At 40.7% G+C, this 144179-nt stretch overlaps 1 pseudogene; it reads left to right on the top strand.

Moving 5' to 3' along the window:
• The first annotated feature begins 11562 nt into the window (after window positions 1-11562).
• On the top strand, window positions 11563-12415 carry LOC138089545 (large ribosomal subunit protein eL6 pseudogene; annotated as a pseudogene).
• The last annotated feature ends 131764 nt before the right edge of the window (window positions 12416-144179 follow it).

The raw sequence follows: 144179 nt of genomic DNA, 5'->3' as shown, positions 1-144179 counted from the left end.
TCCCAGGGTAACAAGGGTGAAGGGAAAGGCAAAGGCAAAGCAAAGCAAATGATATACCCAAATGATCAATACATTTCTTCTTTAGGTTATTTTTACCATGAATGACCTGCACTGAACAAGCTGGCAAATTTCTCAAAACATCAGGCCACTAGATCATGTTTCTAAAGGCAGTAGCCACAGCTGATTTCTTGATTCATATATATGGCAATTTTAAAGCATATCTTCAATTTTATTGACATTTTTCCTTGTGACAGATGGGGTCTATATCCCTTGCTTTTGAATCTGGGAAGTTTGTGACTTACTTATATCCAATAACATGTGTTGGAAGTTCTGCTGGGTTTGCTTATTGACATCAATGTGGTTCTATCTTATTCACAGAGATTGCCACCACTGGACCCCTGAGCCAGAAGGTAAGAAGTCTGATAGAAGGTTGCCATGCCGTGAGGAAGCCAAGTCACACAGGGAGGCTGCAAGAAGGTGCTTGAGTTGGCAATAGCAGTCTTCAAGTCCTCCTTTCCAAGTGCCAAATATGTGAGTGAACAAGTTCTCAGATGACTGTAGCCCCCAGCTATTGAGTCAACCCCAGACATGGGGGAGGGGAAGTGCAAGCAAGCCATCCCCATTGTTCCCCTTCTAAATTCCTGCCCCAGCGCATGCAAACAAACATATTGCATTGCACTTCTGTGTTTGAGGGAATGTTTATTATGTAGCAATGGTAACCTGAACAATATGGAAAAATGGGTATTATTTCTTAGGTGTCAAAACAAGTGTCTAACTTTCCTCCACAAGAGTCAATACCCATCAACAGCTTTTATCTCTGACAAATCTCTCAAATGTAAACAAACAAATAAACAAGTAAAAGCTGGCTTCAGCACCTCATGAAAGGAGTAGATTCCAAGCAGAGAGAGAACAGAATTGTCTTTGAGAAAAGAAGTGCTCAATGTTTGATGAATGAAGAAAGGAATCGCCCAGAGAACCATGAAATATTTAGGTGAGTATATAGTAGAGAGCACAGGATCATTTTCCACAATCAGTGGCAATCTTAGTCCCCAGTTCGAAACATGCAGTCCTTCAGAAATGTTTATGGCTTAGCCTTGTGTTCTCATCCTTTAATATTTAATGGCATTTATCAACAACTAAATCACATGAAAAATGTATACTTGTATACTGCACATTTTCTGATGCAAAACTAAGCTGGAAAACAACATCTTCTGATGCAAAACAAGCTGAATGACAAAAAGAATCAAAATTATTTTGACCAGGTGGAAAAATGAAGCAAGATAAATATAAGTGGCTGGAGTAAACTTATCCCAGCAGGCAGCTGGGGAGTGTTGGACTCATTCTGAAGATGATAAGAAACTATAGAATACTTTGGATAGGGAAGAACTGTGATGAAAAAAAATTAATTTGAAAATTAACTTCAACATCTCTTTAGGTGATGAAGTCAAGGAGGACAAATAGAAGGAAGAAAGGTCACAGTGTGTAGCAGAAGTTTCTAGTCCCACAACAATATAAATGCATACATCTGGGCTGGTATGACCATAGAAAGAGGAAAAGAAGGGCAGAGGTGATTCAGCGGTACAACCAGGGAAACTTGGGCAGCTGATGGGGTATGGAGAGTACAGGAGAGGCCTGGAGTGAGAGGTCAGTAGAAATGATGGAGAGAGAAACAATGGAGGATGAAGCATGCTTGGAGAAGAAGAAAGAGCTCAGTAGGAACCTATGGCCTTTGAGATGGTGCTAGAAAGACATTTAGGTAAAAAGAGCCAGTGGATAATAGGAGACTTTGGATTAAGGTTTAGGCAAAGACATAGGCCTAGAGAAGTAGATTTGGGATTCATCAGCCTCCAGGCAATCCCTAAAGCTGTGAATGAATTCCCATAGTGCACCATATTCAGTTCAGTTCAGTTCAGTTCAGTCGCTCAGTCGTGTCCAACTCTTTGCGACCCCATGAATCGCAGCACGCCAGGCCTCCTTGTCCATCACCAACTCCAGGAGTTCACTCAGAATCACGTCCATTGAGTCAGTGATGCCATCCAGCCATCTCATCCTCTGTTGTCCCCTTCTCCTCCTGCCCCCAATCCCTCCCAGCATCAGAGTCTTTTCCAGTGAGTCAACTCTTCGCATGAGGTGGCCAAAGTAGTGGAGTTTCAGCTTTAGCATCATTCCTTCCAAAGAAATCCCAGGGCTGATCTCCTTCAGAATGGACTGGTTGGATCTCCTTGCAGTCCAAGGGACTCTCAAGAGTCTTCTCCAACACCACAGTTCAAAAGCATCAATTCTTCAGCGCTCAGCTTTCTTCACAGTTGGCGGCGGCCGGGAGGAGCAACCCCACATCCAAGGAGTGGTGGCTACACAGGCACAGGAGGGCCTAGAGGAGCCATCCCACGTTGAAGGTCAGGAAGGGCGGCGGTGAAGAGATACCCCTCGTCCAAGGTAAGGAGCAGCCCTGAAGAGATACCCCATGCCCAAGGTAAGAGAAACCCAAGTAAGATGGTAGGTGTTGCAAGAGGGCATTAGAGGGCAGACACACTGAAACCATACTCACAGAAAACTAGCCAGTCCAATCACACTAGGACCACAGCCTTGTCTAACTCAATGAAACTAAGCCATGCCTGCAGGGCAATCCAGGGCGGGAGGGTCATGGTGGAGAGGTCTGACAGAATGTGGTCCACTGGAGAAGGGAATGGCAAACCACTTCAGTATTTTTGCCTTGAGAACCCCATGAACAGTATGAAAAGGCAAAATGATAGGATACTGAAAGAGGAACTCCCCAGGTCAGTAGGTGCCCAATATGCTACTGGAGATCAGTGCACCATATTAGACTCTGTTAAATCTTGAGTTTTTATAGCATTTCACAGCTCAGGGTGAAATATTTTGAAAATATACTGAATCCTTCTTATGCAGAGGCTGCATAATTAGGTCTATCACAGCACAGCCACTTTATTGATCCTTTAATTATTAAAAAAAAAAAAAACTATGAAATGCCAAGAATACCAAGATATGAATTTATTTTGACTCTCAATATATTTTGAACTATTCCTCCTACTCACTTCCACTGACAGGACTGGCCCCAGAAATGAAGAACCATTTTTAATGCTTTTAAAGAATATCTGGGTGGGCCACTATCCCTATGGCTCTCCACTTGAATAAGTTGTAAGAACACCAAGAGCCTTGGTAGAGCCAAAAAGAATCAAAGGATGTGCAGCTGGAGGTATCAGCTGCGCGTGTCGAGTTCTAGCCAAAATAACTCCCCAAGCTGTCCAGCTGTAGAGAGAGAAAGAAAACCAGAAAGAAGACAGTAATTCAGTCAGGGAAGTCACCAGTGGCTGAAGAGTCCTGCAGGCCACAGAGCACTATTACAGTTGGGGACCAGACAACGTGCTGCAGCCACCACGCTCAGGCTGCTTACAACTGCAGAGTGAACATCTGTGGCCATCTGTCTGCAAGCAGGCTGGGGGTCAGAGGCAGAGTGAAACAGAGACCTGAAAGTGGACTGAGATAAGCTTAGGAGAGGAAAATATGTAAGGCATCTAACAGATTCCACTTAGAAAGAGACAGCCAGTTGAAAGAAAGTATGGATGGGGTCTCCTTAGATAAATTATGACTCAGCAAGTGCCATTTTATCTGCCTAAGAAAATAATTACAGGAAAACAGTGTTTCCTGAAAAGTCCCTGTGAATGAGCTCTTCTGGAATAGCACCAGAGGTTTCTGGCAGATGGGAGTAGCTCTGCAGGACTTTGGAGATGACCCGGCCCAAGCTCTGTCAGGTAAAGAACTGAGACGTTACAACCATGCCCTTCTAGAGGCACTGAAATCTGCTTTCCAATCCTTCCATGACAACTAGCATATTCCACTTGTGGCTTGCCCTTTAACCTGACTTTTACAGGTTTTTATTCCTCCACTTGTTTCTTAATTCCCGAGTTCCTCTGGGCTTTAAGCCCTCCTCTTTCCTGATACACTCTCCTTAGGGGATGCCATCTGCTCTATTGTCCTTACAGTCATTTATGTATTGATGACTGTCAAATATTTACTCTCAATCAGACCTCTTGTCTGAGCTCAGACCTGGACAGCAACTGCATATTGCATATCTCCTCTTGTGCATTTTACAAATTCAACTTGTCTAAAATTGAACCCACCACTCCTGGAGACTCATGCCTTCTCTATTGTTAACCCAAGTTGGCCACCTGGAGCCCTCATTTGAATGCTCTTTCCCTTGGCCCACACTTCACCCACACACTGCTGGCCCAAATTAACCCACTGCTCTCCAACCCCATTTCCATTAGCCTAGACTCAGGAACCACTATCTTTCATTATCACAACAGCCTTCTGAGTCATCTTCCTGTCTGTGATCTTGACTCTGCCTAACTGCATCCCCATTCCATTGTAAAGCACTCATTCTGAAATAAATCCTATCACTTCACTTCTTCAGCCCAAAACACTTCAGTGGGCTACTACTGCTCTTAGGATAAGATCCAAAGCAGTTAATACCATCTGCATAACTTGACCCATCCCATTGTCCTACCCTTCACCAATGCCTCCCTTTACAGTCCAGTTGAGTTTTTTCTAGTTCCTTGAATCCACCAAGTTCTCCTTTAACAACAGACTTTTGTACATGCTATCTGGCATTCTCTTCTCCTTTGCTTTGCCAAACAATGACTATTTCTCCTTCAGGTTCCAGTTTAGACAAAACTTCCCTTGACAAGCCTTCCCTGTCCAGTCTAGTCTGTTTTAAATGGCCTGAAATGAATTCCCAAACACATTGTATTTTCCCGCATCAAATCACACTCTACAGTTAATACCTACATATATGGCTTTATCTTTCACTAGACATTGAGCTCAGTGAGGATAGGAAGCATATCTGTTGTGTGGGCAATTGTATATCCAGCACCCAGCCTAGAATTTTTGTATGTTATTTAAATGATTATATAAAATGTTGGATTTATAGGCCCTCTGATCAGCAGCAAAACTGCTAGGTCTACATCAGACAAGGTCCCCTCAGAGAATTAGAAAGATTTTCAAGTTCCTTTGTCTAAGTTGAGCCTGGAAGCTGCAGCATCTCCAGGAACATTCGTTCCCTGATGTATGGCCAACAGAAGTCTACTGAGGGATTCTCAGCTGCAGCTCACTGCAAAGCTCTTACTTCAAGCACAAAATAATCTCTTCACTTCCAATGAGGGACATCAAGAAAGAAAGAATTTTCCCTTTGGTGTCAGGAGCCTAGGAAGGCAGAATATAAAGCAGAAAAGTCTACATGAACTCAGAGTCTTTCTAGAGAAGACTGTATTGGACTGTACCCTAGATCAGTGGTTTCAAAACTTGAATCAGAATCACCTGGATGACTTGTCAAAGCACAGATGTCTGAGCCTGACCCCCAGAGTTATTCAGTGGGTCTTGGATGGGGCCAGAGAATTTGCATTTCTAACAAGTTTCCAGGTGATATTGATGCTGCTGATTTGGGGACCACAACCTTGAGAACCACTGCACTAAATATCTGAGTCACCCTCTTAGTCACACAAACACAAGAGAAATAGGCACCCCTTGTCCTGAGGGAGAGGCACTCTTCCCAAACTCTGGAGAGGAAGATCTCACTGCTGGGCAGGGTGTAGGGAAATTTGCATAGGGATTCTAGAGCCTCTGGGAAATAAGAAATCAGAAAAATGAAAACTCCAATCCCTTCTGTATTGAAGTTGAAGTCTGCTAGAACTGCTCTGATAACTTAGGACAGTTCAAATTATAATAATTCTTCAAGAAAAGGATATCAGGGACATTGGGATGGAAGTGCTTACCCAGCAGTCTTTCACTGGGCACAGACCTATTGGTCTGTCCAGTGAATGTGCACACACCCAACCCACATAAATTGGCTGGCAAGACACAGGTTGATCTAATGAGACTCAGCCCCAAACAACTGCTGAAACTGTTGGAACAGAGACCTTTCCCCTCTGGTATTACAAGACAGATAAGCAGCATGTCTGGGGCTTCTGGTGGCCAGTGCCAAGAGGGAAGAGCATGGCGGAGAATGACACTCACACTGAAGAAAACTCAGCCAAGAAATGAAAGAAATAAGACTCCTGATAACATCATTTGAATCCCGCAAGGGCCTAAAGTTACAATATCTTGAGCTTGAGCTTGAGTTTCTGTCAAGAGTCTTGACTGATGGAATTCTACTAGCAAACCAATACATTGCTCTGGTCGAGAATGTTCAAGTAGCTATCTGTTCTAGCAGTTTCTCTGGAGACAGATAGAACTGCCAGACCTACAGCTTTGCCAGCCCCTCTGGGATTCTGATTTTCTCCTAACAAATCCCTAGCATAGTGTATGTGTGCTGTCACTCAGTCGTGTGCAACTGTTTGTGACCTCATGGACGCCAGTCTCCTCTGTCCATGGGATTTCCCAGACAAGAACACCAGAGTGGGTTGCCATTTCCTCCTCCAGGGGCTCTTCCCAGCCCAGGGACTGCACTCATGTCCCCTGCATTGGCAGATGGATTATTTATCACTGAGCCACCAGGGAAGCCCACTTTAGCACAGTTCTTAGCCTCATCACTGCTTACTTGCCTTCATCCTCTGTGAGCTCCTTGAATATATGTTCTTTATAAGAATTTTCTTGATTGCCAGGCAGGGTAGCTGGCTTACAGATGCTCACTTTGCAAACAACATTTAAATGAAAAATAACATTTGGGTCAGATTAGTTTGCATGAATTAAAGGGAAAAAAGAAGAGGAGGACAAGGTACAATGGAAGGAATATAAATTAAACCAGGTTAATAACCCACAAAGGTGGGCTCCCAGAGTCAGGTAAAACTTTACTCTGCCCCAGAATATTTCTAACTGAATCTCAACTCCTACTAACAGCTTCAGCATTTTTCTTTTCTTTGGGGAAAAAAAAAAATCATGGGGGAGGGGGTGCCAGAGAATGACAAGTGACATGGTGACTCCCACATAAGTCAGCTTCCTCTTCCCCAAATCTGTTTCCAGAAACTCTGCCACATCATGCACTGAGAACCCCCTGGCTTCCAACTCAAAAGAAAGTCTCAGAGGTGTCAGGCACAGATGGCAGGAGCCCTCCTTTGGTGGTTCTCAATGATAAATAGCTTCCTGCCAGAGCGCTCCCCAACTCTGAACTCCTGGAAGAAAATTACCACGTGAGAAACAAAACCCAGGAAAAGGTTGGAAGCATACCCTGAGTAGGGTTTGTCACTCACATCTTCTAGGTTAAATGTGTCTGTGGGAACCCCTGGACACAGCTGTGGTCACAAATGTTCCATCCAACAACTGGACCCAGAAGTGGCCCATTTTTCTGACATCAAGAGACCTTCCATGGAAGGAAAACAGAAACAGCACAGATGGAGCTGCCTTTTCAAATCCTTGTGGATGTCATGAGATTAGCAGCTTTCCTCTGAGTCGGCCTCAAAGACTTCCTTTACAATTGTTCATAAGCTCGCTCAAGGGATAGGCAGTGAAGTTCACTCAAACAAAAACATAACCTCAAACATCGAAAACAGCTGGTGGAAATTGTGACTGTTATAGAGGAGCTGACTTATCTAGCTGAGTCAAAACAAGTGTGAGTGCTTCAAACAGGCACGAGATCAGAAACATAATTAGGTGTTTATTGAGTGCTGTCCTTCTTGATTTTTTTTCTCCCTTGCAGGACGTGAGTCTCCTCTTTAGGCTTCATCCTGACATGGAGTAAAACCCTTTATGATATCAGAATTGACATTTTTTAAAATTTATTTGAAAATAATTTTTTTTCTAATTATAAAAGTAGTCTGTGTTCTTTGGGGAAAAATTAGGGAACACAGAAAAACCATGAAAATAAAAATCATGTGTAATCCCACTGCCACTCTTTCCATTTTGTTCTTTTGACTCTGGATGTTTTTTTAAAAAAAATAATTTTATTTATTTATGGTTGTGCTGTGTCTTCACTGCTGCGTGGGCTTTCTCTGGTTGCAGAATGCATGAGCTTCTCGTTGTGATGACTTCTCTCATTGCAGAGCACAGGCTCTAGGGTGTGCAGGCTTCAGGAGTTGCAGCCCCCAGGCTCTAGAGCACAGGCTCAATAGTTGTGGTGCCCGGGCTTCATTGCTCCACGGCATGTGGGATTTCCTGGATCACAGATCACATTCATGTCTCCTGCATTGGCAGATGGACTCTTTACCACTGAATCACAAGGGAAGCTCAACTTTGGTTTTTCATACACATATACACACCACACAATTTTAAATATATATTTAAATATGCCTGCATTAGTCACTCAGTCGTATCTGACTCTGCAACCCCGTGGACTGTAGCCCACCATGCTCCCCGTCCATGGAATTCTCCAGGCAAGAATTACTAAAATAACTCCTTTTGATCCTGATTTTCACCTAGTCCATATGACCATTTCCCGATGTCACTGATATATTCTTTCCCACATTTTTATGCCTGCATATGAACACTATAAATTATTGAGCTAATGCCAATTGTAGACATTTGGGATATTCTGCACTATTGTAAACAAGGCTGTGAAGAATACCCTTGTTGATAAATCTTTGCACATGTTCGTACTTAGAAAACTTACTTTCTCTTTCAAGGCACTGAAATTCGGGCTATAAAAGGGATTGTAATTGATATTGAAAGAGTATAGCTCCTTTCTCCCTGAGAGTTTCTGCCAATTGTCTTTTTCTGCATGTTTTGAGTTGAGTTAGCTCCTTTTGGAAGAAGAAATGGCAACCCACTCCAGTGTTCTTGCCTGGAGAATCCCAGGGACAGGGGAGCCTGGTGGGCTCCTGTCTATGGGGTTGCGCAGAGTCGGATATGACTGAAGCGACGCAGCAGCAGCAGCAGCAGCAGCAGCTCCTTTTAGGACTTGCAGGCCTTCATGTATTCACAGAAGACTTGCTTTCAATCAAGTTAATGGTCTCTCCAGTTTGCAATGCAGAAACATTGAAATAACTGTTTTTTAACTGTATGACAAGAAATGAAAGCAATAAATATTAGAAAAGATTACTAATCTTATTAGGAAAAAGAAAATATAGAAGTGTAATTCCATCAAAAGAGGTATCAAACTGATTAGACTGAGTTACTCAAAACTGTCTTCTGAAAAACTCTCAAGTTGAAATGATTTGTAGCAGGTTTTACAACTGCAGGAAACGAGCTAAAACTTTCCACTTTCTTATTTTTCCTATTTTTCTAATCCAAAAAGTGAAATGAAACATTCTTTAAGGAGAAGACTCAACTGGCAATATTATCTCTCATTCGAAATTTACTGCCTGCATTGAACAATTGCTTCTGTATTGGCACAAGTCATTCAGTCACTCACCATCGGGGGATGAATCACTCCCCATGAAAAATCATTCCAGAATTTGGGTAACAGAGAAGTTTGCCTCCAGCCAAAAGTTCAACAAATGTTGGTAAAATTTAGGAAAATCATTATCATGAAAGGCTGCCATGGTTTCAAAGAGCATCTCTTAGTAGTTACTGCACTCTCTGACCTCTAAAAAAAGTGCAAGCAACTTCATGCACACACACAGCCCCTGCCAGTTTCCCTTAAAAATTTCATTCCCTTCATCACCACTGAGTGGAATTAAAAACAGTTGGTCAAGCTCCACTAATCGACAGCTGCTTGCAATTAGATGAAGCATTTAAAGCCATTCTCTTAACTACCTTCCCAACTGCCTAAGCATTCAGTATGAGCAATACACCGTGATAATTTGCCAGAATGTTTAACTTATCTCCATCTCTAGTGGTTTCTATACCTTCCTATTTTCTCCAGTCTTCCCACACACTGTCTGACTCTTCCAGTTCCTCTTGTTAAATTAGGGGTGTGCAGAGATTAGCTGAAACCAGGTCGAGCTGTTTTGTGCTAAGATGGAAAATTCTACCCAGGCAACTATTAGGGGGCAGAGTAAATCTTGATGTTTTGCAGAGAGAAAAGATTCCTTTTTTTCCCTCTTTTTTTATTAAACAATGAACTGGAAAGTTCACTGTAATTTTTCTCATCAAGGATGATGAAGAAAAACAAAAGTTCCTAGGCTTTTGTAAACTCTTTCCAATTCTCAAAACTCACAAACACTCATTTTGGAGTAGGGAGAAAATGCACAGATCACTTTATTCAATTTTTGCCCTTTACAAACTGGGCATCAAAAGTCAAGATGCTTTTCCCAAGGTCACAGAAAAGAGTGGCAGTGCATGGCCTGAATCCAACTCTCTGACTCTTGGTCCAGATGGTTTTCTGCTACTTAAACTCCTTCTGCTAAAGAGAAAATCTTCCCACCTCTTCTAGAAGGAGGCAGAGACCATCATGGCTACCCCACTTGCCTTCTCCAAGGGGTAGAGCAGCTGTTCTCCCCACCCTCTGCCCCACAAGCCTCTCCAGCCAGGAACTCATCCTGGGGCTTAAAGGGCAGGAAAACAACAGACATGAAATGACTTCACCTATGCACTCATCTTTCTCACTCCATCCCTTTCAACTCCCCCACCTAAATAAGAACCCCCACAAAACCACATCCATGGGCACATAACCATGTTGTTTTTCTGTCTCATACTCCCTGATGCTTATCTCCATCCGATACCCATTTGACCTGTTGTGTGGTCAGTGAAGGAAGGGGATGAAGGGGGTGTTGGAGGAAGGAAAGAGAGAAGCAAGAGGAGCAGAAAAGGACAATCAGTTGAAGGAAGCAGTTTTACCTCAAAACTCAAGAAGCAGATTCATGTCTAGACAAGAACGGGAGCCCTAGGACTTCCTTGGTGGTTGAGTGGCTAAAACTCCGTGTTCTCAGTGCAGAGGGCTCAGATTTAATTCCTGATCAGGAATCTAGATCCCACATGCCACAACTAAGACCCTTCACAGCCAGATAAAATAAATAAGTAAAAATAAATGTTAAAAAAAAAAAAAAGAAAGAAAGGGAGCCCTCACACCCCAGACCACTCACCCATAGCTCTGGCTTTTCTTATCTCTGCTCCTCCCAAGGCGAATCCCTTCTTTTCCAGAAACCTCCTATATTCCAATCTAGTCCACTCCTCTAGACAGTCATGGACTCCTTCTTCTGTCTCTGAGGACAATTCACTTTCTCCTTAAACTCATATTTCCATTATACTCACAGCAATGAGTCATCCTTATATTTTTTTCTGGTTCAAAGTCTTTTTGTTGATATTTTATAATGTTTATTATAAACATTTTATTATGTTGATCATTTTTTTATATAAATAAAGGCTTCCCTGGTGGCTCAATGGTAAAGAATCCATCTGCCAATGCAAGAGATACAGGTTCGATCCCTGGGTCAGGAAGATCCCCTGGAGAAAGAAATGGCAGCCCACTCCAGTACTCTTGCCTGGGAAATCCCATGGACAGAGGAGCCTAGAGGGCTACAGACTATGGGGTCAAAAAAAGTGTCAGACACATTTAATGACTAAAACAACATCAAAAATATATATGTATACACAGATACATACATATATTTCTGTTCTATATAAAGAGTTAGAGCCATATAAATAAAGACAGAGATAGAGAGATTGAGATAATTTTTTTAAGTTTTTCTATGTTAAAAAAAAAAATACTATTCTGCCTCTTGCCCATCTTGCAAGATGGCAGATGAAAACACAGAGAAGCTGGATAATAATAAGAAGAAACATAAAGCCAAGAAGGCTGATGCCAGGGCAAGGTTAAGAAGGGTAACCTCAAGCCCAAAACACCTCAAAAGGGGAAATCCCACAACAACCAAAACCCCATCCTAGTCAGAGGAATTGGCAGCTTTTCCCCATCTGCTTTGTGTTCCAGCAAAGTCGTGGAAAAGAGGAAGTAATCATAAGCTACATTTAATATTGAAATTAAAGAGAGATTTCTTTCTACTACACAAAACTTGTTTGGGTGGGGGTGACAGAAATGATGGGATACAAATGGCTAAGCTTCACCGAACACCTGGATGATGCTCCACTGAAGATGTACCTTGAAAGCTGGTGAGCCTCAGGAGAAAACCCTTCCATCAGATGAGAGGAAGCTGTGAGCTAGCGTCACTCCCAGCACCATTCCAAGCATCCTCACTGGGTACCACAGAGGCATGACGGTGGTTTTCTTAAAGCAGCTGAGCAGTAGCATGCTGCTCGTGACTTGTCCTCAGTCGAGTTCCTCTGTTAGAACACACCAGAAACTTGTCATCACCACCTCCACAAAAACTGATGAGTGGTGTGGAAATCCCAAACATCTCCCTGAGGCTTATTTCAAGAAGAAGCAGCTTCATAAAGCCCAGACACCAGGAAGGTAAGACCTTCAATGCAGAGGAAGGGAAATTCAAGCGCACAGAGCAGCACAAGGTTGATCTGAGAGACCTGGACTCACAAATTCCGCCAAAAAATCAAAGCCATCCCTCAGTTCCAGGGCTACCTCTGTTCTGTGTTTCTGCTCACAAATTGGTGTCCTAAATATCTTACAAAGAACTGATACATTGACCCCCAAAAATTATTCTGGGTGGTGTAGGTATTATGTTGATCACAAGTATAAAGCTCGTCAACATAACGTAAATATATTGTAAATTTTGTGGATAATGATTAAATACATACACTGTAACAGAAATGAATCTCATAATGAGTTCCTCAACCCTGTTTTTATCCCAATTAATTTATGCATCTATGATTTGATAGTACCTGGTGGCTCAGAGGATAAAGCGTCTGCCTACAATGCAGGAGACCCGGGTTCAACCCCTGGGAGGAAGATCTCCTGGAGAAGGAAATGGCGACCCACTCCAGTATTCTTGCCTGAAAAATCCCATGGACAGAGGAGCCTGGTAGGCTACAGTCTATGGGGTTGCAAAGAGTCAGACACAACTGAGCGACTTCACTTCACAATGCTAAATTATGACAGTTTTCAGTTATTTCTTTTTCTAATTTTTCATATTTATAGAGGTAAGAGAAAGCGCTTGTTTTATCCACCTAGAGGAAAGAAAAGTTTTGTTAAGGAATGACATTAGCTTCCATAAGGCTAGACTCTCCTTTCTAGTTATATATCAAAATAACAAAGTGATCCATCATCAAAAATTACTTTTAATGCCCTACCTGCTGACAACTTATTTAGGGCCTCCTTCAATTTTGTTGAAAGCCAAGAACTAGAGACCAACTGCCTTGAGAACAGGTTTTATTTTAATTCTATGATAAGAGTAATTCACTTTTCCCCCTTTCAACACCAAGGTTTTTTGAGTTTTTTTATTGAGTTATTTTATCTTAAGGTGAGGTAAGGTAAGGTGAAGTCGCTCAGTCGTGTCCGACTCTTTGCAAACCTGTGGACTGTAACCTACTAGGCTTCTCCGTCCATGGGATTCTCCAGGCAAGAATACTGGAGTGGATTGCCATTTCCTTCTCCAGAGGATCTTCCCAACCCAGGGATCAAACCCCGGTCTCCCGCACTGGAGGCAGACGCTTTAACCTCTGAGCCACCAGGGTATTTCAAGTTATTTCTTAGTTTATTCTCCAAGTATTTTATACCCTAGGGCAAGATACCCTAAGCAAGATTCACTAGGAGATAAGTTGGCCTTTATTCATAAAAGGGAAAGGTAAATGAGAGCTACCAAAATATTTGGCCCTGGGTGGATCCATTTTAAAAGAGCACAGAGTAAGGTGAGTTTCCTAAACATTACATGTGCCTGCATACCCGTTAGAAAGTCTACATACTCTCCAAGAACGCACACATTCCAGTTTGAATGTCATTGCACTAAAGAGCCCACATGATCTAGCCCGTACCTACTTTCCAGTCTCAATTCAAATCTTTCTCTCACTCATGCTTTCACTTCCTCTGGGTCATTGATATGATGTTCCTGCTGCCTGAAAGCTATTTTCTCAGACATCACCCCTAACTATCCAAATCATAATAGTTTTCTCAGTTCTCTCTCTCTCTCTCTCTCTCTCTCGTTTTCTCTCTCTCTCACATACACACACAGTTCTGTATTCTTCTTTCTCCTAACACTTATTACAAACTGCCATCAGATATTTATTTGTATTTATTTAAGTAGCTCACTAGACCAGTGCCTAACGTGGTCCCTTACCAGGATCCTTAGCTTCAATTGAGAACTTAGAAATGCAAAGTCCCAGGGCCCACACCATACCTAATAAATGAGAAATTCTGAAGCAATCTGTAGTTTATTAAGTCTTCCAGGTGTTTCTGATGCTGCTAAAGCTTGAGAAACCCTGTGCTAGATCATAATCTGCATGAAGGAAGAGCATACGTCAGTTTTTTCATCACTGTGTACCTAGAATTTTGCCCAGTGGCTGGTATATAAGAAATGTTTTGTAAATTTGTATTGTTGAATAAACTCAAATCAAACAAAAATTTGCCCACAGTAAGGGATATAGTATGGCTTATATGCAAAACTAAAACAAATGATACAAGAGAACTTATTTACAAAACAGAAACAGACCCCAAGACTTAGAAAAGGAACTTATGGTTACCAGAGGGGAAGGGTGGGAAAAGTGATCGTACTGGAGTTAGGGATCGACATGTACACACGGCTGTATTTAAAATGGACAAGCAACAAGGGCCTACTGTATAGCACAGGCTACACTGTCAATGCCAGGTGGCAGCCTGGATAGGAGGAGAGTTTGGAGGAGAATGGACACATACATGTGTATGACTGAGTCACTTTGCTGTCCACCTGAAATTATCAGCTACTTTCTCGGTTCAGTTCAGTTCAGTCGCTCAGTCGTGTCCGACTCTTTGCAACCCCATGGACTGAAGCATGCCAGGCCTCCCTGTCCATCACCAACTACCAGAGTCCACCCAAACCCATGTCCATTGAGTCGGTGATGCCATCCAACCATCTCATCCTCTGTCGTCCCCTTCTCCTCCCGCCTTCAATCTTCCCCAGCATCAGGGTCTTTTCAAATGACTCAGCTCTTTGCATCAGGTGGAGTTTCAGCTTCAGCACCAGTCCTTCCAATGAACACTTAGGACTTATTTCCTTTAGGATGGACTGGTTGGATCTCCTTGCAGTCCAAAGGACTCTCAAGAGTCTTCTCCAACACCACAGTTCAAAAGCATCAATTCTTCAGCACTCAGCTTTCTTTATAGTCCAACTCGCACATCCATACATGACTACTGGGAAAACCATAGCCTTGACTAGACGGACCTTTGTTGGCAAAGTAATGTTCTTTTTAATGTGCTGTCTAGGTTGGTCATAACTTTCCTACCAAGGATTAAGCGTCTTTTAATTTCATGGCTGCAGTCACCATCTGCAGTGATTTTGGAGCCCCCAAAAATAAAGTCAGCCACTGTTTCCAGTTTCCCCATCTATTTGCCATGAAGTGATGGGACCAGATGACATGATCTTAGTTTTCTGAATGTTGAGCTTTAAGCCAACTTTTTTACTCTCCTCTTTCACTTTCATCAAGAGGCTCTTTAGTTCTTCACTTTCTGCCATAAGGGTGGTGTCATCTGCATATCTGAGATTATTGATATTTCTCCTGGTAATCTTGATTCCAGCTTGATCTACATTCTAATATAAGATAGAAAAGTTTTTTTTAATGAAATATATTTCTGTGGTGATCCATTAAATATATGGAAATATATATATATATATACACATTTCACAAAATACTTACTACATGCCATCGACTCCAAACATTCTCAATCCTATTCTATTTGCTTTATTTATTTTCTTCCTGTTTTTCTAGTAAGAAGACCTATAAATTCATTTTATAGTCTGCTAATGGATCTTATGGAGAAGGAAATGGCAGCCCACTCCAGTATTCTTGCCTGGAGAATCCCATGGACGGAGGAGCTTGGTGGGCTACAGTCCATGGGTCGCAAGGAGTCAGACATGACTGATCAACTTCACACTTCACAATGTATCTTATGTGCAGTTTGAAAACCCTAGTCACTAAGCTGCTCTGAAGAAATCCACACCTATGCCCTTGTTATTCTTTTAACCTGGAATTCCCATCCCTCTCGGCTCCTCATGCCCAAGTCTCACTGATTCTTCAAGGCCCACCTCTCAGAGTAGATTTCTATGCTGTGAAGGTAATCTTTCCCTCTTTTAAATTCCCACCATATTTTTTTCTGTGCTCAGCTCTTATACCTTTTCTTACATGGTCCTTTTAATATACTGTTTATAGAGTATCACTTTTCCTATTAAAGTTAATCCTTCAGAGCAGAATCCATATCTGATTCATCTTTGGACTCTTCACAGCATTTAGCATATACCTTCAAATAATGTTTCCTAAGTAAACTGGACTTTCAAGGTTCCAGGGCGAAATATTTCTAAAGGAAATAGGATTTCAATGGGTGGCTGAGAGAGGAAGGGCAGATGAGGAAAAAGGAACCACATGGCTTGGTGCCAATGACAGAGAAGGGAGGCATGTGCAAGCCATATATGTATGGTGGAGGAAAGGTGGGTGGGGTCAGATGGCAGAGCACCATAAGTGACCCAGACTCTTCTGCAAGGAAAGCAGAACTATCACAGGTCTATGGGTGAACTCCTGTTTTTTTTGTTTTTGTTTTTTTAATGACAACTTTGGTGGCAAGATAAAAGTGGTATAAGGGTACAGAGGCTATGAACATATGTCTCTCGGATCTCCTGAATATTCTAGCACATTCACCAGCACCCACCTGCTACCCCCGTGGGCCCACTGCTGTGTTCATGCTGGGGACACTCTTTCCCAGTTGCCCCCAACCAATCGCTGTGGCAAGTAGCACTGACCCCTCCCGGGGACATAGGCTCAAGGATTTTGGCTCAAGGATTCCTGCTGCTGGGGCACAACTCTCTGAGAACAGCACTGTGTGGAAGCCTTCATATGCTGTCTCCTTTTCTCCAGCCAGATCTGCTCTGCAAGGTAACATTCTTCCCACCACTCCTGCCTCTTCATCTTAAATCTTCCCAGGCATTTCCCCCCCCCAGAATATCTCCTACACTTCTAATCCTATCTTGGTGGCCACTTTTCTGGTAATATGAACCAAATGCAGAGGAGGGTAAGAGGCAAAGAGCTACGATGGACATGCCTGGGTATTAGAATACACGTATGTCTGAAAATATACCTACATGTTCATTAATGTACACATAGATTTTGAATTGCAGTGGATGCACTTCACTGAAATTACCAAAACTGAGGGAAGGAAGAATTCACCTAGACAGCCACTGTTAAGAAGAAAGGCAGATCTTTCATCAAACCGTATTTCTTAGTAGGCATAAATCCAACTAAGGTCAGATAACACAAGACAATCTCTCACAAAACGTGAGATGCGCCACGAACTAGAACTCTCTTGCCCTATCACGCGCTACCAGAGAAGCTCGGACCACAAAATACAAGCAGATGTCAACACTTTCACCTTCCACTTTCTAAATATCGCTGATTGGGCCAAGTTTCATTTCACTTAATGGGCCACTTTCCATGTTGAGGGAGAAGAGTTGAGAAAGGGCGGAAGAAAGTGTTAGGATTCAAGTTTCATATCTGCTTAAGTAAACTGATGTTGCTTACTGCTGGGTTTCAAGAGAAAAGCTTCCCTAAATTAGCCAACAGTTGCTCAGAGGAACACACAGACCCAGGGTAGGCAAATGTTTTCTGTAAAGCGCCAGATACTAAATATTTTTGCCTCTGCTGGTGATGAGGTATCTGCTGCAACTACTACTCTGCTATCATAGCCCAAAAAGCAGCCACTAACAATACGAAAATCAACAGGTGACTGCATCCCAATAAAACTTCATTTACAAAAACAAACAGTGGGCCAGATTTGACCCATGGACCATCATTTGCCAACCCCTGATGTAGAGCACTAGGAATTCTCCAAAATACCCTCTTCTGGTTTGGATGTGGATGTTCCACCTGCTTTCTAATCTTTTATCTACTTAATATAAAAAGCACACAATTAGAAAATGTAGTTGAAAATGATCAGCTATATTAAACACCTATGCTAACGAGGGAAGAGGCCATGAAGCAAGCTCTGGCCTGGAGGAAAGTGAAAGTGAAGTCGCTCAGTCGTGTCCGACTCTCTGTGACCCCGTGGACTGTAGCCCACCAGGCTCCTCCGTCCATGGGATTCTCCAGACAAGAATACTGGAGTGGGTTGCCATTTCCTTCTCCAGGGGATCTTCCCAACCCAGGAATCGAACCCGGGTCTCCCGCATTGCAGGCAGACGCTTTAACCTCTGGAGGAAGGGAGCCAAAATAATCATCAGACTTCAACCTGAGATTACTTTTATCTACTGGACCATTAATTCTCAAAGTGTGGTCCTTGTACCAGTAGCATAAGCTGCACCAGGAAAATTGTTGGAAATAAAAAATTCCTGAGCCCTGTCCCAGACCTACTGAATCAGAATATTTAGGAGTGGGGCCCAGTGTTTTAACAAGCCCTCCAAGTTATTCTAATGCAAAGTCAAGCATGAAGCTCTCTCTGAAGCTGCCTGTGCCTCAAATTCTCCAGCACCAAGAGGAATATTGAAATTTTGTTATTTTCTCCTATCATTAATATCACAAAGAGATTGCCAAGACCTGGCTAACACACACTTAAAAGATGCTTCACTACCTGAAGACTTATTAGTGATTAAGTCAAATACAGGCTCTTTTTTTCTTCATTGAATTTGGATAATCTAACATTTAGAAGAAAATATTGTGTAGTTCTAAATCAAATATATATTCATAAATATTTTCTTTAACTTGATTTGCAGAGTGACCAATAGAGTCCATAGAATTGTAGTGATAAGGTGTATATACCTGGTAAGAAGGGGATTGGAACCCATGGTCCAGAGCCAAAATTTGCATATCACTGGTTTGTGGAATTAGGTAATACCCAAACCCCACTCAAGTACTATTTGCAGGCCTAATTTACATGGGGACCAATGAAAATCCTGAGGACTATCTCAAGCCATATCTATGACTACACATCAGATATCAGAGACATATCTGGGAGACTTGACAGAGTAGATGGGAAATGGACATGGAGAATGAGAGAGGAACAGAAGGCAAATTTCAAGTTTCCCCCTTCCCCACATCATGCACACACACAAACACATGAAAATAAAATTCACCATTACTAATGGAGAGTTCTCTGACAAACTAGCAATAGACATAACCCTCTAGAATGCCTTTTGGAGCCTGAACACCGAGCAGTCAGGTTCCGAATGCTGCTGGGCAGCGTGTGAGCCGTATTCCCCAGCTCTCCTAGAACCACAGACGCACCTAGGGATACCCAGTGCCTGGCTCACTGGGCTTGTACATGGCAAAAGCAGGCTCTCTAAGGGACTTCCCTGGCAGTCCAATGGTTAAGACTCTGAGCTTCCACTGCAGGAGGCCCAGGTTCCATCCCCATGTGCTGTGCAGCCAAAAAATAAATAAACTTAAAAATTCTGAAAAGCTCAGTAAGTCCTGTAATGTTCCAAGTTCTATAAAGTTCCATGGGTCCAAGAGAATCAATCCCTGATCAGCAAACTAAAATCCATGGCCAAAAATAAATAAATTAAAAATTTTTTAAAGCAAGTGTGCTAAGTTCTATGATATTCCAAGTTCTATAATGGGGAACTGGCAGCACAGTGGAGGCCAGTAGTTTTGCAGTCAGGAGTATTAGGCAACTTTCAGGGACTTCCTCAATACCTGTTCTTTTTTCTTAAAACCTAAGGGTAAGAATGTCTTCATTCATACTTAATTTTCTAACTTAGTCTGCTCTTCCTCCCACCACTCCTATCCTCCCACCAAGAGACTTTGGCTTCTCTGAACTGGTGGTTGCTGCTTTATTCTGTTTTCTATTTCAGGCTTTAAAACTCTAAAAGATCGTTTAGATTGCAGGCAAAATTAAAGGAGAATACTTTTACTAAGAGACAGAAAATAAAGTAAATGCAGCTAAGATTTTCAATATAATCTATAGGTTAAAACAGTCTTATTTAGAAAACAAATTCTTGGAATACAAAGAGTTGAGAATAGGGAGAGAGTCCCATTTCTGATACTCTTTAATCAAAAATAGAAAAGGATGGAGGTATGGATTAATTTTTTCACCTGTGGTAGTCATTGAAATTTCTTGGCCATAAATATGAAAATGTCTTAGTCATAGTTGGCACATGGACCACCTCACAGATCTCCTCAAACATTCCTATTGATGCTGGGCACCCCATACCATCAACCTTCAATACTCTTCTGCCCAAGACCTCCCCAGATGTGAATCATGTTTAAGACCAGAAAATAAAGCTTCTTCTTCAAATATAAAACCTTTAAATGCTATCAAAATACCCTTCAGGACTTTTGTCATCATTAGGCCAAACTCTCAACCCATGCCGCTCTCAAGGTTTGCATCCCTGAGGATAACATCTGGTTCTTTACTGTTGAACCACCTTGTTTTGATGGCATTGCACTGTGATCACAGTGATGTGATCAGCCAATAAAAAAGTATCACTTTGATATTATTTCAATATAAGAATCAATTAATTTACTGAATAAATGATTTTGTTGAACTCAAGTTACATGAAAAGTTATTCAAACTCACCTTCTCTGCCTTCACAAATGTCTTTAACAGCAACTCAGGACCCACACAGATGTGCTAGGAAAGGAAACCTCAGCTCATTTGATTTTTCCCAGAAAAATGAAATGGCTGAAATAAATAAACCACCTATATAATTAAAATAATACATAATACTATATTTTTCAGCTCTCAAATGTGGCTATGTGCTGGCTAACAAAATATAAACTTTATAAATATTTCAGTTTTTCCTAAGTTTATCTAAAAACAATATAGTCCCTATAAAATTCCTTCATTTTATTTTCCCTAGAGTAGACAAGTTGATTATAAAAAATTATTGGTTCTTCTGGGACTGGTCATTAAAAGAAGACTTTATCCCTTTCCTCCTTCCTATTGTTAAAAATGAGATGACTGGAGCCCTAGCAGCATCTCAGGCCATGAAAGTTCTTGCAGATGAATGCCTTACGCTAGGATGCTGGACCAGGAAGGAAGAGCTTAAGCCATGGATGGTGTTAGAACCACCATGCCAACACTGAACTCCCACATTCAACCTCCTTTTTACCAGAGAAAGCAAATTCTTTTCAAACATAGCAAGCTATTCTGTTGGTTTTTTTTTTTTTTTAATTAACTAGCTATTCCTAGTCCTACCAGATGCAATATACCATTGGCCAAATAGCAAGCTGGTATCATTTGTGATTCAAAATAAACTCATTGTTTCGGATGTCCACAACTCATTTTGAAATGCGCACCCCCCCTCGCAAAATAATAAGATAGAATGATAAATGGATAGAGGAATGGAGTGAGGTAGATAGAAACATGATAAAGTAATAAATATAGCAAAATACTAAAGTAGAATATAGATGGCAGATATGTGGGCATTCACTATATAATTCCTTCAACAATTTATAATAAAATAATAAAAATTCTATTGACAAGCCATCAGCACCATTTAATATGTTTTTAAAAGATAATCACTAGTAAGGAGTTTTATAGCTTCTTTTCTCTCACTAGCAGGGCCATTTCTCTCCCTGTTCTATAAACACTATTGAGGCCTTAAAATCTTAAAAAAAAAAAAAAGAAAAGAACTGGAAGTACTGCCAATGGGACAAACTGGGTGCAAGTAAAAATTTTAAAGGCTGTATAAACAGAAATTCATCTGGAAAGATGTTTTCTCCATCAGCACAGTAAAAAGCTAGAATATAATTTCCTGATATAGATGTACTGTTTGACTCTCTACAGATCCCACTGGGTACAAGAGAGAGGCATCGTGTTCTTTAATTTAAAAGTAACTTTCACTCATAAAATGAGGTTAGGAATGTTAGAATTTCAACTCAGCTGAGCTCAGCACTAAGCAACATCATTTTCTTCTCCTATTAAGATTCCCTTCTCCTTCCCCATCAGTACAAGGACACATCTAAGGAGATATAATTTCAGTTTGGTCTTCTGAGCAACTTGAAGCATTTGTGCTGAAAAAGTAACAATTGTGGTGTTGGATCTTTTCCCATCCGTCTGTATTCCAAGCAAAGAAAGACTGGAAATGAGTGTAGAACAATTCCTGGCAAGAATGCTAAAGTTTGCAGAAGCATTGCCTGCAAACTGCCAATAAAAGAAAAAGTCTTTTCCTATTCTCCAAGATGCAGTAAGAATAGTAAGAACGTGAATCAGGACTGCTGGAAACAATGGCAAAACACTGATTTGGACTACCGTGTCTACTAAAAGAATCTATTTGTTGGGACTAAAATGCAATGCCTTCAGAAAATGATACAAATTTAATTCCAGAAAATTAGCTGAGAATTCATCCAACAGTATGCACTTATTATATTTATTGAGGGATATGAGAGCAGATACTGAAGAATGCAGATTCACATAATAATCCCATAGAGTCACTTGCTTATGACTTACTGAAAATTTCTGCTTCTGAAACATTTTTCAAATTTGATCTCATCTCAGAAAGAATGCTCTTACAAAGCCTGGAGAAAACATCCTCAACTGTGTTTAAGTTATTCAAGGATAAACAAGTACGATTTACATATGTATTTAATTTTTGTAGAAAAATCACCTGCAATAGATGGCATTTTATAGCATAGTCTTCTGGGAGAGGAATAAAGGATGGGCAGTCCGGATATTACAGACATTGTCAGTCTAGGGCAGAGGGTTAAGCACTTTACATGGATTATCACCTCTGATCCTCACAAAATCTATTAAGATAGGAATTGTTATTCTTTCCATTTTATGGATGAAGAAACAGTTACTTAGAAATGCTTGCCCAAGGTCACCTGTCAGGAAGTGGTGCAGCCAACACTGGGATGCAAGTCTGACTGATGACCGAGGCTGGTCTTTTAACCATCATCTGAGATGGCTGTGATCTTTGAAAGTCAAGTGCCCCGCAGAACATTCAGTGAGAAAGTGAGGGAGAAGAGTGGTGAAGGGGAGGAGGAGAGGCAGAAAGGGAGGGAGAAGGAGAAAAACTTGTCTAACATATAGCTTGGGAAAAACTGAAAAGAGGCAATTAAAAGTTACATATATGAAATATTTCCCATCAAATCTGGATGATTTCTTTGCTTCTTGCTTACTATTTTCATTCTTCATTTCTTCCATGTATCATTTCTGGTAAAAAATTTTTTTTAAAGAGGAGCAAGTACTTATATCTTAATCCATTGTAAAAGTGATTCATTGTAAACTACCTCTTCCTCTCTTCCACTTTTTCCAAATATTTATTAAACACCACTGTGTGCCATGCCCTGTCATTTATGTTCTGCCTTAACTATAGGATAAGTCAAGCTTAATTTACTTTTATTAATTAAAAAGGAAAAAAAAACTTTAATTACTGACACAGACTAAGGCAATGAGGCACTAAGCCAAAAAGCAACAAAGAATCTGTCAGAATATTAAAAGTGTTGACATGAAAGGACTGGATGAAGTTTCATGTACATGAACCAGATGCCCAGCTTGAATGACCACTTTCCTTGGCCTTCACCATGTAAGACAGGCAACCATTACTGACATTAAAGCCACTTGAGAAGGGCCTTTTATGGGAAGGAAAACAGATAAAAGGAGTGGACAGGATCCAGAGAACCAATAAGAGTTGACGAGAAAAACTGAGCATACCTCATTTTCACTTTGTTTACGGCCTGATGGTTCTGTGAGTTATGAGGAAAGAGTCAAAACCTTGTCCATCTTGTTCACCATTGTATACACAGCACTTGGCACTCTACCAAGAATATAATAGGCACTAGCTTAAAAAAAAATTGGTTGAATAGATTAATTAATGAATAAGCCAGAAAATGACCAAGAAGCAGTGACTTTGATAAACAACAAGGTCCTACTGTATAGCTCAGGGAACAAGATTTAATATCCTGGGATAAACCATAATGGAAAAGAATATTAAAAAGAATATGTGTGTCCATACACATATATTTTTTTCAATTATATCACTGTGCTGTGCAGAATAAATAAACACAATGTTGAAAATCAACTATACTGCCATTGAATAAATCAGTAAAAGAAGCAGTGAGTTTATTGTCTCTGTCATTTGACACTAAAGGAATAGCTGTCCATCCAAAAAATGTTGAGGTCTCTTTATCCAATTTATGTACATCCAGAAACTCTGACAGTCTAGAAATTCTATTATGAATTCACATCTCACAATAACAACAACTAAAAAACACACTAATCTATAACTCTAATATAAAAGATACAATCATAGATAAGTGAAGAAAAAAGGCAGTACATGGCAGAGATTACTCACTTCCTTACTTCTAAACCTGTTTGGTTTCATAAAGAGATTCAGTCACCCTCGAGATTTGTCATACCCGTGAGGGAACGCTCCTTTTGGAAAGATCACCTTGTTGGGTTTCTGTTAAATGAACCCATTGACCACTGCCTTCCAAGCATACTAAATTAAGAAATGATTGTGAAATGTGGGGAAATCTTGTTTAGCTCAGATCACAAGACCCTAAAGCCCTCACCAATAGTCATGATATTTAGTCTGATCAAGTGTAACAGGAAAAGCAAATATTCTGCTCAGTTCTCCTCATTGATGTCACCTGTTTCTCTTCCTACCTCACCCCACCCCAAGGGGGTTTTATGTAATAGAGTCATAACAGGTCAGTATAAAAATACTAAAACAGGTCAAAATGACAATATATTTTAGTAGTCATTTTTATTTCAGCGTTCTGAGTCCCGCAGGACACATTTGTTCCCTGTCTAATAACAGTCCTCAGAAGCCACTGAGAGTAGTTGCCCTGGATCTACTCCATCACAACTGAGGAAAAGTCAAGACGTGACCCAAAGGAGCACAAGAGAAGCAAGGCTCAATGGAAGTGAGAAAGCGCAGGGACACAGAGTAGAGGGGCACAGCATGGAATACAGGGCCCCTGAGAAAAACAAACGGACAAGCAGAGCCAAATGGGTTATAAGAAACTGAGGTCTTGGTGTGGTGGTAACAGAGAGTAATGGTACCCAAATAAAACGTGAAGAAAGTAGTATGCAGACAGACAGGGGAGAAGAAGGAAGCAAAGAGAAATTCAATACAATGTCAGGGACTTCCCTGGTCATCCAGGGACTAAGGCTCCATGCTTTAAATGCAGGGGGCCCAGGTTCAATCCCTGGTGAGGGAGCTAAGATCCCACACACCATAACCAAGAGTCTGAATGCTGTAACTGAAAAGATCCTACGTGCCACAACAAAGATTGAAGATCCAGCGTGCCACAACTAAGACCTGGGGCAGCCAAATAAATAAATAATTTTAAAAATACAGTGTCAGAGTAATCCAGAATTAGGTGATGAAGAAACTGATTAGAGCTGGGGTCACAGAAAACTCAAGAAGGGACCAGACTGAAGGCTCGCCAGACTGTGTGCCCTTGGGGCTGCATGTTTCTGGCACCACCGTGCACAAGACATTTTTGTTGAACGAATGGAATGGAGAGTGAGAAGATGAAGAAGAAGAAAAGTGACAGGCTCAGTAGCTCTTGGATGTCTCTAAGCATTGAGTCCAAAGGTTAAGAAATGGAGAAGTACCTGTGACAAGATGGAGAAACATGGCACTTGACCATGGGATTGAGTTAGCAATGGGACTTCCATATGGAGCTGCCCAATGGGCAGTCAGCAGTATGGAAATTCAGTCCATGACAGAATCAGTACTAGAGATGGAAGCTTAGAGGTGCAACCTAATGCAGGCATGTGAGTGAGATCGTAAGAGAGAAGACGAGAACAATGGGCAGAGCTTTAGGTATGGTAGGAAAGGGAACTAGCAAAAGAGACTGAGAAGAAAAAGTCAAACAAAAACAAAAAAAGAGAGAGAAAAGAACTAAGAAGATGTGATGAAGAAATTATCAAGGAGTGGTTTGTGGTATGTTGAGGACTCAGACCTGAGAATGAGGGAGGCTGAACTTGAACACTGGCTCTGCCAGAAGCTCACTTTGTGATCTGGGACAAATGTCCAAATCTGTGTCACCTCCATGTCATAATCTGCAAGTGGCCTCTGGGGGGGGTTATGCCAGGTCTCAGGATCCCAGGGTTCTGAGAACTAAAGGAGCCAGAGATCAGGACAGTTGGAATGAGGAAAAGAGAGTGGTAATTAATCTCAAAGCAAAAGTATCTCCACTAAGGGCAGAAACCAGCAGGCAAGAATTGAGAAGAAAAGAATAGATAGTACTTTGAGACTTCGCAAAAAAAAAGCAGCATGATCAAAGGGAGTTTTGTTTTGATGATAGGGGAGACTAGAGTTTGTTGAAACCAAGGAGAAATTAAAGGTGAAAATCTGAGACAAACATCTTAGAGAAGATAAGTGAGAATGGAGTCCAAAGTATAAGTAGATAAAAATGAAAGAACATTTTTGTTCCTGAGGTGCAAAGGAGAATGGTGTCATACAGTGCAATGTGGACAAAAAAATTTTTAATAGAGAGTATTTATGTGTGGAGCTGACTCTTTTTACAATATAGTCTAAAAAGGAGGCAAATTGTTATACTGGTTACTTTTTGCAATATGACAAATTACCCCAAAAACTGTGGTTGAAAACAAAAATTATAGTTAATAAGGGGTAGGAATCAAGAAACATCTCAGCTTGGTTGTTATGGCTCATGAGGCATGCAGTCATGATGCTTTTCTGGGCTGCAAGCATCTGAAGGTTTGACTACAGCTGGAAAACCCGCTTCCAAGATGGCTAACTCACATAATTATTGATTGGAGGCCTCTGTTTCTTGTCATAGGTACTACCTTTCCTCATGTATGTCACCTGACCTCCCCCTATCCTCACCCAGAGCAAGTGATAGAAGAGAGTAACCAACACGGAAGCTGCAATGTCTTTTATGACCTAGTCTCCAAAGTAGCACAGTCACTTCCACCATATTCTGTTCATCAGAAAAGAGATAATAAGTACAGATCACTCTCGGGGGAAAAGGAAATGGGCCCCACCTCTTGAAAGAATGAGTATAAAATAACTTGTGGACAAATTTTAAAACTACCACAGTCTTTAAAGAACACGTGGATTAGGAGGAGGGTTGACCATTTAGAAAATAATAGCGGTGGAATATCCACTGAGAGGGTATTCCAGGGGTTACTGAGTGTAGATCAAAAGGTTCCCCAAAAGGTTATACTAATGCTACCACAACATGGCCTTTCACTAAGAGTATAAGCCATGATATGACTGATATGACTTTTTACCAGGAAGAATGCTATTGTTATCAGACTAAGTAAAACCTCAAAAAGAGCCCATTAAAGGTCATAAAAGGTAAGAAACTAAACCCACTCCAGACACACCAGACATACTTGCCCTCTGTAGAGTTAGAGTGGAAACATTGATGGACTCACAGGATCTGGTACACAGCTATCCTCGCTGCAGTGGTCAACCAACTCCACTTTGGTTGTTTGCCTCAGTGCTCTTGGCTCCACTGAATTAATTATCCTCTGAAACCAACTTAGAGCAAGAATCATATTGTTATTGTCATTACTGTTATTGTTTATATTAGTATCCCCAATGTTAGTGTAACATCTGGAGGAAGAAAAGCATAGAGAACACATAAATATCTATTTGGTAAAAAGATGTGTATACAACACCAAGGAAACCAGAATTGAAAGAGACGCATGTACCCCAATGTTCATTGCAGCACTGTTTACAATAGCTAGGACATGGAAGCAATCTGTGTGTCCATCAGCAGACAAATGGATAAGGGAGTTGTGGTACATATACACAATGGAATATTATTCAGCTATAAAAAGAACGCATTTAAGTCAGTTCTAATGTGGTGGATGAAACTGGAGTCTGTTACACAAAGTGAAGTAAGTCAGAAAGAGAAACACCAATACCGTATATTAATGCATATGTATGGAATTTAGAAAGACGGTAATGACGATTCTATATGCAAGGCAGCAAAAGAGGCAGAGATGTAAAGAACAGGCTTTTGGACTCTGTGGGAGAATGTGGAGGTGGGATAATTTGCGAAAATAGCATTGAAACATGTATATTACCATATGTAAAATAGATGACCAGGGCAAATCTGTTGCACGAAGCAGGGCACTCAAAGCTGGTGCTCTGGGACAACCCAGATGGATGAGGTAGGGAGGGAGGTGGGAGGCGTGTTCAGGATGGGGGGAACACATGTGCACCCATGACTGATTCATGTCAATGTATAGCCAAAGCCATCACAATATTGTAAAGTAATTATCCTCCAATTAAAATAAATTAATTTTTAAAAAGATGTGTGTATGGATGGATGGATGAAATTAGTCCAACAGAGAAGCTACAGTATGTTATTTCCCTTTGTGTACTTTGAATGTTTACATTTTAATGGGACCAGAAGGCACTGAATTTGCTTCTTCTTAACCTTGGAAATATTGGTAGTTTATGAAGGATCATATAGTATACAATGTGGTAGCCAAATATACATTCCAAAATAGGAAACAATTAGCAAATGTATTAAGAGTGCTTTTATGTTGAATAATTAACGAAGTTATTTACCAGCTGAGCCACAAGGGAAGCCCAAGAATACTGGAGTGGATAGCCTATCCATTCTCCAGGGGATCTTCCTGACCCAGGAATTGAACGAGGGTCTCCTGCATTGCAGATGGATTCCTTACCAACTGAGCTATCAGGGAAGCCCCTTTGTTAAATTTTTAGTATATTTTCAATTGAATGATTTATTTATCTTTATTTTCTTCTGCCTGTCACTACTATTTAATGATAAGTGAACGATAGATATTCTTAAACTTATATTTTCAAAAAGAAGGAATGCAGACTCAATTAAAACTTTCTTAATCTAATTATTCTTAAAGTTATCTATCTTCCTTTAGGTAAAACTGATGATTTAAAACCCATGTTTATCAAAAATAAATACATAAACAAGAAAGCCAGTTAGAATAGTAGCTAAATTCTTCCCAATTATAGATAGCTCAGGTGTACATGTTAACACACAAGCAATATTATTTCTCCCCTTTCATAAAAGTATAATAAAATTATATCATCATAAACACATATTTAATCTTATTGAGGATCTGTTATAAATAAATAGGATATTATACTGGAAATAAAAAGCATATGAATGTATTCGTTTGAGTAAATAAAACAGAAATAACTGTTTGGTGTATAGCTAAAAAAAAAGTTGTCCAGACCCATAGTTAACATGGCTATAACTTTTATGCACACTTTAGTATATAACATAAAACAGCATTAAGTTAAATAAGATTAAGAGCAAAATAGGATGCTTGTTACTTTAATATTAATTTTATTGTAAACTTATTTTAAAATATCATATTCATGTTTGATACTTATTATACACATGGAAATGTATAATATATCACATAATGAACTATGAAATGTATATATATAGAATGCTGATATTTGTAAATATTAGCAGGTCAAATGGTCTTAAGAAAGAAACACATTTTTTTCTCTGAACATTTGTAGGAAAAGACTAAAAAGATTTTCTTTGCTGTTGGTCAGTCACTCAGTCATGTCCAACACTTTGCAACTCCATGGACTGCAGCACGCCAGGCTTCCCTGTCCTTCACCATCTCCCGGAGCTTGCTCAAGCTCATGTCCATGGAATCAGTGATGCCATCCAACCATCTCATCCTCTGTCGTCCCCTTCTCCTCCTGCCTTCAATCTTTCCCAGGATCAAGGTCTTTTCTAATGAGTCAGCTCTTTGCATCAGTTGGCTAAAGTATTGGAGCTTCATCTTCAGCATCAGTCCTTCCAACGAATATTCAGGACTAATTTCCTTTAGGATGGACTGGTTGGATCTCCTTGCAGTCCGAGGGACTTTCAAGAGTCTTCTCCAACACCACAGTTTAAAAGCATCAATTCTTCAGCGCTCAGCTTTCTTTATAGTCCAACTCTCACATCCATACATGACTATTGGAAAAACCATAGCTTTGACTAGATGGACCTTTGTTGGCAAAGTAATGTCTCTGCTTTTTAATATGCTGTCTAGATTGGGATCAGCAGATGCAAACTAGTCTATATAGAATGGACAAACAATATCCTACTGTGTAGCACAGGGAACTATATAGTCAGTAGACTGTGATAAACCAGGATGGAAAAGAATATAAAAATGAATGTACATAAAGTGAGTTCATGTGTAAGTGAGTCACTTTGCTATATAGTAGAAATTAACACAACACTGTAAATCAACTACTGTTGTTGTTCAGTCTCTAAGTTGTGTCCGACTCTTTGTGACCCCATGAACTGCAGCACACCAGGCTTCCCGGTCCTTCCTTATTGCCCAGAGTTTGCTCAAATTCACACCATTGAATTGGTGATGCCAGTTCATCCTCTGCTGCACGTTTCTCTTCCTGCCCTCGATGTTTCCCAGCATCAGGGTCTTTTCTAATCAGCCAGCTCTTCACATCAGGAGGCCAAAATATTGGAGCTTCAGTTTCAGGGTCAGTCCTTCCAGGGAATACTTAGGGTTTATTTCCTTTAGGATTGACTGACTTGATCTCCTTGCTGTCCAAGGAACTCTCAAGAGTCTTCTCCAGCACCACAGTTTGAAAGCATCAATTCTTTGGAACTCAGACTTCTTTATGGTCTAACTCTAACAACCCTGATAGCTCAATTGGTAAAGAATCCACCTGCAATGCAGGAGACCCCGGTTTGATTCCTGGGTTGGGATGACCCCCTGGAGAAGGGATAGGTTATCCACTCCAGTATTCTTGGGCTTCCCTTGTGGCTCAGCTGGTAAAGAACGTGCCTGCAATGCAGGAGACCTGGGTTCGATCCCTGGGTTGGGAAGATTCCCCTGGAAAAGGGAAAGGACCCATTCCAGTATTCTGGCCTGGAGAATTCCATGAACTGTATAGTCCAAAGAGCTGCAAAGATTAGGATGCAACTTAGCAACTTTCGCTTTCTCATAACCACACATGACTACTGGAAAAACCACAGCTTTGACTATATGAATGTTTTGTCAGCAAAGTGATGTCTTTACTTTTCAATATGCTGTCTAGGTTTGTCTCTCAATGTCATGGGTACGAGCCCCACACTGGGTGAGGTTTTTGATGGTTCAGATGGTAAAGAATCTGCCTGCAATGCTGGAGATCAGGGTTTGATCCCTGGGTTGGGAAGATCCCCTGGAGAAGGGAATGGCAACCAACTCCATTACTCTTGCCAGGAAAATTCCAAGCACAGAGAAGCCTGGTGGGCTACAGTCCATGGAGTCACAAAGAGTCCAACATGACTGAGCAACTACACTTTACACTTTTTCTTCCAAGAAGCAAGCGTCTTTTTATTTCATGGCTACTGTCACCATCCGTAGTGATTTGGGAGCCCAAGAAAATAAAATCTGTCACAGTTTCCATCTATTTGCCATGAAGTAATGGAACCAGATGCCATGATCTTAGTTTTTAAAATGTTGAGTTTTGAGCCAGCTCTTTCACTCTTCTCTTTCACCTTCATCAAGAGGCTCTTTAGTTCTTCTTCACATTCTTCCATAAGGGTGGTGTCATCTACATATCCAAGGTTTTTGATATTTCTCCTGGCAATCTTAATTCCAGTTTATGATTCATCCAGCCCAGCATTTCCAATGATGCACTCTGCATATAAGTTAAATTAGGAGGGTGACAATATACAGTCTTGTCATAATCCTTTCCCAGTTTTGAACCAGTCAATAGTTCCATGTCTGGCTCTAACTGTTGCTTCTTGTCCTGCACACAGGTTTCTCAGGAGATGGGTAAACTGGTATGGTATTCCCATCTCTTTAAGAATTTTTCATAGTTTGTTATGATCCAAATAGTCAAAGGCTTTAGTGTAGTCAATGAAGCCAAGTAGATTTTTGGGGGAATTCCCTTGCCTTTTCTATGATTCAATAGATGTTGACAATTTGATCTCTAGTTCCTCTACCTTTTCTAAATTCAGTTTACATATCTGGAAGCTCGCGGTTCACATACAGTTGAAGCCTAGCCTGAAGGATTTTGAGCCATTACCTTGCTAGCATGTGAAATGAGAGCAACTGTATGGTAGTTTGAATATACTTTGACCTTGCCCTTCTATGGGATTGGAACGAAAACTGACCTTTTCCAGTTCTGTGCCCACTGTTGAGTTTTCCAAATTTTTTGACATATTGAGTGCAGCACTTTCACAGCATCATTTTTTAGGATTTGAAATACCTCAGCTGTAATTCCATCACCTCCACTAGTTTTATTTATAGTAATTCTTCCTAAGGCCCACTTGACTTCACACTCCAGGATGTCTGGCTCTAGATGAGTGACAACACTATCATGGTTATCCTAGTCATTAAGACCTTTTTTGTATAGTTCTTCTGTGTATTCTTGCCACTTCTTAATATCTTCTGCTTCTGTTAGGTCCTTGCCATTTCTGTCCTTTATTGTGCCCATCTTTGCATGAAACGTTCCCTTAGTATCTCCAATATTCTTGAAGTGATCTCTAGTCTTCCCCATTCTATTGTTTTCCTCTATTTCTTTGCATTGTTCACTTAAGAATGCTTTCTTATCTCTCCTTGCTATTCTCTGGAACTCTGCATTCATTTGGGCATGTCTTTCCCTTTCTCCTTTGCTGTTCACTTCTTTTCTTTTCTCAGCTATTTGTAAGGCCTCCTCAGACAACCACTTTGCCTTCTTGCATTTCTTTTTCTTTGGGATGATTTTAGTTACCACCTCCCATGCAATGTTACAAACCTCTGTCCACAGTCCTTCAGGCACTCTGTCTACCAGATCTAATCCCTTGAGTCGATTTGTCACTTCTACTGCATAATCATAAGGGATTTGATTTAGGTCATACCTGAATGGTCAACTATACTTCAATAAAATAATTTTTTTAATGGTTAACATCACTTTTCCAAGTTGAACTTGGAATTCTTATCTAATTCAGAACCTGATCTAATTTCTCCCATAGCACTATACAAGTGTACATGACTACATCAACTCTGATATTATTTTATTCCCCATATCAAACTCCTATAGTTAGGTACAGGGTAGTTACCAAAAAGAAAACACACCTAAAATACACCTTGCTCCTCTAAAGCAAGAGCATAAGGCCAGAATAGAACAGGTAGCAGAGAATGTAACAACTTCCAAAAATGTCAAACACAAGTCTAACTTCAAAGGGAGAACGGTTCTCACACAGGACCATCCTTGAAGCCCAAACAATAAGAGCTAATGTTTTCTAGTACTTCCCACAGGACAGACCCTGTGCAGAGAGGTCTCCTGGACTATCTCATTCCACATTATAAACAGCTCCATAAAACAAATACACTGCCTTAGTACTTCCATTTTACAGATCATGAAACTGAGCCTTACAGGTTATGGTCCTGGTCCAAACTTACATAGTTGGTAGCAAGATGTAATTTAAATGTAGACAGCCTGCTTCTAGAATCCAGACTTCTAACCCCTGCACCAGAATTTAGGCTGGGGTCACAAAACTGCTGGTGACAGGGAAATTTAATATTTGCCAGGAGAGTTAAAGCAGAAGGAAAAAACCTTCGAACCTTTTTCCTGCAAACTGTTCTTTTTTTTCCCCTTTGAAATCTTCAAGGTCACCCACCCAGATCTGGGAGTTAGGGTGGAGGTAGATCTGGGAGGAGCATTCTGTATATTACTTTCTGGCACTGGAAAAAATGTCTTCTTGGCCTCAAGCTCTGCTCTCTCCACACTTTGCAGGGTTCTCAAGTTCACACTCTTCCAAGAAGTCCCCATTGTCTTGACTCCAAAAAGGCTCTGTAGTGCCCTAGGCCACAGAGCATTTATTCCTGTCAGTTCATTGAGTCACTCATTCCTGTCCAATTCTTTGCAACACCATGGACTGCAACACGCCAGGCCTCCCTGTCCATCACCAACTCCTAGAGTTTACTCAAACTCATGTCCATTGAGTTGGTGATGCCATCCAGCCATCTCATGCTCTGTTGTCCCCTTCACCTCCCACCTTCAATCTTTCTCAGCATCAGGGTCTTTTTAAATGAGTCAGTTCTTCACATCAGGTGGCCAAAGTATTGGAGCTTCAGCTTCAGCATCAGTCCTTCCAGTGAATATTCAGGACTGATTTTGTTTATGTTTGACTGGTTGGATCTCCTTCCTATCCAAGGGACTCTCGAGAGTTTTCTCCAACACCACACTTCAAAAGCATCAATTCTTCAGTGCTCAGCTTTCTTTATAGTCCAACTCTCACATCCATACATGACCACTGGAAAAACCAGAGCTCTGACTAGATGGACATTTGTTGGCAAAGTAATGTTTCTCCTTTTTAATATGCTATCTATGCTGGTCATAACTTTTCTTCCAAGGAGTAAGCATCTTTTAATTTCATGGCTGCAGTCACCATCTGCAGTGATTTTGGAGCCCCCAAAAATAAAGTCTTTCACTCTTTCCCCATCTATTTGCCATGAAGTGATGGATGCCATGATCTTCGTTTTCTGAATGTCGAGCTTTAAGCCAACTTTTTCACTCTTCTCTTTCACTTTCATCAAGAGACTCTTTAGTTCTTCTTCACTTTCTGCCATAAGGGTGATGTCATCTGCATATCAGAGGTTATTAATATTTCTCCCGGCAACCTTGATTCCACCTTGTGCTTCATCCAGCCTGGCTGCTCGCATGACGTACTCTGCATATAAATTAAATAAGCAGAGGGACAATATACAGCCTTGATGTACTCCTTTCCTGATTTGGAACCAGTTTGTTGTTCCATGTCCAGTTATAACTGTTGCTTCCTGACCTGCATACAGATTTCTCAAGAGGCAGGTCAGGTGGTCTAGTATTCCCATCTCTTTTAGAATTTTCCAAAGTTTGTTGTGATCCACACAGTCAAAGGCTTTGGCATAGTCAATGAAGCAGAAGTAGATGTTTTTCTGGAACTCTCTTGATTTTTGGATGATCCAACAGATGTTGGCAATTCGCTCTCTGGTTCCTCTGCCTTTTCTAAAACCAGCTTGAACATCTGGAAGTTCATGGTTCATGTATTGCTGAAGCTTAGCTTGGAGAATTTTAAACATTACTTTGCTAGCATGTGAGGTGAGTGCGATTGTGCAGTAGTTTGAGCATTCTTTAGCATTGCCTTTCTTTGGGATTGAAATGAAAACTGACCTTTTCCAGTCCTGTGGCCACTGCTGAGTTTTCCACATTTGCTGGCATATTGAGTGCAGCACTTTCACAGCATCATCTTTTAGGATTTGAAGTAGCTCAACTGGAATTCCATCACCTCCACTAGCTTTGTTTGTAGTGATGCTTTCTAAGGCCCACTTGACTTCACATTCCAGGATGTCTGGCTCTAGATGAGTGATCACACCATTGTCATTATCTGGGTTGTGAAGATCTTTTTTGTATAGTTCTTCTGTGTATTTTTGCCACCTCTTCTGAATATCTTCTGCTTATGTTAGGTCCATAGCATTTCTGTCCTTTATTGTGCCCATCTTTACATGAAAATTTCTCTTGTTATCTCTAATTTTCTTGAAGAGATCTCTAGTCTTTCCCATTCTACTGTTTTCCTCTATTTCTTTGCACTGATCACTGAGGAAGGCTTTCTTATCTCTCCTTGCTATTCTTTGAAACTCTGAATTCAAATGAGTATGTCTTTTCTTTTCTCCTTTGTTTTTCGCTTCTCTTCTTTTCATAGCTGTTTGTAAGGCCTCCTCTGACAACCATTTTGCCTTTTTGCATTTCTTTTTCTTGGGGATGGTCTTGTCACTGCCTACTGTACAATGTCACAAACCTCTGTCCATAGTTCTTCAGGCACTCTATCAGATCTAATCCCTCGAATCTAGGTCTCATGTCTACTGTATAGTCTTTAGGGACATGATTTAGGTCATACCTGAATGGTCTAGTGGTTTTCCCTACTTTCTTCAATTTCAGTCTGAATTTGGCAACAAGGAGTTCATGATCTGAGCCACAGTCAGCTCCCTGTCTTGTTTTTGCTGACTGTATAGAGCTTCTCCATCATTGGCTGCAAAGAATAAAATCAATCTGATTTTGGTATTGACCACCTGATGACGTCCATGTGTAGTCTTCTCTTGTGTTGTTGGAAGAGGGTGTTTGCTATGACCAGTGCGTTCTCTTGGCAAAACTCTGTTAGCCTTTGCCCTGCTTCATTCTGTATTCCAAGGCCAAATTTGCCTGTTACTCCAGGTGTTTCTTGATTTCCTACTTTTGCATTCCAGTCTCCTATAATGAAAAGGACATCTTTTGGGGGTGTTAATTCTAGAAGGTCTTGTAGGTCTTCATAGAACCATTCAACTTCAGCTTCTTCAGCATTATTAGTTGGGGCATAGACTTGGATTACTTTGATATTGAATTTATTCCTGTAGTTATGTATAACAAACAAAGGCAAAGACAATGATTTCAATAAATGTTTTACCTACACTCTCTTTTGTGATATTCCAGATATGCAACAATTAACAGAAGTTCTCCAAGGTGTTTTAATTATAAACTTCTTTCCAAGGATGTGGAAGGAAATGGTCGATTTCACAGATGAGTACTTTGTAAAACTTAAATGTCAAATTGATCTGAAAATGAGTTCAATTATTTCACCTAGTTCTTTTCATATCCTTGGAACACCAGCATATCAGACTAGAACTTCAGATAGTGCCCATCAGATGCTTCCTTTAGTGGCCAGTTCGGGTTTAAGATTAGCAATTGGAACTAGTAACCAGCCTTTTGGGTTTCTAGGAACATCGCCCTATCGACTGTCATCTGCTCCTTTTTAACTCACCAAAAAGCTGAATGTCTTGTTTCATTTTCTCCCCAGCTCTAAGGACTGGGGTACTATCAGCGTGTTCGTTTGCTGGGGCTGTTATAACCAGGTCCCACAGAAATGAGTGGCTTAAACAACAGAAATATATTTTCTCATAGTTCTGGAGACTAAAATTCCAAGATCAAGGTGTTGCAGGGTTAGTTCTCTGGAGGCCTGTAAGGGAAGGATCAGTTCCTGATCTATCACCTTGACTTACGGAGGGCTGCCTTCTCCTTGTGTTGTCAAACTCTTTCCCTGTGGACATGTCTGTCTCAAATTTCCTTTTCTTGTAAGAACACTAGTTGTACTGGATTAGAGTTCCTTCTAATGACCTCATTTTAACTGAATTACCTCTGTAAAGACTCTGTCTCCGACTACAATAATATTCTGAAGTGCTTGGTGCTCAGACTTCAACATATTTTTTAATTTTGTATTTTGTGGGAGCCATAATTCAGCCTGTAATCATCAGTGTCACCTATAATCAGCGTACTGTCCTTTCCACATCAACCTAAATAACACATCCGCTCTTGACAAGTAAAGCCCCTGACATTCAAAAACTGTAGCTACCTCACTCCACCCTGATTGAAGACATTCAAAAATTGTTTTTTGTTTCAAAAAGAAAAGAAAAATGCAGAGCGGGATAGTAGAACAGCTTATTGAGGAAGCCTGAGTTTCAAAACTAGTCCTCGGATAACAGAACCCCAGGTCCTAATCCTTAGACATTCCCCCAAATTACTGTTTTTCACTCTTTAGAACATTCATTTTTGTGGTTTCCTTTTTATATATTCCCCAGGGAGAATTTTCCCAATTGGGTTTTCTTCCTATATTTATCTTTCCCATGGCTTTGGATGATGTCCATGTGGGCAGGTCTAGTTGGAGAGAACAAGATAAGGCCAATACAATCACCACACACCAGCAATAGCAAATGAGCTTCCTTTCACAACATTTTTCCTTGAGTATCATTTCTTACTTTAAAACAGCGAGAGAGAAAGTTCCTGTTAATGCAAGAAGCATTATTACTGGCCCATCCACTTTGTTGGCAGAGGATGAGATGGACTCAATGGACATGAACTTGAGCAAACTCCAGGAGACAGTGGAGGACAAGGAAGCCTGGCATGCTGCAGTTCATGGAGTCACGAATAGTTGGACATGACCTAGCAACTGAACAATAACAACACCCACTTTGTTATCACCTCCAATTCCAACCACTACAAAATACACGTTACAAAAGGTGGCCAAATGGAAGCTCAGTGTATGTAGATCAGCTGAATCTATATATCTTATTTTACAGAATCAGTTGGCTAATGATTCAAGAGCAAAATGTAGTGATTCAAATACATATTTTAGAAAAAGAAATGTGCATTAACAGAGAAATGGATAAAGATGTGGTACATAAATACAGTGGAGTATTACTCAGTCATAAAAAAGAACAAAATAATGCCATTTGCAGCAACATGGATGGACCTAGAGATTATCACCCTGAGTGAAGTAAGTCAGACAGAGAAAGACAAACATCATATGATACCACTCATACATGGAATTCAATCATTAAAAATGATACAAATGAACTTATTTACAAAACAGAAACAGACTTATACAGATGTTGAAATCAAATTTAAGATTACCTAAGAGGAAACATGGGAGGCAGGAGGGATAAATCAGGAACTTGGATAACCAACAAGGACATACTCTATAGCACAGGGAACTCCACTCAATATACTGGAATAATCTATATGAGAAAAGAGCCTAAAAAAGAATGAATATGTGTATAACTGAACTCTGCAGGACACAACTGAGCAGCAACACTGGGGCTGAACAACTGGAACATTTGAAACTAACACGACTTTGTAAATCAACTATACTCCGATGAAATTTTTAAAAAGGGAAAGCAGCAGCTATTTTCAGCTTACAAACAGGCTCTATTCCCAAACAGACATTGACAACTCAATTGCTGAGAATTTGGAATGCATTTTCACTGAAAAACACTATGACAAAAAGGGTTCAGTTTGCAGGCACCTCCAGGGGAGCCTGAGCATTCCATCAGCAGGTGAAGTGAAAGTGAAAGTGCCAGTCATTTAGTCACATCCTACTCTTTGCAACCCTGTGGACAGTAGTCTGCTAGGCTCCTCTGTCCATGAGATTCCCCAGGCAAGAATACTGGAATGGGTTGCCATTCCCTTCTCCAGGGGACCTTCCCAACCCAGGGATCATATCCTGTCTTCTGCTTGGCAGGCAGGTTTTTTACCCTGAGCCACCCGGGAAGCCCTAAATAATAAAGGCAAGGGACCAAACAGTATGTGCTTTAAACACCAGTAACGTAGTACTATATAAATATACTTGCTATATAACAGATTTCTAAAAGGATATCAGCTCTGGTTGCCTCAGAGGAGTGGGAAGATGAATTGATGGTAAAAGGCAGAAAGACAAACCTTACTGTTTTATCCTTCTGTGCTATTTAATTTTTATCACAATAAAAATGAGTTTTTTCATTTTTTATTATGGTAACATATACATAAAATTTAACACTTTAAATATGTTTAAGTGTATAGTTTAGTGGCATTAAGTACTGTTGTACAATCATCACCACCATCCATCTCCAGAAGAATAGAGAAAAGCTGAAACTCTATACCCATTAAAAAATACCACCCCATTCCCTCTTCCCCCAAAATGGCTTATAACTTAAGAGACTCTCATAGGGAAACTCTTTCCACACAAAACAGTCATGCTAAATTCACTGCTAACAGCACTACCTTTAGAAGTGATAAACATACTTAATCATTTTTGATAGATATAGTTCAGTTCAATTTACTTAGGTTGCTCAGTCGTGTCTGACTCTTTGCGACCCCAGGAACTGCAGCACGCCAGGCCTCCCTGTCCATCACCAAACCCTGGAGTTCACTCAAACTTATATCCACTGAGTCAGTGATGCCATCCAGCCGTCTCATCCTGTCGTCCCCTTCTCCTCCTGCCCCCAATCCCTCCCAGCATCAGAGTCTTTTCCAATGAGTCAACTCTTCACATGAGGTGGCCAAAGTATTGCAGTTTCAGCTTTAGCATCAGTCCTTCCAATGAACACCCAGGACTCATCTCCTTTAGAATGGACTGGTTGGATCTCCTTGCAGTCCAAGGGACTCTCAAGAGTCTTCTCCAACACCACAGTTCAAAAGCATCAGTTCTTCGGGGCTCAGCCTTCTTCACAGTCCAACTCTCACATCCATACATGACCACTGGAAAAACCATACCTTGACTATATAGACCTTTGTTGGCAAAGTAATGTCTGCTTTTGAATATGCTTTCTAGGTTGATCATAACTTTTCTTCCAAGGAGTAAGCGTCTTTTAATTTCATGGCTGCAATCACCATCTGCAGTGATTTTGGAGCCCAAAAAAATTAAGTCTAACACTGTTTCCACTGTTTCCCCATCTATTTCCCATGAAGTGATGGGACCAGATGCCATGATCTTCGTTTTCTGAATGTTGAGCTTTAAGCCAACTTTTTCTCTCTCCTTTTTCACTTTCATCAAGAGGCTTTTTAGTTCCTCTTCACTTTCTTCCATAAGGGTGGTGTCATCTGCAGATCTGAGGTGATTGATATTTCTCCTGGCAATCTTGATTCCAGCTTGTGCTTCTTCCAGTCCAGTGTTTCTCATGATGTACTCTGTATATAAGTTAAATAAGCAGGGTGACAATATACAGCCTTGACGTACTCCTTTTCCTATTTGGAACCAGTCTGTTGTTCCATGTCCAGTTCTAACTGCTGCTTCCTGACCTGCATATAGGTTTCTCAAGAGGCAGGTCAGGTGGTCTGGTATTCCCATCTCTTTCAGAATTTTCCACAGTTTATTGTGATCCACACTGTCAAAGGCTTTGGCATAGTCAATAAAGCAGTAGATGTTTTTCTGGAACTCTCTTGCTTTTTTGATGATCCAGTGGATGTTGGCAATTTGATCTCTGGTTCCTCTGCCTTTTCTAAATCCAGCTTGAACATCTGGAAGTTCACGGTTCATGTATTGCTGAAGCCTGGCTTGGAGAATTTTGAGCACTGCTTTACTAGCATGTGAGATGAGTACAATTGTGCGGTACTTTGAGCATTCTTTGGCATTGCCTTTCTTTGGGATTGGAATGAAAACTGACCTTTTCCAGTCCTGTGGCCACTGCTGAGTTTTCCACATTTGCTGGCATATTGAGTGCAGCACTTTCACAGCATCATCTTTCAGGATTTGAAATAGCTCAGCTGAAATTCCATCACCTCCAGTAGCTTTGTTCATAGTGATGCTTCCTCAGGCCCACTTGACTTCACATTCCAGGATGTCTGGCTCTAGGTGAGTGATCACACCATTGTGACTATCTTGGTTGTGAAGATCTTTTTTGTATAGTTCTTCTGTGTATTCTTGCCACCTCTTCTTAATACCTTCTGCTTATGTTAGGTCCATATCATTTCTGTCCTTTATCGAGCCCATCTTTGCATGAAACGTTCCCTTGGTATCTCTAATTTTCTTGGAGAGATCTCTATTCGTTCCCATTTCCTCTATTTCCTTGCATTGATCGCTGAGGATAGATATAACTTGATAATAAATCCATGCTGTGAAATCAGACTAACAAGCAGGTTTTGTAGGTTCTGTTGAAATAAGAATCAGACTCTGTTTCTGAAACAGGAAATTCCATACACAGTATCAGATTGAGCATTCATCTGTAGACAATTAATGTATACAATTTATTAATCATCCCTGATGGGGAGGTTTTTCTGCCTCTTAATTGTTCTGATTTCTGATCATTGCCACCTCCAAGCATTCGGGAATTTGGAAACACCATAAAACTGACCTATTAGTATGGTAACACAGGCTGCATGCTTCACTTACCCTTCCCAGACCCTCTCCCCTTTGCTCTTCCTAGTCACAGGCCAACAATGAATCCATCCAGAGGGGAAAGACATTTTATTTACAGAAATGTGTGCCAGTTTGCTCTGAAAAGGGAGCCATTATACAACATGTACTATATGTATTCAGGGGCCACTTAAGAAGGAAACACTAGCCCAAGCCAGGTGTGGGCAGGTTGTGTGGGTGAGCCATGGGTAGGGGGTGTGACACGGGAAGGGACTGGGGGGGTCCAGAGTGCAAGAACACAGCCAGGGGCATCTGAGATGCAGATATGAGGAGTTGGAGGAGCCAAGATCTGGCTGAGGGTCAAGAGAACAAACAAGAGAAAGCTTAGCATCTGGAGCTCTGTGCTGTGGAGCTGCCTTTGGACAGTGGGCTGTTTGGTTCATTGTAATCAATGGCACATTACTCAGCTGGTCTCACTATGAAGGCAAGAACATGATGTAAGTTTTTTCAGGATATTTTGTTCCTCACGTGTCTGCTAGATGTGGAGGGAAAAGAAATTAGACTTAGTACTTCTTTTCGATTTATAAAGATAAATCAAGAATTTTCACCTATCTGCTTACTCCCCAAGAAAGCATCTAAGAAAATCAAATGCAAAGCCAATGATATTAGCCATGTACAGAGAGTAATGAGCAAAAAATATGAGGCTGAGGAACTGTGAGGCATCCAAAAGCAAGATGGTTAATGTGTGACCTCAGGGAAGCATGTTCCAGAGTGAAGTTACAATTAAGAAAGCTGAAAACTAAATACTTGACTTTCCAGAGAAAGTCTCTGGAAAAAATTTTATTTAACTCTCTTCCCCAGTAATGTCGGGAGGTTAAAATGAACTAATAAATTAACCAGTCTATGTGGCAGGTAGTTCTCCCTGAAAGCAGATACTGAGACAGAGTTAGGAGCGAAAGTGGTTGATCTGGGGATAACACCTCTACAAGATAAAAGCAGGAAGAAGCAGGGCCAGGCAGGGAGTCTTCAGACCACAGTGTGTAATCTTGTCATAATGTGATGATGTTGGGAACCTAAAAAGCAAGAAATTTCAGGGTGGGGGTAGAGAGGAATCCAGATCCCAATCTTTTCCATTCCAAAATTCAAAAGCATTAGTACTTCTTAAATGCGCTGTTATAGTCTTGACTGGACCCCCATAGGGGAACTCAACACGAGGCGAACATCTAGACCAGTGCCCCAGGCTCACTACTATGTCTGTGGGTGTCAGAAGAGAGGATGGTTCTACCACTGCTTGCGGAAGCCTGTCCTGAGCAGCCTTGCTGGGAATCTCAGTTTCCAAGGCCCTGATTCAATAAAGAACCTAGATACCAAATAACAAAGTTTTAATTTTTAAAATAAGAAAAGAAAAAATCTTTCCAGCACTGACTTCTAGTTCTACCCTCCAAGATGCATAGACAACTGCTGAAGTTAAAGGAAGACAAAATAAATTAAGAGATGAAAAAACAATCAAGGATTCAAACTTAGAAAAAAAAATATGTTCAAAAGATTTAAATGAGTTTAAACTTATTTAAGGTTGTTTTGCTTATGTGCCAAAAGAAAGAATGATCCTGGATAGGGAGGAGGAGACAAGGATTTCTCCTAGCCCATCTGAACCAGGCATCAAAGGGAAAATACTGGCTGATAAATGACAGGCTTCTTTTTCAAATATGATTTGTTGAGTAACAAAATCAGAGTCATGGGTATTAGGAAGGCAGGAACTGTTTTTCTCCCCCAAAGTGCCCCAGTGCCACCGTTAGGGAGATGAACGTTTGATTCTGAGTGACCTTAGGATCCACTTATTTGTCATCATGGAAACAATAAGGTAACAGCTTTCAAAATACCTGAACAATATAAACAAACAGTAACTTTGACTAATCTGGGATCTACTGTTCCCATGAAATCACCTCCAGGACATTTTTAGAAAGGTTTTTTTTTTTTTTTTAATCTCCTGACAGCATGAAAGACCTCACCTGCAAATTGGTGTGTAAAAGGAAGCCATCGGTCACACTAATGGCACCTTCAGCTTGATCCCCTGCACCCTAAGCTGCCCTAGAGCTGAAATGTGAGGCATCTTAAACGCAGGGATGGGCTAGAGAATGTCACCACCCTTTCTAGGCACTCCAAGTAGGCTTCCTCCTAGCAGGTTTTCTTCACGTTTCCATCCAAGACTACTAGAATCACTCAAATAAAGCTCTCAGCTTTTTAGCACCTGAAAAGTGCTGACATGCTTGGCCTCAAATGAGGAGGGTGTATAAAGCCCTTCTCCACCCCCCACCCCCCACACCAGCAATAGCCATGTGTAGTGTACTAACACTATCCATCTTTTATCCCAAGTGCTGTTCTCAGTTTGTTTTTCCTTCTCCCTGCCTCCCACCACAGGAGTATGTACAAAATTTGAATCACGTTCAGAATTTAAACCAACAGAGTAAGAGGCTCAACATTTTTATTTATCCACTACTATTTCCCAAGTCTGGAAAATTTCTAATGTTCATGTATTTTCCCTGGAGAAAAAAAATTCTCCATGACCACAGACAGCTTTCATAATCAGTCCAAGGAAATGACAAGTTCTTCTCGGGAACAATTCCTTTTGCTTTCTGAAATCTGAGGTGAGAAATTTCCTTTGTTTTTCACCAAACCAAAAAATGGATGATGTCATTCTTATACCACAGGAACTAGTGCTGTCAGTTTTACTAAGAGAGATACGTTCTCATTTCCAACATCGATTATCAAATTATGCATAGTCTTAGTGAGATAAAAGAGAGCAAGTGTGAAAGCCACATTATAATCATTGATTACTCAGAACCATCTGCACAGCTGTCCTGGTATCTGCCTGGGATGGGTTCTAGGATGACCACAGATTCCAAAGTCTGAGGATGCTCGAGTCCCTAATATAAAATGGTGTGCAGTACAGTGGGCCCTCTATCTTGTTGGTTCCACATCCACCAAAATCAACGGAGGATTCCATCCATGGTTGGCTGAATCTGCAGATGTGGAATCCCCAGATACCAGACGCTATCTGTATTCCTATATTTCTCCCTTCTTTCATTTTCTTCTGAAAAGTGTTAATGCAGTATTTGGGGCTTATTGTTTTGTATCATTTCCCCTCAGCTGGAAGCTGCCACCTAGTTATCTATCAAACTCCAGGAAACAGTGAGAAACAGGGAAGCCTGGCATGGTATAGTCCATGAGGTCGCAAAGAGTCAGATATGACTTAGCAACTGAACAACAACAACAATTATCTAAATTAGTTCCAAACAAGAGCAATCTGACTACTGAGAATAAAAGATCCACTTCTTCATTTGGCTTTGTAGCAGGGTTCAGCTATAAAGAAATATCGTTGAAAACTGTATCAATCATTTGGTACAAGATCTGCTTAAAGGTCCTTTGAATATTTTTTTAATTACATGAGACTTTTAAAAACTTAGAGGCATTATACAAGTTCGATGCATGAAGCTGGGCACTCAAAGTCGGTGCTCTGGAACAACCCAGAGGGATGGGTGGGGAGGGAGGGGGTTTCAGGTTGTGGGGACACACGTGCACCCATGGGCCATTCATGTCGATGTATGGCAAAAGCCACCACAAGATTGTGAAGAAATTATCCTCTAATTAAACTTGATTAATTAATTTAAAAAAAACTTAGAGGCATTATAGTCCAGCTACACTGTCCTCTCTATACGTAGACCAAACTATGGAGCTTATTTTTCTCAACACTGCACAATTAATTAGAAGCACAATGAAAACCAGAACCTACATTTTCTATTAACACATCTATCTTTGTTGTATGATAATAATGGTGGCCAAGAAATTAATATTTATTGGGTAGAATTTAAACTAGATTTTTATATTCAAAGAAACACTCAGCACTTATTTTCCATTTTTGTAAATCTTTTCATCAGTCCTATCACTTCCATACAGCTGTCCAGATCTGTCTTCACCTTTGCTGCAGAGCAAATAAATTTGGGGAAATAAAATGAACTGCAGTATGCTGAACTGGTATTAGACTCAAGCAAAAAACTGAAAGGAAGGGTTATTGAATATTACTTTAACCAGGCAGGCTAGTAAAACATTAAAAATTATAAGAGTCCTTGAGGAGAGAAAGTGAAAGTTGCTCAGTCATGTCCAACTCTTTGCGACCCCGATGGACTATATAGTCCATGGAATTCTCCAGGCCAGAATACTGGAGTGGGTAGCCTATCCCCTCTCCAGGGGATCTTCTCAACCCAGGAATTGAACCAGGATCTCCTGAATTACAGGCAGATTCTTTACCAACAGAGCCGTCAGGGAAGAAGAAATTAACTCTCTACCATTTAAGTGTGAAGTGAAGTGAAGTGAAGTTGCTCAGTCGTGTCCGACTCTTTGTGACCCCCTGGACTGTAGCCTACCAGGCTCCTCCCTCCATGGGATTCTCCAGGCAAGAGTACTGGAGTGGGTTGCCATTGCCTTCTCCAATTAAGTGTGGGTTGGGCCTTTATACTTGCTTCCAAAGAACAGAGTATGTACAGTGGGGAAGCCTACAAGTCAACTCCCCTCCCCTGCCCTGTTATCAAGATGAACATTGTGTTGATAGCATGTACTCTTGATATGATATAATAAGAATGGCCCTTCATATCTGTGGTCTTCCTTCCAAAACTCATAACCTGTTTACCCATGAGAAAAACACAAGATAAACCCAAACTGAGGGACATTCTACAAAATGCTAAAACAATACTCTTCAAAACTATCAAGATCATCAAAACAAGGAAACCATTTGAGAAACTGTTACAGACCAGAAGAGGAGACGTGACAATTAACTGTAACACGTAACATAGATAAAATCCTGGGACAGAAGAAAAAGAGATTAGGAAAGAATTAGTAAAGTCTGAATAAAGCATGATTTTGTTAGTAATCTGTCAATGTTTATTTCTTAGTTGTGACAAATGCACCACACTAATGTAAAATGTTACGACATGAAAAAAAATGTGTTTAGGGTATATGGGAACTTTCTGTACTATGGTTTCTAACTTTTTCCAAAAACTAAACTTACTTGATTTTTTTTTTAAAGTATAGAGCAATCTTATGCCTTAGATACAGTTCTAAGAATAACAGATAAATGACCCCCCTGGAGTTTTCTTCATCTTGGTAGTGTATCTTGTTTCATTCAGAATGAGACATAATGGAAAAATTCATATGCTTCTACATTCCATGACTTGTAACAATGATTAGATCACCTCATGTTCAACTATGGAAACATCATCTTCAAAGTGGTAGAAAGAACTTCTGCTACTTAAGATGGTGAATTCAGTTGTATCAGACCATCCATTCTGATGAGAACAGCTAGCGATCACGGATATAATATTTTAAAAATATGTCTGAGGCCAACAGAAGGCATCAACAATAACCAGAGCAGGAGAAGACAAGATGCTGGAGAGAAAGGATGTATAAAGAATTGGGCCTGACATTCAGAGCAGCTTTTCTCCTCAAGGCTTTTGTCAAGTTATCAGTAGCAACTGTCAAGTAGAAAAGCTTAGCAGAGCATCCTGCAGCCTCGTGGACATGGGGACAAAAAAAACTTGGAAGTTAGGGTATGCCAAAGAAGAACCCACATAAATATCCAATAATTCCAATTAAAATTACTGAAGGACTTCACTGTGAAATATGGGCTAACCAGAACTAGACCAGCTCTCAAAAATATTGAAACCCAGTCTTAAATCCCTGATTAGATTTAGCTAACTAGCTTAACTACATGCCAGAGGTAAAATATATATATATATATATATGTATACATATATATATATATGTTCTCTGTGAAAGAAGATAACAGCATCCAGAGCCTTAAATTATCACCACAGTTTTTCACACACTCTGAACAGCATTCAAGAAAGATTATCAGAACACCCAGAAAATAAAATTTAAATGAGCCCAAATTAAGAGGGAAAAAAACACAAAATAGAATTATAGCCATAGGAGATCCATACATTTAACACAAATGGTAAAATGGGTATTTTCAGAAGAGAATAAAATAAAATCCATAAGAAAGAATTAAATGGAAATTCTTGAACTAAAATAATAAAATAACTCAAAATAAGAAGTCAACAGATAGATTTAAGAGAGAAAATAAACAATGGAAAATACAGAAAGGAGTATAAAAGATACATGAGACATGAATAAAAAATCTAACACACATGTAACTGGATTCCCAGAAGCTAAAGAAAGACAGAGTAAAGCAGAAGCAAAGCAGAATAGCCAGGAATGATCCAAAACTGAAAAAAAAAAACACATTAATCTATAGATTCAAGGAGCCCCAAGCAGAATAAATAGAAAAATCATACCTAGCTGAATGCATCATAGTAAAACATCTGAAAAGCATAAAAACAAGCAGCCAATAAGACACATTATCTCCAAAGGAACAATCATGAGGCCGATGAGTGACTTAACAGAAATTATTAAAGCCCAAAGACAATGCAAGGGTACCTTCAGAAAACAAGCATAAAAGAGGCAGACATAAGACACAAGGGTTCAATCCCTTGGGTGTGAAGATCCCCTGGAGGAGGGCACGGCAACTCACTCCAGTATTCTTGGAAAATCCCATGGACAGAGGAGCCTGGCGGGCTACAGTCCACAGGGTCACAAATAGTTGGACGTGACCAGAGTGACTTAGCATGCACACATCCAAAGACTTACATGTCAATTAGTGTGAAATTTCTAATGAGATAATTTTCCAGAAAGAAAGAATCTATTAAACTAACACAAGAATAAAAAGAAAACCAAATACTTCTTCTTGTATTAAAGAAACTGAATCTGTAATTTAAAAACTGTTGCCTTCATATATTCTTCCAAGCATTTGAAGAAATAACCATTATCTTTCCCCCTACAAGCAGTCAGATATGACTTAGCGATTGAACAACAACAACAACCACTTTTTCATTAAATCTTTCAGAGAATAGAAAGGGAGAGAAAATATTCTTATCAGTTGTATAAGGCCAGCATAATCTTAATATAAAAGTGGGACAAGGGAATTCCCTGGTGATCCAGGGGTTAGGACTCAGTGCTTTCACTGCCATGGCTTGAGTTCAATCCCTGGCTGGGGAACTAAGATCCTACAAGCAGCATGGTGTGACCTAAAAGAAAAAAAATAGGGATAGTAACATTGCAAGAAAGAAAATCACAGTCAAATCTCTCATAAACTGAACCCAGCAATGTAAAAAGAAACAAGGACATGGAATTAAATAGATAAAAAAGAAGCATTTTAAAATTCAACATTCATTCAATATTGTAATATAAACAAGAACCAGTACATTAGGAACAAAGAAGAACTTCTTTTATCTGAAAAAAGTTTATCTACAAAAAAATTTATAGCAAAAATCATACTTAACAGTGAAATTTGTTGAAAGCTTTCCCTTGAGACTATAATAAAACAAGGTAATGAAACAAAGACACCAGCCATCACCACTGTTACTTGACATTTGTATTTGAGGTCCTTGACAGCTCAACAAGGAAAGAGAACAAAATGAAATGAAAAATATAAGGATCGATGTACTTCTGCACTCATGTACAAATGTGCAAAAGAATCACAGATAAACTATTAGGATTAGGATATCAATTTTTCAAAGTCATTGGATAAAGTACCAACAAAATCAACTATATTTCTAAATAAGCAGTAGCAATTATATTAGCAACCAAAGAAATAAAACACTAGAAATAAATCTATCAAAAGATATGTAAGACTTCTAGGTCAAAAACTAGAAATCACTGAGGAAAGTTCTAAAAGGCCTAAGTGAATGAAGCAGCACACCATGTTAATGTGTTGGAAGACAATATTGTAAAGATGTTAATTCCACCTAAATAGATTAAGGAGTAGATGCAATTCTGATCAAATTCCAGTAGGGGTTTTTTGTTTGTTTTTCTCCAAATAAAAAATGTAAAAAATCAAGAATAGTAAAGACAATTTTGAAGACGAAGAATAAAGTGAAATAACCTACTCTATGGAATATCACGACTTAATATAAAGCTCGGAGAAGGCAATGGCACCCCACTCCAATACTCTTGCCTGGCAAATCCCATGGACGGAGGAGCCTGGTGGGCTGCCGTATAAAGCTATAATAACTGCAAAAATTGGAGAACAAGCTGACTAGAGAAACAGGATAGGTTTTGAAAGTCTGGGTGAGGAATAGTGTCTGTGAATTCTTTATAGCTTCTGTTGCAGGTGGGAAACCTGATTTTCCCTTGATAGATGTTTCCATATGAAGGAACTAACATTCCTGGCTTCTCTCCATCCCCTCAACTAACCCCTTAGCAAGCAAGAGGAGTGGCTTAATTGATCAGTGAGTTTGAGAAAGTTGTTGAGCCTGAACCCAGCAGACTGTTCCTGTGGGTGCCATCCAGCCTACAGGAAGCTCTGCTTGACAAAGCCAGGCTCCCTTAGCAAGCAGGCTTAGCTGAGGCTGTAGGCGGGGACCCAGTACTGCAAATGAGTGTGTGAGGTGCTGGTAATCAGGTTTTCCCAGGAAATTAAGAAAGAACTGCTGTGATTCAAAACTATGCTTCATGAATGGAAACAGTGGAAGAATGAAAAAAATTAAAAGAGGGCTGGCTAAAATGCTTGGAAGGAGAAAATATATCTAAGGAAGAGAGTGAAGTCTTTGAAGACCAGCTGCATACAATGGACATATAAAAAAGAAACAAGAAGATACACTCTGATCTTTGAAAGGAAATTCAAAACAAAATGAGATCTGAAAGACTACTGAGGCCCAGTAATCTAACAGGGGAAGGAAGGCACAATTTTGGAGGAGAGACTAGAAAACTGCCTTCATAGGAAACTACTGGAAAATATTCTCTTAAAGCCTCCGATAGTTTATTATAAGAACACATGAGTGATGATCCTTTAAATATTATGACATCTGTTCCAAGTGACTGGATATAGATTGGGTATATCTGAGTGGAAAAGGTCAGAAATCTCAGAAAAAAATATTTTTAAAAAAGTATTGAGTAACTTTCAGGGCAGTACAACTATTACAGATGAGTACATAGGTTTTGTCTATATCCTAGGGAAAGACATTGAAGAAAATTGTGGAATTAGGACTATAAGGGCAGGCATAGAAAGGACTGTGGTGTTGGAGAAGGCTCTTGAGAATCCCTTGGACTGCAAGGAGATCCAACCAGTCCATTCTGAAGGAGATCAGCCCTGGGATTTCTTTGGAAGGAATGATGCTAAAGCTGAAACTCCAGTACTTTGGCCACCTCATGCAAAGAGTTGACCCATTGGAAGGCAGGAGGAGAAAGGGACGACAGAGGATGAGATGGCTGGATGGCATCACTGACTCGATGGACATGAGTCTGAGTGACCTCCGGGAGATGGTGATGGACAGGGGAGGCCTGGCGTGCTCCCATTCATGGTGTCACAAAGAGTCGGACACAACTGAGTGACTGAACTGAACTGACTGAAGAATAACAAATTCTGTCCAGACCTGGATAAGATATTGGTCTGGTGGGTGGGATCATCTAATCCAGGTAAACAAAATGTGCTTGAACAACAAAGCTTTTGACAAACCCCAAATTCACTGATTTTTAATCTCTTTCTATGGGAGATACCACAAAAGATAATATAGATGGTAAAAGAATATGTAAGAAAAACAATGATCTGATCCTTAAAACATTTAAAAAGTATTGGAGCACTCAGCAATCCCACTACTGGGCATATACCCTAAGAAAACCACAATTCAAAAAGACGCATGTACCCCAATGTTCATTGCAGCACTATTTACAATAGCCAGGACATGAAAGCAATCTAGATGTCCACTGACAGGTGAATGGATAAAGAAAATCTGGTACATATATACAATGGAATATTAGCCATAAAAAGGAATAAATTTGAGTCAGTTGTAGTGAGGTGGATGAACACAGAGTCTGTTATACAGAATGAAGTAAGTCAGAGAAAAACAAATATCATATATTAACACGTACATAAGGAATCTAGAAAAATAGTACAGATGAACCTATTTACAGAAAAGAAATGGAGACACAGACGTAAAGACACAGCAGGGGAAGGAGAAGCTAAGACAAACTGAGAAATAGCATTGATGTGTATACACTACCATGTGTTAAATAGATAACTAGCAGGAAGCTGCTATGTAACACAGGTAGCCCAGCTCTGTGATGACCTAGAGAGAATAGGATGGACTCTAGACGGAATCTCAAGAGGGAGGGGTGTATATATATATACTTATGACTGAATTGAGTTGTTGTACAGCAGAAACCAATACAATATTGTAAAGCCATTATCCTCCAATTAAAAGAAAAAAAAGTATTAGAGCATACAGAGCTAGCCCCACCTGCATAAGGGAAAGGGACCAAATTTAAAAGCAGGTTAGACAGATGCTAGTGACAACGGTGGTGTTAGGATTTCCAAAATTTCTGGACTCCACAAAAGCAATGAGAAAACTGGTAACAACTATCAGAATCACTTCTGTGGTTACTTTAGTCCTGTGATTTTTCTTATGTTATTTTAAATGGAATTATTTTCTTAATTTCATTTTCTGATTGTTACTAGAATGTGTGTGTGTGAGCTCAGTCATGTCTGACTCTTTGCGACCCCCATGGACTGTAGCCCACCAGGATCCTCTGTCCATGAAATTTTCTAGGCAAGGATACTAGAGTGGGTTGCCATTTCCTCCTCCTTCCTCCTCCTCTTCCCAACCCAGAGATTGAACCTGAGTGTCTTGCATCAGCAGGCAGATTCTTTACCACTGAGCCACCTAGGAAGCACAATTGATTTTTGTATATTGACTTTGCACCCTGAAACTTTGCTGAACTAATTTATTAGTTCAAATATATACTAGATTTTTTGTAAATATTTTTAGATATGTAGGATAATATCATTTGCACTAGTTCTTTCCATTCAAATTTGGATTACTTTTGTTTCTTTTATTGTCAAATAGTCCTGGCTAAAACCTCCAGTACAATATTAACTAGCAGCAGCAAAACAGACATCCTTTTCTTGTTTCTGATCTTGGGAGGAAAGTTTTCAGTCTTTTACCATCATGTATAATGTTAGCTGTGGATTTTTAAAGATTGAGGAAGTTCCCTTCTATTCCTAAGTTGTTGAATGTTTTCATTACGAAAAGTTGTTGCATGTTGTCAAACATTTTTCTGTATCTATTCAGATGATCATGTGACTTTTGTCTTTTACTCTATTAAATACGGTATATTAAATTGTTTGAACTAGTAATCAAAAAACTTTCTACAAATAAGAGACCAATGCCATAGTGAATTCTCCTAAATGTTTAAAGAAGAATTATCACTAATTTGTCACAAATTCTTCCACGAAACAGAAGAGGAACATTTCACAAATCATTCCATAAAGCTAGTATTCAGTTCAGTTCAGATCAGTCGCTCAGTCGTGTCCGACTCTTTGCAACCCCATGAATCGCAGCACACCAGGCCTCCCTGTCCATCACCAACTCCCGGAGTTCACTCAGATTCACATCCATCGAGTCAGTGATGTCATCCAGCCATCTCATCCTCTGTTGTCCCCTTTTCCTCCTGCCCCCAATCCCTCCCAGCATCAGAGTCTTTTCCAATGAGTCAACTCTTCGCATCAGGTGGCCAAAGTATTGCAGTTTCAGCTTTAGCATCAGTCCTTCCAATGAACACCCAGGACTGATCTCCTTTAGAATGGACTGGTTGGATCTCCTTGCAGTCCAAGGGACTCTCAAGAGTCTTCTCCAACACCGCAGTTCAAAAGCATCAATTCTTTGGCATTCAGCTTTCTTCACAGTCCAACTCTCACATCCATACACCACTGGAAAAACCATAGCCTTGACTAGACAGACCTTTGCTGGCAAAGTAATGTCTCTGATTTTCAATATGCTATCTAGGTTAGTCATAACTTTCCTTCCAAGGAGTAAGCATCTTTTAATTTCATGGCTGCAATCACCATCTGCAGTGATTTTGGAGCCCCAAAAAATTAAGTCTGACCCTGTTTCCACTGTTTCCCCATCTATTTCCCATGAAGTGATGGGACCAGATGCCATGATCTTCGTTTTCTGAATGTTGAGCTTTAAGCCAACTTTTTCTCTCTCCTCTTTCACTTTCATCAAGAGGCTTTTTAGCTCCTCTTCACTTTCTTCCATAAGGGTGGTGTCATCTGCATATCTGAGGTGATTGATATTTCTCCCGGCAATCTTGATTCCAGCTTGTGCTTCTTCCAGTCCAGTGTTTCTCATGAGCTATTCTGTATATAAGTTAAATAAGCAGGGTGACAATATACAGCCTTGACGTACTCCTTTTCCTATTTGGAACCAGTCTGTTGTTCCATGTCCAGTTCTAACTGTGGTTTCCTGACCTGCATATAGGTTTCTCAAGGCTAGTATTACCTAATACTAAAGCTAGACATATCTTTTGTTATGATAAAAATATCACAAGAAAGGAAAACTACAGATGAAATCCTTCACAAACACAGATGCCAAAATCCTCAACAAACTACTAGCAACTGAGTCCAGCAACATGTAAAAATGATTATGCACCATGACCAAACAAGATTTATCTAAGGACTGGGTAAAGCTGATTGGGTAACACATGAAAATCAATCAGTATACCTCTTAACAGAAGATTTCCCTCAATCAGTTTTACTTTATGGGTCATGAAAAAACAGCTGGCATCAAAGAACAGGGATCATAGCTAGACTGAAAACTAGAAGAATTTTTTCCACTGAGTATCTGCCATGGCCTGTGGCAAAACTGAGTCCGGAGTTTTGGGAACATTGTTTTTTCTTGTTTGAAATAATTGCCCTAGGGCTGAGGATTTGCTTGTTTTCTAAATTTCATGGGTGTTGGCTATTGCTGTGACAATCTTGAATATTCTATTTAATTCTCTGGACTTTTAAAAAAGGGAAGACACAGGAGAGCCATTGTAGTGAATTAATATAGCCTCTGAGGCTGTGAGGACTTTGGCTTCTGAAAAAGAAAAACCACTGAGTTGAAACTGAGCAGAAAAAGAAATTGAAGAGGATGGTTTTGGGATTCAATCATTTTTTGTTTTAACTTCATTGAACTCTAACTTTTTAGATAATTTCATCTTTGGACATGAAATTCATCCTAAAAGATTTGTAATGGAGGGAATTTCATAATTTGGGACATCTCTATGTTGGTGGCACTTTATTATTGGAGTATCCTTACATGGATATTTAATCTTATTGTAGAATGTCTCTATTGGATGTATGTGAGATGGAACAAAGAATAAGTTTATTCTTTTCTGTCTTCAGTTCAGTCCAGTTCAGTCGCTCAGTCCTGTCTGACTCTTTGCGACCCCATGAATCGCAGCACACCAGGCCTCCCTGTCCATTACCAACTCCAAGAGTCCGCCCAAACCCATGTCCATTGAGTCAGTCAGTGATGCCATGAACCGTCTCATCCTCTGTTGTCCCCTTCTCCTCCTGCCCTAAATCTTTCCCAGCATCAGGGTCTTTTCAAATGAGTCAACTCTTTTCATCAGGTGGCCAAAGTATTGGAGTTTCAGCTTCAGCATCAGTCCTTCCAGTGAACACCCAGGACTGATCTCCTTTAGGATGGACTGGTTGAATCTCCTTGCAGTCCAAGGGACTCTCAAGACTCTTCTCCAACACCGCAGTTCAAAAGCATCAATTTTTCAGTGCTCAGCTTTGTTTATAGTCCAACTCTCACATCCATACATGACCACTGGAAAAACCATAGCCTTGACTAGATAGACCTTTGTAGGCAAAGTAATGTCTCTGCTTTTGAATATGCTGTCGAGGTTGGTCATAATTTTCCTTCCAAGGAGTAAGCGTCTTTTAATTTGATGGCTGCAATCACCATCTGCAGTGATTTTGGAGCCCCCCAAAATAAAGTCAGCCACTGTTTCCCCATCTATTTGCCATGAAGTGATGGGACTGGATGCCATGATCTTAGTTTTCTGAATGTTAAGCTTTAAGCCAACTTTTCCACTCTCCTCTTTCACTTTTATTAAGAGGTTCTTTAGTTCTTCTTCACTTTCTGCCTTAGGTTATTATAATGATTGTCCATTAAGTTCATTTAAGAGACTTCTGAGTGGGAGCAGATTACACTATTTATCAGCAGTCCCCAGTAGGTTTGGGGAACTGTCATGGGGAGATGGAAGAAGAAATGCCCTGGGGACTGTCAGTGCCCTCTTCCTGGGGGTCCTCCCCTGCTTCAAGGTAAAGCCCAAATGGTTAAGTGGGATATTTGGCAGAGGGGTAAGGGTGCCAATATTTTCATAGAAAGGAATCTCTACGAGAGTGACACTTCTGGATTTTGCCCTTGAGATTATCAAGTTTGAGGGGAGGAAATAAGCCAGACTGTAGTAGGCACACACTCTCTATTCCTTTATGTCTTGAATTTTATGGAGGTAGAAGTAGTTTCGTAAGCATGCTGGAAAAATAGGAGTTATGATCGAGGAGCAAGAATGCTGAATTAGTAACTTTGGAGCAAGGGCAGTATTGACCAAAGATTGGATCCAGGGTGTGTGGCAAAGAGTCATTGACATGTGAGAAGAAAGGGATCACTGGAGGTTGAAGAGGACACAGTCCAAGCCAGAGTATGGAATGCACATCCACAGGCACTCCAGAGCCTGCCAGCAAAAGGTGGGGGTGCGAGGAAAGCCCAGGAACCTGCTAAGACACATCCCTGATGAAGGAGGCACACCTGGGAAGTGGCAGACAAAGGCAGAGGAGCAGTGAAGTGTGCAGCGGAACACCAGGCAGCTCAGTGGAGAAAGAGCTCTGGGTGGTAGTGACACAAGGTGACCTGGAAGCAGCAATGGGAACAAGGACAGTCCCTGACCTCACCTCCAGATTCAGAGGTCTAGGCCTGTGAGTGGAGAAGGCAAAGGCACCCCACTCCAGTACTCTTGCCTGAAAACTCCCATGGATGGAGGAGCCTGGTGGGCTGCAGTCCATGGGGTTGCTAAGAGTCGGACACGACTGAACAACTTCACTTTCATTTTCACTTTCATGCATTGGAGAATGAAATGGCAACCCACTCCAGTGTTCTTGCCTGGAGAATCCCAGGGACAGGGGAGCCTGGTGGGCTGCCGTCTATGGGGTCGCACAGAGTCAGACACGACTGAAGCGACTTAGCAGCAGGCCTGTGAGAGAAGGAAAGTGTCTAGGTGACAGACTGCAGGGGAAGGGCAGAAAGTTTCAGATGAGATTGCACACATGGAGTGGGTTTGCAGGGAGAATGATAATGGGGGACTAGATGGTGTTGGAGGAATTAGAGAGAGTAAAGTATGCCTGGAAGCAGATGGGGACTCTGAGCAAGAGAGCTGGAGGCTAAGGAGACTTATGCTTCCAGATACAGAAAAAGTTTCAATACCTCCTTGGTAGAAAGGTAACTATCCAAAGTAATCATTAAAAAAAAAAAAAAAAACAAATAAGATAAAAACAAGGTTCTGCTGTTTAGCACAGAAAACCATATTCCATGCATGTAGTAACCTATATAAGGTCTCTCTGCAAGAGATACACATAAAAAAACCTTGTTTATTTAAGGCAATCCCAGAGGGTGAGCACCCAAAAAAGATGTCCTTTTCATTATAGGGGACTGAAATGCAAAAGTAGGAAGTCAAGAAACACCTGGAGTTAACAGGCAAATTTGGCCTTGGAGTACAAAATGAAGCAGGGCAAAGGCCAACAGAGTTTTGCCAAGAAAACACACTAGTCATAGCAAACACCCTCTTCCAAGACTCTTGAGAGTCCCTTGGACTGCAAGGAGATCCAACCAGTCCATCCTAAAGGAGATCAGTCCTGGGTGTTCATTGGAAGGACTGATGCTAAAGCTGAAACTGCAATACTTTGCCACCTGATGCGAAGAGTTGACTCATTGGAAAAGACTCTGATGCTGGGAGGGATTGGGGGCAGGAGGAGAAGGGGACGACAGAGGATGAGATGGCTGTATGACATCACTGACTCGATGGACGTGAATTTGAGTGAACTCCAGGAGTTGGTGATGGACAGGGAGGCCTGGTATGCTGTGATTCATGGGGTTGCAAAGAGTTGGACACAACTAAGCGACTGAACTGAACTGAACTGAACAACACAAGAGAAGACTCTACACATGGACATCACCAGATGGTCAACACTGAAATCAGATTGATTATATTCTTTGCAGTCAAAGATGGAGAAGCTCTATATAGTCAGCAAAAACAAGATCAGGAGCTGACTGTGGCTCAGATCATGAACTCCTTATTGCCAAATTCAGACTGAAATTGAAGAAAGTAGGGAAAACCTGTAAACCATTCAGGTATGACCTAGATCAAATTATACAGTGGAAGTGAGAAATAGATTTAAGGGACTAGATCTGATAGACAGAGTGCCTGAAGAACTATGGACGGAGGTTCGTGACATTGTACAGGAGACAGGGAGCAACACAATTCCCAAGAAAAAGAAATGCAAAATGGCTCTCTGATGAGGCCTTACAAGTTCAGTTCAGTTCAGTTCAGTTCAGTCGCTCAATCGTGTCCGACTCTTTGTGACCCCATGAATCGCAGCATGCCAGGCCTCCCTGTTCATCACCATCTCCCAGAGTTCACTCAGACTCATGTCCATCGAGTCCATGATGCCATCCAGCCATCTCATCCTCTGTCGTCCCCTTCTCCTCCTGCCCCCAATCCCTCCCAGCATCAGAGTCTTTTCCAATGAGTCAACTCTTTGCATGAGGTGGGCAAAGTACTGGAGTTTCAGCTTTAGCATCATTCCTTCCAAAGAAATCCCAGGGTTGATCTCCCTCAGAATGGACTGGTTGGATCTCCTCACAGTCCAAGGGACTCTCAAGAGTCTTCTCCAACACCACACTTCAAAAGCATCAGTGCTTCGGCACTCAGCTTTCTTCACAGTCCAACTCTCACATCCATATATGACCACAGGAAAAACCATAGCCTTGACTAGACAGACCTTAGTTGGCAAAGTAATGTCTCTGCTTTTGAATATACTATCTAGTTTGGTCATAACTTTTCTTCCAAGGAGTAAGCGTCTTTTAATTTCATGGCTGCAGTCACCATCTGCAGTGATTTTGGAGCCCCAAAAAATTAAGTCTGACACTGTTTCCACTGTTTCCCCATCTATTTCCCATGAAGTGATGGGACCAGACGCCATGATCTTCATTTTCTGAATGTTGAGCTTTAAGCCAACTTTTTCGCTCTCCTCTTTCACTTTCATCAAGAGGCTTTTTAGCTCCTCTTCACTTTCTGCCATAAAGGTGGTGTCATCTGCATATCTGAAGTTATTGATATTTCTCCTGGCAATCTTGATTCCAGCTTGTGTTTCTTCCAGTCCAGCATTTCTCATGATGTACTCTGCATATAAGTTAAATAAGCAGGGTGACAATATACAGCCTTGACGTACTCCTTTTCCTATTTGGAACCAGTGTGTTGTTCCATGTCCAGTTCTAATTGTTGCTTCCTGACCTGCATACAGATTTCTCAAGAGGCAGGTTAGGTGGTCTGGTATTCCCATCTCTCTCAGAATTTTCCGCAGTTTATTGTGATCCACACAGTCAAAGGCTTTGGCATAGTCAATAAAGCAGAAATAGATGTTTTTCTGGAACTCTCTTGCTTTTTCCATGATCCAGCGGATGTTGGCAATTTGATCTCTGGTTGCTCTGCCTTTTATAAAACCAGCTTGAACATCAGGGAGTTGATGGTTCACGTATTGCTGAAGCCTGGCTTGGAGAATTTTGAGCATTACTTTACTAGCATGTGAGATGAGTGCAATTGTGTGGTAATTTGAGCATTCTTTGGCATTGCCTTTCTTTGGGATTGGAATGAAAACTGACCTTGTCCAGTCCTGTGGCCACTGCTGAGTTTTCCACATTTGCTGGCATATTGAGTGCAGCACTTTCACAGCATCATCTTTCAGGATTTGAAACAGCTCAACTGGAATTTCATCACCTCCACTAGCTTTGTTCATAGTGATGCTTTCTAAGGTCCACTTGACTTCACATTCCAGGATGTCTGGCTCTAGATTAGTGATCACATCATCATGACAGAGCATGGTCCACTGGAGAAGGGAATGGCAAGCCACTTCAGTATTCTTGCCTTGAGAACCCCATGAACAGTATGAAAAGGCAAAATGATAGGATACCAAAAGAGGAACTCCCCAGGTCATTAGGTGACCAACATGCTACTGGAGATCAGTGGAGAAATAACTCCAGAAAGAATGAAGGGATGGAGCCAAAGCAAAAACAATACCCAGTTGTGGATGTGACTGGTGATAGAAACAAGATCCGATGCTGTAAGAGCAATATTGCATAGGAACTTAGAATGTCAGGTCCATGAATCAAGGCAAATTGGAAGTGGTCAAACAAGAGATGACAAGAGTGAACGTCGACATTCTAGGAATCAGCGAACTAAAATGGACTGGAATGGGTAAATTTAACTTAGATGACCATTCTATCTACTACTGCAGGCAGGAATCCCTCAGAAGAAATGGAATAGCCATCATGGTCAATGAAAGAGTTCGAAATGCAGTACTTAGATGCAATCTCAAAAACAACAGCATGATCTCTATTCGTCTCCAAGGCAAATCATTCAATATCACAGTTATCCAAGTCTATGCCCCAACCAGTAACGCTGAAGAAGCTGAAGTTTTATGAAGACCTACAAGACCTTTTAGAACTAACACCCAAAAAAGATGTCCTTTTCATTATAGGGGACTGGAATGCAAAAGTAGGAGGTCAAGAAACACCTGGAGTAACAGGCAAATTTGGCCTTGGAATGCGGAATGAAGCAGGGCAAAGACTAATAGAGTTTTGCCAAGAAAATGCACTGGTCATAGCAAACACCCTCTTCCAACAACACAAGAGAAGACTCTACACATGGACATCACCAGATGGTCAACACCGAAATCAGATTGATTATATTCTTTGCAGCCAAAGATGGAGAAGCTCTATACAGTCAACAAAAACAAGCCCAGGAGCTGACTGTGGCTCAGATCATGAACTCCTTATTGCCAAATTCAGACTGAAATTGAAGAAAGTAGGGAAAACCGCTAGACCATTCAGGGCCTAGATCTGATTGAGTACCTGATGAACTATGGACAGAGGTTCGTGACATTGTACAGGAGACAAGGATCAAGACCATCCCCATGGGAAAGAAATGCAAAAGAGCAAAATGGCTGTCTGGGAAGGCCTTACAAATAGCTGTGAAAAGAAGAGAGGTGAAAAGCAAAGGAGAAAAGGAAAGATATTAGCATCTGAATGCAGAGTTCCAAAGAATAGCAAGGAGAAATGAGAAAGCCTTCTTCAGTGATCAGTGCAAAGATTAGAGGAAAACAACAGAATAGGAAAGACTAGAGATCTCTTCAAGAAACTTAGAGATACCAAGGGAACATTTCATGCAAAGATGGGCTCGATAAAGGACAGAAATGGTATGGACCTAACAGAAGCAGAAGATATTAAGAAGAGGTGGCAAGAATACATGGAAGAACTGTACAAAAAAAATCTTCACGACCCAGATAATCATGATGATGTGATCACTAACCTAGAGCCAGATATCTTGGAAAGTGAAGTCAAGGCCTTACAAAGAACTGTGAAAAGAAGAGAAGCAAAAAGCAAAGGAGAAAAGGAAAGATATACCCATTTGAATGCAGAGTTTCAAAGAATACGAAGGAAAGATAAGAAAGCCTTCCTCAGTGATCAGTGCAAAGAAATAGAGGAAAACGTAGAATGGGAAGGACTAGAGATCTCTTCAAGAAAATTAGAGATACCAAGGGAACATTCCATGCAAAGATGGGCTCAGTAAAGGACAGAAATGGTATGGACCTAACAGAAGCAGAAGATAGAAGAACTGTACAGAAAAGATCTTCATGACCCAGATGATTGCGATGGTGTGATCACTCACCTAGAGCCAGACATCCTGGAATGTGAAGTCAAGTGGGCCTTAGGAAGCATCACTATGAACAAAGCTAGTGGAGGTGATGGAATTCCAGTAGAGCTATTTCAAATCCTGGAAGATGATGCTGTAAAAGTGCTGCACTCAATAGGTCAGCAAATTTGGAAAACTCAGCAGTGGTCACAGGACTGGAAAAGGTCAGTTTTCATTCCAATCCCAAAGAAAGGCAATGCCAAAGAATGCTCAAACTACTGCACAATCACACTCATCACATACATGCTAGCAAAGTAATGTTCAAAATTGTTGAAGCTAAGCTTCAGCAATACGTGAACCATGAAATTCCAGATGTTCAAGCTGGACTTAGAAAAGGCAGAGGATCCAGAGATCAAATTGCCAACATCTGTTGGATCATTGGAAAAGCAAGAGAGTTTCAGAAAAACATCTATTTCTGCTTTATTGACTATGCCAAAGCCTTTGACTGTGTGGATCACAACAAACTGTGGAAAATTCTAAAAGATATGGGAATACCAGACCACTTGACCTGCCTCTTGAGAAATCTCTATTCAGGTCAAGAAGCAACAGTTAGAACTGAACATGGAACAACACACTGGTTCCAAATAGGAAAAGGAGTACATCAAGGCTGTATATTGTCACCTTGCTTATTTAACTTATATGCAGAGTACATCATGAGAAATGCTGGACTGGATGAAGCACAAACTGGAATCAAGATTGCTGGGAGAAATATCAATAACCTCCGATATGCAGATAACCCCACCCTTATGGCAGAAAGTAAAGAACTAAAAAGCCTCTTGGTGAAAGTGAAAGGGGAGAGTGAAAAATTTGGCTTAACGCTCAACATTCAGAAAATAAAGATCATGGCATCCAGTCCCATCACTTCATGGGAAATAGATGGGAAACAGTGGAACCGTGGCTGACTTTATTTGGGGGGGCTCCAGAATCACTGGAGATGGTGTTTGCAGCCATGAAATTAAAAGACGCTTACTCCTTGGAAGGAAAGTTGTGACAAACCTAGACAGCATATTAAAAAGCAGAGGCATTACTTTGCCAACAAAAGTCCATCTAGGCTTTGGTTTTTCCAATAGTCATGTATGGATGTGAGAGCTGAACTATAAAGAAAGCTGAGTGCCGAAGCATTGATGCTTTTGAACTGTGGTGTTGGAGAAGACTCTTGAAAGTCCCTTGGACTACAAGGAGATTCAACCAGTCAATCCTAAAGGAAATCAGTCCTGAATATTCATTGGAAGGACTGATGTTGGAGCTGAAAGTTCAGTACTTTGGCCACGTGATGCAAAGAGCTGACTCATTGGAAAAGACCCTGATTCTGGGAAAGATCGAAGGCGGGAGGAGAAGGGGACGACAGAGCATGAGATGGTTGGATGGCATCACTGACTCAATGGACATGAGTTTGAGTAAACTCCAGGAGTTGGTGATGGACAGGGAGGCCTGGCGTGCTGCAGTCCATGAGGTCACAAAGTCAAACACAACTGAGCTACTGAACTGAACTGAGAGGGTGAGCACCTTATTTTAAAGTCTTCCGGGGGAATGTAAAAACATTGACATTCAAATACCCCATTTAGGAGCCTCTCTCCTTATTGAGAAATAATTGTATTCTGTATTTAACTCAATCCTCCCAAAATGTGTGTTCATTATGTGCAGACTTAATAAAGCTATCAATGTAACCATCTATATATTTGGTATACATTTTTGTATCACCCTACAGTTTCCATTTTTGTAATACTAATGATAATTTCTGCCATCCTTTCTTGCAAGTTTAATTTCCTCTTCACTGTATCTCTGGCTCAGTTTCCTACTTCCTTTGACCTGAGGGTTCAAGTGTTAGTTGCTCAATCATGTCCAACTCTGCGATCCCATGGACTGTAACCCTCCAGGCTCTTCTGTCCGTGGAATTCTCCAGGCAAATATACTGGAGTGGGTAGCCATTCCCTTCTCCAGGGACTGAATTCCGGTATCCTGCATTGCAGGCAGATTCTTTACAGTCTGAGCCACCAGGGAGGGTTCAAAAGGCCAACCCAAAATGGATTTCTATAACAGGATGATTTCTATACTTGATGTTTCTAAATCAGCATGGTCTAGACCCTTGGGATCTTGTTAGAAATTCTTGAACCCCATCTCAACTACTGAATCAGACTTTGCCTTTTAACAAGATCGCAGGTGATTTGTCTGAGAAGCACTGTTCTAGAGTAGTGAAAATGTGAGTACCACCAACATCCCCAGTTCTCTCAAAGGGCCTGGTGACTTGATCTTTTATGCTACTGACTTTTTTCCCCTCATGACCATGTTTCTAGCATAAATCAGTAATTCCTCTGTTAAAAAAATTTAGTTAAACTGCAATATCATCTTACAGCCTTCATTTTAACCCTTAAGAAAAGCTATTTCTTCAAGGTGCCATTTATCACACAAATGAAGTTCAATACATGCTACCTTGCATTGTTACTCGTTAATGTTGATCCTTCACCCTCTAGATTATAAATCCTTGAAGGGCAGGGACTGGGTTTAATCTCTCTTTGCAGCTCCTAAGTAAGCATATATTCAGATTTTTATAAACAGTTGTTACTGACTGTAAAAAGAAGGCATTTCCTCACATCTTTTGTCCTAAACAATTAGCCCAAAGATGCAGAGTTGGGAGAGTCAATTGCACTTGTCAATTTCATTGTGAAAAAACAAAACCAAAATTCTTGCTAAAATCAGTTTAGATAAAAATCTGCCATTTCCTCTTGCCCTACCAATCCCATTATCCTACCAGAGTAAGAGATAACATAGTCTGATCACGTTTAAGACCAAGCTGTCACCACCTAGGGCTTCTTCAAATTGCTAGCAGATTAAATCCATGATTACTTTTTTCCCTAATAGTACACTTTTAAGGGTCATACTTTTTCTAAATTTTAATATGTTTTCTATCAAGCTGAAATTCTTAAAGATAATCAGCAGCACTACAATCTTAATCAGTACACTAAGAAATGCTAGTGTTTTTACAGCCCTACTACATGAGTAATCAAGGCTGATTTTTTTCATTTTTCAAAAAACAAACTCCCTTCTTCACTTTGGTTTCTCTTGCTACTGAACTGCTTGTTAAGAGTAAGAGAGTTGATGGTGCCAATTAAAAAAAAAAAAAGAGTGAAAGAAATCATTTTTTTCCTAAGGAGTGTATATGTATGATACTGCCTTTTCAAGTCATCTCTTAGGAGCTTTTCACATTTAAAAAGGGCATTAATGTTTTCTTCTACTTTCCCTCTATTTCTCTGTATTGTGGGTACAAGAGAGGGATTTTTTTAAGTCTTTTTTTTGCCTGAAATCCTGTGTTTCAGAGTCTTCCCTGGGAAAGGCTGAGTACAAAACCGGTTTTTTAAGTGCTTTTCTGAACACTCCTACCAGCCTTCAAAGCTTATTTGTATTTCTTGATAATTTGCTCAGCTCTCCCGCTTTCTCCTCTTCCTTACTCTGTGCACCTAATACAACTTTGAACACTTAAGCACTTCTTTACTGATTGATTCATTGACTGGCTTTTACTCTTTCACAGGAAATAGTCTGTATCCATATAGGTAATGTAAAATTGAGAGTTCAGTCAATCACATAGCTATTTAAAGCAAAAACCAATCATTCTCTCCAGCCTCCGTTTTCCTCCCACAATAAAACTCGCCAACTCAGCAAATTGGGTGCTTTTAATATGAATCCATACATAGTCACTACTCAGCCCTCCACCAAAGTATTTTGTTTAAAAGTAGCCAAGATAGCACAGAGCTTTGTTAAACATACAGCCAGGGTATGTTTTCTCCATATCAGGACAAGATTTCAATGTATTGTATGTATTATATAATTCTAAAACATAATAAATTATGCTACAGGTTATTTATTCATTTTCTTTTAAAATCTGACCTCTTTTTATTATTTTGCACGATACAACGTGAAAAAGAGGCATCTTAATTTGTATATATTACAGACATATCAACAGGCTTTCTAATAAATATTAACATGAGCTTTGTTTAAAATTAAAATTCTACTGTGCACATAGATTCCGTAACTGCATTAGATTTTACCAAAACTTTTTTTTTTTACAATACTTGAATATATGGATTTGGAAATAGAACAATAGTTTTATATTTATTTATAATCATCTCATCCCAAAAAAGTATTTTAAATAGTGTACAGAACAACAAAACCCACATCCACATACTTATAAGCACTTATTCACACATATACAAATGTGTATATGTATGTATATACATATGTGTATGTGTGTATATACAATGTGTTTCATATAAAACACATATGAAACAGCCTAGGCACTATTGAGAATCAATTTTACAGCAAAGTTCAAGCTTTAGTTCCTGTTTAATAGTATGTATTTCATTTAATTATAGAAAGCAGATACGTAAATATTGGGTTGCTAAAAAGTTCGGTCAGGTATTTAGCATCTTATGTAAAAACATGAAACTTTTTGCCAATCCATTTTTATTATGTAAATTATAAGTTAGATTGTGTTAAGCTCCTTTGCTGGTTAGATTTGAATGAACAGAACTGCATACTCTGATTTAGGACTGTAAGTAACCATATACTACATCATTAGTCATCTTCAAAGACTAGGAGGTCTTCACACCTTTCTCTCAGTTTCGCCTTGCCTGGACCAAAAAAGGATACTGTAAATGTCATGTTGTAAACGATAAATCACATTTTTATGGACTTGGAAGTTAATTTTGCTTAGAAGCATTTTTATGGACTTTGGAAGCTAAAGAATAAAAGCAACTTGGTTTGTGAGATCAAAAATGTTCCTTCCAGGGAGAAGCATTTGTTCTTTGTTCTGGGATATATGCCATTGGTTTCAGTTTCCTCCTGGTATGTTTTACACTGCTAAGAAGTATAAAGTAAAAACAAAGTATATGTAATAAAGATAACTTTTTACCCAGTCTCTCAATGGAAAGAGATTTTTTCTTGTTGTTATGTATGGGAAACACTAAAACAATATTGGAAAGCCCTTTCCCCTCACCACTGCCCTTTCTTCCTTGCTGATGAGATGATGATTTTGCTGAGGTGTTCACACTCCTCTATGAAAGGCTGGCCCAGGCCCAAGTGGTGAATTTGTGTCTAGTAATGAATAACGAAATTAGGAGGGGCATGTGGCCTAGTGGGGGCTTCCCTGGTGGCTCAGTGGTAAAGAATCTGCCTGCAATGCAGGAGATGTGGGTTTGATCCCTGGGTCAGGAAGATCTCCTGGAGAAGGAAATGGCAACCCACTCCAATATTCTTGCCTGAGAAATCCCGTGGACAGAGGAGCCTGGCAGGCTGTAGTCCTTGGGAATCTCAAAAGAGTCAGACATGATTTACCAAATAAACAGCAACAACAATGTGACCTAGGTCTGCTCAATAAGATCCCATTTCTGCACATAATTCTTGTTGTCCTTCAAAGGGACTGTGAAACCATAGTGGCTGTCTTGCTACCACAAGTGAAGCTGGGCCACCTTGATGAAAATGGTGGAACAAAACATGGCACCTGGATCTCCGGTGACACCATGGAGCCACCGGATTAACCAACTCTGAAACTGTCCCACTTCTGAACTTTTTCTATTATTTCAAATATAAATTACCAATCTTCTCAGCCAGTTTTGAATCAGGAGTTTTGGTTATGTGGACCTGGAAACTAATATATCTTTTATCTCACACTGCAATGACATGCATGCTCAGTCCTGTCCAACTCTTTGTGACTCCAAGGAAGAAGGGTGAAAACAGGATCTGAGCATGAGTGCCCCAGTCATGTATTAACTGTCTCTTTAACCTCAATGTTCATTCACTTGTTCCACTATCTGTTGCAGAATACTGAATTCCCCGGCATTTTGCTGGGTACTAGGATACAGAGATTAACATTAACAAACCTCACCCTCTCAGCCAATGGGGGAGATGGATGTGAAACCCAAGGGGTACCTAAGTTAACCTGGGAGTGAGAAGCCAGCTGTCTCATTTGGATGTGTTAAAGGAAATAGCTGAAGCTCCAACAGTTTGGCTACCTGATGTGAAGCACCAATTCATTAGAAAAGACCCCGATGCTGGAAAAGATTGAAGGCCGAAGGAGAAGGGGGCAACAGAGGATGAGTTGGTTGGATGGCATCATTGATTCAATGGACATGAGTTTGAGCAAACTTCAGGAGATAGTGAAGGACAAGGAAGCTTGGTGTGCCACTGTCCACAGGGCTGCAAAAAGTTGGACACGAATGAACAACAGAACAAAAGGAAATAGACTATTCACCCAGGATTCTGAAAGGATTTTTTCCCACAAGTTCTAAGATATTTTCCTTTAATTTATCCAAACATTTCATTCATGAAGTCATTCATTTCAGAATAAATCTAAGTGACATGATTGTTGGAATAAACAATCAGCCTTACCCAAACACAAGCCATAAAGTGTTACCAAAGATGCCAGTCCATGTGCCTGACACAGTGAAGCCATACAGTACTGAAACACCAGAGTTTGGAACCCGGAAAGGTTTACTGGGCCAGGCAAGGAGATGGGTGGCTCATGCCTTAAAAACCCAACTCCCTGAAAGCTTTCAGCAAAGCCCTTTTCTAGGAAAAGTGAGGGAGGGACCTAGTTAGTTGTTGCAAACTTCTTGGTGTCAGAGCCTTTGTTTTTGAGGTCAGGTAATGCTGTTCCTGTAAATCGCCACCAAACAAATGTTTTTCTCTGTCCTGACAAGAAAAGGCAAGGTCCCAAGGCACAACTTTCACCTTCTGGGGTCCTCCCAGTCCTAGCTAAGAGGAGAGAGACCTCAGTTGGCAGCTTCCTCAGGGATAGGTCCCCAGACCCTGTTCAACTGTCATAGCTGAGGGAGCCAGGTGCCCAGAACCCAACTGGCCCTCAGATTCCTCAGGCTGCTCAAACTGGGTGGAGGGGGGCAAGAGGGAGGGGAGAACCAGATCCCAGAGAATGCAACCAGGGCTAACTAGGTCACAGGAACAGGGATGGGGGAGGTTTGCCACTGCCTCAGGGCCACTGGGTAGCCCTGGTGAAGGCTCTGGAGTCCTGCTGGACACAGCACCCAGTCTGTTTTCTGGGCCCCTCAGCTCCCCCACTGGCCCAAAGCTGAGTGAGCTGGAGGGCCTCTGGGAGAAGGCTGAGGGAAGAGGAGCTGCCTCTTTCCTCCGTCTCCACCTCAGGACCACCACTCCACCAACTGTTGGCTGAATGCCCACTAACGCTGGCTAATTGACAGTTGGTTTCTTGTGGCTGGGGCCCACTGCTGCACTGACCAGTGGCTGAGCGGGACCACTAACGGTCACTCACTGACAGTTTGTTGCTTGTGGGCGGGACCCACAGCAGCACCAACCAATGGCCAAGCAGGGCCTGTTGTCTGATAACAGGGTGCCTAGTAACGACGCACAGCAATGGCTGCATGCTAAGGGACGCGCTTGCTGCACTGTTGTTACAAAAGGACCATCCAAGAACGGAACCACTGGTGTGCACAAGGGCACAAAAGTAGGAGAGAACACAGCTGGAAACGAAAAGCAACCTGTTCAGTTCAGTTCAGTTCAGTCGCTCAGTCGTGTCCGACTCTTTGCGACCCCATGAATCGCAGCACGCCAGGCCTCCTTGTCCATCACCAACTCCTGGAGTTCACTCAGAGACGCGTCCATCGAGTCAGCGATGCCATCCAGCCATCTCATCCTCTGTCATCCCCTTCTCTTCCTGCCTCCAATCCCTCCCAGCATCAGAGTCTTCTCCAATGAGTCAACTCTTCACATGAGATGGCCAAAGTACTGGAGTTTCAGCTTTAGCATTATTCCTGGTTGGTGCAAATGTAACTGCGGTTTCGGACCGACCGTAAATTTTAAATCATTAAAACTAGGCTCAAATACATCTTTTAATCAAAATAGGAGCCATTACAATCCACACATTTTTGCCGACAAGAAACGTTTGTTTATTCCAGTAGCATAAAAATCCATGCCTCAGGATTTGACGAACTCTTGGAAAACACTTTCCCTGCAAAAGGTTTTTGAGATGCTTGAAGAAGTGGCAGTCCGTTGGCGAGAGATCAGGTGAATATGGTGGATGAGGCAAAACCTCATAACCCAGAGGAATAGCATGAGCAAAGAAATGAAGTCCAGAAAGAATACAAGGAGCCAGGGGCACAACTCACCGTGTGTTTGCTCTTTGGTGACTCCCCTCCAGCATCTGACTCCACGCAGGTGCCTCCGTAGCCCTTCCTGTAGCTTACCAACGTCTCTCCCCAGCAAGAACACACATTCCGGGAGATCTGGGATGTGCCGTCTGATCTCTGCATTTCTTGCACACGCTCCCACACCTGTGCATAATTAGCATTCAGCACCAGCTTATGGAAAGAATGCGTCTCCCTATGTACTTCCATGAGGGCAATTCCAGGCACCTGGAACCAGGTGGGATGTGGGGATGCAATGGGAGATGAAATAAGAAACAGAGCTGCAGCCAGACCATGAACAACTCAAACCCCTTCATTAAACAGTTTAAACTTTATAGAGAAAGTGGACAGTTTTCATCCTGAGACACCAACGGCAATTGTCTGACCAGATAAGAACCTATTATGAGGAACCTTTAAGATTAGGAATGTGAGAGATAGTGAGAGGGGCAGAGGACTTGGCAGCAATTTAGTTGGTGCTAACCAAGTGTCAGGTATTGTGCTAAGTACTTTGTGGAAGCCTGTTATATCACTGGGCTTCCCAGGTAGGGCTCAGTGGTAAAGAATCTGCCTGCCAACGCAGGAGACACAAGAGAAGCAGGTTCAATTCGTGGGTTGGGAAGATACCCTGGAGGAGGAAATGGCAACCTACTCTAGTATTCTTGCCTGGAAAATTCCAAGGACAGAGGAGCCTGGCAGGTTACAGTCCATGGGGTCACAAAGAGTTGGACACGACTGAGCACGCATGCTGTTTCACTAAATCTTCACGGCGCTCTGAAGTATGTAGTATTATTCCCAGTCTGAAGCTACTGAATCTGAGTCCACTGAGGATCCCTATAGATCCGTAAGTTTAAGATTCCTTCCCAACCACATCTGACTCTGAGAACAAATCATTATTTTGAGCAAACAAGTATAAGGTACCAGATAGAAAAAAATGCCAGCACTGATCAAGAAGGAAGCACCATCTTCCAACAGGCCTAGGGGTGGTCCTCTCAAGGGAAGCTGAGGCCCAAGACCAGGAGCACAGCAATGATTTAACCTTGTCATGAAAAGTTTTAACACCAGTTTTAAAATATGCAGACATACATCATTTTTTTGTTTGTTTGTTTGCTTTATCCTTTTTAGGTGGTAGAAGAGCAGAGATATTTAAGAACTTTTGTCCTGGATTAATTTTTTCCATAAAATTTTCCATGTAAGGAATATTTAGAGGGACAATTATTTTCTCCTTGAAGACATGAATTTGTTCTTACTCATTTTTATATTGATTTAACAATCCTTCAGTCACAGTTGAAGAGCTATAATGTATTCTAAACCAACCTGAACCTCATCAGTTGAGGGATGATAGAAGGCATGGTGGCAAGATGATGGACATCAAATGACAAGCTCAGAATCATAAATGTTGTTTGTGGGTCATGATTTTTGGAAATACTTGTAACGGGAAGTTTTTTGGTAAGCAAAGAAAAGGAGGGAAAGCAGGTATGGAATAGAAGAGAGAAAGAAAGAGACCACAGATTTCACTCTGCAGGACACAGTGATATTTTCCCAGAAGCAGCCTCTTAAAGCCAGTTTCTATCAGGAGGCAAAATCGTAACTGATTACAAGTTAAAGTTTACTGTCATTGTCAAAAAAACCACAAGGCAAGGTTGGGAAAAAATGAAGATCCCTATTGCCTGGAATGAAAGCACGCATCCGTGACATGCAGAACAGACAGTGGATGCCTACAGACTTTTGGAAAGAAAACAAACCCCCAGGTGCTTTTTTTTTTTTTAATGACCATTAGATCGTAACAGTTTAGACAGTGAAGAAACAGGGACTGAATTAGAAGACATCCCGACATAAGGAGACTATGATGCTGTTTCACAGAGCAGTATCATAAAGAAAATAATTAGAAAACACCTTAACCTCTTAAAAGGTATGAATTTACTTCGTTTCAGTATTAATGAACTTAACTGGTGATGTGAAATAATATCCTAATGAATCAGTGAATCCAGAACATACTCATATTGTGTTCACGCTTCTAAATCTGATGCCTCTTTAGTTGTTTTCTTCATTTGGCTGAAGAGTCAGCACAGGCTCGGAACACATTTTCAAAGAGCCAAAATCAATTTCCTGATTCTTTTATTCTTTGTACAAGTATTTTTCCTAACCACATATTAAACACAGCACTCAATACCAGTGTACCCTGGGGGCCGGGGGCTGATGATAACTGGCACGTTCCAGAGACAAGGACTTCTAATGCTGCAGCAGAGGACACCTACACAGCGAAGAACTAGAATTTAAGTAGCAAGCGCCACAGGAGAGAGACGAACGTGCCCCTAGGAGTTCAGAAAAAGGAGAAATCTGGCCAAAGAATCGAGGACGGCTCCAAACCGGAGGAACCAAACAAGTTCCTAAAACTAAAAATGCCCCCACCTTTGGCTTTCAGAGAGAGATTTCACCTAATGCCACATTCTTTGCTTTCCCTTCATGGGCTCATTGTTTGAGAGAAGAAATCCTGACCTGTCTCCTTCAGGATTAAGACGCGTCTAAAATAAATACAATAGCAAACAAAAATTAGCTAACAACAGAATTCCTAGACATGTCTTCAAATTAGTGACAATAATTTTATCAAAGTAAATGGTAAAGTTAGTGGCAAGTTGAGATGATTCACCCTTTCCTTCTCTGTGTTTTTCACTCATCCATACAAGAGAAATTATCTTCAGTTAATCAGGCAACACACCTGCAAACAACCTGGCAGTATTGGCTATAATAACTAGGGGAGACCGAGGGAGGAGACACATTCCATCTCTGACCCCACCTCCAGATATGAGGTATATACCATTGTATTCTTCATCTTTCCTCACCTTTCAGCAAAGACTAGGGTATAACCATGTTCTCGTAACTAGAGCGAGACCCATGGGAGTCACCTGGACAGCTTTTCAATTACAAACGTAATGTATCTAAATTTTGTCACATATATTTCACTGCCTTGAAAAAAAATAATGTATCTAAAGGCACTTCCTTTTGAAAAGAAAGAGACCCAGGGATCAAACCTAAGTCTCTTGCTTTGGCAAGTGGAGTCTTTGCCACTGAGCTACCTGGGAAGCTCTTGAGAGATGTTTGCCTTATAATAATTCCCTTAGCTAAACTTATGATTTATACACTTCTCTGAATTTTTATATTTCACTATTACAAAAAGGGTTTAAAGACAAATAAAGGGAAACCCTGCTATGTGTCTCTGCCCAAAAAAAATAAAAAATAAAAAAATAAAAACAGGTCTAAATCTCCCACCATGTCTGAACCCATTCACTTCCCCAGACACAGATGTTCCTCTCAATTTGGGATGTATGTAGCCTTTCTTCTATTTTTTTTTAATGAACAATATATGGTGTTTTCTCTGCTTTTGATTTATACAAATGGTATCACATTATTCATGTCATTCTGCAACTTGCTATTTTTCCTTTCAAGGTGTTTCTAAAATCTGTCCATGTTTGTTTTGCATATAAGATCTGGTTCATTACTCTCAAGGCTTCCTATAATTACAGTCTGCTCTATAGGACCATTTCCCACTGATAAACAGTAAGGATGTTCCCGCTTGTTTACTATTATAGTGTTGCAAAGAGCATCCCCTCTGTCTCTCTGTGCTGCTGTGGAATCAACAGAGATGGCCTGGAGCCTATAGGTTGCTCACCACCTCCAGCCTTTCAGCTTTGACGACAGGAGGAACCCTCAGGAGAAACTGCTGCTATTGTCTCAGAACTCAAATTGCACCTGGCCCAGGGGGAAAGGGCTGAAGAAGGAGACCTACAGAAGCTGAAGGAGCTGAAACTAACACAACACAGTAAATCAACTATACTGCAATTTAAAAAAAGAAGAGATGAGCTATCAAGTCTGGAAAACATGTGGAAGAAACAAATATATATCACTAAGTGAAGGAAGCCAATCTGAAAAGGCTGCAGACTATATGATTCCAAGCACATGATATTCTGAAAAAGGCAAAACTATGGAGATGGTAAAAAAGACCAGTGGTTGCCATGGGGTGGGGTAGGGGTGGGATGAAAGTCAAGAGGATTTTTAGGGCACTGAAACTACTTTGTATGATATTATAATGATGGACACATGTCATCATATATTTATTCAAACCCGTAGAGTATACAATACCAAGAACGAATTATGATCTACACTACAGATTTTAGGTAATAATGATGTGTGTATGTAGGTTCATCACTTGTAACAAATGCACCACCCTAGTGGGGGGTCTTGATAATGGGGAAGGGTATGCATATTTGCCATGGGGTCACAAAGAGTTGGACACAACTGAAGCGACTAAGCATGCAGGCACACACAAGCGTATTTGGGGGGCTGGTATATGGGAAATCAGTCCTTCCCGTTGGCTCAGTGGTAAAGAGTCCACCTGCACTGCAGGAGACACAGGATCTATCCCTGGGTTGGGAAGATCTTCTGGAGTAGGAAATGGCAACCCACTCCAGGATTCTTGCCTGGGAAATTCCATGGACAGAGGGGATTGGCGGGCTACATACACTCCATGGGGTCACAAGAGTCAGACATTAAACAAGAACAAAATGTGGGAAATCTCAGTATTTCCCCCTCAATTTTGCTGTGTATCTAAAACTGATTCAAAAATTGTCTCAATTTTTTTCTTAAATTCGTTATTGCCAGAGGCCTACAAAGAAGGTAACTGCCTCATTTTTTGAGTTAAAGGACATTCATTTTCTCCATTTTAAGTGTGAAGAATATGACATTTGAAAACAGTAAGTCAACACAGCACTTCACCAAGACTCCTTCTTTATTGGATTTTCATCAAGATTGAAACAGACGAGGCTTCAGGAGAAGGAAAAAAAAATTAATCAGTTTTTTAAAGCTGAAAGGTGTAGCTGAAACAAGTAATAAGCCAAGAGTAGAAATCCAACAGATTTGCTTCTCCCAGGGAGAAATGGGACACAGCCAACTCTGTTACATTCTAAGAGGTGTCATAGGGCAGGACTGGACTGAACGTCCCTCTGGAGTCAATGCCAGCAGCCAGGGCCCATTTACACCAGCACAGACAGCAGGGGACGGAGAATGTGATTCTGGAAGCTCAGTCTCCTGAAAGAATCTCCCGCCTCGTCAAGACTTCAAGGAGCTGAAAGCTGGGTACTTGAAGAGAATTAAAGCACCACAGTTAAAAAAAAAAAAAAAAAAAGACGGAAATCCACTGACTCTCTCACTTTTTTCAGTTAGATTACTTCATCCTGCCAACACTAACACTTTCCTCCCTCAACTTTAGGAGTGACAAGGGATGGAGGTGAAAGAAACAATTCGTCCTTCATTGCTTTTTCTCTTAGGAGAGAGAGAGGAAAACAAGAAAGAACTTAGGAATAAGTTAAATACTTTCCCCTCATATAACTATTATATAACTATTCTCAAATTGGGGTTAAAAAACAGACATATGAAATCATGGGGAAAAAAAATCAAAAGGTAGAACAAGATATTTTGGCCAAAAAAAAAGTAAAACAACTAAGTAGTGAGAGCACCTAAGACTACACCTCATATACACATTCCTAACATAGCTCTGCACCTGCTATGGTAAAAGGAATGTAGTTTTACATGAACCTACTTTTATAGTGAAGGGTGAGTGCAAATCTGGTAGGATCTAAGTTCGTGCGTGTGCATGCTAAGTCGATTTAGTCGTGTCCAACTCTTTGTGACCCTATGGACTGTACCCCCCAGGCTCCTCTCTCCGTGAGATACTCCACACAAGAACACTGGAGTGGGTTGCCATCCCCTCCTCCTGGGATCTTTCTGACCCAAGATGGAACTCAAGTTTATGTCTCCTGCATTGGCAGGCGGGCTTTTTTACCACTAGTGCCTCCAAGTTCATCTCCTATTCAATATTCAAATCCAAGTGAAAAAGAGACTCCAGACAAAACAAGTAACTCTTTGCTTCCACTGGCTGCCTTCATCTGTGCGTCACCAAAGACCTAATTAGAGATGCCCTAAGCTCTCAGGGAACTTATTACATCGCCGGAGTCCAGAGGAAGATGAGTTCCAGAACTGATGAATACAGTGATTCAGCAGCAGGGTCCTGGACCCAGGGTCATTCCATCCTCCCACCTCATCACTGGGTCTTCTCATAATCACAAGCCAGTTACAGCATCACATCCTCAAACACCGATGTCCAGAAGTTCGTGTCTCTTTAAGAGCTAAGGTGCCCCTTTCAGAAACTACTTCCCGTCTCCTTATGGAGAAGTTGATCATAGGTCCATCCCAAGCCATTCACGAGGAAGAAGAATGAAACCTCCGTGATCTGGTTAGGCCAGGCAGGGTTGAGTTGAGTCCCATGGGTGGACACAGGAGCTAAGGCACTGAGTAAGCCACTGAGAGCACAGGTTTGCTGCTGAAAGCCAGTCTCTGGTCTACATCGATCAGGTTCAAAATGGGCAATTTCCATAACTTTTCTTGTTTAACATTTTGCCTATTAAGAAGTCTAATGAATAAAATGTTAGCAGGAACTAACCTCATCTGACCCATCTTTATGCCAGTAGTCAGAGCTCATTCTAAATGAGCAATTTGAAACCTTTTTCCAGGAAACATTCCTCCTAAACACCAACAAACAGCCAAAGACCACTTAACTTCTTTGTTGAGAAAAACACTCACTGTTGACATGAACAGGTTTGAAAACCCTGGGTGTTCAGACAGCTACCTTGTTTTGTCTACCCAGAATTATTCTTTCTGTCGAAAAACATAATCCCCTACCGCCTCGTATTCCTCTGTGGTGCTGGTAGACCTGCCAAACACAGTGCCAACCACAGAGGTGACTTGAGGCCCAGGCCTTGGCAATCAGGGAGCTCCCATCCCTTGACTACAAATTAGACCATCAGTCAGATACTTAACCCTCACTCAGGCAGGCAACAACGACAAAAAAAAAAAGAAATCCTTCTTTGAGATTAATCAGATGAAAAAACAAAATAAGTGTCACCTTTCTTTTTTGGGATCCGGCCATGTTTAGATGCTGCGGACCACACGAGACAACACGGCCAAGAACGTGGCAAAAAAGAAGAAAAGCAGCAGAGACTAGCGGCCGTGAGAGAGAGAGAGAGGGAGAGAGAGAAGGCAGCTAAGAGGTGGGTCCAGTGGGCTTGGTGCTGTGACAGATTACACAGTTGCCGCCAGTTTTCTCCCTGTATCCACCACTTCTGCCCTGAGACTCTGCACTTTCCCTCACCTCCACGGGGAGCATATATTTTCCCACTCCCTGCCTCTGGGCTTGATCAGGGGACTGACTGTGCCCAGTGGCACGGTAGCACACACGACCCAGCGAGAGCTCCGAGTGCCCTTCCCGTCACCAGGAGACCCTGCTGGGGGAGAGAAGCCGAGGGACCCCGCTTTGCACCACAGACTCCCACACCCCGTCTGCTGATGCCTGAGCACACAGTGAGACCAGCTCAGCTGGGACAGCCACCCTCAGATGTGTGCACTAAGTCACTGCTCGCCGTCCCAGGTCACTGACATGTGTGTGGTTGTTCGTTACACAGAAATGGCCCCTGTGAGCCAGGAGATCACTCCCCGCTTTTCTTCACCTACCGTCTGCCTGTTTGTTTGTTTTTGATCACCAAAATGGAGGCTTCAAATGGGGCAGGGCTTTTTGCCTATTTTCTGCTACATTTCTAATACCAATAAAAAGGACTGGGACACTGTAGGCACTCAATAAATATCTGATGAATAAAGCAAGTTTGAGCTGTGCTTCTGTCACTTCAAGCCCAACCTCTGACTAATACAAGCCACAGATCAGACAGGGTTTTTCCCCCCCTTTGATTTTACAGCATATATTTACGTCACAAAAATTACATCAATAGAATTTAGTCTAGTGGTTTTCTCCCATATTGAAGGATTTTCAGGGTCAACAAATCATTAATGTATCAAGGGCTGGCACAAAAGTACAGATTAGCACTTAATGAAGTCAATCCTCAACTATTTCTTGACAGAGAAAACACAAGCCATAAAGCCCTAAACGCCACACTAACACGCTACAGCAATGCTACTCTTTTCTTACCTACACCTCTGCGTGTTATTGAGACCAGAGACCGCCATTTGGTTTTGGTTTCTTAATTTTTATTTCACAAAGAAAAGTTTGATGAATGGCACAAAGAGCTCCTTTGGGCCTTTTACCCAGACTCATCCACGGTCAACATTTTCCTCCATTTGCAGTATCATCTGCTTGCTCCATTTCTTCCTCTGAATCATTTCAGAGGAATTGCAGACATGTTTGTGTGTGTGTGTTCAATCGCTCAGTCATGTCAGACTCTTTTCAACCCCATGGACTGTAGCCTGCCAGGCTCCTCTGTCCAAGGGATTTTCCAGGCAAGAATACTGGGGTGAGTTGCCATTTCCTTCTCCAGGGGATCTTCCCAACCCAGGGACTGAACCTGCATTGGCAGGTGGGTTCTTTATCACTGCGCCACTAGGGAAGCCCCGTTTTCATGAGTACAACATTTTAAAAAATTTGTAATTGAAACTAAATTCATCTAATAGGATTTATTCTTTCTTGAGCTTTGCACAGAATTACGTATTTAAGTTCTCTGACCCTAATAATTGATTTAGGGCATAGTACCAAGGAGTTTTATTAATCCTAATTTTTAAAATTGTGGTAAAATGCATGCAAGCTTTATCATCTTAACCATTTTAAAAATATATAGTCAGTAATGTTAAATACATTCACATTGTTATACAACCATCATCTATGCATCTCCAGAACACTTTTCACCTTAAAAACTGAAGCTCTGTGCCTACTAAACAATAATTCCCCATTCCTCCTTCTCTCCAGCCTGTTGCAACAATCATTCTGTTTCCATCTTTACGAATTTGACTATTCAAGGCACCTCATGAGTGGAACCAAGTGGACTCATTCAGGGCTTTTTTGAGGGAAGGGTCAACTAGCTTATTTCACTTAACAAAATGTCTTAAAGGTTTAACAATGTCGTAGCTTGTGTCAGAATTTCCTTCCTTTTTAAGGCTGAACAATATCCCGTTGTGTGTATGGACCATCTTTTTTTATTCATTAATCTTTCCATGAACCCTTGGGTTGCTTCCACATTTTGGCTATTGTGATTAATCCTGTTATGAACTTGGGTGTACCTTGCTTTGAATTTGGGTGGAATTGCTGGATCATCTAATAATTCCATGTTTCATTTTTTGAGGAAGTGTCATGCTGTTTTCCATAGAGGCTGCACCATTTTACATTCCCATCAGCAATGCACAAGGATTCTAAAGGATTCTAATTTCTACATACCCTCAACAACACATTATTTTCTGGGGTTTTTTTCCTTTTCTTTTCCTTTTTCTCCCCTTAATCGTAGCCATTCAAATAGGTGTGAAATTGTATCTCACTGTGGTTTTGATTTGCATTTCCCTAATGATTAGTAATGTCGAGCATATTTTCATGTGCTTACTGGCTATTTGTTTATCTTTTTTGGAGAAATATTTGTTCAGGTCTTCTGCCTATTTTTGAATTGGGTCATTTCTTTTTTTGTTGTTAAGCTGCAAGAGTTCTTTATATATTCTGAATATCAACTTTTTATCAGGTACGAATTGTAAAAATTTTCTCCCATTCTGTGGGTTGCCTTTTCACTGTATTGATTGTATCATTTTAAGCATAGACATTTTAAATTTTGATGTAGTCAAATTTATCTATTTTTCTCTTTTGTTGTCTGGGATTTTAGTGTCATATCTAAGAAATGACTGCTAAATCCAATGTCATGAAGCTTTCCTCCTATGTTTTATTCTAAGAGTTTTAGGTTTTAGCTCTTGTAATTAATACATTTAGTTAATTTTTGTGCACAGTTGGGTAAAAGCCCAACTTAATTCCTTTGCATGTGGATATCCAGTTTCCCCAGCATCACTTGTTGGAAGGCCTGTTCTTTCCCCACTGAATGACGCTGGCATCTTACTAAAAGTCATCTGAGCATACATGTTCTCTACTGGGTTCTCTATCATATTCCACTGGTGTATATATCTCTTCATGCCAGGACCACACTATATTGATTAATGTAGCTTTATAATAAGTTCTGAAATCAGGAAGTATTGAGACATCCAACTTCAGTTTTCCTTTTCATATTGTTTTGGCTATTCAGGGCCTCAAAAATTCATATGTATTTTACAATGGATTTTTTTTATTTTTATGCAAAGAATACCATTAAGATTTTGACAGACTGAACTGATCTATACGTTGCTTTAGGTAGTGTTTGACATCTTTATATTATTAAGTCTTCCAATCCATAAGTATAAAATTTCTTTTTATTTATTTGTGTCTTCTTTAATTCCTTGCAACCATGTTGTGTACTTTTAAGTATACAAATCTTACACCTGTTTGCTTATGTTTATTCTGAGGTATTTTATTTTTATGCTATTGTAAATGGAGTTATTTTCTTAATTTCCTTTTCAGATTGTTCATTGTTGGGGTACAGAAATGCAACTCACATTTGTGTGTCAATTTCTTGCAACTCTGCTGAATTTATTAGTTCTAGTGGGTTTTTTGTGCAATCTTAGAGTTTTCTACATATAAAATTACGTTGTCTGCAAACAGAGATAATTTCACTTCTTCCTTTCCCATTTGAATGCTTTTTATTTCCTAATTGCTCTGACTAGGACTTCTAGTTCTATGTTGAATAAAAGTGATAAGAGTGGGCATCCTTTTCATGTTCCAGATTTTAGAGGAAAAGCTTTCAGTCTTTCACCATTGACTGTGTTAGCTGTGGGCTTTTCATATATGACCTTTATTACTTGACCATTATATATGACCATATTATTTTCATATATGACCTATATTCATATGTGATTTTTATTGAGATAGCTTCCTTCTATTTCTAGTTTATTGAGTATTTTTTTATGAAAAGAGTTGGATTTTGTTAAATGCTATTTCTGCATCAGTTGAGATGAATATATGCTTTTCTTCCTTCATTTTGTTAAAAGCAAATGGTAAACAGCCTATTCTCTTGCTCTTTGATTAAGAAGGTAAAACAAGTTTCTATAATAGCAAAATATATAACCTGCCTTCAAAGATAGTGCAAGTTCATTCATTCATTTAGTCAAATATTTATTGAGAAAATGTTCAATTTGTGGCAAGTGACTTTCTTGGCACTAGAGTTCAAAGACTGAAAGCATATATCCTTTCCTTCAAGAGTATCTTAGTCTACTGAGGGAGACAGGCCCTTCCTCAAGCAACCCCATGAACTCTATACTCTAATCACAACATTATATCAACCACATCCCCTGTCTGTTTACGGAGTTCCCTGAGATCACGATTTTCTGACTCTCCTCCCTTCTTTGCCTGTCAAAATCATAAACATTTTTACAGTTCTAGTTGAAATTCTACTTCTGAGAAATACTCTCTGATCACCTTGTCCAGAATTAATTTCTCTACCTCTGCGATCTCTGTTATACCCTACTTCAGTTCAGTTCAGTTCAGTTGCTCAGTTGTGTCCGACTCTTTGCAACCACATGAATCGCAGCACGCCAGGCCTCCCTGTCCATCACCAACCCCCGGAGTTCACTCAGACTCATGTCCATTGAGTCGGTGATGCCATCCAACCATCTCATCCTCTTTTGTCCCCTTCTCCTCCTGCCCCCAAACCCTCCCAGCATCAGAGTCTTTTCCAATGAGTCACTCTTCGCATGAGGTGGCCAAAGTACTGGAGTTTCAGTTTTAGCATCATTCCTTCCAAAGAATATCCAGAAGTGATCTCCTTTAGAATGGACTGGTTGGATCTCCTTGCAGTCTAAGAGACTCTCAAGAGTCTTCTCCAACACCACAGTTCAAAAGCATCAATGCTTCGGCACTCAGCTTTCTTCACAGTCCAACTCTCATATCCATACATGACCACAGGAAAAACCATTGCCTTGACTAGACGGACCTTTGTTGGCAAAGTAATGTCTCTGCTTTTGAATATGTTATCTAGGTTGGTCATAACTTTCCTTCCAAGGAGTAAGCATCTATTAATTTCATGGCTGCAATCACCATCTGCAGTGATTTTGGAGCCAAAAAAAAAATAATAATAATAAAGTCTGACACTGTTTCCACTGTTTCCCCATCTATTTCCCATGAAGTAATGGGACCAGATGCCACAGTCTTCGTTTTCTGAATGTTGAGCTTTAAGCCAACTTTTTCTCTCTCTTCGTTCACTTTCATCAAGAGGCTTTTTAGTTCCTCTTCACTTTCTGCCATGAGGGTGGTGCCATCTGTATATCTGAGGTTATTGATATTTCTCCCAGCAATCTTGATTCCAGGTTGTGCTTCTTCCAGCCCAACGTTTCTCATGATGTACTCTGCATATAAGTTAAATAAGCAGGGTGACAATATACAGCCTTGACATACTTCCTTTCCTATTTGGAACCAGTCTGTTGTTCCATGTCCAGTTATAACTGTTGCTTCTTGACCTGCATAGAGATTTCTCAAGAGGCAAGTCAAGTGATCTGGTATTCCAATCTCTTTTAGAATTTTCCAGTTTGTTGTGATCCACACAGTCAAAGGCTTTGGCATAGTCAATAAAGCAGAAGTAGATGTTTTTCTGGAACTCTCTTGCTTTTTCCATGATCCAGTGGATGTTGGCAATTTGATCTCTGGTTCCTCTGCTTTTTCTAAATCCACCTTGAACATCTGCAAGTTCACGGTTCACGTATGGCTGAAGCCTGGCTTGGAGAATTTTGAGCACTGCTTTACTAGCATGTGAGATGAGTGCAATTGTGTGGTAGTCTGAGCATTCTTTGGCATTGCCTTTCTTTGGGATTGGAATGAAAACTGACTTCTTCCAGTCCTGTGGCCACTGCTGAGTTTTCCACATTTGCTGGCATATTGAGTGCAGCACTTTCACAGCATCATCTTCCAGGATTTGAAATAGCTCAACTGAAATTTAATCACCTCCACTAGCTTTGTTTGTAGTGATGCTTCCTCAGGCCCACTTGACTTCATATTCCAGGATATCTGGCTCTAGGTGAGTGATCACACCATCATGATTATCTTGGTAGTGAAGATCTTTTTTGTACAGTTCTTCTGTGTATCCTTGCTATCCCTTCTTAATATCTTCTGCTCCTGTAAGGTCCATACCATTTCTGTCCTTTACTGAGCCCATCTTTGCATGAAATGTTCCCTTGGTATCTCTAATTTTCTTGAAGAGATCTCTAGTCTTTCCTATTCTGTTGTTTTCCTCTAATCTTTGCACTGATCACTGAGGAAGGCTTTCTCATTTCTCCTTGCTATTCTTTGGAACTCTGCATTCAGATGCTTATATCTTTCCTTTTCTCCTTTGCTTTTCACTTCTTTTCTTTTCACAGCTATTTGTAAGGCTTCCCCAGACAGCCATTTTGCTTTTTTGCATTTCTTTTCCATGGGGATGGTCTTGATCCCTGTCTCCTGTACAATGTCTCGAACCTCATTCCATAGTTCATCAGGCACTCTATCAGATCTAGGCCCTTAAATCTATTTCTCACTTCCACTGTATAATCATAAGGGATTTGATTTAGGTCATACCTGAATGGTCTAGCGGTTTTCCCTACTTTCTTCAATTTAAGTCTGAATTTGGCAATAAGGACTTCATGATCTGAGCCACAGTTAGCTCCCGGTCTTGTTTTTGCTGACCCTACTTACTACTCTGAAAATTAAGGACTCCTCTCTCCATGGGATTTTCCAGGCAAGAATGCTGGAGTGGATTGCCATTTCCTTCTCCAGGAGATCTTCCCAAACCCAGGAATCGAACCTGGGTCTCCCGCATTGCAGGTAGACATTTTTACCACCTGAACCACCAGGAAAATCTTAGAGAAAGCATCAAGTATTTATCCTGCCTTTCCTATACCATAATGCTTCAAGAGAGCCAAAGAACAGATGGTAGAAAGTTATTTAAAGAAATATTCCAGTCATAAATGCAGATGAATGATAGAGTTAGAAAATAACCATTTATAAAGCTCTAATGAAATGACAGATCTTCTAGGCAACAATCATCAGCGGATCCTAAAACCCTTAGATGAAAGGCTGATAGAAAAATTAAGTTGACAATCCCTGAACCCAGTCATCACTGCAATCAGCATAACCAGACATTATGTGCTTCAAGAAATGATGCCAAACAAGTACACTACAAAGTATTTCTGCTGAAATAAACTGAACCTATATCTAATCAAGCCTCTAGGTCTAATCACCAATCCATAAGAAATACAAGTAAAGGAACAGGATAAGCAAGACAACAATGAAAGCAATCCACCAAATCCATAGAATGTGGCACATTCTACAAGGATGATAAACGTTCTGGTTTCGCTAACAAGACCATTAAACAAAAAAGGAGGACAGATAGTTATAGAATAAAAGAGGCTGTGAGTCACAATGATTTACAATGTGTAGACCTTATTTGGATGCCAGTTCAAACCAACCAACCATGAAAACGACATCACTGATACTGTTAGAAAAATGTGAATAATGAGTAGGTATCAAATGATACTAAGGTTTACTGCTAATTTTCTTAGGTATGCTAATAGCATGGTTATGTTTTTTAGAAGTCTTTATCACTTTGTGTTGCATAGCAAAGTATTTACTGGTGAAATGATATGGATACGGGGATTTGCTTTAAAATACTTCAAAAATAAAGATAAATAAAAACAATGACATAGATGAGAAATAAGAGTGGTATAAAGCTAGGCTATATATAGAGAGAGACAGACAGAGGTAGAGAGAGGTTCATTATACTAGCCATTCTTTTTTCGTACATATTTGAAATTTTCCATAATAAAAAGTAAAACAAAATTTAAAGCAAACAACAGCAAGAAAAACACTCTGATGTGGAAGGGCCCTGGAGCATCAGACAGTGGGCATCTGTGTCAAAGTTCAGATCTGCTACTAACTAGGGCTCTGGGCATCAGCTGTTTTATTCTTAGTGTGAAAAGCTGGATTTGGACTTCTAAAAGTCTCTTCCAATTATAACATATTATGACTCTGTTACTCTGAAATCCCCATCTCTGGTTCCTTCTCAAGAATCCTTTCCCAACTAAGTAACAGTAAACAAGACAGGAGTTTCCTCTAACTCTCCCAAGACTACTCTCTCTGAGTATATGACTTGCCTACCTCACTTTCTATTCACTCATACAGAGAAAGCACCACAACTAATTTCTGTATATCTAAGTCATTCAGCACTTGCTGTACCCCATATATACATCTGCTTCTGTTTTACGTGTACATATACATGTCGATGTTGTAAGTCGGGGACTGTAAACTAGGACACTGTCAACCCAGCATATGGGTGTTTGCTTTAATCACCCTGATGACTTCGCACATTGTCAGCATGAAGCAAACATATACAATCATAATACTACCGTGTAAATAGTGACCTTTCCAAGCAATATGTTGCAGCTGGCCTAACTGTCCATAGACAGAACACAAACCTGTATATTCTGGCTTAATTTGCTTCTTTTCCTCCTGCCCAACATTATGATTTGTCATTTAGTGGATTTTATTTCCAGGGATGAGAAATGTGATTTAAGGAATAGGTAAAATAGGCCATTCAGTATTGACTTAATCCATAAGATTTCTCTTTTCCCTCATGAAATCAGAGTGTATGACCCTCTTTCCTGAGTAAGGACTGCAAACTTCTCCAATTCTGTCTTTTAGATAACTTCTAAAAAACCAAGTAGTGATCATATGAAAGCTTATGTGGATTTCTTTTCTCTTTGGGGTGGGGAATGGGGTGAAGAGAGGGAATAAGGCAGATGGCTGTGTTATGAGTGTTTGGCTTATTCCAACAGAATCATCTTATTTTGCCTATATGTAAATTTGCTTATAGATAAATTTTCTCTAATCTATCCTCTCAACTCTAGAGTGACCTGATCTAAGGGAATTAACCACTACAGGTTAGTGATAAAGGTTAGTGAATATAGCAGAATTTTCTTAAGGAAAAAAAAAAAAAAAGTGACCGTAAATTTCCATCAGATTGCAAAAGAGTAGCTCTGTACTCTTGCAAGTGACCTCACAGGGCTATGTTGCTCAGGTAGCACCTGGCTTACTGAATTGCATACAAACTTTTCAGCTCACATTCTATACACAGGCTAAGGATAGTTCCTACTTTCAGGGATCTGTTACAAGTATCCAGTGAAGTATATACATGCAGTGTTTAATACAGCACCTGGGAGCAGTTGGCACACAAGAGAGTTCTTTGTAGGCACTCCCTTATACCCCTTGAAGTCCCTAGAACGAAGACATTTTCAATAAACATTTGTTGAATTAATATACTGAATGATATCATGAGAATAAGTTGTTCAATAATCGTGAACAAATAGAGGCTTTCCCTTAATCCAGTCATATAACTTGTCAGCAAGTTTTACACCAAGTGTTAAGAATGCCCCAGCATAGAACTTTAAAATCAAATAACTCAATTTTGAAATTTTAACAGGTAGAGTTCATAAAAGGAAGGCCCATTTATTCAGATGAATCAAAGATGAATCTAAGATATAATCATATTTTATGTGTACAAGTCATTCACCCTAGAATCAAAGCACTCACCACATATCTCATTAACCCTTGTAACACCCACAGGAGGCAGGTAGATGTCAGAGAGGATCCCCTTGTTATTGATGGAGAGAGAGCCTGAGGCCCAGGACAGTGAAGGGACTTGTCAGAGGCCACATCAAGTGAGTGAGTAATGGAGCAAGAAACGGAACTAAATTCTCGTCTTTATCCTCAGTGCACTATTAGGTTTTATCGCGAAGTTGCCTAACATCTCAGTTATTTTTTATTGTAAAATCCATTTTTAGATAAACCCTCCTCTTTTAAGAAAATTTGTCAAGGGTATGTGATTCAATAACTAAGTTAGAAAAAATGTAAATCTATTAGGTTTTTTTGTTTTGTTTTAATTGTTCCATGATGTCAGTTAACAACAAGAAAATGGAAACAAACGTTGGTTCAAAAACAAACTACTTCATAAGGCAAATCGCTGCCTTTCAGGGCAATTAACGTGAACGCTAATTTGCAACTGGAAACAGAGAACTTGGTTTTGAGTTTCCAAATAGAACTGTAGAGGTTGAGCATATTTCTTCATTGATTCCCCTAAGATTCTACCTGGGGAGGGGGCGGTGCATAAAGGAACTCTTCTTAATTGACTCATTAGAACAAAGATTACCAGAATTTTCACGTATTTTCATCTCCACATTTCTCCCAGAAACCTGCAGGATGAGTAGTTACGGTTTTAGTATCCCTTGACTGAAAATAAAGGCGAAATGACCAAAAGCTCCTATGAATTCAGGGGCATTCTCAATGAACTTGTATTTATTCCCCCCTATCTCCCCATACCAGAAAAAACCTACGCGCTGCAAAAGCGTGCTGGATGGACAGATTCCCCTACCCCCGCCAGTAGCTTCCAGGCGAGGACCACGAAGTCGGGGGCGCAGGGCCAGAAATTTGGAGTTTCCGTTCGCTCCATCGCTGGAGTAACGGGAGAAAAACGGGCTCACAGAGTCAACCACTCCATTTCCAAGTGCGTTCTCTGTATGAGAACGAGGAACTAGGTGCCAGGGCCTTGCAGCTCCGCAAGTCTCAACGCCCGCTCCCCAGCGCCCCCGCGCTCGCCCCGCCGGCGCCGTGTCCGCGAGTCCCCGCCGGAGCTAGGCGCCCAGACCGCCCCGCGGAAACCCGCGCCCGAGCTCGCCCCCCACGCCAGCGGCCAAGGGCAGGCAGGCTCTCGGTTCCCAGAGGAGTAGTTCCCAGTTTCTAGTTTCCTTCTCGACACGATTTCACCCTCGGGGGCTTCCACGGGGACTGGATGGTAGCCGCGCCCCAGGCTGGGGAAATCCGCGCCCGCGTCGGGCTCGGTCTATCTGGCCTTGTGTGGCTTATTCCTACCCGGAAACTTCGAGTCGCGTGGGCCCCGGCTGGGACTTTGGAGGGAGGGAGTCTGAGAAGAGACTTCTCTTACTCTTCTGGGCAGTGTGCTGGGCCCACGCCAGGCGCTCGTTGGCTTCGGAGCAGCTCGGCCAGAACCTCAGACACACCCGGTAGCCGAGGAAGCGCAGAAAATGTTTGACTGGCCGGAGCCTCTGGCTTTCTCTCCACCTTCAGACCTTCAGAATCCAGGCCTATTGTGCCTGAGGCTCGCGATCGTCTTTGCCTTCTTCCCAAAGGAAGGTTGGGACTTCGAGCCTGGACCCACATTGTGGGGATTCTGGCCTCTGCCCCACCTCAGCTCCACCTGAGCAAGTTACTGACTCTCACTGCTCCTCAGCTTCTCTGTGGAGCGGGAGTTTTCAGAACACCAACTTCAGAGGGTTGTGAGAACGATATGAGGTAAAACATTTACAGCGCTGGGGCACAAGGGCTGTTCTTCTCATGTCAGGGGCTGCTTGGCAGAGATCAACAAGCTCGGTATATAAGGAATTTATTGACCCTGTATGCCAGGACCTAGCCTGAAACTGGAAAGAAAGCGGAGAATGCAGCAGGCAAAAGTAGCTGCCCCCTTGGAGCTTGCCTGGCTGGGGTGGGGGGGGCCTGGAGGAGGCAGGGGAAGGCTAGGGAGAGGGCAGGGGGTGATCTTACACAGCAAACATATAGTGTGTGCAATGTGAGAACAGGCAGTGGGACCCAGATGCACCTTTAAACAAGGCAGGCAGTTGAGCTAAGTGAGGGCAGGCAGGGAGTCATCGGAGAAGGTGGTCCAGCTAGAGGGAAAATCACAATGGACCTACTCTCCAATTTGCTTCTGAATCCTCTCATGCCCTTCCCACTTTCTGGACCTCCGTCCGTGCCCCCCCTTGCCCTCCCACCTCAGCAAGCATGTGACCCAAGACCCCTCTCTAGGGAGCTCTGCCTACGGAAACAGGCTGGGTAACTGAAGGGAAGCCAAGTTCGAGCACCAGTTCCAGCCTACTGTGTTTGTCAAATGCCCCCTCTCCATGCCACCTCACAGTCCGCAGCGCATCCTTACACATCATCAAAAGAATTTCCCTGATAGAATCATAAGGGGGGAAAATTCACATTCTTGAATCCATCTTCCCCTTCTCCCTTTCCATGGAAGATGATGGTGCTGACAGAAACCAAATAGAAGTGGCCCCCACCCCACCCCAGAGCTCTCAGTGGGAGCAGTAACTGCACACCTCCAAGACACTGCACACAGAAGCATCAATAACAGAGAAACAACTTCAGCTGATGCTACATTCTTCTTCACACTGCACCATCACAAAGAGAGAAACAGCTTCTAAAAGCTAGGTAAGGCATAAGGCATGTATGCACCCTTACCGGTCAGGCTGACCACACACTATCAATCCATATATCAGTAAAAATCACTACCATTTAGTGTGCTCTTCTCGTATGTTTAGTGTTCTGAGTGTATTCACGTATTTAATATCATTGGTAACCCTATGAGGTAGTATCTACCTTCATTTTACAAGAATACTGAGTTTTAGAGCAGTTAAATGACTTGCCCCAGGTCACAGAGCTAGGGTTTGTTGTGAGTTCCTTCATAATAAAATAAATATTTATTGAGTGCCTTCCACGTGACAGACACTATTCTAGGTACTGGAGACACTGCAATTAAAAAAAAATTAATCCCTGCTCTCCTGTATGTGATCGTCATTCTTGTGGAATAAGAAAGAAAAGTAAATACAGGATATGAGAAGTAAAGTACCGAGCAGAAAACTAAAGCAGGGCAAGGGGAAAAGGAGGCGATGCAGTCACCATGATAAACAGGGGGTCAGGGAGAACTTCACTCAGAGGGTGATACTTGAGAACAGAACAGAAGCAAACCATGACTTTGTGAAGAAAAGTGCTCCAGGACTTCCCCGGTAGTCTAGTGGTTAAGAATCCACCTGCCACTGCAGAAGACGAGGGTTCAAACCCTGGTCTGGGAAGATCCCACATGCCATGGGACAACTAGTCCATGGGCCACCACTGATCCCAGGCACCCCAGAGCTCATACTCCTCAAAGAAGAATAGCTCCTTGCTCACTGCAACTAGAGAAAGCCTGAACACAGCAACGAAGACCCAGCACAGCCAAAACTTAATAATTTTTTTTTTTAAAAAAGAAAAGTGCTCCAGAGGGCACAGCAAGTGCAAAGACCCTGAGGCATGACTAACAGGAAAGGCAGGGTGGCTGGGGAGAGTGCGCTTGGGCCAGAAGACAGGGAGAGAAGGGGTCAAGAAGGGTGCAGACTCTGAAGGACATAGGCTGTGACCCTGGGTGAGGTGGGGAGTCACTGGGGGCTTCTGAACTCCCTCCTAGAACAGGGTCACTCTGGCTGCTGTGCACTGCAAGGGGACAAGGCAGAAATATGCAGAGCAATTGAGAGGTTGTCATAACAACTTAGGTCCGAGAAGATGAGGATGTGGACTAGCAGAGGTCGGATTCTGAGGATACACGGAAGAGTGAGGCTCAACGTTTTCCAGTAGGCTCCAAACCGAGTGTAGAGGGAAGAGGACTCAAGGATGGTGCCAAGGGTTTGGCCTGAGCACCTCCTGGGGGGGGGGGGAGGGCGGGGGGGAACTGACTTGCTGTTAAGGAGGGAGTAGGTTTGGGGACAAAGCTTTCAAACAAGTTACATTTGAATATGTTGTAAGCCTTTGGGTGGAGATACAAACGCGGCATGCAGTATAATAAACAAAACCGGAGATTGGAGTTTAGGGTAGTTCCGGCTGGAAATATGTATATTTTATTTTTTATTATTTTTTTATACTGGGAAATATGTATATTTTAAATGGGGGGGGGGGAGAAGCTGGAGGTGCTGTTAACTGCCAGAGATCACTTAAGGGGTGAGGGCAGTAGGGGAAAAGAGGGCCAGGTGCGCCTCTACTTTCCCCACTTCGGCAGAACTGAAGAGTGAGGGAGAAGAGCACAGCCTCGGGGATTGGCTTACTAGGTGTTTCCACTGTTGAAGCTCTGCCTGCTCAGCTAGACAGAGAGAATCCTCCCTGAGGCAGCTAGGAGGGAGCAAGAGATTGGGGAGCCCCATTGGGTATGAAACAGCCAGACGTTCAGGTGTCCAGGATGCCCCGCAAGTCACTAAATCTCTCATGTCAGTATACACGGCTGTAAAATGGGGATACTAATACTCTCTTGGGCTTCCTAGTGGCTCAGCTGGTAAAGAATCCACCTGCCATGCGGGAGACCCGGTTGGATTCCCTAGGTTGGGAAGATCCCCTAGAGGAGGGCATGGCAACCCACTCCAGTATTCTTGCCTGGAGAATCCCCATGGACAGAGGAGCCAGGCGGGCTACAGTCCATGGGTCGCAGAGTCGGACACGACTGAGCGACTAAGCACAGCACAGAACAACATGCTCTTACTGAGTAGTAGTCTGGGTTGCGTGTGCGAAAGTAACCCAGAAAACCAACTCTTGCCTCTTTCCTGTTACTCAGGGCTCTCCCCTGCATTGCACGTCCTATCTCCCTCCACGCACTGTCCCCTCTTTGTTCACGCCTCCCCAGTGCAACATTGGTACAAAATGAGTTTTTCGGGAAAACATGAATGAAACCACAAAAGGGGAGTGGACTCCAGAGCCCAGATCGGACGCCTGGGTACCGGAGCAAGCCCGCAGTTCACCCACCTTGAAGGGCAGGGATCGCGGGCACCGAATCTGGTGCGGAGCCTCTGTGGCGTGGCTCTGCCTCGAGCCTGGAAAGGAGGCGCGGTCCCCGACACCACCCACTCAGCCCTCGGACACACAGCCCCTACGCGAGCGCCTTCTTCTACCGGCAGACTAGGCGGGAGGGGTCCCAGCGCTTCCGCCCAGCAGCGAGGGGCGCAGAGCCGGCCGCGGTTCTCCCGGAACAGCTCCGGGAGGCTGGCGGCCGTCGCGCTGCGGCTGTGCCGCCTCCTGCACGCGGGGTCAGGGTCTTGAAGACGACCTGGAGACGGGCGCGCAGGGAACCTGGGGACCGCGGCACCCCAGCTCCCGTCGCACCCGCCTGAGCGCACCGGGAAAGGCGCTTTATATATATATATATATATTAAAAAAAAAAAAAAGGGGGGGGACTCCTCTCCTTACTACGGTCCCTCGGATTTCTAAAGGGAAGAACCTAGATTTCTTGTAGCCAGTCATCCGAGGAAGATCGTGTAGAACCTTCTCTGATCTGAGACCAGACCGTTGGTCTGGTAGAAGCAGCCCGGGCCTCCAGGAGGCATGGAGTCTGCCCGAGAGACTAGAACATCCGGAGAACTCAAACCGTGGGACCATTTCCCATGCCCGCGGGTGAAATCCTCGGGGATGGTGCTGAGGATCTCACCCGTTATTGTAGAAATTCATTAAGCCGAATTTACAAGGCATCTTTTCAATATCTTCCAGCGAAATGGGCCTAGCAACAATGGGCCCAATCCAGCACAATGGAGGAATTGATGTAGGTGCTTGGCGCAGTGGTTCTTCAACTTCTGAGGGTCACAAATTTCTTCAACATTGGATGCAAGCTATGGATCCTAGCTTGAAAACACACAACACTTTGGGATGCATGTTTGACATTTCAGGAACACACACACACACACACACACACACACACACACACACACACTCCTCTGTGATAGAGGAGTCACACCTGGAGCCCTGGATAAGAACGGTGCCTGACAGAGTATGCACGGACTTTGTGATCTCTGCAGAGGAAAACAAAAACAAAACATCTACAGGGGTTGTTTGGGTGGTTGTTTTTTTCCTCAGTAACAAGTGGACAACAGCTAATCAAGCGATCAAGTGAGTTTGGTGGATATGAAAGGACACAGACCTCCTGGAAAAGAAAAGATGCAATTAAAATAGAATCTTTCTCTTAGGTTGTCCTGCCCTCTCCAAACCACCAACAAAAAATGTAATTAGAGCAAAAATGTTTTGGAAGGAAGTTAGGAAACAGGGAAGATTTCCTCAAATGTAATGGTGACAGTTCTGTAATTTTTTTATTCTGTTAACCAAGATATGTCTAAGTTATAAACAAAAAGCTTTGATGGCCTCAGAGAAGCAGTCCATGTGCTGTTTTAGGGGTAGAGGAGAGAGGGGAATGGGGAATGCCTTCCGTACTGCTCCAAGGACAGCAGCAGCCCTCCACCATCTCACTGGCCTGCTGGTGATGTTTTTGTGTAACAGTGGAGGATAACATATCTGTCTTATTTTATTTCACCAGATGGAGAAAATGCAACAATATTGAAAAAAAAACATTTCCTGTCTTTTTGTTCTTAACATAAAAAGTACTTTATGGCTATTTTTTTTTTTCAGCATATTTTCTCCTCCTCTGGGGCACTTTTTAAAGCCTCAAAGCATATATTTGCAAGGAGTCTTTGGATTTTCACAATATTCTTAACTCTCTATAACCAAGACTTGCTGGACCTGCTCCATTAGGGAAACTTGTGTTTTACAAGCTGTAGCCGATAACTGCAATAGCTAAAGCTTTTTTTTTTTTTTTTTTTTTAGGGAAAAATCTAAACTTAAAACACTTAGTATTTATGGGCCATCACTTCTTCTTTTATTACCCATTTAACCATGTCTTTTCTTTGACGCTCATCCAGAGAGACTCTCATCATCCATGGCTAGATCAGAGAAGCCAAAAAGAAAGGTCTTCATCATCTCTAATCTCCATCTCTCACCTCCCTCCAAAGCAGTTTACAATAAAGAGAACTCACTCCCACATCCTGATCCCTGTGCTGCTTTGATCTTCCCCATCATTTTCTTATTAAAAACAACTGCTCTGTTGCCACCACCACCAGTATTAAGTTGTCTGAGTAACTATTTTCATCCTTAAATTTTTAATTTTGAAAATCAAGTCATATATTAGAGTTATTATGGCAAATACAATATCCCCACTTGAAAAACAGGGGAAATCTGTAGAACACAACCTATTAATTTTCCACCAGTTAGAAAGCACTAAAATGCTACTTTCTGAATATGGGTCTCTGGTTTTCCAGTCTGGCTTCTTCCTGTCTCAGTCACACCACCTTCATGGTTTCCTGGATTATTTCTTTCACTGAACAGTAATTAAAAACGAGCAAATATTAAATTTCATACCCATCAACAACCATTTTAAAATGTGCATCCTGTAACAAGTTACCAAACTCCGCCAATGATGCAATATACCACCAAATTCCAGAGAAACAAAATAATCTGAATAAGCCTTCAGATTTCAGTCTTAGAATTTAGTAACTACACGTTTCCTCTTTACAAATGAGCGGGATCAAATAATTTAGCAAATAAAACATGTAAAACAAAGGTTAGAAAGCTTATGCCATAGATTTTATACATAAAGATTATAATCAAATTTTGGGGAAAGGGCATTAACATTAGTCAAAGTTAAAAAAGAAATTAACAAAGCAAGGTTCTTTAGATTTTTATATGATACCTAGACTTGTATACAAGTCTACAGGGAATTCTTTCATTCACAGTTAGACATATACCTCCAGATTCTGAATTTCAGGGTCCCTAAGATCACAAGCACTTTCCACTTAGAATTATCTTCCTCCAGGAAATATGTTCTCATCCTACAGCTTTCACCAGGTGGGGTGGCTGGGTCAGGAACTGTTGCTACAATTCCCTTAGCCACATGTTGGCCTTTCAGCAGAGCACTGACTGAACATTTCTGCCTTTGCTCAGACAACTGTGAGTCTTCCCTGATAACGTATAAAGTGTACCAGGGAAGGGATTACATCTATTTTGTTCAGTATTGTATTCCAATACCTACTAAATATTTAATGAATTAATAGTAGACTTGATAAGTGTCTTTTTGTTAAACCTAGGGAAGCGAAGAGCAAGAAACAGAACCAGAGATGAATTCCCTCCATCTCTTTCATTCAATCTAACGAGGAAGCCTCATGAATAAAAGGAAGGCTGCGTAACAACTAGCCAGACACCTGAGTTTAAAACCCAGCTCAGACACATGCCAGCTGTGTGACTTTGGAGAAGTTACTTAACCTCTCTAAAGCTCATCTCCTTTTCTGCAGAATAGGTATAACAAAGCCCACCTTGTAGGATTGTTTTAAGAACTTATAAACATAGAAAATACATGACACATGTAGGCAGTCTATAAACAAGCATTATAGAAACAATAGGGACCTACTATAGAGCACAGGGAATTATAGTCCATGTATTGTAATAACCTAAAATGAAAGAATCTGAAAAAAGAATACATATATAACTGAGTCACTTTCAGTTCAGTTCAGTCTCTCAGTCGTGTCCGACTCTTTGCGACTCCATGGACTGCAGCACACCAGGCCTCCCTGTCCATCACCAACTCCCAGAGTTTACTCAAACTCATGTCCATTGAGTCGGTGATGCCATCCAACCATCTCATCCTCTGTCATCCCCTTCTCCTCCCAGCTTCAATCTTTCCCAGCATCAGAGTCTTTTCCAATGAGTCAGCTCTTCGCATCAGGTGGCCAAAGTATTGGAGTTTCAGCTTCAGCATCAGTCCTTCCAATGAATATTCAGGACTGATTTCCTTTAGGATGGACTGGTTGGATCTCCTTGCAGTCCAAGGGACTCTCAAGAGTCTTCTCCAACACCACAGTTCAAAAGCATCAATTCTTCGGCGCTCAGCTTTCTTTATAGTCCAACTCTCACGTCCATACATGACTATTGGAAAAACCATACCCTTAACTAGATGGACCTTTGTTGGCAAAGTAATGTCTCTGCTTTTTAATATGCTGTCTAGGTTAGTCATAACTTTTCTTCCAAGGAGTAAGTGTCTTTTAATTTCATGGCTGCACTCACCATCTGCAGTGATTTTGGAGCCCTCCAAAATAAAGTCTGCCTTTGTTTAAAACTAGCATATTAAAAACTGATTGTGACCAAAATTAGCACATTAAAATTAACTATACTTCAATTTAAAACTTTAAATTGAATTTATACTTTAATTTAAAAAACATTATCATCATTCATTCATTGATTATGGGTCTGCTATGAGCACTGGGGATACAAAGATGAATAAGCCAAAACCCTTCCTCAAGACATCAGTCTCATAACTAATACAGCAAATGTGGTACCAGAGACAATCAAAAGGAATTGTTGGAGCAACTCAGGGGAGAGAGGGGTACAATCCAAACAGAGGGGAGCATATGATTAGAGATAGCTTCCCATTTACTACAAAATGAGTCCCCAGTTTATTACAATGACTGATGGGAACCCATCTAAAATCACACTCACATACACTATCTTCTCTCTGACCTCATCTGGTATTATTCCCTTTGCTCTCTCCTCTCCTGGATGTGCTGAGCACACTACACCTTAGGGCTCCGCACAGGCTGTTCCTTCTGCCTAGATATTCTCCGTCTGTTTATCCATGTCTCACCTCCTTTCCTGTCTTTGCTTTAATGTCACCTTTTCAACAAAGCCAACCTTGATCAGCCAATCTAAAATCACACTCCCCCCAGATGCTATAAAATGTGCTTGCTTCTTATGTTCATTGCCTACTGTCACCAACCACCCCCTTCCATATAAACTCCACAAGGGCAAAGATCTTAGTTTTGTTCCCCAAGGTATGCCAAGGGCCTAGCACTCGGGCTGGCACACACTAGTGTCAAAGGAATGAATCAAGTGTGGCTGGAATGTGAAGTCAGGGCAGGAAGCGGAGAGGTAAAGCTGGAGAGATGTATGGAGGCTTGAATGCTGCAGCAAAGAGCTGAGATTTTTATCTGGTAAGTAAGGGGAAGCCATTAAAGGTGACCGGCACGTTTAGATCTGCTTTTTAGATAACTCACTCAGGGAAAGGATTTGAAGGGAATAGTGGCCAAGCCTTAGTGTTAAGAGCCTACAGCAGCAAGTGAGCTAGAGAGTAAGATGGGAAAGCCTTATGTAAGAGCAGTGGAAATGAGGAAGAAAAGGGAGGGGCATATCTGAGACAGAATTAGGAGGTTAAATCAGGCAGTACTTGATAACTGAGTTAAAGTGCAGGGAGCGAGAGAAAGAAGACTCAAAAATCACTTGGCTGTGCAGCATGTGTGACTACCCAGTGAGGTCTAAAATATGGAGAGGGAGAAGGGTGGTGGAGGGGGAAGGGAGGGAGGGGTGATGAGTTCTTTCCATATATATCCATACATAGTGGTCCCAGTGTCATTGTGGAAGAGGAAATTTGGAGCTTAGGAGAGAGGTTTAGATCAGAGATATTCTTTCTACCTAGTGAAAATGACATTAATTTTAAAAGGAGAACAACTTTCATTTCACACACCCAAATTTACTTCCAAAAGCAACAAGAATTAAAACAGCTGTTTCTTAAAATTTTATATATTTACATAAATATCTCTGATTTTTCCACCAGATAGCAAAGAAAATCTGATTTGTTGTTTTTTAATTGACTCTTACTCCAGATTTCACTTATTGTTAGGAGATGTTTCACCTAACTGCCCTGAGAAAATAATAATTTCTCCCCACCCCCTCAAATTACCTTGTTTGGTTGTGAAATAACTAGTGGTATAATACAGAGAACATACCCTTTCATTTTGTAAAAGTGTAAGGGGGAAGTTAAAGAAATTCAAAGGCAATATTATATATGCAAAACAAATTTGAGGAAATACTTTCAAAATGACATGTAATTAGTTACTGGAAGTTACTATCACAACATATGATTGAAACAAATTGCTTTATGAGCTTTTCTTTCTTTCCAATCAAACCTCTATATAAATATAAAGCATGAAAGGGACAACACTACATTGTCACTTAAAATTACAAACAAGAGGAGGTGTAAATTGTCTCACTTCAATAATGATAATAATAATTTACTGAGCATTTACTTTGTGCCAGGCACTGTGCTAGGTAGTTGTCCAAGCTTTACCTGATTTCCTCTTGAAAAAACAACAAAACAGGACTTAGACAGTTGAGCAACTTGCTAAAGGTCACTTTGCTATCAAGTGGCGAAATCATCTTTTAAGAGAGGGGAAACAAAATTCTTTTTTCTTTCCAAGACCCAATTATTAGTTGCAACTTGCCTTGACCTGTTCCAGATGGGCCCTGTGAAAGCACTGTATGTGAAGCAGTCTAACTGGTTCACAGGTTGTTGCTATACCCAGCACCTAGCAGGGCAGGCACTTAAAAATATGTATAATGTATGAGTGAGTGAAGTCACTCAGTCGTGTCCGACTCTTTGCCACCCCATAGACTGTAGCATACCAGGCTCCTCTGTCCATGGGATTTTCCAGGCAACAGTACTGGAGTGGATTGCCATTTCCTTCTCCACGGGATCTTCCCAACCCAAGGCTCGAACCCAGGTCTCCTGCATTGTAGACAGACGCTTTACCGTCTGAGCCACCAGGGAAGTCCATCCTGTATAATGTATAATGTATAATAACTTTGTTATATAAATAAATTACCACATGAATGGGCTAAGCCCATGTAAGTTGCCCCACAGTGTTTGTAATAATAAAACTGTTTTCACTACCTCAGTATTCTGAAACAGTATCTTTCTAAAGGTGAACTTATTATTTAGGACTCTGGAGATAATGTTTTTAACTCAACAGACAGCAACTAGCCACAACCACGGAAAACAAGTGCCCAAGCACACACATTGGATTGTTAGCTGGGCCTGGGTTACACAGACTCACAAGCTCATCCCGGAGAGCCAGCGCAGAGCCCTGTCCCTGCAGTTTGGATGAACCGATTCCAGCCAAGTTATCCACGGATTAGGAGTGAGATGAATGCCATTGTCAGTTGTTTTTTTAAAACTAGCGCTGGGTCCTAGTTTGTGTTAATAAGCTAGCATCGGTGGTCCCTTACTTTAACCTCATAAACTGCGTGGAGGACTTTGCTCCTCAAAACGGAACTACCAAATCAGCCCTCCTCCTGCTTTCTATTTTGGATTGCGATTCCCGTGGCCCTTGTAATTCGCTGAACATTTCGCAGACCTGCCGGTTCACTTTTACCCTTGCAAGGCGGTAAACAGCCGCTTGCCAGTCCCTCTCCTTCCCGGAACATGGACCCAGGATGAGCACCCCCGCCACCAGCACATGCAACCTTTATTTCTTTAGAATGCCTCCTATTTGTACCAGTGACCTCAAAATCCTTTTTAACCCCCTCCCCTTTCCACAGCATCGCCGGAGTCTGAACCCCACTGCCGAAAGTGAAAGCCGGCGCGGGGCCCAGCCACTGCCTCGGAGCGCGCGCGGGGGTGGGGGCGGGGCGCGAGGACGGCTTCACGTGACACGCGGCTGACCAATCCCAGCCCCGCCGCGCCGCGCGCGCTGTCTGGGCCTGGGAAGCTCTTCTCTGTCAATGAAAGTTGTCATTTGGGCTGTTACCGCCTAAACGCAGTGTAGAGAGGGCTTGCACCTTTTTCCGCTTCACGTTTCCCGACCCCCCACACCGCCTGTGGACGTGGAGAGTCAGACGTCCCGAACTCGGGGCTCCTGGAAACCATCCACAATTACTTTCATCATCCGCTACCTACTTAAGGCGGGAAAGAGCACTTTCTTTTAGGTGTAAGTCCCCAGGTGGGCCCAGGAAGGACTTTGGCCTCAGTTCTCTCTATAGTTTGTTTGCTGGGGAGGGAGCTAGGACTGTACGCTTTGTTCCTCCAAAGCAGAAGAGCAAAGTGATAGTTAGAAGGAATCCGAAGTCTTTGGGCCCCAACTTGCGACCCGGAGAGTCTCCCTGTCTCCACCTTTCCTAATTTGAGAGCGGCGACCCGTGAGCCCCTGAAAAAACAGCAGATAAATGCAGACGTCAGCCCTTCTTTACAATATTTATAATAACTGAATCTTTTTCTCCACTGGAGTCTTAATGCTTAATTCGGCATCTCAAACCATTTCAAAGAACTGGAGACCCAATAGATTAAAAAGTTTTGCCCTTTCCAAGACTTCTGGTAGGCTTCACGGTTTTTGCCCCCAGTATCTACCACGAAACAAAACCCAGCTTTCCCGAAGTGAATGACAATAGGAGAGCTGGTTTAATCCTCCTCCGGTTAGGCAGTCCTCCCCTGCCCCACTCCCAAACCCTCCTTCACACTCCAACCTGCCCTTAGGTATGTTTGTGTAATCAGAGACTGATTGTAGCTGTCTTGTCGCTTCTCCCGAGGAAAGCTTAGTTGGCATTCACTGAATGCTTGTTTTCTAGGTTAATCTAGGCCAGCAGGGAAGATGCTACTTGGAAAACAGCCGGGTTCCTGCTGGACGTCTTCAGGAGCGCGCCGAGCTGCGCAGGTGTGCAAGTTTTGACTGCCACGAAGAGGGTGAAGTTACAAGGTCTTTAAAACGTTAGATTTGAGATTTTAGGAAATACAGTTTCCAAGACTACGATGGCTATATATATATAGCTAGGATTTTAGTGAAGAGACTCACTCCCGGGGTTAGTAAGAAGAGTGGTGGTGACTTGGAGGCTCTGTTCTTGTGTCATCTGAAACCCTAGCGATGCATATGGGTAGCTCTCCGGCTTTTATTATTCGGTATTTTAAAACGGTGTCGAAAGAAAGACGTTAGAATTGATTATTTCAGTTTGTTTGAAGGACAGAATTCCGTGTCGCCAACGTGTAAGGGTAAATGAAATGCAGAATCAGATACACCCTATTTTTGGAGTGCTGAACTTACCGAATTTATGAGTTGTGAAGGGGAGCAAGGATGTCTGCGTTAGCTGAACCAGGGCAAGAGCGTTTATTACTCTCCAGCCAAGGAAAAGCTGCGCCCAAAGTTTTACAAAGCTCTGGGACAGTGGCGAGGGGGGCGAGGAGCGGGAGTGGCTCCGGGGACCGGGCTCCCTGCCGGCCTGCGGTGGACGCAGTTGGGAGTGGAACGTCCACCGGAGACGCCGTGGGAGGCCGGGGGGGTCGAGGTAAGACACGGCTAACGGGGGATCCCGCTCGAGACAGGCTTTCTCCCCTAGGGTCATTTGAAGAAACACTTTCCATGGCGAATTCTACCGAGCTCAGCGTGTGTGCAACTAGCGGCTCTCGATTGGACTATGTTAGCCTAAATTGCGTAATTAAAAAAAAAAATCTTGCAGCGAAGCTTCCCCTCAAAGACAAGCGAGGACCTGTGACCGGAGATAGCTTCTCAGTTACGCACCTTTACTTGGTGCTCGAGCTCTTTTAAGTCACTCACCCCTCAAAAAAGCGGGTAGGAGAAAGAGAATCACCAAAACGTTGTGTTCCTTTGGATGAGATGAGAAGGAAGGAATTAGGGGTCCTGCCAACAGGTCCAGAGTACTCTCGACATGGGTTGAATTAGTCATTTTGTCTCGAGGTCCACAGGGCTCCTTCCAGGACAAGCTTCCAGAGAAATCCTTTCCCGGATGCCCTTTAAGTCACAAGCTCCATAAGTTACTAAGGGGAGCTTTCTCGGAGTAGATTTCGCAGCTAGGATGACTGGATGTAGAAACTGTAAGATCAATTTCAGCGCGCGCGTGCCAGGCTTAGGTGGGGAAGGAATTCCCGCGTCCGGGCCCCTGGTCGCGCCTTTCGCCCCAGTCGGGGGGTAGTGGGCAGGTCTCAGGAGCCTCCGCAGACTTCGGAGCATCTCGAAGTCTTGATTATTGTTATTTTATTTACTTATTTATTTTTGGCTGGGAGAGAAGAGGGCCCCTAGATGAGAGGATTAGCGTGCGCTTTTTCTCTCCCTCCTGGCGTACAGCCTAACTCCTTAGCAGCCGCACACTTCCCTCTTCCCGGTTTTGAAAGCCAAAGAAATGAGTCAAACTCAAACGCCGCAGAATGACAATCTGAGCTTCTCGCCCAGTCTCTTCCAACTTCCCCCAACCCCGCCCCCGGCCCACTTTCGTTTAGGTCTTGGATTCGAGGCAAGTCTGTAGGTTAGTCTTGGGCGGAAGAGAGTCTGGACAGGTGCCATCGGGGGCACCTACCCTGAGTTGTCACATTCTCCTTGGGGGTTAATGAGCCACTGACTGCGTCTCCCTTTGATAACCTGGCTGGGCACGTGAACTCAGCCATCTAGGTACTGAGGGGGACGGTCCCGTAGAGTTTCTCTTTTTCCTTTTTCTCTTTCAGCGGAGACTTCTAGGAAAAAAACATTTTTAAAAAACTTTAAATATTTTGGTGTATATAGAAACGAAAAACAAATTTCCCAAATGGGAGGCGGGGAATCAAAGGAAAAAAAAATGACAGCGGTCATTGCCTGCGCCACCCCGGTGCAGGAAGAGGAACCCGCGTTTCAGAAGAGAATTGGTTAAGTAGATCCTTTGGGGAAATAATAAAATACACAATAGATACACGATACAGATGATTTGAGAAGTTCTGCTCCCACTGAAAGCCTTGTGGGGAGACATTATTTGGTTGATTTCACAGTATTACATCTCCTTTTGAATTTTTTTTTTCCCATCAGCGTTGGTTCTTTAATTAGGAGGCACAATGGAGTTTCTAACAGATGTAATCAGCCACAAACTCTGATCCAGAAGAATCAGTATAATTAATTTTAAGGGACATCTTTAGTTTATAAGGCCTGAAATTAAAATATGATGTGTTTTAAACACTGTGGTTCAAAAACACAGGGAAACATATTTGTTCCAGAGTCTCGTAGTGACACCATTTCCCTGCTCTGGGTTCAGTGAAAAAGGCTTCAGAAGGAGATGGCTCCTCTCCTCTCTAGCTCCAGTACCTCTTTATTCCAACTTGATTTCTTTGCATCAAGAAACATCTTAGGAAACTCCGCTTTTAAAATATTTCCTGATTTTTAAAGTCAGCAAGACAAGATGAAATCCTTTACATACCACATGGTCCTGAACAGATCACACAAATATTTTTGTCTTATAACCTCACTGTTAGAAAGAATATGCTTGAACAGCAATTAATCTAAATATGGTTTTCAAATATGTATAGTTTAATCCTAATGAATATTGCCAAACTCCTAGTACACCAAAATGTAAGCACAAAGGTCAAATTCTTTATAACTGCCAGATAAATGTGATTATCAGTGGTTCTTCTTGGTGAAGTGAAAATTAATTCATGATTGATTATTTCTGAATTGAACATACAGCACCAAGACAAATTATTAAGATTTCCAATTATATTCAGTTCTTAATTCTTAACAGTATCCTGCTTTTTATGTAGTATATTAAAGATTTGGCATTATAAATTACATTTCCTAAGCCTTGGAAAGAAGTGGAAAGTTGCTCTGTTTTCTAGAGCTTGCAACCCCTCCTCTGACAAAAACCCTATGATGTGGACTGTATTTTAATATGTGCCATGTTTTGAAACCCGTTTTTAACAAACTTCAGCCTCTGTGCATGATTAACTTCAGTAATCTATCAGATCTTTATGGCTATTTTAAGTAAAAGTTTTTAAAAAGTAAATACCAAGAGAGAATATTGCAAAGTAAAGTCTGTATCTTCTTAGTAACATATCCATCTGAGACTTCAGATTCATAAGTACATTTCATTTTATAATGATAACATCTTTGAAAGGGACACAGATATATATTATCATCTCCCTTTGACAGGGAGATGGTTCTGACACAAATGTTTCTGCTAACTAGACTGTCTCCTGTTTCAAGTCACATCACCAAGATTTTGGTTTGCCATATTTAAATAAATAAGAAAAAATGTTAGCCTTGCAAATGCTACGGCTTATTTCTCTGCTTCTTTTATAACTGTCATTCCGTCACTTAACCTGCCCTGTGCTGTACACTTATACTATATACTCAAAGGTGGCTGAATTCTGAGCAATAAAAATCTTCTTGATGGGCAATCTAATTTAAATGACAAATGTGTATTAGGTAGCTGGGAAAGGTAAAAAGTAGAAGACTTGAAATCCAGAGATTACCAATAAAAATGCCTCACCAATAAGCATAAGGTACTGGGATGGATCGGTGTTACTCTTCCCCCAAATTCTTTTAATAGCAGTATTTTTAGTTTTGTGCTAAGCAGCTTCTTCTAGCTGTCTAAATTGTTACTGAGCTTTGTCATGTCTCAGGGAGAGTCTGAAAGTGTGGGCCAGGATTAAAATTTTTTAAAGTAATTTCTTTCAGTCTGTTCTCTCTCTTTTTAATATTAGTACAGTTGTTCAATTGATGGTACAAGTTTAGTCCTTTCTAAACAAAATTACTTATTTGTTCTTTAGAGTTAATGACATTTCTCAATTGCACTTTATTAAGAATCTCATTATATTTGGGAAACTGCCCAGTTCTGTCTCCTGAACTGATTAGAGGTGATGTTACTGCGGGTAGGACTAAAGTTTCCCTAAGTATTTCTAACAGTCTACTTATAATTCTTTTTTATTAGAAGTAGGTTGGAAGGGTTGCAAAGGCAAAAGCTTGTCTTCTCTTGTAAAAGGGATTTTTAAGTATTTCTTTACCTATTGGAAATTATAAAAGTAATTGGAGGCGTTACAAACTACAGGAAATGACTGGAAAATAATTAAAAGGAGAGATCTCTGGGCTCTGTAATGGGCATTTGGAGGAAAGCTTCCAGAGTATGTATTTTGAAAAAAGGAACCCTACCATCCATTTCAGTAGTATTTTACCATTCAGTAGTTAAATATGTTGATTTCTTGCCCTGCAAAAATGTACTTAAAGTCACAGATCTTTCTTTCAAGATTTTAGCCACATTTGCTCTCGAGTTTTAAATGGTCCTGTAAACAAAGCTGCTTGTGTAAGCAATGGAAGGCTTTGTGTACCAAACTGAATGTCTTTCAACAGTTGCTGAGTGAAATACATGTGGAGTTTTCCCTAATGAAATTTTAAATATGGCTCTGAATTCTAATACAATCTGTGGATAATACATGAACAAAAGCATGTGTGTTAAACATTACCATCGCAGAAGAAGAATATTGTGTTTCTTTTTACTGGGACAGTTTAAAATTTAGTAATGGTAAAGATCATTGCTTTAAAGAAAAGATCACTGCATGTAGTGTTTATTCACATCTGACAACCGAGAATCAATGTTTCGTAACTAATTCACTTAGTAAAATAAAAGAGTGCTGCTGTATGCTCAGGCAGAATTAAAAAGTCAACTGATTGTTAGATTTTAGAAATACTCTATTAGGAAACTACATGCTTTTGTCGATTTCTATTATTGTATATAATTATAAAGTGCAAGGACTTTGAATACTGTGAACGTCCAGTATTTTTGTTACAAATTTAATTTGTATCTGGTTATGGTTTTCTAACTAGTTTGTTGTTACAGATTAACACTGCTGCCTCTTAACAATATTTCACACATGAAATATCTGTGAATTGCATTAGTTTGTGGCTAAATATTCACCCTTTTAGGGACATACTTATAAAACTTTCTATAATATTTATATTGGATGATAAATATTCTCTATCCCTGACATAAATTAATCTAAAAGGTATGACATTTTGGTTGACTAGAAGTTTAGACTGTAAATAAACCCATGAGTCAAATGGATACACTAAGCAGTTTCCTTTTATACCTTTGACACAGTTATTAATAATTTTACTTTATTTAGATAGTTACCACTCCCAGGATTGCCATTCACAATCTCTTCATGACTCAGATACAGGGGAGCCAGTTCACCGAGTTTAAAATACAATGACATTAATTCCCAGTTTCTCTCAGTACGTCATTCCTTCTCACATTTTTCCTTTGTCAGCCCAAGGACTGTTAGCCAACTCTCATCCAAAGGAAACATTTTATCATTTCCTATTCTGTTTCTGCTAGGCTGGTTAACATTTATCTCCACTTATTGGGTTATTACAAATCAACCTGGCAATGGTTTTGCATTGGGATTTTTAAATAAAATACCCATGTACTTTTTCACCCAAATTTAGAAAACAAATTGTGATCCATTGGGGAAAAAAAAAAAAATCTGTGTACAAAAGTAACACATCATGCATTTGTTTCTATTAACCTAGGGCAAGACACCAGCTTCCAGAAAGTTTCTGGCTGGTAATTAAGTAGAAGACTGCGCCTGGAAGCCAGAGAGAATTGGTATCCCAAGTACACAGCAGACCAAATGCCCTTCCAAATGGTTTCCCATTTGGAACCTTTCTTCTGATTTCTTTCCTCCGTTTTGCTCTTCAAAATACTGTCAGCTTGATGGTCCAAGTAGACTCAATCCCAAGGGCATCCTTTGTTCGGTTGGTGACAATCTTGTAGACTTCTGTTGCATTTGTTGCCACTTCTGTGTTACTTGCCTTATTTTCAGTCCTCTTGGACATTACTTCCATTGTGTGATGAACTTAATTATCAGGACTGGCCTTGCAGTTCTCTGCCGTCAAATACTGTGGCACTGACTCTGGGTCTTGGTTGCAGTAGACTTGGACCCAGTGTTTGCAAAGTGCTCAGTTGCTCAGTCGTATCTGACTCTGTGATGCCCTGGACTGCAGCTCGCCAGTCTCCTCTGTCCATGGGATTCTCCAGGCAAGAATACTGGAGGGGGTTGCCATTTCTTCCTCCAGGATGTCTTTCTGACTCAAGGATGGAACCCACATCTCACCTGGGAAGACTGGACCCACTATTTACCTGCAAGCTTATGTAACTTTTGGAGTTACTTTCCTGTAGCACTTTGGTTTTCCTTGTGTGTTCAATTTGGGGAGTTGAGCTAAAATGATTTTTTAGAAAATATCCAGCCAAATCCAAGAGCTTCAGAGTATTTTCAGAATACTTTGTTTTAACTTATGCCATTTTTTAAGGTAGTATGAAGTATGTGACCTATCTTTACTTATATATTTTGTGCGTGTGCGCCAAGTCACTTCAGCCGTGTCTAACTCTTTGCGACCCTATGGACTGTAGCCTGCCAGGCTCCTCTGTCCATGCAATTCTCCAGGCAAGATTACTAGAGTGGGTTGCTGTGCCCTCCTCCCAGGGACCTTTCCAACCCAGGGATTGAACCTGTGTCTCCTACATTGGCAGGTGGATTCTTTACCACTAGTACCACCTGGAGCTATATCCAAAAGTTTGCAAAATGATGTAACTACCACTATCTTCAATGTACTAATCTCTATGTACCTATCTCCAAGGCACATCAAAGCCAAATTTGCTTCAACTTTTAAAAAGATATACATTTTTATGTTAAAACTTTCCTTACTGTTTTTATCTTTCTCCTCTTCATGAAGGTTGCTCCCATGCATAGATTTTAGACTTACTATATTTGAATGTATATATAACATTGTTTTGCCTTTTTTTTTTAAGTGATATAAATCACACCATATTGTATATGTATGTTCTTTTTAACTAAACGTTGTTCTTTTGAGATTTACCCGTCCTGATATATGCTGCTTTTGTTGATTCCATTATCAATGCTGTAGTGTTCCATCAACAAACAACATCATTTTTTAAAAAATAATTACTACTGGTTTCTTTTTTTTTTTTACCTTTATTGAAGTATAATTGATTTACAGTGCTATGTCAATTTCTGCTGTGCAACAAAATGATTCAGTTATCTTTTTCATATTCTTTTCCTTTATGGTTTATCACAGGATATTGAATATAGTTCCCTGTGCTATACAGTAGGAACATACCATCATCGATTAATTTATTTTGTAGTATTTGCTATTTAAAATAATGCTGCTCTGAAATTCTCCAACATGTCTCCTTGTGCACAGGTTGTCTCTCTAGAATACTACGCAGAAATGCAGTTATTGTCACCAACACTTGTTAGGATCAGACTTTCAAATATTTCCCCACTTCAGATGGAGATAAAATGGTAATTCACTATTGTTTTAAATTATATTTTCCTAACTACTAGTGAGACTGTACTTAGCTATAAATCTTGCTTTCCTCTGCTCTAAATTGCTTGTTCTTATCCTATGCTTATATTTTCATATTTGGAGTGGTTTGTTTTCTTACTGATTTTTTTCTGTTCTGGATTCTATTTCCTTATTGGTTATGTTTGCTATAAAAATATTTTCCTGTTCTGTGGCTTAGCCAGGCATTGTTTATGGTGTCTTTAAAAATGCATAAGTTTTATTTTTAATATTAAGAAATATATTTCCTTGAAAGTTTATGTTTTCTCCCTCTTTAAAAAATCTTCCTTAGCCTGAAGTCATAGGTATATTTACCTATATTTTCTTGTGAGCTTCATAAAGTTTTGCCTTGTTTTTAATCTACCTAAAATGTATTTTTCTGTTTGGTATGAAGTCTAAATCTATTTTCCGTCCCCAATAGATATCTAATTGTCCAAGCACCATTTAGTAAATAACTCATCCTTTCCTTATATTTTGAATTGCCACCTCCATCTTTTGTCAGATTCATACATACATCTGTGTGTCTCTTTCCATTCCATTGGTCTGCTTGTCTGTCTGTTCTTGTACCAGGACAGTGGAGTCAATTACTTTATGTCTTGACACCTGGTAAATTCCTCAGCTGTGTTCTTCAAAATTGTCTTGGTTATTCTTGGCCTTTTACTCTTCTATTAGATAAGGGCCAGTATATATATGTTTTTTTTTTTTTTCAAAGTGGAAAAACAGATTGGGGAGTGTGCTAGTATCTGTAAACAACTTTTTGTTGAATTTCAGGTTGGAAATATTCATTTAATATTTTCTGTCTTTAAATTTTGGATCTTCATTGAAATGCATTATGTAGTTGACACTACATTACCTGTAAATCTGCTGCTGAATTTGGCTGCTATCCTGAATTTTGGTACATGAATGGAATTGGAAAAGTTTAGTTTTGTTTTTGTTTTTTTTAAATTAGAGTTTGACTAAGCTGAAAAGTGTTTGGTTGCAAAAAATGAGGGTTTTTTTTGTTTTCTTAAGTAGCATTTGAATTGAGATGTAGAGGTAAGGCCAGGTAATCGGTTTCTTTTCTCCTTTTGTCATTAAGTTGGGATAGAACAATGGATGTTATTTGAGAGCTGCCCTTCTAACCTCTGCTGCTCTGCAAATGCCTTCGGGTCATCACAAGTTTCTTAGTGGTGTTTTAATTTTTTTAATTTAATGTTTAACTTCTGAGAGAATTGCTTAGAAACACTTAACCTTGTTGAGCTGCAGGGAAATGGTTAGATAATAGTATCTGTTGGTGACAGTAAAGGATTTCATAACATGTTTGTTTCGGTGCCTGATTAACATAGGTTTGTCAAAATTTCATCTAATTGTAAATTACTTTGAATTATTCATCCTTAAGGTATCCAACATTGGAAATGAATCATATGATATTATCATATCATAATAATGAATCATTAAAACAGCAGAAAATTTTTGATTTTTTAAATGAATCCTACTTTATACAAACTTAGAAAGTATATTGAATTATCCTCATTGGCTATGAATTTACATCATAATTAAATAAATGTTTTGTTTTTTCCTTACTGACCTCATTGCCTTTGTCCTCTGGAAGAAGAAAAGATGCTAAAACATTCAATTCTTTCCATTCTACAGTTTACCAGGAGTGGCCCTAGGTGTTGCTATGTATACCTTCAGAGTGCAGTTTCTGGTTCACAGTGCTGATTTTTCTCGATTTCTCATACACTTTCTGTCTTGAACATTTTGGCCATGTTCCTCAGCTGTGTGTGGCCAAGAGAAAAAAGCAAAAGCCCACCCTGCACCCCCCATCCGCCCCCCCCCCAAAAAAACACAACATAAAGTTAGCCATTCTCCTTTGGAGGCTTCAGCAGGATTATGGTGTTTGGAAATTTTTATTTTATTGTAATGCAATTTTGTGTGGTTATTTTTTTGTTCTTTAGTTGGTTTATTCCAGCTTAGTAAAGACTAAGACAAGCCTAGTCAGAGAATTCTTTTACACATAGAAACATATAGTTGGAATTGAAGATAGTCACTTATTTATTCATTCACACATTATACATATATAAACATGTTATGAATACAGTGACCATATAATGTATAGTTCAAAGCAGGACACTTAAGAGTGAAAAGGGGCATTAGAAACCAAGATCTTCCCTGGTGAACTGTAATGCTGTGAGCACTGTGTATCATGCTTCCTACAATGAGGAAGTATTTTTTAATAACCTAGTTAACTCAGGATGGGAAAGGAAGGGAAAGAATTGATTAGAAGGAAGGGGAAGGCTTCTGTAGAGGCCCTGCCCCTATTAATATAAAACAAACACCCAGAGACTGCAGGTTTATTGGGTGCTAAGTGTGCCCTGGCTATAATCTGGTTTCATTGAATTCACACACTCTTAGTCCTTTTCTAGAAACTGCGCCTCTGCCTTGCTTCCTTATTATCCTTAGACATTTTGGGAAATATATATAATTGACATATAACATTGTATGAGCTTTAGGTAAACCTTAGGTATTTAAAAAATTAGCTTCTGCATATCTTTCTTTTGAACCAGTAACATACTTCTGGCCCTTGCCTTTGTTCCTAGTTTTCTTATTTTATAGTTAGACTAGTTAGATTTCCAGGCCATTCTCTAGGCAAAATTGATTGGCTATTTCTTTTGACCACTTGAGAAGAAGGCCATGTGCTTTTCATTGCCATCCAGTTGTTCAAGTCATAGGATTTGTAGGTACTTGTTTTGGATTATCAGGAATCTGAGGAACTTCCCTGGTGGTCCAGTGCTTAACAGGTTCAATCCCTGGCCGGGGAAGTAAGATCCCACGTGCTACACAACCAAAAAACAGAAGGAAAAAAAAAAAAACTGAAAGGAGCACAAACTTTCACTTCCAGTCTGAACCTGGCTAATTTTTGGACCCGAGTGCAGATGATTCTTAAAGCAGCACAGCTTCATGTACCTGCATTCCAGTCCTGTGGTTTTGCAGTTTGCCTCTTCCTCCAAAGAGAGAGTGAGTGTTGAGTGGAGGGAAGGTAGATGCAGGAAGGGGTTGCCTTGCCTTATGTGGCAGACAGGATTGGAGGGATGTATGGACTGTTTGGGAAAGAGTCATTCTGATTTTGGGGGTTCTACCCCTCCCTTTGCTGAAATCTATTCTTGAAAGTATGAAATATGTGAGTGTGTATTTGCTGATAGTCAGATCAAAGGTCCCAGGGGGCTGAAATACTGGGAAAGGGAAAGGAGGAGAGTGGCTCTCTGCAGCCTGACCTCTACTGCTCTCATTGTAACCAGGCTTGTGATGGGCAGCTAGAGAGAAAGCTGCTGGTATGACCTTCCCAGGTGCTGCTGAGAGGGAAAGTGTGGCCCTGTATATGGATATGGTAAATTTGAACCATTGGAGGTAGAAAAAAAGACAGTAACATACATGCTAACATCAGTATTAAAACAGATTGTTCACCTTTCATCAGAGCCCCTTGGTTTAGTATCCTTTTGTTCAGCAGTAATGAGTGTAACTATTGACTAATACTGTTTCAAAGACTGATATTTGTGGCACCAAAGGTAAGCATAACCTGAGTAACTTCTTGACCCTTTGCAAATATTTACAGGTTGAAAGAATATAGTTCGACAAAAGAGCCAAGTGATTCTGTAGTGGTTTACCTTCTGGTTTTCCTACAGTTCACTAGATAACTTACCTGGAAAAAAAGAGAAGATTCTTATTTATTTTTTCTTTGGTGGTGGTGTAGCAGATTATTCTAAACCACTTTGTTGTTTTCAACTTTTTGGAAACACAAAATCTAGATGAACTTTGTTTTTAATTGAAGGAAACTGCTGACAGTGGTAATAGCATGACACATTGTGCTGTTATAAATATATTAAAGCTATTTAAAATCTTTTATACATTTTGGCATGGTGATTAAAAATATATATGGTCGACATCCCTTTTTTTTTTTTTAATAGATGTTGACTTAAAAGTGTATTTTGATGAACTTCTCAAAACAAGTCAGGAATGATGTATTTGTGAAAAAGAGAGCAACCTCCCTCAAATAAATGTTTTTATGGAAACAAACTCCTCGATAGATTTCCTCTTCGGGTTTGTGGCTCTAATAATGTCATAAGTTTACCCTAGGCCTGACACCTTTAATTCTCCAGTCCCTTTGTACAGTTAAGTGCAGGCTGCAGTCTTCTCAAGAATGAAAGAATGACACATTCAAGCAGCCTTTGACAGTGTTTAAACACCTCTTATCAAAACTTAATTTCCATGAATGATTGATTTTGGCACTTGATGGAAGGCTGAAGAATGTTCAATTACCCCATTTTCATGTGCTAATGAAGCCGAAAGTGACTTAAGGAGATTTCTTTACATCAGGGCAGGCTGTTTGGATATGCACATGACTTCTTAGGTTTCTCTCCCAGGGTTTGTCTCTACTAAGTAGTTGTTTTATTGAGTAACTGTGGCTAATCTGTGTGCTTGGTCCCAGCCCTTGGCCTTCCTCTGCAGAAGGGACTGCAATTAGTGAAGCTGTCAAACCAGGTGTTTAATTTCCAGAGAACTTATTTTTACAAATCTTCCAGTAACCTGCAAAAGTCAATGAGGTTGGGATTTTCTGTTTGTTCATAGGCACTCCTTGGGAATCAGGGTTTGAATAAAATCAATATGGGACACATTTTAAACTGGAGAAAAAGCAACTTTCAATTCCAATTCCAAACTGGAGGTTGAAAAGTTTGACCATCAAATTCAGTTTTTCATACACTGCACTAGAATTTTTATTAGAATGTTTAATCCAAGCTTGACCAGAAGTATAATATTTAAGGATGTCCTGGCTTCTTTTTTTTTTTTTTTTAAGAAGTGAAGGAGAGAGGAGAAAAATTGCACTTATAGGAAAATACTTAAATACTTCAGATTCTCACTGCTAAAATATATGGTGGCCGTGGATTTAAATCTTGATGCTTATGCTACATGTTCTTTTATAATCATCTTCAATATAATTTTAGTATCAAGAAGCCAGAAAACTTTAGATTTAGACATCCTTCTGGGTTGAGATTCCCTTGGGGTTTATAATTCTGTAGATTCCAGCAAGGTTGTTTCTCTGGCTTCTGAAGACTTCTGGGGCCTGAAGGAAATCGGAGGCTGGTTTTGTGACCCTAGATGAGCAACTTCTAGCCTCTTAAGTTCAAAACAGCAACATTCCTCATCCAAACTGCTTATTACTTCCTCTCAGGTTCCACTTCCTCCTAATGAAGGTGTCTGACTCCCCAAGCATGGAAAGCGCTGGATTCCCGGGAGATCAGATCCTTGTTTAGATTGAGGCAAACATGCTGTGTGTAAACACTTAAGCCTTTCCTTAGGAGGTATTCAGACTCAGCCAAGACTGACAGTGTCTTTTCCTTTTTTCTTTTCCTCCCCACTATGAATGGTAAGGATGACCTCTCTACATGACTATTGAGTGGCTGATTACTGACTCCTGACATAATCTTTATTTATATAGGAAGCATGGAAATTATGTCAGGGGAAAGAAACAGCTTTGCTTCCTGAAAGGAGCCCAAGTGAATGAGCTTGCAATTAGGAGATTTTAATAAATCTCCCTTCTGGGGGTGAACCTAAACTCTGATGAAGCAGAAGCTTGAGATTCTTTTAAAATGTTATTCAACTTCAGGTATCATTTTATCAGCTGCTTGTCCTTAGAAGACACCTTCTTGCTTCCTCCATCCTCCCCCTAGTTATCCTCCTCATTCCTCCACCAAAAAAGAAAAAGAAAGAAGGGAAGAAAGCAAAAACAAAACAGAGAGGGAATTCCCTGGCAGTCCAGTGGTTAGGACTTCCAGCTTCCACTGCAGGGGGCACAGTTTCCATCCCTCGGGAACCAAGATCCTACATGCTGCATGGCCAAAAAAAAAAAAAAAAAAACCCCACTAAAAACAGAGAATGAATGAAAATGAGACCATTAGCAGATATCACCAGTGTCCTCAGGGTTTGGCTGGTACTGGTAATGGAGAAGTACTTTCTTCTTTCCAGCTCTGCAAGGTGAAGGCCATGTCCTGGACCCCACTTTGCTTCAGAAACTGCCTGTCCTTCCTACTCAGGTGCTGTGTTGTGGGGCTTCTGTACTTTGATAACAGAGCAAAATCATCTCATTCCTTGGGCTAGAGTGTAAGTTTAAAATGTCTAAGGTGTCTCCTAACTCCCACGTTCAATGATTGTTTATGCCACTTGCATATAATTTGGAAGGTGTACTAACAGATGATAACATACTGCACACAAATTAATTATTATTATTTGTAGTTTCCCTGGTGTATTCAGGAGGGCTTAGTCACAGTTAGATCCGACCTGTTTTCCTTCTGGGTGTTCTCTCGTTTTTACCTTTGCTGTATTACCATTTCACATGTTCTTTAGGAGTTGGTGAATCAAAAATTATTTGACACAAAGGCAACCATCATTTTTGCTACTGTTTGAGCAGGCCATTCATGGAAATGATCTGCTCTATTACCTCTTCCAAATTGTGTGGAACTAAAGATGAGGGGGAGTTGGCAATTAAAAAGTTATATTCCAAACTAATTTTCCTGGTATTTTTAATCTTCTTAATTTTGTTAAGACTTTTTATATAGACATTTCCCACCTTGTTTGAACTTTTCCCTACTTCTTTATTCCTTAAGACCTTCTCTTAATGGCACTCTTCACTTGGACATGAGCAGATCGAGGCATGCCTACCTTTGCTTTTTATCATACTGGTCAGCCTTCTTGATGTTTTCCTTGACTTGGCTACTAAAGACTCCCCAGCTCCGGGCTCTCCCAGCACCTGTCCTTCCTCCACACTGGTGTCAGCTTCAGCTTCCTAATGCACCTTATCTATGCCCTGTGAGGGCAGGGACCAGGCTGGTCCTCTCTCACAACTGTATCCCTTTCACTCACTGGGTGTTAGTTCAGTGAAACAGGTACCACTTCGGTGAAATCTCTTTTTATCTCCATAGCCCCTAATGGCTTTACATTATATACAAACTAAATTTCAAGCCCCTTAATCCCACATTCTTGTCAAAGCCTTTTAGGAAATGGCCCCAACAGTTTCTCACGTAACTCATATTAGTGGGAATTCTCTCCCAGGCTTACCTTCCTTCCTGTCTTGGTGCAGAGGTGGGATACCCCCTTCTTTAAATATGTGCTTTCTAGGATTTTTTTCCCTCCCCTGACTGGTAGGCAGGAAGAGACAGCCCCTTTGGTAACATCTGAGTGTAGGAGGGAGTGTGGGGGTATTTGGTGGTGCCCCCTTTTCATCCCTGTTTCTCCATAGCTTTACCTGCTGCTTTGCTTCAAGTAAATGTGTGCTTATTGCAACCTCTTTCCCCTCTTCTGCTCTCGCCTGAAATTTCCTCTCCTTCAGCTCTGCCTTTCTCCAAAGTCAGACATCATCTTTCCTCTGAAGACCCCAGAGACTGAACATGATCCTCTTGTGGCAGGAATCATCAGATGCTGCCTTGTGTCTGTATTGTCCCTTGGGTCCGCTACCTTCTCTCGCCTTACTCACTGTATTAGTTACTTTTGTCTCCCCTCGAACACTTGAATGGGGGTTATTATGCTCTTGGTTTTTCCTCTCAGCGTGAAATAAATTCACTTTGACAATAGGGATTATTATTTTTATATTTTTGACCATGCCATACTGCATGCGGGATCCCCTGAGCAGGGATCAAACCTATGCCCCTTGTGTTGAAAGCTTGGAGTCTTAACCACTGGACTATCAGGGGAGTCCTCAACAAAAGATATTTGAAGCAAGGACAGTGAACAAATTCCAAATGGATGAAATATGCTAGAATTATATATGTGACAATCATGTTTTAAAAATTTTACTGTGTGCTTCAAAGCAGATTCATTTCCATTTTAATTTGATTTCTTTTTAAATTTACTTATATTTTGGCTGCTCTGGGTCTTTGTTGCTGCACAGGCCTTTCTCTAGTTGGGGGGAGAGGGGGCTGCTTTAAAGTTGCGGTGCATAGGCTTCCCTTGTGGAGCACAGGCTCCAGGGCACATGGGCTTCAGTAGCTGTGATACGTGGGCTCAGTTGCTCCACATCCTACGAGATCTTCCTTGGCAGGGATCAAACCCTTGCCTCCTGCATTGGCAGGCAGATACTCTATCACTGAGCCACCAGGGAAGCCCCAGTTTTAATTTATATTGTAGCAAATATTAAGATGGGTTTTTAGGATTACTGTCTCTTCCTTCTGGTCTAGAGAGCTGTATCACACTAAGGTGAAGAAAAGAAAAGAAAAACTTAGAAAGGCTATATGTTTACTTGGATGAGTAATTAGCACTCTTTAGGTAAATCATTCCCCCAGGGTTATGTTTTGTTTTGATTTTCCCATGAACTCTGCTCATTTCAAAAATTCACACATATTCAGAGCTGTAGTAAAGGAGGAAGAGGGTACCGAAGCTGTGTCTACATAGATACATATGCAGGAAAGAAAAGGCTGTATCTAGGTGAAGGAAAAAAACGAATCAATCAGTGAGGGCTACAGATGGGAGGGAAAGCACTGAAATTGAAGAGGCTAAGAGAAGGGGAGGGAGGCCAGAGGAAATTACTGAGACTCTGCCATGAGGGGCCTGTGATTACCTGCCACCCCCTGATGATCTGAGGCACCACCATGGCAGGTCAAATGAAGCCCCCAAATGCCCTTCTCTCTGGAGTAGAGTGAGGTTGGTTTAGACCCTTTCAAACGAATTACCTCAAGCCTCACAGCTTGAGATACCCAGGACTCTGGCAGGATACTCCTACTTGTGTTTTCAATCCTTCACTTTTTTTTTTCCCCTAAGGAATAGACCTCCTATTTCAGAGAAACATTTACTCAAAATCTCTAAATAAAATATATGTAAGTGATAGTTTAATAATGTCAACAAAATGCACAATAAATTTACTTTATATATTTAAATGTAAAACATTTATTGATTATGAGATGAATCAGTTCAACTCTTACTGAATCTCAAATATGAAATCTATGGTTATAGATAATAGTTACAGCCTTCCATCAGCCTGTTAAAGTTCCACCTTTCACTCAAGGGTCATCTTCACAAAGAACCAACACTTTTCATCTTCATTAGTGCTGCCAAGAGTTTCAGAAGAGCCCACTTGAACCAGTAGAGCTACAGATGCTGAAGTGGCTGCAGGGCTCGCTCAATGCGTGATTCTTGAACCACAGCCTCCATTCAGTGAACAGACCACATCTTGGAACTTAGCGGGTATTACATAAAGATCTGTTGAAATTAACAACCCAGGTTCCTACTTCAGTATAACTTGTCAGAGACCTTCACATTGCTCAGAACCCATATGAATGGTTCAGACAGCGATGTTAGATCTGCTCATTTACCATAATTTGACCCTCTATTCGTTTCCCATTTCATTTAGGATAAAATCCATGGTCTATGACAGGGGTTGACAAACTTTTTCCTGGGAAGAGCCAAATAGCAAATATTTTTGGTGTTATATATGTATTGGTCTGCTCAGGCTGCCATAGCATAATACCACAGATTGGGTGGCTTAAGCAACAGAAATTTCTTTTCTCACAGCTCTGGAAACTGGAAGTCTAAGGTCAGGATGCCATACTGATATGGTTCTGGCGAGCACCCTCTGTCTGGCTTGTAGCTGGCTGCTTCTCCATGTCCTCACCTGGAGGTGGGGCCAGCAGGAGGCGGGGGATGGGAGATGGAAAAGCAGGTTTATAAAGGCACTAATCCTGTCATGAGGGCCCCACCCTCATGACCTCTTCTAAACCTAATTATCTCCCAAATGTCATGTCTCCAAATACTACTGCATTGAGGGTGAACGTATGAACCTGTGGGGGATGCAGTTCAGTCCATAGCAGTGGGCCATCTGGTCTCTGTCACAACTTCTCAACTCTGCCGTTGTAGCACAAAAGCAACCAGAAAAAGCATAAGGATGCCAAAATTTGAATTTTATGAATTTTTATATGAAAACTTGTCATGAATTCTTCTTGTGATTTTTTTCCCCTAGCATTTAAAAACGTAACTGCTATCTCAGTGTTAGCTCCTGGGCCATACAAAACAAAGCAGCAGGCCAGACTTGGCCTCTGGGTGATAGTTTATCCACTGCTGGTCTATGAGGCCGCGTTGGTCTGGTCTCTTCTTGGTTCTTTGACCTTCTCTCACTGCTCCCTTCTCTTCACCCCAACTTAGCCTCCCTGTTCTCCACCATTCCTTCCTAGGCTCTTTGCTGGACCCCTAAGTTCCCAGGGAGTGGCCCTCTGCCTTTATTGGTTTTGGTCACCTCCTCACAGGGGCTTTCCTGATGGTCATCTCGAAGAGAGCTTCCTCTGTCCTCTCTCCCCATTCTGTTATCCTGCTTTATGTTGTTGTCTCATAGCTCTTGTCAGTGTCTAAATATGCATGTCTATTTCTTTACTTCTTTGTTGTCTGCCTCTCTAGCCAGAATGCTAACTCCCTGAAGGCAAGGAATTTATTTGCCCTCCTAGTTCACTGTGGTGTCTGGAACCATATCTGGCACATAACAGATGCCACCCCCCCCCCAAATACTTGAATAGAAAACATTAAATAAATGACTTGAATGAATGCAAATGCTAAAATACTTCAGTTTTTTTTAAGTTTGAAACAAGTTATTATATATTTTATCTACCTTTAATATATAATAGCTACTACCATTGTCCCTTCTAAATTTTAGATTTATCCTGAAAAGATATAAAGTGATATTCTTTTTTTTTTTCAGTAGAAACTTAAAAGACAGCAGTTGGTTTTCTGGTGACAGGTGTCTTTCTCTGTCTTTTAATAGCCAAAGTTGTAAATTACTGTGATTAAAATAGTTTGGGAAAATGATGGGCTGGATTTTGCTTGTTTTGTCTGTCTTTTTGTGAGATGGGGTTGAGGGGAAAGGAAGGAGGCCCTGGGACAAAATAGGTTTATAGAGTTCAAGGCACAGTCCCCTAGGACGCCCAGTGAACTTCTTTAAATTGAAAGAACAGAGCCTTGCCCTTGCAGTCTAAGTGGCGACCATCCAGAGGCTGCCCCCACCCCCGACCCCAAGTGTTCCCTTTTCTGGGACGGATAACTCGAGGGTGGGGAGGTTTCATTTCTTCCTTTCTTTTACAAGGTGGTAATCTCTTAGCTGCCTATGGAAATAAGGCTGCTTTGAAAGAGGAGCTTTACACCTTGTAAACTTTTCCCCCAGGGCAAGTCAGCCATCCTTAATGCTTCTTGAAGTTAAATTTTCTTTTCTCTCTCTCTGTTTTTTGAACTTCTGTTAATGAAGTAGAAAGTGAACTCCACTGCACTTGTTAAAAATTGCTACATGGGTAAAGAAAATATGTCTGTGTCCTTTTCCTCCACAAATGTGTAAAATAATCACTTATGAGGTTGCATTAAAACATTTCAACCTTCTTAAGATTTAAAAGAACAGCAAGATGCTACATCATGATATAATGTGCTACCTCTTGTGTAAGAAAGAGTGGAAAAATGAGGTATCTATTTGTGTTCGCTTCTGTTTGCTAAAGAAGAATAAAGGAAAAAGGAGAACAATGGTCCCTGATGGACGGCTGGGACTGTGAGGGCCAGTAGGAGGGCAAGGCTGGAGACTGGACCAAGGCTGAGACTCTCCCTGTTTATCTTTTTATATCATTCTGACTTTTGAATCATGTAATGTATTTCCTATCCAAAAATTGTAAAAGAAAAATTTTCCAAATTCTTAACTCCCATCTTATTTTGATCTTTGGTACTTACTATTCTAATCTTTTCCTTCTGTATTATTATTATTATTATTATTTTTGGAGGGAACTGCAATTTTTTAAAAAAAAATTGTGTTAAAATACACACAACATAAATTTTACTATTTTAACCATTTTGAAGACTGCAATTCAGAAGTATTAAGTATGTTCACAATGTTCAGCAAGTGCTGCCAATACCCATTTCCAGAAGTTTTTCCATCAACTTAAACAGATACTGTATATGAACTGAACAATAACTCTCCCTTCGCAGCTCCTGCTCTACTTACTGTTTCTTGTGTCTTTGGCTATTCTAGTAGCTGTATAAATGGAATTATATCACATTTGTCCATTTGTGTCTGGCTTATTTCACTTAGCATAATGTCTTCAAGGTTCATGCATGTTGTAGCATGTATAGACTTTCACTCCTTTTTAGGAATGAATAATATTCCACGGCATGTATATACCACATTTTGTTTACACATTCATCTGCTGATGGACATTTGGGTTGTTTCCTTCCACCTTTTGGCTATAATAAGTGACACTGCTTCCTTTTTACCATTATATACTAATGGTGTGTAATTATTTACATTGTTTCTTTAGTCCCTTCTAAACTGGGAGTTGAGAGAGAGAGCCATGCCTTGTTTATCTTATTCATCTCTGAATCCCCAGCACTAGAGGAGTAATAAGCAAGTGTTTACTTGGCACTTGACTCTGTCAAATGACTAACTGGTAGGTGAAAATGAGTTTTGAGTTTACTTCATAAGTACAAAAGAGAATTCAAAGGTACTTACTCAGCTCTATCAGTTTTGAAGCAATGATCTTGTTTATTTGGAATTAGTTTTGAGTTCAGTCACATTTTGGTGATGGAAAGTGGCTGCACAAATGTAGCCATTTTCTAAACACAACATGGCAGCCAGACGACAATATTAATGAATGCAAGCTAATAAAAAACAGCCCTGCTCTGTGTCTGAGTGTGGGTATGTGACTCCACCATGAACTGGCCATAGAGGTTGACCCGTGTGCTACCTAGCCCTGCCGGAGGGCACCGTGGTAAGAATAAAGTGACTAAGTTTAGAAACAGGCAAAAGGGTGGCGGTGATGGGGTTTGGGGTAAGTTCACGCAGTTGCTTGGCCATTCTGACCCTGGGCAGATGCCCTCTCATCTCTGAATGATGGATGGTGCAGCAGCTTTGACCACGCTGAACAACCCTAGTTCCAAGGCCAGCTGCCAGAGTTTTTAACTTCTTGTGAAAGGACCCTGAAGGGATGTTGATTTCGTGGCAGCTCCTCACGGTTGACTCTGTCAGTCATGGTGATGATGTGGGAGCAGAGGCAGATGAAAGGTCAAGCCCACTTTTAGAACAAGAAATATAGCCTGCTGTTGGCTGAGAAAAGGGGCTGAGGTGGAGCTGGGAGAGACCTCTGTTATTTTAAATGTATGCCTCTGGCTTTTGGAGAAATGATATTGAATATGGTAGAAGTGGAGAGCTGTAAAGAACCATACTGATAATCTAGTCTGGCTTCTTGGACATACTGGTGTGGAAATTAACAGACGAGGTTGAGGTTGCTTAAGAGGTCTTCCATGTAGCCATATTACACTGAGGTCAAGCTGGGCAAATACCAAGACATTTTCATCTGGACTGCTCAGCATTTATGACACAATGATTTTCCATTGATGACTATTCCTTCAACAGAAGACCATTTTTTTTTTTAACAAAGCTGGAATGAATAGACATTTGACTCTCGGAAAATAATTTGCTAGTAATGGAATGAATAGTTATAAAAGTAGTTTTGTTAATATAATGATCTATAGTGTTTTTTTAAGAACAGACTTAGACATACAGAATATCTGGTAAGATAGTACAGAGTTTCTTCTGTTATTAACATCCTACACTAGGATGGATCATTTGTTAGGATTAATGAACCAGTATTGAGATGATCGTTGATATGGGCTTCCCTGATGGTTCAGTTGGTAAGGAATCTGCCTGCAATGCAGGGGACCTGGGTTCGATCCCTGGGTTGGGAAGATCCTCTGGAGAAGGGAAAGGCTACCCACTCTAGTATTCTGGCCTGGAGAATTCCATGGACTATATAATCCATGGGGTCACAAAGAGTCAGACAACTGAGTGACTTTCACTTCATTGATATGGTTTATTAACTAAAATCCATACTTTTTCTCAGATTGCCTTAGTTTTTACCCAGTGTCTTTTTCCCTCTTCCAGGATTCCATCCAGGATACTGTTATTGTGGTCATGTCTTCTTAGGCTCCTCTGGTCTGTAACAGACTTTCTCAGACTTTCTTTGTTTTTCATGACCTTGACAGTTTTGAGGAGTCCTTGGTCAGATATTTTGTAGAATATTCCTCAATTGGGATTTAGTTTAATTTTCTCTTCATGATTAGACTCAGGTTATAGGTTTTGGGAAATATGACCCCAGAGATAAAGTACCATGTCATCAAATCATATCAAGGGTACATGTTGTCGATGCAGCTTATCACTGTTGATGTTAATCTTACCCTCTTAGCTGAGGCAGTGTGGGTCAGGTTTCTCCACAGTACTTTCTCCTACCAACTTCCCATACTATATTCTCTGGAAGGAAGTCTAATGCACAGTCAACACTTAAGGAGTAGAGTCATATTGCATTTCCTTGAGGGCAAAGTATCTACATAAATTATTTGGTGGAGAGAGTTTTTATAGTCTAAGAAAAATTTAATCTTATGTATATTACTTACTCATGTAAATTTACCCAGGTGGCATCTCAAAGTAGCATGAATAATTGAAACATAGGTAAATTACAACTATTGAGTTAGTTGATAGCTTTTGATTATTTCTTCTCCCTACAAATTAGAACTGAAACTTTCATAAACTTGCATTTTTGTTCATCTTCGACAGGAGTAAGCTACTTAAGAAATGGAATGGAATGGTTAGAAAAACAGATGGAAATATTCCACATATTTGTTATTCACCTAAGAAATAAATTATTCATTATGTTTATTATTGATTGATATCTTTTTCTGTCTGACTATTTATTTTTAAAATTTTGGAGTATAATTGATTTACAGTGTTGTGTTTCAGATGTACAGCAAAGTGAATCATTTATACATATATATCCACTCTTTTAGATTCTTTTCCCATATAGGCTGTAACAGAGTATTGAGTAGGGTTTCCTGTGCTATACAGTGGGTCCTTACTAGTTATCTATTTTATATAGAGTATGTCAATCCCATAAAGTATGGTCAATCCCAATCACCCAGTTTATCCCTCCCCATCTCGCTTTAATTGTTGAAATTTTGCTTAATGTCAGAAAGAGGAAACATTTACTTAGTACTTCTTGTATGCCAGGTGGTTTACATTTATGTTACCTGACAGAAACTCTGAGAGCTAATGGGTGGTTGGGGGTGGTTAGAGTATATTTTCCCTATTTCACCTCTGAGGAAGGTGATACTTGGAGAGATTAAGCTGTTTGCTCAAAGTGTACATGGACTAATCCAGATCCAGTCCAGGTGTGCCAAACCCTTGAGTGCTCTTTATATGCTACTCTTCACCTCCATCCCGTGTTCTGTTCCTAAACTTCATGCTGAACTCGATTGAGAGGAAAGGAGGATTCGCTGTGATGGAGAGAACATCCTGAAGCCACGTGCATGGCATTCCACGAAAGACCATTTTTCTATCAATCACTTGAATAATTTATAAACTGATCACTGACCTTTTGTTATTTGGGCAAATCCCTTTACACCTAAATCTCGGTTTCCAAATGAGTAAAAAGAACTTCAAGTAGGTCGTCTCTGAGTGCCTCCCCAGTAATCACACGGCATCCTCTTCTGGATCAGCCCTGGCCCATTTTTTTCTCTCTTCACATCCTCTGAGGATTTTGACTCCATTGGAGTGGATTGTGGCTCTTACAAAAAGCCAATAGCGTTCATAAGTAGAGTAGAAATGTAGGCCATGCATAACAATAACTTAATAAAGATAGTGTTATTTGCTTTTTGATAATCGAAAGGAAACATAAGTGTGTGCACTAAATCACACTGGCAAGAGTGTGTAATCTGAGGCCAAGTGTAAACTGAACAGACTTGAGGCTTACTGACATCAGATTCTTTGATTATGTTTTTTAAATTTCTTTTTTTAAGTACTTCCAGTTTCCTGCATTTAGATGGTTTCCCTTCTCAACCTCCTCCCCTACGCCCGCTTCAATTTCAGCAAAAGATGCAGAGAATGGAGAAAAAGTCAATGGAAACTGTGTGTGTGTGTGGGGTGGGGGTGTGGGGATGGGAACGGATGGCAGTGCAGCAGACTCCTTTCCAGTGAAGTTTGCAACTTATAAAGCATCCATGAGGGGAGGACGCCAGACAGAGTTGGTTTTCTTCGAGTTTACCTAAGAGGCCCTTACTCCTTTACTTGGGGGCAAAAGGAGGCTTTCCTGAGCTTAATTAATGGCTTAATTAAGAAGCAAAAGAAACCTCCCCACTCTCCTCCAAACTAAGTGTTTATTTCTTCAAGTGTGTGCCAGCACCAGGAGATTGTCACTAAGGAGACTGATGATTCTGAGAAAGTCATTTTAAGTGGATGATTCAGTTTCCTCATATCTAAAATGGGAATTACAGTATCTGTCTTCCCACCCTAAAGGCAGATTTCATACCCTGCTGCTGCTGCTGCTGCGAACTTGCTTCAGTCGTGTCTGACTCTGTGCGACCCCATAGATGGCAGCCCACCAGGCTCCTCTGTCCCTGGGATTCTCCAGGCAAGAACATTGGAGTGGGTTACCATTTCCTTCTCCAATGCATGCATGCATGCTAAGTCACTTCAGTCGTCTCCGACTCTGTGCGACCCTATGGACAGCAGCCCACCAGGCTCCTCTGTCCACATGATTCTCTTGACAAGAATACAGGAGTGGGTTGCCATTTCCTTCTCCATTTCATACCCTATCTACCTTAAAGACCTTACTTCATAAAGATGGAATAAGACAAGAAAGAGCATAGGATGTTTAAGTTGCTACAGAAGCCGGATGGCATTTCTATTGAAAGAGCAAGCTTTTCTAGCAGAATTGGAAAAATGAAATTCCATGTAAATCTTCTAGCTAGTAAGGCATGTGTACCCTTAAGCAGTGCATAGAGTTTTGAACATCACTCTGTTTCTTAAAGATTCAAGGTAATCACCAAGAATGTTGGTTATAGAATAGTTCAAAGATCCCTAGAGTCAATTTTAGAATGGGGCTATGTTCTGCAGCCAACTCATTGATTATGTAAACAAGGAAAGAAGTTTATATAATTTTCTTAGGGAATTTTCACAAGGGAATGTCTTCCTACCTATCTGTTACTTATAAAAACAAACAGGAATGTTTATTTAGGTATAAGAAATATTAGCTTAATAAAAGCAGACATTCACAACCCAAAAAAGAATTGTGCAGAATCTTTATCCTTTATTCTGAGTGGCTTTAGGCTGCTGTGATTTTTTTTTTTTCTTTTTGAGTTCTTAATTGTTTGTTCAGCTTTTCCACTTCTGTCTTACTGAAAGACTGTCAGCTGCCCCTCTCATGTAGTGAATGTGGTTTCCTTCATCTTTTTGATTGCTTTTTCTGATTTTCTGCTTTGGTGCTTGGAAATCTGGTACTTAATTCATTAGAATTATCTCTGATAGAAGATAAATGACTGGCAGTGGGGAGCTGCCATGATTTATGGATGCCCCCTTTGTTGCCTTGCTGTTGGTTATTTGGTCTGTTGCTTTCCATGGGCTTTACTCTATTCTTATTTTTTTCCTTTTCCTCCATCTTCTACTGTGTATTTTCTATGGTGTGTGTATGATTCTGGCACTTTTCTACAACTACCTTAATGTGTAACAGTGCTTTAGATTTTAGTGAATTAAAGTAAGTTCTGATCAGCCCTCGGCTCCTCCAAGAATCTTTCCTTAAGTAGATGAGGCAGGTCATTCCTTTTTTTTTTTTTTTTCATTTGACAGGAATTTAGCTTAATTCCTTGTCTTGTCATCTATCTTGCGTAAGCTGGGTTCTTAGCTCTTCCTTAGGGTAGGAACCACACTAATTGTCTGAGAAAGTCTGTCCTTTAGGACAGACTAGATGCTCTGCATAATTCTGTCCCTGTTTCTACAAATAAGGAAACACTGGGGCTGGTTTCAGTAGCACAGGCCACATGGCTTATGGCAGGGCCAGGACTGGTGCTGATGGAATCTGCTGGTATTTGACTCCACACTGTGTTTCTGCCACATATCAATGGTGACTTGAAGCCTTATTTCTCTGATAAAAGATCCAGAAAAACCAAGCCACGTACCTACATAACCATTTAAGTTCTGGAAACCTGTTTGATTCCTTTTGTGCCTATGGGGCCATCTCTCCCTGTAGAGCATGGCTTTGTAACTGTCTTCACAACCGCCCCATCCCCCCGCAAAAAAAAAAATTAAATGCAAGAATTGTGTGCCTATGACTATGACCATAGCTTTTTTCAAAATTTCAAGGACCTTTGGCCCTTAAAAATGTGGTACATACTAACATAATATGGTTCGTACATTTCCCCCCACCTAATTAGTACTATGTCCCATTCAGGGGGTTAAAATACTTCAGACACCTTGTTTCATTTGCTTGCTATGATGATAGCAGATTGCTGTTGAAATTTTAAATTTGTCTTGGACTGCTCTTCTATGGAAGGAAATGACTTTCCCATGAGACAAACATGTGACATTTGAAAATGACATTATTATTTTCTGCATTCTTAATGATCTACTCAGTGGAGGAAGTCACACTGAAAGGTATGGAGCTTTTAAAATTTCTCTGAACCTGAGTCTTTTTTTCTGTCCAGCAGAGTACAAGTTTTTATGCAGACTGTACCAGATCCCGGGTTTAGCTCATCCTTCCGTGAGTTTATTTGCCATGGTCCAGGTAGTGAAACCCTTCTTTCTCTTAGCCAGCAGCTTTGCAGATAGAATATGTATCAAGTAACATACCCATGCTTGTTTTTTAAAAAGGGAAATGGAAATGGTTCTTCGAAAAGGAGGAGGATTGAGACCTAGCATGTGGGAGTGAACCCCAGTCTCCTGTCTGCCTCCGATTCTACTGATTACCTCTGCAAAGGCAGCGCATCCTTGACCACTGCAGGAAAGAAAAGAATGTGTAAAAGCCATGGTTTTAAAATGTCATGCTGCATGTAGTTGAGTTGGTTTTGGTTTTTTTTTTTTTTTTTTCCTTTTTTTCAAATAAGAAAACCACCTCTGGGCTATCTGGTAAAGTTGAAATATGTTATCAATCAACTTCTTTCACATTTAAAAGGAGAAAAGAAGGGGAGGAGCAGTAGCGATGGAGACCTTATGTTAAGTTTCAAAAGTAGAAGCCTAAAAAATGCAAATTGTTGCAGTGTAAGTTAGGCTCTTCCACAGCTGTATCCCTTTGTGTTGTTGAATTCATTAACTTTTACCCCATATGCCGGACATAATCTGCAGCACAGAATGATCCAGAAGCAAGAGAGGACTGAACTTGCCATCAACAGTCCATAACTTTCAGCTCACAGGAGTTTCTCAGGTGTAGTGTGCTGGCAGTTTTTTAGGCTTAAAATCATTTAATTAGTATTTGGTCCCCATAGTGATGCAAGTTGAAGATTGCACTTTTTTGTTGTTTTTTTAAATTGCCTTCCAGCTGAAAGGCAGATTTAGAGTATTCAGATCTTGAATCTGCTTCCTAGAAGAAACATCTTAGCATGAGATGAAAGCTGCTTAGTGTGTTCAGGCTTAATTGAGAAGGACGTATGTAAAAGTAACTTTCATTTCTCTCCTAAGGAAAAAAAATGAATGATCTGTATCCTTCTATAACTGAAGGTGTAACAGCATGGCATTATGATGCTTTCTCTTTCTGTCAAATAGGGATTCTTTGGGGGAGTTTTGTATGTGCAGTTTTCTCACAAAGTCATTTGGCCTTATAACATCGTACTGTCTTTCTGGTGTTTAGTCATGGAGAGTAATAAGAACAATAAACATGACTAAAAGTTGGTAATCGTATATACAAGGGACTCAGAAGTTTTGAAACAGACCTCATGCATTTCGTAAAGTTAAGTGAAACATTACGAAGACATTCTTTCATTTTCCCCTCATTTCTTCTTCCTTTATTTCCTTCAACAATCTTCTCAAAAATTCTGTAACTCAGGAGAGGTTTGTTAACTGAGACACTTAGGATGGGGTACGTTGCCTTGGGAGTGACATTAAGGAAATATATAATCAGATAACTTCTTTGAAAGAGGGTGGTTTTCTTTTTTGTTTAACATAGTTTTTGGTACAGAGGGAATCCCATTTGAGTGTTTGATTTAAAGAGCAGAAAACTGAACAATATGTTCTCCTCTGATGCGGCAGAGCAGAGGGAGGAGCGTGAATTTCCTGCTCGTTAGTGACAGTAAGTGGAGGGTGTGTTGAGCAGTGCCTGGCTGACCAGCACCAGATGGGTATCACCTAATAATTAGTTTCTTGCTTCTTACTTAGTTCAGCCCTTGGATCTGCAGGTCTTTATTTTTCCTATCTTAGAGAGAGAGGTATTTGTGCATACAAAGATGTCTATTTGTGGAAGGAAGCCTGTAGACTGAGAATGAATGCACATCCATGAGAAGCGAACAGAAAAGTCCCCATCTGTGGGAAAATATGGACCAGCAAAACCACAGACAGGAAACAGTGCTGAATCTAAACGAGTCACAGCAGTAAGTTTCAGCAAACGGGAAAGAAAACGTAAGATGTGCTGTTTTTACCAAAGACATGTGTCAGAGTTTGAGCGTCGCCGACTGTAACTTCCATCTTGTCTCTTCTGGGCCCCGCTGCTGTTGAAATTCAGACCCCCACCACCCACCTTATTTTTCCACAATATGTCCTATGTGATCTATTCAGATCTCATTAAACTGATTTACTGGGCCCGCTGGCTCTGCTCACCCTCAGTTTATTCCTACTTTGTTTAAAATTCGGGAAGTGCTGGGGGAGGGGCAGGGCATGAATCGCTGCACTTGTGCAAACGGAGTGCCAGCTGATTTATGGCAAAGGTTATAAAGGAAAAGTATTAAGTGCGCTTCATTCCATTTGGCAAAACCATCCTGCACAATGTCCACAGAAACCCCAAGAGCCCTGTTTTGTAGAAAGAAGGGGGGAAAAACTCCACCAAAGATGTGCTCTTCTTCTTTTGAGCATTAATTAAGACTGTAAATCACAGGCCACATGAAACAACTGTATACGACAGAACGTGGATGGTCGGGGGGATTCTGCTGGGCTTGTGTGATCAGTCTGAATACCTACACTGAAGCCCTAATGGGAGGGCAGACTTCAAAGGGCAGTTTTGGCATGAAGGAGAGGTCTGCTCCAACAGGCAGGGAGAGAAAGAGTTGTAAAGTACCGGCTGCATGGAAAATAGGTGGCAGGGACCAGGAAGGAGGGGAAGAGAGAGAACAGAGTGGCGTGGTTGATTGTTTTTAAAAGTGCCAGATAGGTATTATGTGATGTATTATTCCTTTATCCTAAAATGGTGGTTTTAATTGTATCATTTGAGAGCTGTCTTCCAAAAAACAAAACAAAACAAACCTCTATTTTCAGAGAGAGGAAACTACTGCTTATATTCTTTTTTTTTTTTTTTAACCTGAGTGTAATGTCCTTTGGCAGCTTTTTTTGATCATTTCACCATCTCTTACTGTTGGATCTCAGGCCACTTGGACAAGTGTAGTTAGCTCATTACATGTGATCCCCTGTGGGGGTTTGTAAATGTGAATTTAATTATTAATTCCCCTTCCTCAATGTAAAATCAGCCTTTGGCATGATAGAGCTGAGATACTATTATTTTCGTTGGAGAACTCTTCTGCATTCCTCTTCCACCCCAGAATATATGTTGAAGACATGCAATGAATATTTTTTTCTTTTTTCCTTCTTTCAAGACTGATTAAACATATTCTTTGTGTTCAGAGATAATGTGGTGGATACTCCTTTTCAGCATATGCCTCTTTCTCTTCTGGTATTGCTGGAGTTGTATTGATTTTTTACCTCATATTGAGTTCGTCCAGTGCCTTGTGGTCCAATTGTGTGTATTTTTAGCATAGCAGTTCAAGACTAAGGTTAATTCCAAGTTCATGGCTGTGGAACAGAACTTTAATGTTGGACCTTTGCTTCATGAGTGTTGTATTCTAACCAACAGAGGTAATGCCACTGAGAGTCAGACATGGCTGCTCATTGAAAATATTGTCTGTGGGTCATGATAGTGAGCAGTTGAAAGCAAATTGAATATCAAAGCATAAGGGTTTGGTTAAATAAATCAATATGTTCATGTAATAGAATACTAAAACAGTACAGAAACATGCATTTGTATAGAAATGTGTTCACATTGTATCATTAACTTAGAAACAATATGTATGTTTGATTTTGTTTTTCCAGTTTATTGAGGTATAACTGAAGCAAACCAAACTACTCATATTTAAAGTGTACAATTTGATGAATTTTGACATCTACAGATACTTGCAAATTCATCACCACATTCAATATAATAACTATTCTATCCATTCCCCTCCAAAAATGTTTCCTTGTGCCTCTTTGTAATCTTATTAATCTATTCCTCCTTCCACCCCTGTCCATAGGCAAACACTGGTCTGCTTCCTATCACTATAAATTAGATTGCATGTTCTAGAATTTTATGTAAATGGAATCATGCAGTACATGTTCATCTTTCGTCTTCTTTCACTTAGCATAATGATTTTGATGCTCACCCATATTGTTGTGTGTATCAAGAGTTCATTCCTTTATGTTGTTGAATTATACCCCATGGTCTCTTCATCTCATGATGGTTCTGGTCCTACTTACAGCTCCCTAGTAGTTTTTCTTTGTTACTTGTTTATGGAATCTCACTTAAAGGATTCTAAGCCCATTCAGTCAGAGACTCAAGGAGACCCACCTGCAGATATCTAAAACTTTTCCTCTGCAGAGCTCCCTTCTGTTTGGTTCTTTGCCATACAAATTCCAACCACCTCTGCTGCCTCATTCCTGGATATTTGGCACCTCAGGTTACTGAGATGGCAGTGGTCTTCTTGGGGTCCTTTCATTTGCTGTAGCTTGTAGATGCTCAGGCAGAAATCTGGGAGGTGCTAGGGCTCATCTTGTTAGTTTTGCATCTCTCAGAAATCACAGTTCTATGTTGTCTATTCTATATCTCAAAACATTTGTATCATATTTTTGTCCAGTGCTCAAATTGGCTTTAGTTGGAAAGCTGGTTTAGAACTAATCACTCAGTTGTAACTGTCAATGTTAAGTTCACGTGTATTGTTATAGTGATATCTAACATTCAGTGTGAAGATTTGTTTTTAAGAATCTTAACAATTTTCCAAAAGAAGAAGGTGGCTCTTAGTAAGTATTGTCATCTTCTTAGTTCTCAGGGCAAGTAAACCACTTTAGTAAGATTCGGTGGGAGTGCAAAATCAGGAAGCATTTGTAGTGTAGTTCATACTCCTATGACAGGAAGAAATCTTACTGACTTAGATTTCTTTGAAATCTTTTTTCATTAGGAGCTTTCTTCATTGACTAGAGTGAACCAAAGCTAACACAGAACAATTAAACTATTTCAAATGCCCATTTACCAGATGAAACCAATGTAACTTGTATAGGCCAAGGAAGTTTGGTTTAGGATGTGTGTAGTATCTGCTTAATGAAATAGAAAGAGTCCCAGCTACAACTTTCTGTTTTCCTTCAAATACATTCCCTAGCTGACAGATGCTATTGATTAAAAAAAAAAAATAAAACTTGCTTCAAAATCAGAGGAAAAAATGAACAGTCTTTATTTTTGGTGTTTTAGTAATATTTGCTATTATCATCCAAAGATTTAGATAAAGGTTACAAAAAGGAAAATGCAAATGTAACTTATGGAATAGACATACAGCTGATAAAAACCCTTGCCCTTTATCCCATCCTTGCTTTGGGAGTCTACCAGAGTTGTACCTGGCTTGATTTTTGACTAGAAACATCTAGAAATGTTCTCACATAAGTCTCAGCAAACCCTCACCAATAACTTGACTAGAACAATTCCCAGAGTTTGCTTTATTTAGTTTATATTTGCTTTGTGACTGTTTTTGTATTGTGGCAAAATACACATATAACTTATTATCTTACCCATATTTTAGAGTATAGTTAAATGATATTAAGTACATTCATATTATTTTCTAATCATCACTACCATCTATTTCCAGACCTCTTTTCATCGTTCACAACTAAAACTCTCAGCATAATGTCCTTAAGGTTCATCCATGATATAGCATGTGTCAGAATTTTCCACCTTTTTAAGGCTAAATAATATCTGTTATATAGATTTACAATATCTGGCTTATCCATTCATCAGTCAATGTACAATTGAGTTGTTTCCAAGTTTTATCTATCATAGATAATGCTGCTGTGAACAGGAGTGTACAATATCTTTTTTATATTCCACTTTCAGTTCTTTTAGGCATATACCCAGAAGTGGATTTTCTGAACTATAAAGTAATTTTATGTTTAATTCTTTGAGGAATCGCCTACTGTTGTCCACAGTGGCTGCAACAGTTTGCAGTCTAACCGACAGTGCACGAAGATTCATTTTATCCATAAGTGCTCCAACATGTGTTATTTTCTGGGTTTTTGATAATAGCATACTCTGTCATCATGGTTCTGATTTGCATTTCCTTGTTGATTAGTGATGCTGAGCATCTTTGCGTGTGTTTATTGACCATTCATATGTCTTCTTTGGAGCAATGTCTATTCAAATCCTTCACCTACTTTTAAAACTTTTCTCATGTATCATGCTGGCTTCTTTTTTTAATATTTATTTATTTATGGCTGTTCTGGGTCTTCATTGCTGCAAGGCCTTTTCTCTGGCTGTGGCAAGTGAGGGCTACTCTCCAGTCGCAGTGCTCGGGCGTCTCATTGCAGTGGCTTCTCACTGTGGAGCACGGGCTTCAGTCGTTGCAGCACATGGGGTCAGTAGTTGCAGTCCCCGGCCTCTGGAGCATAGGCTTCGTAGTTTTGGCACACTGGCTTAGTTGCTCTGTGACGTGTGGGATCTTCCCAGATCAGGGGTCCAACCTATGTTTCCTGCACTGGCAGGCAGATTTTTCACCACTGAGCCGTGAGGGAAGCCCCTTTGCCTGCTTTTGAATTAGAATTGTTTTTATTGTTGTTGAGTTTTAGGAGTTCTTTATATATATTCTGAATATTGATCTCTTTATATATAATTTGCAAATATTTTCTTCCATTTCATTTGTTACTTTTCACTCTTAATAGTATCCTTTGATACACAGATTTTAGTTTTCATGGTCTAATTTGTCTTTATTCTCTTTGTCTTTTGAAAGTTTGATAATAACGTGTCTCAGTGCAGATCTCTTTAAGTTCATCTTACTTGAAGTTCGTTGAGCTTCTTGGTTGTTTTTACTCATGTCTTTCATTAAATTTAGGAAAACTTTCGCCATTATTTCTTCAAATATTCTTTCTTCCTCTTTTCCTCTTTTCCTTCTGGGACTCCCATGGTGGGTGTTGGTCTACTTGACTTCCAAAATAATTGCATCAGACAGATTTTTCCAGTGGGATTGTTATTTAGTCAGGGAGATGAATTGCTGATACTTCTTACTCTACCATCTTCCCAGAATCTCCTCCAGATGCCATTTTGAACACATATGTTGTATTCTTCTGCATGCATTTTCAGAAATCTAATTCAAATTTGCATAAAATTTGTCAATCCTCATGACCCATTGCTAGAGGAGAGCAAATGAGATGACATAAAAGTATGCTTTTTAAAAATATTTGTAAAATAACTAAGGTATCTTCTTTATTTCTCACATTCTTTTAAGAAGCCTGTGAATTTAGAAAATGCAGAAGTAGCTATGGTATAAGATTCCTTTTGATTTCTTGTGGTCATCTCTATCTTTTCAGCTTGTATTGTTGGGATGAGGGGAGACTAAGAGATTTTTTTCAAAGGATAAGGACATTTCTTACAAAAGAGACAGGTGAGGAGAACTTCTGTGATGTCAATTTTTAGTATATCAAGAATAGAAAATTACATTTGGTCTGTGTATTTAGAGAAGTCTTCTTAGGGTTTTCTTAAGAAACAAATGAATCAGTTCCTGTTACAGTTGTATAACACTGTAGCACATTAATTACAGAGAGAGGAATTATCCTCTATAGCTACTATTTTGGTTTTTCATAAATGTTTATGAAACATCACGCCAACTTATCAGACAAGTCTACATTCTAAGCTCACTCATTTCAGGAAACAACCACAGCTTTTTTTTCTTTTTCTTTTTACTTAGTTTTTATTTTGTAAGGATTGAAATATAAGCCACCTGGAATTTGCTCCCTTTTATCTCTCCTTAAATTCAAGTATATAATATTACCCTGATGTGTTCAGTGAAACATTAAAATTTTACTGAAAAAGTTAAAATCTAGTTTGTAAAATAATAGTACTAAATGGATTAGTCACAAATGTATTGTCATATAATATTAGAATTAAGTATTTCTTGCTGACATCCCTGCCTTAATCAGCTAGCTAGTCCATCGAGGCTTAGTGAGATTGTATTTAGCCTATTTCCCAAATGTCAATTAAGAAATGGTTTCATTTCCTAGTAAAGGTTCACCCGTGAAATCTCTCTGGCTTGTCCACCTCTGTGAATTCTGTATGTCCATCCCTCCTGCTCCCCTCCCCACACCTCTCTAGAAACTCTCTTCCTTTCCTCATCCCTAAGACCAAGGCTTTCCAAACATTCCCTTTGTGTTTGTACAGTACATAGCAAGGAAGAAATGATTAAGCAACGAAATGTTTGAAAGTCAGCTAAATGCAAGGATTATCATCTATTTAACTCTTTCTTATCTTGATCTGAGAGGGGCTTAATGGCTGGACCTATTGTTCTCCTTTTCTTGACATTAATGAAGAAATCATAGCATCCAACTGATTTCCAGAGGTGGCTCAAACTGACCTGCTGAATTGATTCATTTTTTTCCCTCCTTACAACTAGACTGGAGTAATGGAGAGCATGGTATTGTTAGAATAAATACACATGTGCCTACGTGCTTGCACACATAATACAAGCACACCACCTCTGTCCACATTCAAACCAGTGTGTTTAGCCTCTAATAAAAGGATTGAAGGGGCTTGCAGATAGTCTGCTTAAGAGATATACTGCTAGTTTCTGTTCTACTTTCTCGGTGATTAGGAATCCCATCAGTAGCAGCCAGCAGCTTCTCTGTATAAAGCAGACTTTCCAGTTCTAACCTGTATCTTGTAGGCTCAGGTGTGGTCAGAATACATACCTGTCTATAGTGGGTCAGAAGTTTACCTATTTCTTATTTTTCTTACTTAGAAGAATTACTATTAACGTGCATTTTATGAATTAAGAATAAAAACTCCACTTTTAATGTAAACATCATGGTGTGTGTCCTTTATTGCCTTCTTCCATAATCATATAATTATAGAGGAACATAAAGTTACACAACGTTTTCTGTCATTGTTTTTGAAAAATCAGGTTATATTGTGTATCTTGCTCTTCTCAATAAATGCGTGAGGGAACTCCTTCTAAAACTATTACAGATCCAACTTCTATTTAATTTATGCCTGGCATTTGTTGGTATGACTACTCAATATATTCCTCATTCTCTGTTAAAAGGCATTCATTAATTTCTTGTTTTTTCCCGCTGTAAACCACACATTCTTCTAGGAGAGGTAATAGTAACATAGATGCTGAAATTGAACTGCTTGGATTAGAATCCTGTTAACACCACTTAGCAACTTTTTGATCTTAGGCAAGTTACTCAACCACTGTCTGCCTCATTTTCCTCCTCTCAAACTGGAAAGAATGAAAGCATTTACCCCCCATATCTCTTGCACAGCAAAGCTGAACACTTGCTTAGCTTAAGGGCAAAAATAATTCAGTTCACCTGTTCACCTCTGTTTGGAAGAAGGGGTCAACGTGAACCTTCAGGCTGTGTCCTTCTTGGGGAGGTGGGCGGGGCAGCGATGGGGGTAGGATGGGCTTTCTAAGGATCCTCTGGAGGCTAAGGACTCATAGTTGTGTATGTTTGGCATCGAGTGGGGATACCATCCAGATTTCACCCTGTCTTTCCATCCAAGTCTTAACCTCCACATCATTTCAGTTCAGTTCAGTCGCTCAGTGATGTCCAACTCTTTGCAACCCCATGGACTGCAGCACACCAGGCCTCCCTGTCCATCACCAACTCCCAGAGTTCACTCAAACCCATGTCCATTGAGTCGGTGATGGCCATCCAACCATCTCATCCTGTCGTCTCCTTCTCCTTCCACTTTCAATCTTTCCCAGCATCAGTGTCTTCAAATGAGTCAGTTCCTTGCATCATGTGGCCAAAGTATTGGAGTTTCAGCTTCAACATCAGTCCTTCCAATGAATATTCAGGACTGATTTTCTTTAGGATGGACTGGTTGGATCTCCTTGCGGTCCAAGGGACTCTCAAGAGTCTCCAACACCACAGTTCAAAAGCATCAATTCTTTGGCGCTCAGCTTTCTTTATAGTCCAACTCTCACATCCATATGTGACTACTGGAAAAACTAGTCTTGACTAGACGGACCTTTTTTGGCAAAGTGTTGTCTCTGCTTTAAACTTCCATATAGATTAGTTGAAAGCTGCCCTTCCCCCATCCAGTCCTGCCCAGCCTTAGCAGTTGCTCCCTATTTGGATTTGGGTTGAGCACTGCAAGCCATCATCTTCCTGAAATCCCATCCAGAAGAAAACTATCTACCTAGACTTGGCCTCATAGAAATATATTTTTCTGCTTAACGAATTCAAAATAAAGTATATACTTTCAATGCTGGATAATTCAATCAGAATAGACCATGATAGTTATAAAGTTCTGTGACTAATTCTTATAATATTGTGCAAGACCTAGGATTACTTGCACATGTGCTCATATCACTGGAATAGATTCTTAGTTAAACAAGAAAAAGAACAGAAATGTTTCCTGTATTGAATTCCATCTCTTCTGCTCACAGGTCTTTGAGCTGGCTTCCCTATTAATGTTACTGTATGTCTCAGCTACTTTTCACTGATGTTCATTTGAGAGAGTCTTCTGTAGGACAAAAAGCCTCCCCCTGGCCCTGTTCCCAGTGATGATCTATTTTCACATTGCTAAAAACTTAGTATTTCTGGCCAGGAGCAGAATGAGTTAGCTGAGGAAGGTTCTGAAATTTAAAAAATATATGAAGCATGAAAGAAAGTGTGTTAGTCGCTCAGTCGTGTCCAACTCTTTGCAACTCCGTAGACTATAGCCCACCAAACTCCTCTATTCATGGGACTCTCCAAGCAAGAATACGGGAGTGGGTAGCCATTGCCTTCTCCAGGGGATCTTCCTGACCCAGGAATATGAACCTGGGTCTCCCGCACTGCAGGCAGATTCTTTACCATCTGAGCCACCAAGGAAGCCCACATTAAGCCTATTAATCTTAAATAATGGTTAAGAAAAAAAGTAATTGGTTAGGGAATTACTGTTTACTGTGTTCTTTTATTTCTACTACTTCAAATTATGTGGCTTTTCCCCCTGAAAATTAAAGTGAAAGTGAAGGTCACTTAGTCATCATGTCTGACTCTTTGCGACCCCATGGACTATCCAGTCCATGGAATTCTCCAGGCCAGAATACTGGAGTGGGTAGCCATTCCCTTCTTTAGGGGAACTTCCCAACCCAGGGATCAAACCGAGGTCTCCTGCATTGCCAGATTCTTTACCAGCTGAGCCACAACGGAAGCCCCCGAAAGTTAAAGTAATGCATACTAATTGTAGAGAGTTTGGAAGCTACAAAAAAGTGTCACAATTAAGCCATAAAGGAATAACACAAGGGAGTTTTTTGGCATGATGGGATCACCCTGTAATTGATTGTTATAGGAATCTATACATGTGTAAAGATTCATAGAATTCACTTTACTGTATGATAATAGGAAAACAAAGGTAAACAAAATTTGACCATCTATCAATGTAATTCCTCCATTTAGCTTTAATCATTTTTAACATTTTAGTGTAGTTCCTTCTATTTCTGTTACTACAACTACAGATGCATTTCCCTTTTACAAAATTGCTCTTTTATGTTTATGTATATACTGATTTTAAATATCTTGAACACTTTTTGGTATCATTAAATATCATTTTGAAGCATTTGTACATGGTTCGATAATATTCTATCATGAGATATCCCTAATGTATTTAACTGTTCTCTTATTGTAGTATATTTCCACAGCTGAATGTGCCACAAAAGTTCTTAAGATAAATGCTCAACTTTTGCTCCTATTTTAGAATTATCCTCAGAAGAAAATCCTTTTCTCACCAGGAGCTGCAAAGATCTATTGCTTCTGCAGCCTCAACTCACGTCACTTACACAGCCACAGCTGTGGTCCTTCCACCCCCAGAACTCACTGAGGACTTCCTGGCTTGGGAGTACTGAGATGCTTCTCTTCTTTCCATCCCACCTGGTCTCTGCCCCTGTCCTCTTCCTCTCTCTCCAATCTACAAGGCTGACACCTTTAAGCTAGGCTTCCCTGGTGGTCCAGTGGTTAAGACTCTGCCTTCCAATGCAGGGGACGTGGGTTCGATTACTTGTCTGGGAAATAAGGTCCACGGCCAAATTTTTTTTGAAAGCTTCAGCTTTAAGAGTTCCCTCATAGAATGTTCTTCCTTGAACATCCCGTTCCCCGCCATTCCTCTCCTCTTTCACACAGCACCCTCTCTTTTTTTCCTTTTCTATCACTTCTCACATGTGGTCATTATATTTTTCCATTTACTTGTTTCATGTCAGTCTCTCCCTTAATAATTAGCTTCATGAAGGGTAAGGACCACGTCCATTTGGCTGAATACTGGACACCTGGTGCTTAGCACAGTGCCTGCTACCTAGTGGGGACTCAGTAAATCGTGGATGGCTGCCTGACAGGCTGAGTGAAAAAGGGCTGTCATGCTCTAGTAACACACAGACCTAATAATGACGAAAATATGTTTGGAGAGCTTACATTCAGACTTTAGTTTTTTTAATTGAAATAATAGTAAGTAGCGTTGAGATTAGTAAGTGACTGTCAGTGAACTTAGTTTAACAAAATGGGTTGAGATCCTGTTACTGTACACTGGAGTGACTATTTTAAAACCTAAGGAAAGGCTTTTTCTCACTTGCCGTTCTTTTCTGTGTTAAATTTATGTCCTACTCCCTACCCCTACTTTTTCTCTCTCCCCACCTCCCCACACACTTTTTTGTCAATGTATATCTGTTATTTTTAAAATTACCATTTTAAGTTCTCACTTTTTAGAGAAAAGCTTTACACTTTTTTCTCCCATCAGCCACTTTCTCTCATTTTGTTCTTTTTGTTGTTACTTAAAAAGAAAACTCTTTCTCTACCCCTGCACACACCCCAAATTATGTCCGAATTCTTAACTTCATCTCTCTTCCTTTGAACTGTTAGGAGATTTGAAAGTTGTAACTGAGTAATTAAATTGAATACGAGGTAAAACTTGGCACAGTAATGTAACTGTGTGTGGGTTTGCTTCTTTTGTTTTTGTTGTTGTCGTCTGTTTGTTTAATAAATCACTTAGTATTTTTTTCCCAGGGGAAGCCAGAAGGCTACCATCATTGAAAAGCATAAAATATATATTCTCTCCAGGGCAAACATTTGGGTGTGGAGGGAGAGTATCCAGCGTTAAATCACATAGCCTATTTCTACCCTTCAGTTCCCTCAATCTTTTACTGATGCTTCCTAGAAAATCTTAATTGTCTAATCCAAAGTGGATCAAAAACCTTAAGTTAAAGGTTTGGATTCCTGCTACTTGCCAAGTAGGTGAATGGACCATTCTCATTCTTGTGATTGTAGAGCCCAGAATAAGCTTGGTAGTCATCAAAGTGAGTTAATCAGGTTCCTTCTCAAAGGACATCCTATCCACCTAGATAAGACCAAGGAAAGGAGAAAAGATCACTCTGATTCCCAGTGAGAATCAGAAGATAACAAAAAAGACCACGAACATCATTTCTACTGAGGATTTTTCCCCCTCAAAATGAGAGGGGAAAAAAAGGAGGTGAATATATAGACACCTTTAGAAATTTCACTTTCACTTCAAAGAGACTAGGAAACCAAATGGCTAGAAATGTTAAATCCAGTTAACCCTTAAAGATAAGATAATTGAATACACTGTAAATGAAAAATATGGCATTCGGATATTTTTCAGATAATTAAAAAAACTTTTATCTTTCTGGTATATCAATCACTATGGCTAGAAAATGCAGTTTCTCAGCTGTCTTATTAATGTTCTAACTGATTCAGGAACTATCCCAATAAAACAACATCCTAGTTAACATAGCTCAGGTGGGTGTGAATAGTAGAATAGCAGCTTTAATCCTCAGAGCAGTAGCTGTTGCACAAGTGGCAGCAGGGAGAGAGTCGTGTCAACAGGATTCAAAACTTGGATTAAGGGTCTCAAGTCCACTCTTTTACTGCTTTCCTTAAGACACGTGATTTAAAAAAAAAGTTTCATATTAGACTTTTTTTAAAAGCAAATAAACTTTCCTGAGTTTGGTAGCCTTTCTTCCTGGTGTCTGAAACTATGCCCTCATTTACTATGATTTATTCTGGTGGCTCAGTGGTAAAGAAGCTACTTGCCAATGTAGGAGATACAGGTTCAGTCCCTGGGTTGGGAAGATCCTCTGGAGAAGAAAATGCAACCCACTCCAGTATTCTTGCCTGGGAAGTCCCATGGATAGAGAAGCCTGGTGGGCTATAGTCTGGAGGGTTGCAAAAGAGTCAGACACAATTTAGCAACTAAACAACAATAATTCAAAATAGCATATATTAAAGCAGTAATTAAAGTATAGATGATCAGGAAAGCTAAACATACATGCTAGGCTAAACTTTGTATAGTGTTCCGAGAAATCAGTACTGTTGTTCTCTTTTATTAGTGGTTGAAAGTAGTTTAGAAATATTTTCATTAAAATCTGGTTGACACTGAAGATATTATTGTAAGAAACAATGGAGGGACAGAGGATAAATCTCTTTTGGCTTCTGTGTGGTTTTCATTGATTCTCTCTGAAATGTGATGGATAAAATCACACAGAGATCCAAATCTATTTCTATGTGCTTCAGTCTGATGAGGGTATGGGGCAAAATTTAGAAGACCTTGGATTTTAAAAACTCAAACTAAATATAGTATTTACTAAGTGGAAGGTTAAGCAAAAGCAATGTTTGCATTCTAGACAAATGTTCTAATTAACAATCCCTTCTCTCCACTCCAGATCTTCATGGCTGATTTTATTATAAAATACATTCTCACACCCATTGCCACCAAATGTCTGATTTTTTCCCTTGAGCAAGACAAAAAACCGCACCATTGTTACAGGAAAAGAAAGTATTAGTCCTGATCCTAACAGAGCTGCTTTAGGAAAGAAAACACACAAACACACTCACATACACAAACCCTTGATAGGATGGTAATCAGGCCTATTCAGAAAAGCCCTAATTAATGTAATTAAAATCTGTCAGATCAAACTGATTAGCCTGATTCTCAAGCCAGAGCTGAGGGAGTGGAGGTCCCGGTGGGGTGGGGAGGGGAAGCCGGCACCGCCAAGGTGGGGTTAGTTTTCAATAGAAGGAGGTGGTTGGTCTCCAAGGTGATCAAAGCAACTTGTCTTTCATTTCCATGGAATAAGGACAGTGGGCTCCTGGCCGCAGATCTAGTTTCCTGCGTCTCTAGTTCCTGGCACGTCCTGAGCCTTTCAGGTGGGAGAAGCAGATCCTTTCTGGGCTGTGATGGAAGGCAGTGGAAAAGGCTGTTTGTCTTCTCTCTTTGACAGCTAGAATACAAACATGTGAAGCATTTTTCATCTCCTGGCAATCCCCTGTTGCAGTCTTTGGCCATGACCACTGACACACCAGCAGGAAGGAGACAAAGGCCATGTCATGTGATCATCCCGATAGGGCTGTTGACTCAGGCCTCTTTTGCAAAGAGAGCCACATTCTAGGGGGAGAGCCGCTCTGCACTGCTTTGCTCTAAGCAGCTCCTTCCGAGTCCGCAGGAGTATTCCAGGCCGATTGAGTGGAAAAGTGAGTATTTCATCAGCAACAGGAGAGAGGCTGGTTGTAGCCAAATTAAATTAAAGAAGAATGAAGGACAAGTAAATAGAGGGTTAGGAAATTCTGAGCTTCTAATTGTTTCCTGAGAATATATTCTTTCTTACGGAGGGAAAATGGCATTCTTCCTAATAACAGTTTTTTTGAAGCTTCAAGTAAGATCATCATAGGTATTTTTCAATTTTTTATTGATTAAGGAATTTGAAAAGCAAGACACATTGAAAGATTCATGACCATATAGGAAGTGACCTATATGATCTTTCCTGGTTTCTTTAACTAGTAAGTACAGAGGACCAGATGTCTTGGGTCTTCATAATTCTTTATACACATTGCACCTATTTTCATTTCTCTGCTAATACCTGTGTCAGAAATACTAGGAAGTGAAAGAAGAATAACTAGTGGAGGTGAGGGAAGAATTTGGAGTTTTTATTCGTTTCCTTAATCATAAGTACTACATGTAGTATACACTTCATTTTTAGTTGCAACTTATGCAGTTTCTTTAGTTTTGAGGATGGTGAGAGAAGTAGTTACTTGGGGTTTTATTAGCATGATACATTTTTAAAATAGTCTTTTGTTTCCACCAAATAAATAGGTCTTTGGATAGTGCATTTCTTCTAGTCATTGTGTGTGGCGTAGCTCATCACACAAGAGTAGGATATAAAGAGGTAAATCTTTATTATCACACATTCATTGGGACTTCCCAAGGGGAAAATATGTCTTAGGGTGGCCACTTCTTCCATCCTTATCTTCAGAGTTATGTTTCACTAGAACCTCTCATAATAGTTGCACCAAAGGAATAAGAATTACATGGACTTTCACTAAAATTGTAAAGACTACTAAGAAAACTATAGTAATGGAGAGAGTAAGGGCCAGGAGTTGAGAACCTGTATAGTTGTCAGTTTCCGCTGTTCATTAGCCAAGTGTGAGCAAATCCCATCCCTCTCTGATCCTTGGCTTCCTTGGAGCTAAAACTAGGAGCTGGCTGGGAGAACTGCACAGATCTAAAAGTCCAGGACATTTTAATAAACAAACTCAAAGTAGAGGAAGAGTCTTTGTTTTTTTTAGCTGTAAAACTTGGGATTTGGCGCTTCTTAAACAGCTTATACCAGAAATCCTAAAATGTAGTGGCAAATAGTAAATGGGTGTTATGCCTTTGTTTATATTTTGTTTGGTCTGAATAACTAGACTTTGGAAAATGCCTCTCCCTCTTCCAGACTTCTGATGGCACGGGCTCGGCATCTCTCAAAAACATCTCTGGAAGAAGCAATGTGTGAGTGGACCTGGGCAGGACTGGGGCACTCAGAACTGACCACACTGTGTTATCCGGATGTCAGCAGCTTAGCTGTCTGTCCACAGCCATACTGATCAGGCTAGGCCAAGCCTATGTCTAACTTAGCCCCCTCTTCTTGAAATTTCACAATTTTATGGCTCTTCTGGTTGCACTGATATCCTTGAAAAAGACAGCTTAGTTAGTTAGTGAACCTGCAGTAAAGTGTGACTGCCTGGTCAGCACAGAGTCTTATCAGAAGGGAAATGCGTTTTATGGGATACTGAAGGCCAGAAAGGCAAGGGAAAGCTTTTCTCTCTTACCTTGGTATTACTTTTGTCTTGCTTCAGAGTTAACCTTTTCCATTCCTTAGTATATTATAGTTTTGTGGTGTTTCCCCCTCCAAAAAACGGGAGGGAAAAGCTTTCTCCAACTCTATAGTAGCACTTTTGGAGGCAGGCAGCAGAGTACAAGGAAGGGGAAGTGGGGGCAGGGGTGAGTTGTAAAGACACTGATGGTAGAAAGCAAACAGGTTGCAGCCTCCAAGCCCATTATGCTACCTCTACTCTTTCTACAGAGAAGAGCCCGGCAACAGCTGTTGAAATCTATAACCTCCTTTTACCAACAACCGTTAGGTGACTGACCAAATTTTACACATCTCATTTCTAGATGGATTGATCTTCCATGCATCTGTTAGTAAATAAGCAGCTCCTTTATCCCCCACCCCGCCGAGTCTGAAGCCCTGGCCTGCACTTGGTCTCCTGGCTACCTCTTTTCTCCCTACTCCCCACCCCTTTAAGTTTTGGCCAAAGTAACTTTCCAGACATACTTCCCACAATTCTGTAAGAGGCCTTCGTTTCAGTCAGAGTAGATGTGGGGAAGGCCTGTGTTCTTCCCTTCCTTTCCACCTCTGCACTCCAGCTGCGGCTGCTGGGAGTTCACCCTCGTGCTACCATTCCGCACGATAGTTTTTCAGGCTCAGCTCAGATGACACCTTCCCCTGGACACCCACGCTTGATTGCTCTTTCCTCTCTGCGTTTCCTGCATCACTTTCACGGCATCTATCACATCCCGCCTAGGACTGTATGCAAGTGTGCACACACACATGCGCAGCACCATGCCAAACAGGAAACGTGCCTGGCAACAAGGTCCTGATTTATTTGAGCATCTTTCTCAATGCCTGGTGCAATGTCTGTGGTAACGGTCTGCTGAGCGAATGAATATAGGAAAGGATGATGAGGATGATGATGCCTAACTTCAATTCAGTTAGGTCCCTTCTTTTCCTGATTCTGTTTCTTGTCTGTTGGGCCTTGATAACAGAAATTGAAGTGATCAGGAATTTCAAACACATACTTCCCTACAACCCCACCCCTACCCCCACTAAAGTTTATGCTACTTCTTTAGTTCCCCAAGTGCAAAATAATAAATTATTTGCAATTCCAAACCGTTAAGATTTGGTGGAGAGGAAGGTAGTGAATAAGGAGTGCAGGTACTAGTCTCAGCTCCGAGGCTGGTGTGATGTGAATTTGCAGAAGTCACCTAATCTTATTGGGCCTCTGTTTCCGCTTCTGTAAAATGAGGGGATTGGACTGACACAAAGTGATTCTCTGACACGGGCCTTGGACCCTCAGGTTGCGTCCCCAGTCAGATTTCTGCCTTTATCTATTCCACTTGCTCAGAGTATGGTAAGATTTCAATAGGTTTAACAGAAGAAAAAAAGCTAATTAGTGGTAGCTCCACTACTGGAAAAAAAGAAGTTTGGATATTGTTACACTATACTACATCATCTATAAGGTTCCATGCGTGTGTGCGAGCTCAGTTGCTTCAGCTGTTTCCAACTCTTTGCAACTTGATGGACTGTAGCCAGCCAGGCTCCTCTGTCCCTGGGATTCTCCAGGCAAGAATACTGGAGTGGATTGCCATTCCCTTCTCCCAGGGATCTTCTGCACCCAGGGATCGAACCTGCATCTCCCACATGACAGGCAGGTTGTTTACCCACTGGGCCACCTGGGAAGCCCATAAGGTTCCATACAGAATTCTGAAATTGTGTGATTTTAAGAGAGCATGAGGAAAGTTTTAATAAAATTAAAATGAAAGCCTAAAAGAGAATTATTACACATAGGAATTTTAAAACCAGAATTATTTATGGTACTTTATTATATAA

This window comes from Capricornis sumatraensis, chromosome 13 (genome assembly GCF_032405125.1).
Source record: "Capricornis sumatraensis isolate serow.1 chromosome 13, serow.2, whole genome shotgun sequence".
Classification (NCBI taxonomy): Eukaryota; Metazoa; Chordata; class Mammalia; order Artiodactyla; family Bovidae; genus Capricornis; species Capricornis sumatraensis.
This window is presented reverse-complemented; position numbering and strand designations above follow the sequence as displayed.